Source organism: Salmo trutta, chromosome 23 (assembly GCF_901001165.1).
Source record: "Salmo trutta chromosome 23, fSalTru1.1, whole genome shotgun sequence".
NCBI lineage: Eukaryota > Metazoa > Chordata > Actinopteri > Salmoniformes > Salmonidae > Salmo > Salmo trutta.
In genome coordinates, this window is record NC_042979.1 from 6,377,278 (window position 1) to 6,521,456 (window position 144,179).

General features: G+C 42.0%; 3 protein-coding genes and 1 long non-coding RNA gene across 7 annotated transcripts; 2 read left to right on the forward strand and 2 right to left on the reverse strand.

Moving 5' to 3' along the window:
- Positions 1-2,413: 2,413 nt before the first annotated feature.
- On the reverse strand, positions 2,414-26,634 carry LOC115159176 (spindlin-W). 4 transcript variants are annotated; one of them, XM_029708641.1, is made up of 7 exons: positions 26,367-26,634; positions 19,350-19,409; positions 18,686-18,804; positions 8,273-8,318; positions 6,324-6,583; positions 5,832-6,065; positions 2,414-5,471 (listed from the first exon to the last, which is right to left on the reverse strand). In XM_029708641.1, the coding sequence occupies exons 3-7, from the start codon at positions 18,738-18,740 to the stop codon at positions 5,272-5,274; spliced, it is 795 nt and encodes a 264-aa protein (XP_029564501.1). In that variant the 5' UTR covers positions 18,741-18,804; positions 19,350-19,409; positions 26,367-26,634; the 3' UTR covers positions 2,414-5,271. The 4 variants fall into 4 exon arrangements, with proteins under 4 accessions (XP_029564501.1, XP_029564500.1, XP_029564502.1 ...); XM_029708640.1 differs by having other exon boundaries at positions 19,319-19,409; XM_029708642.1 differs by lacking the exons at positions 19,350-19,409; positions 26,367-26,634 and having other exon boundaries at positions 18,686-19,051.
- LOC115159178 (uncharacterized) lies at positions 25,794-30,197 on the forward strand. The gene is made up of 2 exons (XR_003868857.1): positions 25,794-26,027; positions 29,833-30,197. It is a non-coding gene; the product is annotated as an uncharacterized LOC115159178 (long non-coding RNA).
- Positions 30,198-35,256: 5,059 nt separating this feature from the next.
- LOC115159179 (hippocampus abundant transcript 1 protein) lies at positions 35,257-58,591 on the forward strand. The gene is made up of 12 exons (XM_029708645.1): positions 35,257-35,613; positions 37,464-37,562; positions 41,631-41,693; positions 42,107-42,234; positions 48,131-48,245; positions 48,908-49,126; positions 49,282-49,395; positions 50,058-50,129; positions 50,488-50,600; positions 50,973-51,070; positions 51,490-51,653; positions 56,714-58,591. Exons 1-12 carry the CDS (start codon positions 35,533-35,535, stop codon positions 56,954-56,956), a joined length of 1,509 nt encoding a protein of 502 aa, XP_029564505.1. The 5' UTR covers positions 35,257-35,532; the 3' UTR covers positions 56,957-58,591.
- A 13,280-nt stretch (positions 58,592-71,871) lies between these two features.
- Positions 71,872-83,584, reverse strand: LOC115159180 (cryptic protein-like). Its single transcript, XM_029708646.1, has 6 exons — positions 83,451-83,584; positions 82,398-82,577; positions 81,743-81,842; positions 81,499-81,599; positions 80,539-80,588; positions 71,872-72,347 (listed from the first exon to the last, which is right to left on the reverse strand). The coding sequence occupies exons 1-6, from the start codon at positions 83,560-83,562 to the stop codon at positions 72,339-72,341; spliced, it is 552 nt and encodes a 183-aa protein (XP_029564506.1). The 5' UTR covers positions 83,563-83,584; the 3' UTR covers positions 71,872-72,338.
- Positions 83,585-144,179: the final 60,595 nt, after the last annotated feature.

Below are 144,179 nucleotides of genomic sequence, written 5' to 3' on the forward strand. Positions count from 1 at the left end.
AAGCCAAGTAGACAACAATGAACATGAAGAATCAACTATACATTACATGTATCTGCAACCATCCAATTGCACTGTATTTTACAAAGTTATTAAAGAGCAACAGCATCCAAAAGGGGCCATATAAATCATATCGTTTGTATTTTTTTTAAACACAATTAAGTGTAACTGAGAGATCAAAACCCTAATTATATATATTGAACAAAAATATAAACGCAACATGTAAAGTGTTGATCCCATGTTTCATGAGCTGAAATAAAAGATCCCAGAAATGTTCCATATACGTACAAAAAGCGTATTCCTCTAAAATTGTGTGCACAAATTTGTTTACATCCCTGTTACTGAGCATTTCTCATTTGCCAAGATAATCCATCCACCTGACAGGTGTGGCATTTCAAAAAGCTGATTAAACAGCATGATCATTACACAGGTGCACCTTGTGCTGGGGGCAATAAAAGTCCACTCTAAAATGTGCAGTTTTGTCACACAACACAATGCCACAGATGTCTCAAGTTTTAAGGGGGCGTGCAATTGGTAAGCAAACTGCAGGTATGTCCACCAGAGCTGCTGCCAGAAAATGTAATGTCCATTTCTCTACCATTTCTACTACTGTCTTTTTAGAAAATTTGGCAGTACATTCAACCTGCCTCACATCCGCAGACTATGTGTAACGACACCAGCCCAGGACCTCCACATCCGGCTTGATCACATGTCGGATCGTCTGAGGAGTATTTCTGTCTCTAAAAAAGTCCCTTTGTGAGGAAAAACAAATTCTGATTGGCTGGGCCCTGGCTCCACAGTTGGTGGGCCTGGCTCCCAAATGGGTATGCCTGGCTCCCAAGTTGGAAGGCCTATGCCCTCCCAGGCCCATCCATGGCTGTGCCCCTACCCAGTCATGTGAAATCCATAGATTAGGGCCTAATGAATGGATTTATATTGACTGGTTTCCTTACATGAACAGTAAGTCAGTAAAAGCTTTTAAATTGTTGCATGTTGCATTTATATTTTTTGTTCAGTGTATTCACTACATGACCCGAAAGTATGTGGACACCTGATCATCGAACATCTCATTCAAAAATCATAGGCATTAATATGGAGTTGGTCCCCCTTTGCTGCTATAACAGCCTCCACTCTTCTGGGAAGGCTTTCTACTAGATGTTGCATTGCTGTGAGACTTGCTTTCATTCAGCCACAAGAACATTAGTGCTGTCATAGTCGGCGTTCCAATTCATCCCAAAGGTGTTCATTAGGGTTGAGGTCATGGCTCTGTGCAGGCCGGTCAAGTTCTTCCACACTGATCTAGACAAACCATTTCTGTATGAACCTCGCTTTGTGCACGGGGGCATTGCCATGCTGGAATAGGAAAGGGCCTTCCCCAAACTGTTGACACAAAGTTGGAAGCACAGAATCGTCTACAATGTCATTGAATGCTGTACCATTAAGATTTCCCTTCACTGGAACTAATGGGCCTAGCCCGAACCATGAAAAACAGCCCCAGCCCATTATTCCCCATCCACCAAATTTTACAGTTGGCACTATGCATTCGGGCAGGTTGCGTTCTCCTGGCATCCGCCAAAGCCAGGTTTGTCCGTCAGACTGCCAGATGGTGAAGCGTGATTAGTTTCTCCAGAGAATGTCCAATGGCGGCAAGCTTTACACCACTCCAGCCAACGCTTGGCATTGCGCATGGTTATCTTAGGCTTGTGTGAGGCTGCTCAGCCATTGAAATCCATTTCATGAAGCTCCTAACAAACAGTTATTGTGCTAACCTTGCTTCCAGAGGCAGTTTGGAACTCAGTAGTGAGTGTTGCAACCGAGGACAGACGTTTTTTTATGCGCATCAGCACTCGGCGGTCCCACTCTGTGAGCTTGTGTGGCCTACCACTTCGCGGCTGAGCCGTTGTTGCTCCTAAACATTTCTAATTCACAATAACTGCACTTACAGTTGACCGGGGCAGCTCTAGCATGGCCAGAATTTGACAAACTGACTTAGAAAGGTGGCATCATATGACGGTGACACATTTAAAGTCACTGAGCTCCTCAGTACGGGCCATTCTACTGCCAATGTTTGTCTATGGAGATTGCATTACTTTGTGCTCTATTTTATACACCTGTCAGCAACGGGTGTGGATTAAATAGCTGAATCCACTAATTTGAAGGGGTGTCCACATACTTTTGTAGTGTATTTTTCTGAAAAATGTCTATGTACATTATTTATTCCTCGGATATGTTACTAAAATGTCCTACCTACCTTATACACCCACACACATGCATATACTTACACACCATATATATACTATATTTATATATAAACATTTCCCCACCCCTACCAATTTTATAAGACCTTTTTCTTTGAGTTCATATTTTCCTTGTGGCACTCAAAAGAGATACATATAAATAATTATTTTGGACAACATCAGTTTTGTATGGGAAAGATATAATCCCTCAAATACTGTGTAACACCACCACCCTGTGGCCCTTCTGTTGTCACCACATACAACACCAGTGAGTTTGATCCTATAGTGGAGCAGGGTAAAAAATGGAATACAAAAAATGACTGTTTTTCTTTAGAAATGCAAAAAAAAAGGGAATGTCACAATAAGAAACACATTGAACATATCATAGAAAAACTTAAATAAAATGAGAGATACACACATGCATCTCACTTTTCACACTAACTTCCACTTACAGTTCTGTTTTCGCTACTCATGCAAAAAGAATGGTCTGTTTTTCTATCCCACAATGAACTGACATCAAACACAGTACAGTACTACAGTAGGCAAGTGTGAAAGGCCAATTCATCGAACACTTTCAATTGTTTTCTGAAGGTGACATCTTGCATAAAACACAAATCAGTTTGCGGTTTGGAATACAACAGGTTATAGAAGGATATTTACTTGTGGGTAGCTTTTCTGATATAGAGGGGCTTTATACTGTACGGGGTCTTAAAATGATCATCTTTATTATAACCGATATACATACTCTCAGGTTTTTCTAGCCATCTCTAAAGCTACCATTCAGTCATACTTTGTGTATAACCTAGAGTAAGCATTAGCAACTCCTCAAACAGAGGGACTTAATCTCAAAATCAGTCACAGCAGCTAATCTGTTCTGTTACTCTGCAGAATACTGTAAAGAACAGTACTACCCCTCTTCGGAGACTGCATCTGAACATACACTGCTTTAGTGTCATGGAGGGCATGGAGAAAGCAGTAAGGGTGGAGTGGAGTGTTGGGAGTTACAGTCACATGGAACATTTACGCTACTAACGAATTAACAACATCTGTATCTTAGAGGTTCTAGACCACTTAGTTGCCCACTGTTTCTCTGACAACAGGGGTAACGACCCTAAAGGAGCATACTAAGAGGTCATCTGGTGGAACATGTAGTTTGGTCACACACACACACACACACACACAGCAAATAAAAATATCTTTCAGGGCGAGTAACCTTTCCTCAAGTACAATATTTCATGCACTCTATAAAGTGGGTGTTGCATTTAAAGTTTTGAATACTTCTTGTGTATTAACAGTTGTGTGAAAATGTTTCGAAAATCACTCTAGTATTGTTGTAGTGGTACTGCTGAATTTAGAACACTTTTGAGGAGCTGGTATGGAATTTTCACTTCTAAATAATTGTCTTACTTTGCAGTGCTTTTACCATACCGTCTTCAGTTTTTAAAAGGCATGAGAAAACAGTTGACTAAAATGTTACTATGACAATTAAACAGAAAGTGTGTTTAACACAGAGGTCAAGAAGAATGTGATGATTCTAAGTAACGTATGACAAGTAAAAAAGTAACGAAAATAGATTTTCCAAACAAAACAAACTGTTGTAAACATATGAATACAGGAACAACAATAAACAATTATTATCTGAATAATTATTACTGTTATTATGAATGAATAATGAATTATAAGGGTCGAGGGATTTGGCAAGGCATATTAAACTAAATCTTTCTCAGGACAACAGATTAACACTCACTGGTTAACCATTTTTGAATAGTGTTGTTGAGATGATCAAAATATAATTGTCCTTTCAGACAAAAAAACTAAAACAAACTAGTGCTCTTAAATCCTCTATGTTTTCTAAGAAGATTTTTTGAAATTAGTGCTGCGAGAACTAAATCTGTATCAGTATCAAACTATTATTTTCTATGAATATACATTAAATACAGTATAAAGTAAACAAGTTCTTGGGAAAAAAAAAACGTTTGAATCAAAGGGATACTTTGATAGTTAGCAATTGCATTAGCGCTAGTTAGCAACTTCCTTCAAACTGCATGCAGATACAAATGGTATCCACGACTTCATCTGACTCTAGGGAAGTAAATGAAGGGCCTCATTGCCAAAATCCCAAAGTATCCTTTTAAAACACTGGTCACCTCCCTCTCATAACTTCCACACATTTCTTTGCTCACTGCATATGTTGCATATCTTTCAACATTACAAATAAACAAATGTAATCATAGTCAGGGTTTGAATGATTCTACGAAACTGAAACAAACCCGAGTACTGTAGTTACTGACCACTATAAGATAGGGGTCTCCAGAACTGCATGTACAAAAAAAATGAACACAAGAACTCATACACTCACACATATATAGGAGATACATTGCTATGACTGGTTTGGTCATCAAATCACTGAAAAAAATCTAATGAGATGCCAACTAACTTTATATGCAGTGTGCAAATATAAGGCTTGATATCTTTTCCCTGTCCCTTCCCTTAGAGATTGATGAGATGTATCCATAGGATCACTCAACTACAGGGGATAGACAGTTGACGAAACAAATTGTGGCCACTAATTCAGATGCACAGTGCCCCCTTTTTCTTCTCTGACTAGAGCAATCAGAGATGTTTCATGAGTAGAAATCCAAAGGCTTCAGTGAAATATCCAATCCAGCTGTCCGTCTAACATCTCAAAGAAGTATTTGCATGAAACATTGAAGAGATATTTGGGGAAAATTGGTGGATAAGATAAGGTTCCATGTGGTGATGGTGGTCTGATCGTCTTTCCTGCATGGTAGAGTTTCCCCACAACCTCCGCATCCATCGTTAACTTCCCCAGACAGGCCTCCTGTCCTCTGGGCCCAGCGACCCAGTAGCCTTTTCACACTACCGTGCTAACCCGAACCAGGCTATACCGGCTCGCTATGAAATATTTTCCCCCACGCAGTCCTTTTCAACAATGGTTGAGGGACGCGTAAACAGACCAGCACTGCTCGATTTCGGCTCAGTAGTGTGAAAAGGGGTCAGGGGTCAAAGGTGGCCCTTAGGAGGTCTTGACCAGGTCGTAGACGTAGATGTGGAAGTCGTCGTCGAACTTGATGAAGTAGACGGAGGGTTTGGCCTCCACCTGGTGGATGACCATGCCAGTTCGTTTGGAGCCGTCCTCTTTAGCGTACTCAACCTGTTTCCCCACCAGACTGTCCACCACCTCCCCCGGCTCCCGCTCCGCAGGCGTAGCATCATCTAACAGACAAACAATAACACAAGTTTAACTTTATTTGCCATACGTAATTCATTTATGGGAAATCAGTGGAAACTCAAACACGTTCACTTATCTATTTATTCAACCTGGTTAATCTCTTTTACAAGATAGACCTGGACAATGAAGAACACAAAGCTTTTATCTTGAAGAGAGAGTAGCCTGTTATCATCATGAAAAGCAACCCACCGTCATCAGGCAAATACAGACATTATAAAGGCTCATACGTGCTTATAAAATGTTCATAAACTCGTACACACATCTTAGCTTTAAGCAGTCTTACAATCAAGAGAGTGGTCTATTGTCATTTTGAAGTGCAGCCTAACTCTAAGGACAGGACTAACTTGAGTCAGGCATGATCCTCAGGTCTCCCTCCTTGTAGTCGTCTAGGAGCTGGTACATGTACAGGACGGGGTCTTTCTCGTAGGTGATAAAGAACCAGGTATTCATGATGGGTGCCCGGGCCAGAACCATGCCCCTCCACTCGTCTTTAGTTCCGTCCTCCGTCTCAAACATGTGCTCCACTGCCTTCCCTATCATCGTGTCAGCCAGGTTGACGTCGCTGATGCGCGTAGAGGCTGCAACAGAGTACATGGTACATGGTTACATCTAGTTTCAAGTCCATTTGCCATGTTTAACTTATACATTGGAAATCTTACTAACTCGTGAATATCAACGATCATTAAACTCACAATTCATATTAACATTTTAGGAGCACCATGAACGTGTAACACCATTACAGCACAAACAGAAACTTGTCTGCGACTTCGCGTTCATCAATCAATACCAAATGACAATCAATATAAACAATACGTATACATAGGACAAGGTCTTACATTGACGGTCAGGGAGCACCTCGAGGCCCTGTACCCTCTCATCTTTATGCAGCTCCAGGCCGTAGACACAGTCGAAGCCGTCGTACTTGATGAGGTAGAGCGAGGGGTTGACAGGCACCTGGTCTAGCACCGTGCCTTTCCACTGCGACTGAGATGTAGCGCTCCCCTCCTTCCAGATGTGCTGGATACGACAGCCCACGATGTTCCGCCGCGGCGCCGACGACACTGCCTTGTTGGGGCCCATGCTGTTCTTTTGTTTCCTGAACGATGTTTCAGATAACTTATGAAAAAGGGGAATTCGGGGAACAAACATCCACTTAGCCAATGAAAAGGGTGAAAACCTGATGGCTGTCAGTCCCTTACATTAGCTATTAATCTAACTAGATCCATTTTATAGTACATCAAATAGACAAAAATATTTCATTGATTAAATATTTACAGTGCATTTGGAAAGTATTCACTCCTTGACTTTTTCCACATTGTTACATTACAGCCTCATTCTAAAATTGATGAACACATTTTTCCCCCTCATCAATCTACACAAAATACCACTTATGACAAAGCAAAAACGGAAATATTACATTTACATAAGTATTCAGACCCTTTACTCAGTACTGTGATGAAGCACCTTTGGCATTGATTACAACTTTGAGTCTGACGCTACAAGCTTGGCACACCTGTATTTGGGGAGCTTCTCCCATTCTTCTCCGCAGATCCTCTCAAGCTCTGTCAGGTTGGATGGGGAGAGTCACTACACAGCTATTTTCAGGTCTCTCCAGAGATGTTTGATCGGGTTCAAGTCCGGGCTCTGGCTGGGCCACTCAAGGACATTCAGAGACTTGTCCCGAATCCACTACTGCGTTGTCTTGGCTGTGTGCTTAGGGTGATTGTCCCGTTGGAAGGTAAACCTTTGCCCCAGTCTGAGGTAATGAGCGCTCTGGAGCAGGTTTTCATCAAGGATCTCTCTGCACTTTGCTCCGTTCATCTTTCCCTCGAACCTGACTAGTCTCAATCCCTGCCACTGAAAAACATCCCCATAGCATGATGCTGCCATCACCATACTTCACCGTAGGGATGGTGCCAGGTTACCTCCAGACGTGACGCTTGGCATTCAGGCCAAAGAGTTCAATCTTGATTTCATCAGACCAGAGAATCTTGTTTCTCATGGTCTGAGAGTCTTTAGGTGTTTTTGCTTTGACATGCACTGTCAACTATGGGACCTTATATAGACAGGTATGTGCCTTTCCAAATCATGTCCAATCAATTGAATTTACCACAAGTGGACTCCAATCAAGTTGTAGAAACATCTCAAGGATGACCAATGGAAACAGGATGCACCTGAGCTCAATTTCGACTCTGAATACTTTTGTAAATAAGGTATTTCTTGTTTTTATTTGTAATAAATTTGCAAAAAAAATTACACACCTGTTTTCGCTTTGTCATAATGGGGTATGGTGTGTAGATTGATAAGGACTTAAAAAATGTTTTTTGAATAAGGCTGTAACGTAACAATGTGGAAAAAGTCAAGGGGTCTGAATACTTTCCAAATGCTCTGTCACCCATGGCAATATAATACAGTCAAGTGTGTACTCTGATCTGCTTTCATTCCCTGGATCTGTCTACATGAGACCCGTAAAGACTGTGTACTTTGAAGTGTGAATATAGTACTGACCATACCATGGTGGTGTGTCGCTGCACAGCTGATACTAGCCCTGTATTCGCTTCAGCAGGCCACTAAAGACCAGTATCAGATATCAGGTATTCAGTGTGGCACTACTAGACTAAATAATGAATGTATCTTACCAAGCACCACTGTTCTCTACATAGGCAAAAGTAGGCTGCAGATGGTTTTAGCCATTAATTTAATAGGTCTACTATGCAAAATGTTTTACAAATGCACAATCAAAGGGTACATAATAGCTAAGGTAAGTAGAGGATTCCTGGCTTACTTGTGGGAGTTCTTTTTCTTCATATTTGCAGAAACACCTGAGTGCCCTTAAAAACAAAACATTACATTTTTTTTTATTCTAATGCAAATGAATGTAGTAAATATATTCAGTAGCTAGCCTACTCTACTCTTATCAGTAGGCTAAAGCTACCTGATTATCCTCTGAAGATAACAAAAGCAAACCACAAAGTGTGTCCTCCTCAAATGGCACCCTATTCCCTATTATAGGCCTATCGAGCACTGTTTGATCAAAGCCTCTAAGGGCCCTGGTCCAAAGAAGTGCATTATTAAGGAAACAAAAGTAGTGCACTATAAAGGGAATAGGTGTCCAGGTGTTTCCAACATCACCAGGCAAGCTCGATCCTGGAACTCACAAGGCTGGCAAAAGGAAAAAAGGTGCCGAGAAACACCTGCTGGTGGGAGCTTGAGGCAGATACAAAGAGAACCAGCTTGGAGTGGAACGAGCTGGAGAAGACTGCCCAGAAAATAATAGTGTTGTCACGATAGCAGAAGTTTGACTTTGATACCAGGTTAAATACAAAAAAAAAAAATCACCTTTATTTAACCAGGTAGGCAAGTTGAGAACAAGTTCTCATATACAATTGCGACCTGGCCAAGATAAAGCAAAGCAGTGCGACAAAAACAACGACACAGAGTTACACATGGAGTAAACAAACATACAGTCAATAATACAGTAAAAAAATAAGTCTATATACAATGTGAGCAAATGAGGTGAGATAAGGGAGGTAAAGGCAAAAAAGGCCTTGGTGGCAAAGTAAATACAATATAGCAAGTAAAACACTGGAATGGTAGATTTGTAGTGGAAGAAAGTGCAAAGTAGAAATAGAAATAATGGGGTGCAAAGGAGCAAAATAAATAAATACAATAGGGGAATGAGGTAGTTGTTTGGGCTAAATTATAGATGGGCTATGTACAGGTGCAGTGATCTGTGAGCGGCTCTGACAGCTGGTGCTTAAAGCTAGTGAGGGAGATAAGTGTTTCCAGTTTCAGAGATTTCTGTAGTTCGTTCCAGTCATTGGCAGCAGAGAACTGGAAGGAGACGGCCAAAGGAGGAATTGGCTTTGGGGGTGACCAGAGAGATATACCTGCTGGAGCATGTGCTACAGGTGGGTGCTGCTATGGTGACCAGAGAGCTGAGATAAGGGGGGACTTTACCTAGCAGGGTCTTGTAGATGACCTGGAGCCAGTGGGTTTGGCGACAAGTATGAAGCGAGGGCCAGCCAACGAGAGCGTACAGGTCGCAATGGTGGGTAGTATATGGGGCTTTGGTGACAAAACGGATGGCACTGTGATAGACTGCATCCAGTTTATTGAGTAGGGTATTGGAGGCTATTTTGTAAATGACATCGCCGAAGTCGAGGATCGGTAGGATGGTCAGTTTTACGAGGGTATGTTTCGCAGCATGAGTGAAGGATGCTTTGTTGCGAAATAGGAAGTCAATTCTAAATTTAACTTTGGATTGGAGATGTTTGATGCGAGTCTGGAAGGAGAGCTTACAGTCTAACCAGACACCTAGGTATTTGTAGTTGTCCACATATTCTAAGTCAGAACCGTCCAGAGTAGTGATGCTGGACGGGCGGGCAGGTGCGGGCAGCGATCGGTTGAAGAGCATGCATTTAGTTTTACTTGTATTTAAGAGCAGTTGGAGGCCACGGAAGGAGAGTTGTATGGCATTGAAGCTCGTCTGGAGGGTTGTTTACACAGTGTCCAAAGAAGGGCCAGAAGTATACAGAAGGGTGTCGTCTGCATAGAGGTGGATCAGAGACTCACCAGCAGCAAGAGCGTCATCATTGATGTATACAGAGAAAAGAGTTGGCCCAAGAATTGAACCCTGTGGCACCCCCATAGAAACTACCAGAGGCCCGGACAACAGGCCATCCAATTTGACACATTGAACTCTATCAGAGAAGTAGTTGGTGAACCAGGCGAGGCAATCATTTGAGACCATGACACTCAATACCATCACGACACTCGATACCAAAACGATACCACAGCAACAACAGAAAACGCCAAAGTCACAGAATGGCACTTGATCCAGACGGTATCAATGAAGCAGACATAATGTAAATTCAACGTTTTTTAGATGATTTACAAATTCCAATACAAAATTAGTTTAGTCTAATTGGGCAACTCAACCAGCTGGCTGCAATATTTCAAATCAAATTTTATTGGTCACATACACATACAGTTGAAGTCAGAAGTTTACATACACCTTAGCCAAACACATTTAAACTCAGTTTTTCACAATTCCTGACATTTAATCCTAGTAAAAATTCCCTGTCTTAGGTCAATTAGGATCACCACTTTATTTTAAGAATGTGAAATGTCAGAATAATAGTAGAGAGAATGATTTCAGCTTTTATTTCTTTCATCACATTCCCAGTGGGTCAGACGTTTACAAACACTCAATTAGTATTTGGTAGCATTGCCTTTAAATTGTTTAACTTGGTTAAAACATTTTGGGTAGCCTTCCACAATAAGTTGGGTGAATTTTGGCCCATTCCTCCTGACAGAGCTGGTGTAACTGAGTCAGGTTTGTAGGCCTCCTTGCTTGCACACACTTTTCCAGTTCTGCCCACAAATTTTCTTTAGGATTGAGGTCAGGGCTTTGTGATCCACTTCAATACCTTGACTTTGTTGTCCTTAAGCCATTTTGCCACAACTTTGGAAGTATGCTTGGGGTCAATGTCCATTTGGAAGACCCATTTGTGACCAAGCTTTAATTTCTTGAGATGTTGCTTCAATATATCCACATCATTTTCCTTCCTTCATGATGCCATCTATTTTGTGAAGTGCACCAGTCCCTCCTACAGCAAAGCACCCCCACAACATGATGCTGCCACCCCCGTGCTTCACAGTTGGGATGGTGTTCTTCGGCTTGCAAGCTTCCCCCTTTTTCCTCCAAACATAACGATGGTCATTATGGCCAAACAATTTTTGTTTCATCAGACCAGAGGACATTTCTCCAAAAAGTCTTTGTCCCCATGTGCAGTTGCAAACCATAGTCTGGCTTTTTTATGGCGGTTTTGAAGTAGTGGCTTCTTCCTTGCTGAGCGGCCTTTCAGGTTATGTCGATATAGGTCTCGTTTTACTGTGGATATAGATACTTCTGTACCTGTTTCCTCCAGCATCTTCACAAGGTCCTTTACTGTTGTTCTGGGATTGATTTGCACATTTCGCACCAAAGTGCGTTCATCTCTAGGAGACAGAATGCGTCTCCTCCCTGAGCGGTATGACGGCTGCATGGTCCCATGGTGTTAATACTTGCATACTATTGTTTGTACAGATGAACGTGGTACCTTCAGGCATTTGGAAATTGCTCCCAAGGATGAACCAGACTTGTGGAGGTCTACCATTTTTTTCTGAGGTCCTGGCTGATTTCTTTTGATTTTCCCATGATGTCAAGCAAAGAGGCACTGAGTTTGAAGGTAGGCCTTGAAATACATCCATAGGTACACCTCCAATTGACTCAAATGATGTCAATTAGCCTATCAGAAGCTTCTAAACCCATGACATCATTTTCTGAAATATTCCAAGCTGTATAAAGGCACAGTCAATTTAGTGTATGTAAACTTCTGACACACTGGAATTGTGATACAGTGAATTATAAGACAAATAATCTGGCTGTAAACCATAGTTGGAAAAAATACTTGTGATGTCCTAACCGTCCTAACCGAATTGCCAAAACTATAGTGTGTAGTGGTTGAAAAACGAGTTTAATTGACTCCAACCTAAGTGTATGTAAACTACTGACTTCAACTGTGTTTATGTATGTATGGAGCATAATGTATTTACAATTTAATCACATGTTTTCAAGTACTGGTGAGAAATAATGCATTCCGATTAATACATAGATTGTAATGGACACCTATGATCTATGTAAAATAATTTTGTGAAGGTTGTATTGATTATAATGAGCTAATGCTAAGCTATTTGCCAGCTATGTTTGTTGACATTATACAATGCATTCTGGGTGTCACGTAAACATCTGTCAGACCAAAGATCGTATAATGAGACGAAGGGTAAACTTCCGGAAGTGAATGGTCGTAGACGACACGCCCCCCTCAACATGCATACTGCAAACAGACCAAACTCATCTTGTCTCCTCTTATTATATTTGGTTGACGCAAAAAACATGGCGGTGTGCACAAACTACCCATTGATTACTTTCGATTTCTAGAAAGTGTTTTACTCAATTATTTCTATCAATGGTGAGCTCATCCGTGATGTGATTAATTATAAATAGTAATTGTTATTAGCTAATTCATATTGTGATTTCTGACAGCTGAGAGTTATCTAAATATGACCGATTGTGATATGTCAATCTTTCCTCAGTTAGCGCTAGGAAAGGGGGATACCTAGTCAGTTGTACAACTGAATGCCTTGAAATGTGTCCTCCGCATTTAACCCAACCTCTGAATCAGAGAGGTGCGAGGGCTGCCTTAATTGACATCCACTAATGTAGCGTACATTTTCCGGTTTGGATGATTGCATATGCTGTCGCTACTGCATCCAAAAATAAACTGGTCACATTCAGGACATAACTTTGTAAGAACTGTGTTTGTGCTAAATGTTTTTGTGAAAATACAGTGTGGCTAGCTCAAATGCTGACTGTTGCGTCAATTGAAACTGGACGTTCTAAATAAGCATTCTAATCACACCGGTTTGAGCGTACGCTGCAGGGACCACTGTAGAAGAACACACCCGTTTGTTGGTATGTGTGAAAATGTTAATTGCTTTACCCCAGCTCAAATTGCCCAGTTGAACTGGATTTAAGCAAAACTACCAAAACTATTACTGATGGTGAACCTGAACAATCAAAATGAAATCTAATTTCAGTGCCTTCAGAATGTATTCACACCGTTTGACTTTTGTGTTAAGGTGGGATTAAAATGTATTTAACTGTAATTTTTTTGTCAACGATCTACACAAAATATTCTGTCACAGTGGAAGAAAAATTCTAAAATTTTTAAGAAAATACATAATATAAAACACTAATGCACTAATAAACACTAATATATCTTGATTACATTCAACCCCCGAGTCAATACATGTAAGAATCACCTTTGGCAGCGATTAGCATATCCATAAGATGATGCAGCCAGTACCATTCTTGAAAATATGAAGAGTGGTACTCAGTGATCTACTGGATTTGCCCCAAACATAATGCTTTATATTAAGGACAATGTTTTTATTCTGTACAGGCTTCCTTCATTTCACTCTGTCATTTACGTTAGTATTGTGGAGTAACTACAATGTTGTTAATCCATCCGCAGTTTTCTCCTATCACAGCCATTAAACCGTGTAACTGTTTTAAAGTCACCATTTGCCTCATGGCGAAATCCCTGAGGGGTTTCCTTCCTCTCCAACAACTGAGTTAGGAAGAACACCTGCATCTTTGTATTGAGGGGGTGTATTGATACACCATCCAGTGTAATGAATAACTTCACCATGTTCAAAGTGATATTCAATGTCTGCTTTTTATTTGATTTTTACCCATCCACCAATAGGTGCCCTTCTTTGCGAGGAATTGGAAAACCTCCCTGGTCTTTGTGGTTGAATCTGTGTTTGAAATTCCCTGCTCATTTCACACATGCAACTTATTGTGACTTGTTAAGCAACTTTTTACTCCTGCATGTATTTAGGCTTGCCATAACAAAGGAGTTGAATACTTATTGACTCAAGGCATTTCAGGTTTTAATTTTTTATTCATTTGTAAACATTTCCACTTTGACATTATGGGGTATTGTGTGTAGGCCAGTGACACAAAATCTAAATTGAATCAATTTTCTATTCAGGCTGTAACACAACAAAATGTGGAAAAAGTCAAGGGGTGTGAATACTTTCTGAAGACACTGTAGACACTATAGCCAGATGAGAGAGGTGTCTCTGGTCGCTTTCTTTTATTCCGGTAAAACACCATTTTCCAACATTTGATAACAATGACCAATTACAGTGGTTGTCACTCAATTAATATAGCTTAATATTACGCAACCATTTTACAAGCATTTGAATTCTGAAGGTGCCATGTGCAGATGTGCAAGGAATAGGAATAGGCCGCTTACCTCTCGTTGGTCAGTGTGCGAAGCAGCGCGCAGTTTAACTAGGCTACTGATATATTGACTGGGGTTGTTCGGCATACGAAATGACTTGTAAATCAATGACTGTCAATGCAGTTACATGCTTAGTTCGAGACTGAAGGAGAGGACATATCAGTTGTCACCACAGATGAGATGTATTTTCGGAAGGTAGAAAGAAAGTAAAAGCAAACAATTTCAGTGAACCGGTGGACCGATGCACTCATATCTTAAACATTTGAACCCGGGACTGATGCATATTGGTGAATGTTACATCTCCAGTAGCCTACTGATCAACGACATCTGCATAGAAGAAGCAATCTCTTATTTTATAAAACCTTTAAAGGGTAACTCTCAACCCCAATTTCAGCCTTTGCGCATTAAAATGTAAAAAAAAAAAGTAATTCAGGTAAGAAGTTGTAGGTTGGGAGAATTGCACATAAATATTCATTTTGGGGGTATTTAATTTGTATTTATTTAACCTTTATTTAACTAGGCAAGTCAGTTAAGAACAAATTCTTATTTACAATGACGGCCTACCAAGGTAAACGTAGTAGTACCTGATCCCGACACTTTCTCAATAAAACATAGCCTACTTAGCAGAGGTCCGCTGGCACGCTCTGATAATACAATTATGTGCATTGCGAGCAAATACGGCACTGGGCAGTTAGGACAGTTAGCCCCTGTATGGGTCGTCACAAGTTACCACAGCCACAAAGTCATATAGACCACCTATTTCTACAACTTATCTTAATAAAATTTGAATTTAAACATAACCCCACTGCTAACCTTTCCCTAATCCTAACACAACCCTAATTTATGGCAAAAAAAAAAATCTTTACGCTATAGCTAACTTTGACTTTGTGGCTGTGGTAACTAGTGGAAACCAGTGGTAAGGCGCCAAGTTTTTAAGTTCCTGACACCTATTGCCACTTGCAGTGTAAATTCGAATCCCTCGTGGGGTGCAAAACAAACGTTGAAATGTGGACTAACATTTATTGCGTTGGAAAGAAAATAACAATCATTCCTTGAAAATGAAGATTTAGGGGCTCAATTCAATCCAACCCGAATTGCAGTATTTATGCAGTAGCTATTTTTCCAATGGTCAAATTAACTCACAGATTGGTCGTGGGTACTACATAAAAACCATAAAAACTACTACCAGGGCGACCTCTCTCACAGGTATGCTTTCACTTTTCAGAATTCAAAGTGTGTGGGCAGGGGATGAATATTGTAAATAAAGGATTAAAACAATTATATAAGATTAGAACTCATGACCATAGACAGGTTGGTTGTTTAGCAACGAAACCAAGGCACGCGCAACTACATGGAAAAAACTAGAGGGGGTTAGCTTAGATTGTTGACATGTATAGTTCCTCTCCAATGTTTATTGAAAACATAAATACATTTGCACTTGTTGTCTTTCAAATACATAGTTACAGTTGTTGGTTATCTGGCTAGCGAATTTTAGCCATATTAGCATTGATATGAAATCAGTCAAAACACCTCAAAACAAGACAATCTATATTCGAATACTCATACCAACTACACTAACTGTACTATTTGTGACGTAAAATGAGTATGTAGTATGCTTCATAGTCATAGTATGGATATAGTTAGTATTCCAAAAGTTCCAGAATGTCGTACTAATTTCGCCAAAATACGAAGTTTTCAAGCTGTTGACACCATTTCTGTGCTTTTAGGGCCCATAATGAAATTCTTCAGAAAATGAGCGTGGTTTCACAACGCTTTCAGATTTTAAGAAAATGGCGGAAAATATGCAGCTGAAGTTGAAGAGAGCGGATACTAATTCATTGCTTTAACTAATTATGACAAATGTTTAAGAAAATGTTGAGCAATGTAATAAAGTAATAAATGCTATCCTTACGAACCGCATAGCATTACAACAGTATGTATCGGTATGTTAGTTAGTTACTTAACATTAGTTGGCTACTATTACAATGAACTTGCCAGGCAGTATATTAACTATATGCTATCTAACTAACTACCCAACATTTATTGATTTGATTATTCACTTCATTCTTAGCTAAGTGGTATAGTCGTTGTGAGTTCTCAATGGATATTGTTCATTTTGGCTATCTACTCCGATTTCAGAGCACTCTCATCTGAGTGTGCCAGAGCGCAGAATTACTGAAGGATTTACAAACGCTCAACGCCTTTTGAATATGGCCAGTGTCAGTAAACGTCGGCAAAAACAAGCATAATTCAATTGTTGCCAGCAGCACAGTTACAGTCACCAACACTCTGGATAACAGTTAAACAGCCTAACCAGCTCTGCTAGGGCGAGTAAAATGGTCAGAGTGAGGTGTTCTCTCATTTGTGTCTGGAAGTAGCTAGCAAGCTAGCCAACGTTAGCCAGTTAGCTTGGGTGCTTGACTACCGTTGTGAGGTGAGAAAGCTTGCTCGGATCAACCCTACTCCTCAGCCAGAGCGTCCAGTGTACGCTCCAAGAGCGAAACGTTCTGAATTTGCAGACAATCTGACAACGCTCTGGTTTGAATTTACAAACACACCCGAAATCGTAAAATATCTAGCTAGTAATTTGTTATGCTAACAAGCTAGCAATAGGTTGCATAGCAACAGCATTAACTTCAGGTAGACAGGCGAGGTGCTAATACGATCAACTGAAAGGATACCGTTCGTTTACAGTATACTAAAACGAACTAATAGTATGTAATATATACTCATTAAGTATGTAGTATACAGTATGTTAGTATTCGAACACAGCTTTAGTATCAAAAACAAGATGAAACGAGCCACTTACGATTCCCCACATGGCAGTTTCTTGTCATTCTTTCTAGCAATCTGGCCATCCAAAATCACAACAACATGCTGACTTCTGCCCCATGGAAGCGTGCATATAGTTTGTGACGTTGTCAGCTAACCCATCTATTGAAATATGAGCCAACTGTCCTAGCAGACTGCGCCACCAATCAGTCATAGTAGTTGAGAAAAATTACAAGGAATTGAGATGACTACCATTGTCATCTATTTCTTATTACGATGGATGTAGCTACGAATATAAAAGGTATAATCCTCATAACCTACATGTTTTTTTTTCTTCGCAAAAGCACATAGATGTGTCTGAAAGGGTAAGAAAGAACGCAGAATTTTGTCATATGTAGAAATGTGCCTTACTGCCTTTTGAATTTTGGGTGTCAGTAGTCTAGTCAAGGAAGCATCATGCAAAATATATTGGCACACTCTACTTATCAAGACCATAACCAAATAAGGCGCGCTGTCACCTGCTTTATAGTCAGCCTTGAGGTGGTACCCCCCACATCTAGAAGGGAGTGTATTTCATACCGAGCCCTCCCTTGAGATGACGTAGAGGCACAAGCCTCAACATCATAATTTTTCTTGGTAGAGTTGAACAGCTAGGGGTAGAATAAGCTTGATTTACTACTAAAATTCCAAAATATATGAAGACCAGTATTGACGTGTTTCACTATAACTAAGCCTAAAACATCTGGCTTTCGATCATTCTTTTTTTAATTAAAAAGTTACTCTAAGTCCTAATGACATCATTCACACACAGTGAGAGAGACAGGAAAGACGTAACCTAGCGTAGCAGGCGAGGGAGACGAAGTGAATAAAGTTATGGGCAATGACTGTAGCTATGGTTTGTGTTGACAATCAGCTTTGAAATCAGCATATTTTGCATTATGGTTGGCATATTATCACAAACTAAGTACTAGGGAAGTGAATTGAGCTGTAGGCTAGCAAGGGAAGTTAGCCTATAAAGCTGGAAGCTACCGGCATCTTCAATATTGTATTGTTAAGTGCTCTCACCTGTAATGCCATTGTTAAATACTGTTCGCAAAACAGTTGCAACATTTCTAAATGTCGCTTTGCATTATTCAAGTGTGCTAACTTCTGTGCCGCATGAATGGGGAGCTAACATGATGTAGCCCAGACTTCAGTGGTCCCTCAGGACAGGCTAGAGCTAGCAATGAGTAAGCGGAGCAGGCACGGTGCTCTCGCGCTATAAGGGGACCTCGACTGCACTGATAGACAGACTTGATCCTCTTTCAAATCAGTAGACGACATGAGACATTTGACAGAAGTACCGAAAGTAATACAAATTCTAGTACTGAACCATTTCTCATGTTCTAGTATAAAAAAGTACAGACATTTCAGCTTACCATACAACACTAGAACAGAGTGCGATGGAGAGGAGTCATTGATGGCCTATGCTCCCAAAGGAGCAGGCTAAGTAAATAATAAAGGGAATAGGATGCCATTTGGGATGCAGTCAACACATCTATAAAGAGCCTGATTAAAGCCAAACTGACCTGCATCAGCTCTGGATCTCTGGCCCGGCGCGCTCTTCCTGAATGGGGTCTTCATTCATCAGCATATAGGGGAGCAGCCTAGCTGCCAGACTAGGGTGAAAATATCTATGGTACCAAGTCTGGGGTATAAAAATATGAACGTAATGAAAACATTAATGATTTATGTTATAGCCCAGAGAGATGGACAACAGCCAGGGAATAAATCTTAATAGAGTCCAGTGGGTCCAGTCAGAGGAAGTGAGAAAGTGAAAATATATATGGCAACCAATTCAGAAAATGGAAACTGCCCACTGGGCACAGACGTCAGTTCAACATCTAGTTTTGATTTGCTAACATGAAATCAACTAACATGAAATCAACAAAAAATATCACCATGTCATTGGATTTAGGTTAAAAGTTGGGTGAAAAAAATTACGAAATGCCCTTATGTTGATGACTTTTTGCAAATCCAATCAGTTTTCCACGTTGATTCAACGTCAACATATTGTTTTTTGGGGTTGAACTGATGTGGAAACAACTTTTATTCAACCAGTTTTTGCCCAGTGGGAGGGAGGGAGTTAAAACGTAAAGTGTCTATCTATGATACCCAGTGAAATCAGAAAAAAGGGATAGGGACGGATTATGGTATTCAACCCAGATTGTCCACGGATGGTTGAGGACTGACTTCGGAGCAGGCGGATGTCTCTGTTCAGGGATGGCGGTCACGTCAGGTCTCTGCGAAGACCTGCAAACCAAAATAAATTATTATATAAAGGTGATTATGAATTGGGTGGTTCGAGCCCTGAATGCTGATTGGCTGACAGCCGTGGTATATCAGACCGTATACCTTGTGTATGACAAAACATATATTTTTACTGCTCTAATTACGTTGGTAACAGTTTATATTAGCAATAAGGCACCTTGGGGGTTTGTGGTATATGGCCAATATACCACAGCTAAGGGTTGTATTCAGGCACTCTGCGTTGTGCCTAAGAACATCCCTTAGCCATTGTATATTGGCCATATACCACACGCCCTCGTGCCGTATTGCTTAATTCTATTGAGTCACTTTAAAAGACAAATTTTGCACATAATCTTAAAAAAGAGGAAAACATTTTGTTTGGTTATCCATTTCATACCAAAGCAGACCCCCCCCCCCCCCCCCAAAAAAAAAAAATATTGTGGGCTAAATCATCAAGATGTACAGTACCAGTCAAAGGTTTGGACACACCTACTCATTCTAGGGTTTTTCTTTATTTGTACCATTTTCCACATTGTAGAATAATAGTGAAGACATCAAAACTATGAAATAACACATATGGAATCATGTAGTAACCAAAAAAGTGCTAAACCAATCAAAATATATTTTATATTTGAGATTCTTCAAAGTAGCCACCCTTTGCCTTCATGACAGCTTTGCACACTCTTGGCATTTTCTCAACCAGCTTCATGATAGTCACCTGGAATACATTTAAATTAACAGGTGTGCCTTGTTAAATGTAAATTTGTGTAATTTATTTTCTTCTAAATGCATTTGGGCCAATCAGTTGTGTTGTGACAAGGTAGGGTTGATATACAGAAGATAGCCCTATTTGGTAAAAGAACAAGTCCGTATTATGGCAAGAAAAGCTCAAATAAGCAAAGAGAAATCCATCATTACTTTTAAGACTTGAAGGTCAGTCAATCCAGAGTTTTTCCTAGGGAGTTTTTCCCAGCCACCGTGCTTCTTTCACATGCATTGCTTGCTGTTTGGGGTTTTAGGCTGGGTTTCTGTACAGCACTTTGAGATTTCAGCTGATGTACGAAGGGCTATATAAATAAATTTGATTTGATTTGATTTGATAAAGAACGCTGAAAATTTCTTCAAGTGCAGTTGCAAAAACTATCAAGCGCTATGATGAAACTGGCTCTCATGAGGACCGCCACAAGAAAGGAAGAGTTACCTCTGCTGCAGAGGATAAGTTCATTATAGTTACTAGCTTCAGAAATTGCAGCCCAAATAAATGCTTCACAGAGTTCAAGTAACAGACACATATCAACATCAACTGTTCAGAGGAGACTGCGTGAATCAGGCCCAGACTTGACTGCCATTGACCAGCATAAAAACATCCTGTGGTGTTCTGCATAAGCATCGAATAGCCCCCTCGATATGCAACTTTTCAGGGAAGTCAGGAACCAATATACACAGTCAGTTAGGAAAGCTAAGGCCAGCTTTTTCAAACATAAATTTGCATCCTGTAGTACTAAATCCCCAAAGTTTTGGGACACTGTAAAGACCATGGAAAATAAGTGCACCTCCCTGCTGCCCACTTCACTGAGGCTAGGAAACACTGTCACCACCGATAAATCTACGATAATCGATCATTTCAATAAGCATTTTTCTACGGCTGGCCATGCTTTCCACATGGCTACCCCTACCCCAGCCAACAGCTCTGCACCCCTTGCAGCAACTTGCCCAAGCCCCCCCCCAGCTTCTCCTTCACCCAAATCCAGACAGCTGATGTTCTGAAAGAGCTGCAAAATCTGGATCCCTACAAATCAGCTGGGCTAGACAATGTGGAACCTCTCTTTCTAAAATGATTCGACAAAGTTGTTGCAACACCTATTACTAGCCTGTTCAACCTCTCTTTTGTTTCGTCTGAGATCCCCAAAGATTGGAAAGCTGCCATGGTCATCCCCCTCTTCAAAGGTGGAGACACTCTAGACCCAAACTGTTATAGACCAATATCCATCCTGCCCTGCCTTTCTAAAATCTTCTAAAGCCAAGTTAACAAACAGATCACCGACCATTTCGAATCCCACTGTACCTTCTCCACTATGCAATCTGGTTTCCGAGCTGGTCATGGGTGCACCTCAGCCACGCTCAAGGTCCTAAACGATATCATAACCACCATCGATAAAAGACAGTACTGTGCAGCCGTCTTCATCGACCTGGCCAAGGCTTTCATCTCTGTCAATCACTGCATTCTTATCGGCAGACTCAATAGCCTTGGTTTCTCAAATGACTGCCTCGCCTGGTTCACCAACTACTTCTCAGATAGAGTTCAGTGTGTCAAATCGGAGGGCCTGTTGTCCGGACCTCTGGCAGTCTCTATGGGGGTGCCACAGGGTTCAATTCTCGGGCCGACTCTTTTCTCTGTATATATCTGTATATATTGCTGCTGGTGATTCTCTGACCCACCTCTACGCAGATGACACCATTCTGTATACATCTGGCCCTTCTTTGGACACTGTGTTAACAAACCTCCAAACGAGCTTCAATGCCAGACAACTCTCCTTCCATGGCCTCCAACTGCTTTTAAATGCTAGTAAAACTAAATGCATGCTCTTCAACCGATTTTTGCCCGCACCCGCCCGCCTGACTAGCATCACTACTCTGGACGGTTCTGACTTAGAATATGTGGACAACTACAAATATCTAGGTGTCTGGTTAGACTGTAAACTCTCCTTCCAGACTCACATTAAGCATCTCCAATACAAATTAAATCTAGAATCGGCTTCCTATTTCACAAACAAAGCCTCCTTCACTCATGCTGCCAAACATACCATCGTAAAACGAACTATCCTACCGATCCTTGACTTCGGCGATGTCATTTACAAAATAGCCTCCAACACTCTACTCAGCAAACTGGATGTAGTCTATCACAGTGCCACCCGTTTTGTCACCAAAGCCCCATATACTACCCACCACTGCTCTCGTTGGCTGGACCTCACTACATATTCGTCGCCAAACCCACTGGCTCCAGGTCATCTATAAGTCTTTGCTAGGTAAAGCCCCGCCTTATTTCAGCTCACTTGTCACCATAGCAACACCCACCCGTAGCACGCGCTCAAGCAGGTATATTTCACTGGTCATCCCCAAAGCCAACACTTACTTTGGTTGCCTTTCCTTCCAGTTCTCTGTTGCCAATGACTGGAACGAATTGCAAAAATAACTGAAGCTGAAGACTTATATCTCCCTCTTTAACTTTAAGCACCAGCTGTCAGAGCAGCTTACCAATCACTGTACCTGTACACAGCCAATCTGTAAATAGCACACCCAACTACCTCATCCCCATATTGTTATTTATCTTCTTGCTCTTTTGCACCCCAGTATCTCTACTTGCACATCATCATCCATCTGCACATCTATCACTCCAGTGTTAATGCTAAATTGTAATTATTTTGCCTCTATGGCCTATTATTGCCTTACCTCCCTAATTTTCTACATTTGCACACACTGTACATAGATTTTTTGATTGTGTTATTGACTGTACGTTTGTTTATGTGTAACTCTGTGTTGTTTTTGTCGCATTGCTTTGCTTTGCTTTATCTTGGCCAGGTCGCAGTTGTAAATGAGAACTTGTTCTCAACTGGCCTACCTGGTGAAATAAAACATTTAAAAAAGGCCTTCATGGTCGAATTGCTGCAAAGAAACCACTACTAAAGGACACCAATAAGAAGAAGAGACTTGCTTGGGCCAAGAAACATGAGCAATGCCCATTAGACCGGTGGAAATCTGTCCTTTGGTCTGATGAGTACAAATCTGAGATTTTTGGTTCCAACCGCCATGTCTTTATGAGACGCAGAGTAGGTGATCGGATGATCTCTGCATGTGTAGTTCCCACCATGAAGCATGGAGGAGGTGGTGTGATAGTGTGAGGATGCTTTGGCGGTGACACTGTCAGTGATTTATTTAGAATTCAAGGCACACTTAACCAGCATGGCTACCACAGCATGCTGCAGCGATACGCCATCCCATCTGGTTTGCGCTTAGTGGGACTATCATTTCACCAAGCAGGAGAGTGATGGAGTGCTGCATCAGATGACCTGGCCTCCACAATCACCCGACCTCAACCCAATTGAAATAGTTTGGCATGAGTTGGTCCACAGAGTGAAGGAAAAGCAGCCAACAAGTGCTCAGCATATGTGTGAACTCCTTCAAGACTGTTGGAAAAGCATTCCAGGTGAAGCTGGTTGAGAGAATGCCAATAGTGTGCAAAGCTCTCATCAAGGCAAAGGGTAGCTAATTTGAAGAATCTAAAATATATTTTGATTGGTTTAACATTTTTGGTTACTACATGATAGTTTTGTTGTCTTCACTATTATTCTACAATGTAGAAAATAGTACAAATGAAGAAAAAACCTTGAATGAGGAGGTGTGTCCAAACTTTTGACTGGTATTGTAGCTTTAAAAAAAACTCTTTCTTCCCACTGGTGTGGGGATGTCATGACAACAGTGAGAGACCCTGATAACACTGATTTCATGTGTATTATTGGAATGTATCCAAGCCATGTATGTAGTCAATTACATTGAAGTGATGATCGCCAAGGTGAAGGAGAAGCCTGTTTTGTTACCATCCACCCTACGTCACTCAGATTTTACCATTAGATACCAGGACTAGGCTAATCAAAACACTAAATTAGCCCTGTTTTACACATATAATTAGAATAATTCATCAAATCAGTAACAAATCATTCAATCATGAAGAGAATTAATGAATGATTCAAATTGCATGGTTCTTCTCCTACCACAGGGGTGCGGGCTCAGCCCCCTCCTGTACTACCTGTTCACCCATGCCTATGTGACCACGCACTTCTCCAACTCAATCATCACATTTGCTGACGACACAGTGGTAAGCACGATTACCAACAACGATGAGATAGCCTACAGGGAGAAGGTGAGGGCCCTGGGAGAGTGGTGCCAGGAAAATAACCTCTCACTCAACGTCAACAAAACAAAGGAGCTGATCGTGGACTTCAGGAAACAGCAGAGGGAGCACGTCCCTATCCACATTGACGGGACCGCAGTGGAGAAGGTGGAAAGCTTCAAGTTCCTCGGCATACATATCACTGACGATCTGAAATGGTCCACCCACACAGACAGTGTAGTGAACAAGGCGCGACAGCGCCTCTTCAATCTCAGGAGGCTGAAGAAATTTGGCTTGGTCCCGAAAACCATCACAACCTTTTACAGATGCGCAATTGAGAGCATCCTGTATCACGACCTGGTACGGCAACTGCACCGCCCGCAAACGCAGGGCTCTCCAGAGGGTGGTGCGGTCTGCTCAATGCATCACCGGGGACAAACTACCTGCCCTCCAGGACACCTACAGTACCCAATGTCACAGGAAGCCAAAAATATCATCAAGGACATCAACCACCCGAGCCACGGCCTATTCACCCATCTATCATCCAAAAGGCGAGGTCAGTACATGTGCATCAAAGCTGGGACCGAGAGACTGAAAAACAGCTTCTATCTCAAGGCCATCAGACTGTTAATTAGCCATCAGTAGCCAGCTTCGCAACCCTGCACCTTAGAGGCTGCTGCCCTATATGCATAGATGTGGAATCACTGGCCACTCTAATAATGTTTAAATAATGTTTACATACTGCTTTACTAATCTCATATGTATATACTGTATTCTATTCTAGTATATTTTAGCCAATGCCTCTCCGACATTGCTCAATCTAATATTTATAAAGTCCATTCTTTTACTTTAGATTTGTGTGTATTGTTGTGAATTGTTTTAGATACTACTGCACTGTTGGAGCTAGGAACACAAGCATTTCGCTACACCCTCAATAACATCTGCTAAATATGTGTATGTAGCTATTACAATTTTATTTCAAATACTGTCTGCTTGCATAACAGTGTCAATGATTACACATTACACACTCATTCACATTTTCTCAAGAGATGCTGAAAAAAATATATTTCTCCACTCCTGTTCACAAGACAAAATTAACATTTGTTATATAATTTCTCTGCAAGAAATTGATAAATCAGCAGGAGTTAATGTTATATTACATTACATATGAGAGGTTATAGGCCAACAGTCAGTGTCCATATATCAGTTACTATTCCATTTAACCCATATACTTAAATTAGGAAAATTCTGTTTATTCATGGTTACAGGGATACTCATGATCAGGATATCAAAGGTTCACGTAAACCGTTTATCCCGAATATGACCTTAAAAGGCTCTGATTGGTCAATCCGACATCTGTGGCCGTACAGCATTTACTGAGATGCAGGCTCCACAGATGTCAAGGCTTTCATACTTCTTGCGCTTAGCAGAGCAGAGCAATTGTGAAGGAAGTTGTCGGGGAAGTTAGTGTTTATACAGGATGTACCGCCCCCACCTACCGTCAACCAATCATGTCGATGCGGATCTATACGGAGCCCTCCGCATAGTTCGGAAGGGCAGGGCGATGCGGTACAGAGTTTGACTTGCCTCTGCATGACTACGCAATTGCGTCACGCCCTCCATACTAAGCCTCCGACCACATTTTCGGATCAAGACTAAATTGACTTTAAGCGGGATATGAGCTACTATCAGGAATACTGTGCTCATGTAAACGTGGTCATTGTCTTTAAATGGTAAGAAAAATGCAGTCTGCAAAGAGCGCATAATTAGCTACACTAGCTAACGTTAGTGGCTGCAGCAGCCAATGTCAGCCATATTGCATTACTATTATTTACAATCCCTGCAGCAGAGGGGAGAGTAAGTACCAAAACCGCACAGTCGAACAAAGGATGTACTGTACTCTGGCTGACAAGAAACACATTTTCAAATGAAAACAAAAATGACTCAAACCAGCCTACTTTCCACCCCAATTTTGAAAACCCATGTTACGCGCGCATAGAGACCTTTTCGAATTCATATTTGTGGTTGGCTTCCTGTCTGACAATAGATGTTTGTCTGTCGGGATATCTTACCCGCTTTATTGTGAAATTATAGCAAGATATGAAGGATATTTTCGTCTCCCGTTTGTCCCCTTTGCCAAGCCAGTCTCCGTTTGACGGCAACACCGATTCTACGGCCAAAAACCTTCCCCTCTTCTTCCGCTGCCAAATAGTGTTACAGCACGAGAAACAATTGGCGCAGTAAATTCCATCTTCCTGCAAAATAGTGAGTCATTGCGCGTTCCCCGAACCGACAGCTCTGCACCTGCGCATGTGTGACTGCGACAGGGCTCGGAACAACTTGAGGACAAGAAAACTATTTGAGTAAACTATTTAATTGACAACCAGTCTTGTCAATGTCTAATTAAATGAAGAATGATCCTTTACCTATAGGCAACTTTTTTTGTATTGTCTATACCCATACACCTGCCAGGTTCGCCTAATTTGCCCACATTTAGAATAGAATGGAATATTCCATAATTATTTTAATGTATTTTCTAAAAAGTGTAGTCCTTCAGTGTGGCATTTGAAAGATGAGGAAATAGAAGGTTTGTTTTATGCAGATATGACAAGACTACAAAGAGTATTGCATTGCCTTCCAACATTTTAATGTACATGATTAGGCTACATGAATCAACAACTCAGTTAATTATTCTCCTTTACAACATTTTCCCTAGGCCTATCCAGTGGTGATCTTAGTATGTAAATCTTGGTAGGGCAAACTCATTATTTGTTTATGCATGCCAGCAAAGCCACTACACAACACAACACAAAACATTTGATTAATTGCACTATAACGGTGACAAACTGTTTGGGCCTATATAAAGCTGTCCCAACATTTATTGCCTTTATAAAAACCATAGTTGATATGGCTGACTTGCTTAAACAAATATGGTTACTACTGACTCCATGTGGATTTGTGTAAATCGATAAGAACCGCATTCTCCTTCAATAATAATGGACACCAAAATTTGTTTTGACTTTTGAACCATACACAAACATTATTACATTTATGTGCAGGTAATTCTTAATGTTTATTCTTATATCATTAACACTTAGCTCTAATTATAAGCAAGTGCAAGCAAACGAGCTGCAATGAGGTAGGCCTATTCGGTCAGCACTTTCAAAATGGACACCGACAGAAATTCAGATAGATGTTAGTTCAGATAAATTCAGCAAGATGGCCTTAAATTTACTATTCTTTAAGTCACCACACACAGAGAGAGAGAGAGACTCTCGGTTAGCCTACCATTTGAGGTATTTTATTTGGCCTATGTGGTCTAAAAAGGAAGGAAAACACAATCATGAGGATCCACTTTATATGCAATATACCGACGCACAGACAGCACATTGCACAAACAAAACAACCCTTACAATATCAACTGGAATTACTTGGGTCTATTACTGAACTTTAAGTTTAAAAAAAATATTTGAATGGGAAGAGACTGTCACTGGCAAACATGGTTACAGACCCAACAACATATAGTATCTCCTCCTCGCCAAGAAAAGCACAAGCTAATTATAATACACAAAGTAAGGAAAACAATTAAATCATTCCAACGTTGCCTAAAATTATGAATAAGATACTAGTGAGATAGATCTACAGTATATAAGCAATAGGCTTATAACAATTGAGATGTACAGACTATGGCATAAGAGAACAATGAGGGGATAAGAGGCATTAATGAGCGAGCTAAGATAGATGTAGTCAATATAATTATTTGTTCAACTTTTGAAATGTACAGTGACAGAATTCAGAACATGGGCCGTTCTTACAGTTTCTCCCTGTATAACAAGTCAGAACCGTAGGATACATAAAGGGGGCATATATGCAGACAAAGATAGCTTGCACCACTGAGTGAGAACAGTAGGCTAATTTCGGAGGGGGAAAGGGGCCAAATTATTAGGGTGAGGCACATGGGCTACTAACAGCTTACTACACAACATACACTTAGTATTACATTCTTAGCTACAGTATACATAACTCCCTAGCATATTACATCATATATGCAGCAGCATACAAGACATTTTTGGATTCACCGTTGTTGTGCTGTGCTCACTTGAACAGCGAGCAGATTTTGTCATCAAACTTTGTCATCAAAGTCTGTCTTTTCTGGATTTATGGTGCTTTCAAGACAACTGGGAACTTGGGAAAAAAACAAGGTTGAATCATGACGTCAGTGATCTTCAGGTCAGAGCTCTAGAAAGAGGCCCAAGTTCCGAGTTGGATGACCGTTCAAAACGTATTTTCCCAGTTGGAGCCGGTTTCTTTCCAAGTTCCCAGTTGTCTGAAACTCACTGAAGTCTGAGATTTCCCAGTTCCGAGTTTAAAGTTGTTTTGAATGCGGCAGAAGTCATGCTGGATTGACATGGTCAATGTATTCAACCTTTTCTGGCCCATGGTGTTGCGTGTGATTGTTTGTCCTTTTAAGCTTGGAAAAGAGACCCTTTTAGACAGATGTTTTAAATCCTTAAACCCAGACTTGGACCACACACCCTCTCCACCAAATAGCAGGCAGGGGAAGCAAAATATTGATTGCTTTGCCACGCTTGTAGTTTGCCACTGATTCTTACCAAACCACTCATTGTTGAATTTGCGATTTCCGACTTGTTGTGTAATGTTTACTGTATGTCCAATGGCCGATGAGCACCAATATATTTAAACAATAATTTTTCGTCATATGACAAGGATTGAAAAGGATTTCCCAGGAGATTGTTGATGTGATTCATGATGATGACTGCTTGTCTAGCTTGCTACCTGAGATTTTGAAAGTATGATGTTGACATTATCATTACAATCAAAGCTAGCAGATAACGTGATTTGACGTCATTTTATCTGCGGCCAGTGACCTTGAGACTTTATGGATGGGCACTTCTAATGTAAATCTATGTCAGCACCCAAGGCGACTTGAACTGCCTAGCACTCCCTGTATATTCTGTGGTGACGTATTGTCCCCATGAGTGACAGAACACTGAGCCAATCACGGCGCAACTAGAGAACATTACCAACGCCTATGCTCTGTATTTTGCCCTGGCTGCTGCTCCACCTGTCCTGAATGAGGGGTCGCCACTGGGCCTATTATGATACAGACCTACTTTGAAATGCCCAACTAGGAATTCCAAAGATTTAAACGTTATGCCATGAGTGATTTGTTCTTTTGACAGGGTCAAAATAATCATTTTGTCCTCCATCTCTCTAAAATATTATGACTATCTGGCAAAAGACAACAAAAGTTAATCTCAGCTACAGACAAAATGCTAACTATTTAAACACACCAGTGGAAAAAGACAAATGAATGTCACATTTTTTCACAGAGACTTTTGAGTTGACCCCTTTGGTTTTTCATCCTTGGGAAAGTAAACCACACCCACAAACATGGGCAATCTGCTTCCTCCAGGTGGTTGCCATGGAAACATGTATTTACATGCCTTTGAACTGTTGCATGATGGATAGGAGCTGATCACTGCATTCATGGATGTTTCCCTGCTCTTCTTTCAGTTTCTCCTGCTCATGCACAACTTCCTCCTTGAAAATCAGAAAAGGAAAATGAATTCACGTTAGCCCCATGGCTTTTTACAGTACACTTCAGTTCAAAAGCACATTGAAGTATTCATAGATGGACGGGTGGGATATTCTTGAAGCCCAGTGCTGGAAGGTACGACTGTCACACCCTCCCCAAAAAACGATAATGCCGATAATCCACTATAAATAAAACTGAATAGAATAAATGTTTTCATAATCTGTCTCTTATGTTTTGTACCTAGATTTAGAATGGCCTGGAAATGTTACATGTCTGTTTATGTTTGTACTGCTGGCCATAATGACCATTGTTATGTTTGGAGGAAAAAGGGGGACACTTGCAAGCCGAAGAACACCATCCCAACCATGAACCACGGGGGTGGCAGCATCATGTTGTGGGGGTGCTTTGCTGCAAGACAAACTGGTGCACTTCACAAAATAGATGGCATCATGAGGGAGGACAATTATGTGGATATATTGAAGCAACATCTCACGACATCAGTCAGTAAGTTAAAGCTTGGTCGAAAATGGGTCTTCTAAATGGACAATGACCCCAAGCATACTTCCAAAGTTGTGGAAAAATGGCTTAATGACAACAAAGTCAAGGTATTGGAGTATCCATCACAAAGCCCTGACCTCAATCCTATAGAGAATTTGTGGGCAGAACTGAAAAAGCGTGTGCGAGCAAGGAGGCCTACAAACCTGACTCAGTTACACCAGCTCTGTCAGAAGGGCCAAAAGTCACCCAACTTATTGTGGGAAGCTTGTGGAAGGCTACCCGAAACGTTTGACCCAAGTTAAACAATTTAAAGGCAATGCTACCAAATACTAATTGAGTGTATGTAAACTTCTGTAAACTTCTGACCCACTGGGAATGTGATGAAAGAAATAAAAGCTGAAATAAATCATTCTCTACTTTTATTCTGACATTTCACATTCTTAAAATAAAGTGGTGATCCTAACTGACCTAAGACAGGGAATTTTTACTAGGTTTAAGTGTCAGGTATTGTGAAAAACTGAGTATAAATGTATTTGGCTAAGGTGTATGTAAACCTCTGACTTCAACTGTATCTTTGGGTGAATCATGGATGACTCCGTCATTTGTAACAAGTTTCTGTAAATTATATTTGGTAGCATTTCTATGTCGCGTGTGTGCGTCTATCAGTTACACATACATATCAGTACATACACACAACAAGTAGGTCACATGGGAGAGAGGCGTTGTATAATGTGACTGTGTATCAGACTGTATAGTTTTAGCAATGATCAATTGTACAGCAAACTCAGTAATGAACATTACAATCCCACCCTAAAGGTCCTGAATATGGGTCAAGGCCCGTGGAAATAATGAATGCAATGTGCACTACTCTTTCAAAGTTGCTGTTATTGGTTTGGGGAGTTAAGATCTATCATCCCATCTGTTGACTGGAAAAAAATGAAGTAGCAAAGAAGCTGGGTTTTAATCAGTTATTTTAGCCTTCATCTTTGAGAGTTGAGGCTGTGTTCTTCCTATCGTCTACACTCCTTCCCTTTAATAACCCAGGGGTAGACAGACTAGACTCCCTGCCCTGTCCTGTAAGCTTACCTATGTCAAAGCAGTAGACTCCACACTGAAAAAAGTTAAGTGTGGGGTTCTTGATGTGGCATCTACGGTTCTTCAGAATTCTTAAAGGTTCTTGAAATGTTTGGAAGCCTGCAGAGGTGTCCCTTTCATAGTACACAGGAAATTGGCCTGTATAAACTGGTGTTGATTTTTCAGTGTAACAATAAAAACATAATCCTATTTTATTTGTCAAATGCACAGAATACAACAAGTGTACTGTAGTCTTTACCATGAAATGCTTACTTACGAGCCCTTTCGCACCAATGCAGTTAAAAATAAGAAAATTAACAAATACATAAAAATAAAATAGTAACACAATAAAACAACAATAACGAGGCTATATACAGTCTATATACAAGGAGTACCGATACCGAGTCAGTGTACTGGGGTATAAGGTAGTTGGGGTGATTGATTGAGGGAATGTGTACATGTAGATTTGGTCAGGTGATTAATTGAAGTACTATGTACATGTAGATAGGGGGTGAAAAGCAGAAAGTCAGGGTAGTCGTTTAATTAGCTGTTCAGCAGTCTTATGGCTTTGGGGTAGAAGCTTTTCAGGTGCATTTTGGACCCAGAGTTGGTGCTCCTGTACCGCTAGCTGTGCGGTAGCAGAGAGTGTTGATTCAGAAGTCAAATTAACACTGTAAAGAGTTAAATTAACACTCAGTGGTGTAAAGAACCCTAGTGGTGGCGTTAATAACCAGACGTGAACCAAACCCATGCCAATAATTATCAAATTTCCCAGCATGCTCTATTGGAGGTTGATTTTTAGAATTGTTCGTTTCATTATCTATGTTTTTGCATGTACATTGATTGATTAATTAATCTAATGCTACTCAAATATACAGTATATAGCATCATTATTTTTTTACTATTCCAATCTGTTACTTATTGCACCTGTTACTGATATTGTTGTTCCAGTTTAGATGTTTAAGGTTGTCTCATGTGGTTGTTTTCCCAACTCTGGCAGTAATTATTTTTAAGAATGCAGGAAGACATTCGCCAGCCTGTAGCTTGGACACTAAAAATGCTAAGTGTAATATATCCCCACTCTGGCTGGATTCCAATAGGAATTATATATCAGTTTGCAAGCCAGCATAATGTGGCCTGTAAACTGAGTTTCAGGCCACTGTGTTAGGGTAACACTAGGCCCTCAAAAGAAGGCCTTATGAAATATGTATTGCTTTGTGTTTAAGAATAAAACATTTATAACAACGTATTTACTTAGGATCTCACTTGGTGAAGGCCACAGGACTGAAAATGAATGAATGTAACAACCATGTTTCTGTCACTAGCAAACAGACTCATGAGTGGTACTGGTAACTTTAAAATTAACTCGAAAGGCACCCTGGGAAATATGCAAATAAGGCTTAAACCCCTAAAGCAGGGCTATTCAATTCCTGTCCTGGAGGGCAGAAACATTTCTGACATATATTTTTAGTATGGTTCTTCAAAAAGAAACAATCCCATTTGTTGTTCTTCAGAGACCCTAAAATGGTTCCCCTATGGCAGTGGTTCCCTACTCCAGTCCTCCAGGACCCCCAACAGCACACATTTTTGTTGTAGCCCCAGACAAACATACCTAATTCAAATGATGATGATTAGTTGACAAGTTAAATCAGGTGTGCTTGTCCAGGGCTACAATAAAATGTGTACTGCAGGAGGTACTCAAGGACTGGAGTTGGGTTCCAATTGGCACCTTTATTTTAAGAGTGCAGAAAGACATTCTCCAGCCTGCAGATTGGACATCTCCTCCAAACAGGTAGCACTTGCCTTTAACCCCACTGTGGAGGGAGGGAGAATAGATATCAGCCATACATGTACAGTATATGGCTGTGTAAGGTACGTAGTACATCTCAACTGATGTGTCAATGAATGTGTCCGTGATGGCTTTGAAGACAAATGGCACACAGTAATAGTATGGTCTGACAATTGTATTTAATTGTTCAGATGCTGTATATAATTTACCATTCTGTGGCATCACCTCCCATGTGATGTGAGTGGGTGAAACTACAACACAATACAACCTGTAAAGTGAAGTGAGTAATCATGCGTATAATCATATCACAATGCATTTTTTAAGTAGGATGGAATTATGATTTAACCAGGCCATCACCAAGGGTATTAGTCATAGCCTACATGTGTTTTGTTTAGCTCATAGAGTAGAATTATACTGCAACTGTGAGCATGTAGAAGTAATTCAGATATACTGACAGGTCCTACAGACGACGGGGAAATACATTTTTAGGTTCATTAGCATGTTCTACTGATACCAATTGGTAAAATAAAAGTAGTGGGATTTACTTCATGGAACATGGTGGACACCTCTCCAAATAGGAAAGCTATATTCCCAGCCACTCTTAGTGCATGGCCATGCCTGGGGAGGTAGAGACGTGGTAATGGGGAAATAACATGGAAACAACTTTCTCCATCTGCCTCTAATAGTGGTTCCCAACTCCAGTCCTCGAGTACCCCCAACAGCACACATTTTTGTTGTGGTCCCGGACAAACATACCTGACTCAACTCATTGAGGGCCTGATGATTAGCTGACAAGTTGAATCAGGTGTGCTTGTCCGAGGCTACAATAAAAAGGTGTACTTTTGGGGGTACGTGATCCTCTAGAACAGGGTTTCCCCAAACTCAGTCCTGTCGCAGGGTGAACGTTTGGTTTTTGCAGTAGCGCTATAGAGCTGAATAATCCAAGCTTGATGATGGATGGGTTATTAGAATCAACTGTGTATTGCTAGGGCAAAAACCGAAATGTGCACCCAGGGAAGGCCCCAGGACCCAGCCTTCGGACCAAGTTTGGGGAAACCCTGTTCTAAAGGATCATGTTCTCTCATGTTTCACAGACAGACAGACAGACAGACAGACAGACAGACAGACAGACAGACAGACAGACAGACAGACAGACAGACAGACAGACAGACAGACAGACAGACAGACAGACAGACAGACAGACAGACAGACAGACAGACAGACAGACAGACAGACAGACAGTTACTTACTTACTTGCCTGAGGCTTGGCGGTTCACCTTTTCATTTCCTTGTCAACCCTGTGTCCACTTGCTAAGGCCATTCTGTCTATAGAAACAGACACAAGTGGGTCTAAAGATGTTATTTGATTGTATTTGCTTTACCATAAGTATTGTGGAGGAGAAGTAATTTGCCTTAGGTGATCCTAGTAGAGTTTGCTGGCTAAACCCTAGCAATGACCACAAACAGACCCAATGGAGCACAAAGTAAAGCAATTGATTTCACATGACTTACCCACCTAGTACACACTTTATGGGCATGGAATATAAATATATCATAAGAAAGAATGACCTTGTGAATGCAGAATGCTACGCTTGATAGCCTACAATTCAAGACCTGGAAGAAAAACAGACACTGCATGATTTGTCAATAGAAGGCAAGTGGATATCGCATAACCTTGTTTGACAGTGTATGTAAGAATAAAACAATATAATTCAATGCAGCATATTTCATACAGTCATCATATAGCCTCCCAATTATATTACTTTGAATAATTGATCACAGCTCATGTTTTCTCAGAGTAGGCCAAAATTAGGTCATGTACTTTCAGTTCAATACATTTAACCACAAATTAATGTTTTATTTGTACCAGAGGGAGAATAAACCTTAATAGACAAGTGCCACGTGGTTTCCTCGTAGTCTACTGTGGCTGCAGAAAGAAGCGCTGCTTAGCCATAAATCTGATTTCAGACCAGCTTTTCCAACCTTCAGCCTACATCAAGCCGATGCATAAAATGACACCATTAAACCGCGCACTGATCCGCAGTCAGTCCTTCAGCTGATCTCTAAAATTCAATCGCATAGTGCGCTGTCCTCGGCACAGAGAGGGATTCGAGAGGACGTGTTAACGTGTGCAATATCCATTTTGTACATTTGCCGGTGTTGTCAATTCGGTTGGGGCTACTGGGTTATAAACACGTCATTTAATAACCGTTAGCCTTTCAAGGCTAAATCAGAAGGCATCCTGGACGAAACGGGTGCACCGAAGATCCCTACGCAGCATGGATTCTATATAACTCCGGTAAAATGTAACGAGGAGATGGCTCCGGGAGAGAAAGATCATCAGGGTACCAACCGTATAGTGTTGGTCAAGAAAATTATCATGAAAGATGGGCCCACGGTATGTGAATTAATCGTCTTTATTTCGGTATCCTACCAATTGTAACCGGGAATGTGTATGTAACAATGTAACTGATTTTCACATAAACGGCAAAGGATGCAACATCAGCTGTGAGTGCGCCTGCGGTAGCGGCAGGTTATGACATAAGCGGACATTATGCACTCGAGATACTGTACCTTGTGAAAAATGTAATGGCTCTGTCAGCGTACAGTGCACCACAGTTTTCCGTAATGCTATTGCCAAACAGCTTTGACATTTCTATCAATTTGTTAATAGATGTTCAATAGTGATAGGAGATGGGTACATTGCAACCTCTATTGGAAGGACGCGTCCGGTAATATATCGGGCTTGCGTCTTTCAGAAGGCCTAGCTGCAGATAGCTTATTGAATGAAGACTGTATAACATTGTCATGCCGCTGCCATTAGCCTACTGTATTACATAACATCCCCGGCTGCCTCTCAACGCAATCTGTTTGCATGATAATTCCATAATCATATTCCATAATCATATTCATAGACTGGTGCATTATCATGATAATTCCATAATAAATGCTTAAGGCCTATTTGTTTATATTATGTATAGATAATAGAGTCCAGATCCCCTGCAATAAAAAGGAAACACTTTTTTATTGCAGTAACCTCTATCCTTTCTTGAACTGTTGGTGTTGATGATGTTGGAGGTGCTCCAGGCAAGTTGTTTGTCCCACAGTGCCCTCGGATTTAAACCTCCTCATAGGCTAAACACTAGCCAATAGCCAGCTGTGAGGACCATAGAAGGTGTTACCATGGTGTTTCCTTGGAAAGGAAAGGGGACCTGGACCAAAAACAAAATTACAGATGGCCTAATTTAAAAATAAACACGATTCTATTCTATTATGTAATCTGAGCTATCACAGCAAAGTGGATTGGGACATTCATTTTAGATCAGTGGTTTTATTTGTAGCAAACAACGCAAATGAGCGTTTAGGCTTAAGTCTTTTTTTCACAGCATGGTAAGCAAACAGTGATTCAATCTTCATTAGGCCTGGCTACAATGTATGTCTCATTTCTCAGTTTAGACAAGGTGACGATGACGTGATTTGCTCTTTGCGTGACAGCGAGCTGAGAACACAACCACATCTCAATCTCCTCCAGTCCTCACTCATGCATACATATTACATACACACAGAAAACTTGGTGCACTCACTGTGAGGAATAGGGAATTGGGGGGCCCATCTCGTCTCCATTGTTATGTAACGGCCATGGCCCAAGCTTCCCAAGCTGCAGGCTGCCTCACACTGTGCTGTGAAGTAGCTAGGGGCCTGTGCTAATCTATCTATATTTTCTATGCCACTGCCTTCCTCAAATACCACTGCTGTCTGTCCTTGCTCAGGGATGTCCTGGGAGACAATGGCCACGTGGATGTCTTCAAATAGCAAAGTGACTGATTCATATTGACAGAGAAGCAGTGGGCTTTTTTTATTGATCATTTTTATTTGGACTCCTCTTGACCATCTCATTCAGAAGAACGATCTACAGTATAGAGTGCAGATCAATAAATGTTTGCCTTAGTAAATTGTTTTCCTAATAGTGCATATTACATGTCTGCTTCCCAGAAGAATAGACTGCATTTGTCAAAATAAGTCCAGGCACTCAAATACAGCAAACCCATTCACAGGGTCCTGATAATGTTTTTTCATATGCTTTGTGATTATGCTGAAATGGTGGTTGTTGATCTTCTGAAGTTACCTTTTTGAAACACTGTTTACATTTTTCTAACACTGTAAGAGCTGCTAATTTGCATTGTGTATGTTTTAACATGGAATACAACATGTTCTAAAATGGCTGACTTTCTTTACTGTGTGTTGCAGCCGGGCCAGGGTATTGGCAGACCCAGTGTTTCCCATGCTGTGGTGGTCATCTTCCTGGAGTTCTTTGCCTGGGGTCTCCTTACCACTCCAATGCTGACAGTGAGTTCCATCTCTATCTGGCTTGCCTGCCTATCTGCCTATCTTTCTAATTGGTATTTTGACCAACCAGATCAGCTTTGAAAAAGAGCTGATGTGAAAAGATCTGATGCGATTGGTCAAAAGACAAATTAGTGTAATAAAATATCAGAATTAGACTGCCTCTGCCTAATTATGATTTTTTTGCCATTTACACATCAGCCTAATTCAGATCTTTTTCCAGTAATTGGTATTTTGATGAATCAGATAAGCTCTTTTGACAGTAATTTGGCAAAATATCAGAATTGGGCTAGCTAGGTCTATCCAGGTCTATTTACACCAGGGGTGTCAAACTCATTCATGGAGGGCCTACTTTCTGCTGCTTTTTTGTTTGTCCTTAAGACCTAGACACCAGGTGAGGGGAGTTCATTACCAATTAGGGAATTTAATTAATGAATCAAGTACAAGGGAGGAGTGAAAACCCGCTGACACTCAGCCCTCCGTCGAATTGACACGTGATCTACACTGAAAAAAATTAAGGTTCTTTAATGGTTCTTCCTCAGCTCTTAAGGTTCCTTTAAGAACACTTGTCCGATAAATAACCTTTGAGTTAAGTGTGGGGTGCTTGATGTGGCATTTACGGTTCTTCAGAATTTGGAAAGGTTGTTGAAATTTTTTGTGTTGATTCAAGAATTCATTGAACGCTGGAAAGATTTAAATTAACACTCAGTGGGTTAAAATATCCTCAGTACTGGTGTTAATATCCAGAGTTGAACCAAAACCATGCTCATCATTATCATATTTCCCAGCATGATCTATACGGGTGATTTTTTTTTGAATTATTTGTTTCAATATCTATGTGTGCAAACACATAGATATTGAAACAAATAATTCAAAAAAAAAATAATGTACATTGATTGATTAATTCATACCAAGCTACTCAAATAACAAAAATTGTTCTAAACTATTCCAATCTGTTACTTGGACTTATTGCATCTGTTACTGAAATGGTTGTTCCAGTTTAGATGTTGAAGGTAGTCTCATATTTTAGTCCTCTCAACCCTGGAAATAGTTCTGAATGCAGGTTGCAGGTGGATAAAAAAATCCCAAATGTTGGTTATCCCCACTGTGGCTGCATTCCAATGGGAATTACACATCACTTTGCAAGCCAGAATCACACATCACTTTCCAAGCCTGCATAATGTCACTTGCAGGCCTAATGTGGCCTGTAAACCAAGAGTTTCAGGACACTGTATTAGGGTAAAACTATGCCTTGAAAAATAAATCCTTCTGAAATATGTAAAAAAAAATACTGAAATTTTATGACAAAATATTCTCTTTGGATCTCAATTGGTGATAAGGTTAAAGAATAAAATTGGATGTGCAACAATAATATCTCTGTCACTAGCAAACACAGTCATGGGTGGTAACGCAACAAGTCACCTGAAAGGCACCATGGGAAATATGCAAATAAGCCTTGAAACCCTACAGCAGTTCTGGGCCTGGAAGGCCAAAACATGTCTGGTTTTGCGTTTGTGTATGTTTCTTCAAAGAACCATCTCATTTATGGTTCATTCAGACACCCTCAAATGGTTATCCTATTGCACGTTTATTTTTAAGAGTGTAGGGCTCTTTCTAAAACAAAATGGCCTTGATTCCTCTCATCCATCTTCTCATAATATCTTGTGGACAGACTACGTAAACATACAATTGAAGTCGGAAGTTTACATACACCTTATTAACCAAATACATTTAAACTTAGTTTTTCACAATACCTGACATTTAATCCTTGTAAAAATTCCCTGTCTTAGGTCAGTTAGGGTCACCACTTTATTTTAAGAATGTGAAATGTCAGAATAATAGTAGAGAGAATTATTTATTTCAGCTTTTATTTCTTTCATCACATTCCCAGTGTTTCATAAGTTTACATACACTCAATTAGTATTTGGTATCATTGCCTTTAAATTGTTTAACTTGGTTCAAACGTTTTGGGTAGCCTTCCACAAGCTTCCCACAATATGTTGGGTGAATTATGGCTCATTCCTCCTGACAGAGCTGGTGTAACTGAGTCAGGTTTGTAGGCCTCCTTGCTCACACACGCTTTTTCAGTTCTGCCCACAAATTTTCTATAGGATTGAGGTCAGGGCTTTGTGATGGCCACTCCAATACTTTGTTGTCATCAAGTCATTTTCCCACAACTTTGGAAGTATGCTTGGGGTCATTGTCCATTTGGAAGACCCATTTGCGACCAAGCTTTAACTTCCTGACTGATGTCTTGAGATGTTGCTTCAATATATCCACATAATTTTCCTCCCTCATGATGCCATGTATTTTGTGAAGTGCACCAGTCCGTCTTGCAGCAAAGCACCCCCACAACATGATGCTGCCACCCCTGTGCTTCACGGTTGGGATGGTGTTCTTCGGCTTGCAAGCATCCCCGTTTTTCCTCCAAACATAACAATGGTCATTATGGCCAAACAGTTCTATTTTTGTTTCATCAGACCAGAGGCCATTTCTTCAAAAAGTACGACCTTTGTCCCATGTGCAGTTGCAAACCGTAGTCTGTCTTTTTTATGGTGGTTTTGGAGCAGTAGCTTCTTCCTTGCTGATCGGCCTTTCAGGTTATGTCGATATAGGACTCGTTTTACTGTGGATATAGATACTTCTGTACCTGTTTCCTCCAGCATCTTCACAAGGTGCTTTGCTGTTGTTCTGGGATTGATTTGCACATTTCGCACCAAAGTACGTTCATCTCTAGGAGACAGAATGCGTCTCCTTCCTGAGCGGTATGACAGCTGCGTGGTCCCATGGTGTTTATACTTGCGTACTATTGTTTGTACAGAAGAACATGGTACCTTCAGGCATTTGGAAATTGCTCCCAAGGATGAACCCGACTAAATTTATTTTCTGAGGTCTTGGCTGATTTCTTTTGACTTTCCCATGATGTCAAGCAAAGAGGCACTGAGTTTGAAGGTAGGCCTTGAAACACATCCACAGGTACACCTCCAATTGACTCAAATTATGTCAATTAACCCAGAAGCTTCTAAAGCCATGACTTCATTTTCTGGAACTTTCCAAGCTGTTTAAAGGCACAGTCAACTTAGTGTATGTAAACTTCTGACCCACTGGAACTGTGATAAAGTGAATTATAAATTAAATAATCTGTCTAAACAATTGTTGGAAGAATGACTTGTGTCATGCACAAAGTAGATGTCCTAACCGACTTGCAAAAACTATAGTTTGTTAACAAGAAATTTGTGGAGTGGTTGAAAAATGAGTTTTAAATGACTCCAACCTAAGTGTATGTAAACTTCCGACTTCAACTGTAAATGGTACCGTTGGTCTGTCATGATACAAGGGGATGTGTGAGATAATTAGCAGCATTTGTTCTGGTGCTTTGGACAAATCATGACTTCGCAGGTGCTAGCATCTTTTCGAATATCGGAAATTGAGGGGACATTTGGCCCATAGACTTGCCCGTAAAGAGACAGGGTGGAGCTTTTTACTCCTATTCTGTTCCGATCCTCATTCTACCTCTTCTCTTAACACATATGGACCCAGAGTGTTCTGGGTTAACTGAGATAAATCTTCTCAAAATTCATTGGGATCGAGGGCCCTTGGCCCTTCCCTCCAATACGGTTGAGAAGGAGGCGAGAAAGGAGGTTATGAGGAATTACAGAAATACTAATTGATATAGAGAGCGATAGAGAGAGACCTATAGACTCTATCTTGTTCTTTCTGACACTATACAGTCATCCTTCTCTTGCTCTTATTTTCCTCTTCATCTTTCTATTCTCGCCTTCTCTCTCTGTCTCCCTTCCCTATGGAATGGTCAAGTAAAATGCACCTGTGTTGTTTTTTAGGGTAGGTTTCTTGGCTGGTTAAAATGCTGTGTGTGTGTGTGTGTGTGTGTGTGTGTGTGTGTGTGTGTGTGTGTGTGTGTGTGTGTGTGTGTGTGTGTGTGTGTGTGTGTGTGTGTGTGTGTGTGTGTGTGCGTGTGTTTGTGTGTGTGTGACTGTTATATGGTTTCTTGGCAGCCTTTCCAACGAACAGCCCTATTTAAGATGTTTGTGGTTTTTCTGTTCTTTGCAGGTTTTACATGAAACTTTTCCACAGCACACGTTTCTGATGAATGGTCTCATTCAAGGGGTGAAGGTAAGATATCAGGCTTAGAAATAACTATTTAGCAAAGACTACGAACAGTATATCTCCCAAAAAATGAACCAACTATGTAATTTATTGATCACCTCTATGCTACAGAGGACCCCCCCCCCCATAGAGTTGCATCCCTGAGCAATTGAACAAAAGCAGCACATTCTTTATTCTGTGTACTCTAGCTGATCTTTTTTCAGTATCTTATTATTTCATATCAAGTGCATGTTTATTGTAGTTTTATTATAGGTCATTTCAGGATGCCATAAAACGAGCCATTTTTGTGCTGCAACATGATTGTAATCAAGCTCTCTCTCATTTCCACTAAAGATGAACGAGGCTTCTCATTATGGGTTCCCGGTAACCATGACAATTTTAACAGAGGCTCCTCCCCTCTTCACCCTCCTCCTCAACAGGGTCTTCTGTCCTTCATGAGCGCCCCTCTGATTGGTGCCTTGTCAGACGTGTGGGGCAGACGGTCCTTCCTGTTGGTCACTGTGTTCTTCACCTGCGCCCCCATCCCCCTTATGAGACTCAGTCCATGGTAAGACCGCCTGTTTCTGCTGGGGAAAAAATCACTGTTGTGATTTGGTTTAGTATTCATTGTTTATTTGATTACAATTAAACAATAAGCACATTTAAACATGAAATCTACAGTTAGAAAAAAAGTCTAAGTAAAACCACATAGGGTTCTTCGGGTTGTCCTCACAGGGAAACGCTTTTTGGTGCTACCTAGTACCCTCTATGTATGGTTATTCATAGTACCCCCTGTAAATGGTACTACCTAGAACCCTCTTTGAAGGGTTCTGCCTAGAACCCTTTTATACTATAAAGATTCTCCCTAGAAATCTTGATGAAAGGTACCACGAGAGCCCTTTTATCTTTGAAGTGTTCTTCCTAGAACCCTCTAATACAGCTTCCATCCCCAAGCCATAAGACTGCTGAACAATTAATCAAATGGCCACCCGGACTATTTATATTGACACCCTCCGCTGTTTATTATCTATGAATAGTCACTTTACCCCTACCTACATGTACAAATTACCTCAACTAACCTGTACCCCCGCACATTGACTCGGTACCAGTACCTCCTCTATATAGCCTCGTTATTATTTTGTGTTACTTTTTATATATTTATTTTAACTTTAGTTTATTTAGTAAATACTTTCTTGACTCTATTTCTTGAACTGCATTGTTGGTCAAGGGCTTGTAAGTAAGCATTTCATGGTAAGGTCTACACCTGTATTCGGCGCATGTGACCAATAAAATGTTATTTGGTTTGATATTAACAGTTCTACTAAGAACCCTTTAATCTTTGAATGATTCTTCCTAGAACCCTCTATGAGTGCTTCCACCAGCCGTATTAGCCTTTAAAGTTAAAGTCTTTATGACAATAAATGACATATATCAAAAGCCTTATCTTTGAGGGCCTAGTTATACCCTAACACTAGTGCTAGGAAACTCCTTGTTTACAGGCCACATCAGGCCTGCAAGGCACGTTATGCTCACTTGGAAAGTGAAGTGTAATTCCTATTGGAATCTAGCCGGAGTGAGGATATCTCACAATTGGAACTTTTGATCACCCTCAATCTTTAGTGATGGGGAAACTAAGCTTCTTGATGCATTGAGGCTATCCATCCCATTGTGTCGAAAATAGGTTTATACTCAAGGCTTTGATCAACAAAGTTTACACTAGTGGCACTTCCTGGTTAAAAGAATTTAGAGCAGCCAAATGATTATATATGACATCCCAAACACAGCAGCCCGTACGCAGGGTAGCCTTTATGTTTTCTACCGAAACCAATATCAAACCATTCAGGTGGTTGTTTGAGTAAACAAAGCTTCGGATGTCATTGATCACGTGAGTCTGAAAAATTGATACCGGCACACTGCTTAACAATTTTGACGCATGTCTCAGAGCGCCTATATCAAACGTAACATCACTAGCAATCTGCATTCAAAATTACTGCTAAGATTAGGGAAGAGTCTACCTAAATCTTCCAAAATGGAACAATCATCTCAGTAACGGGTACGATAAATACAACTACTAACAGATTGGATTAGTTTATAAAAAATGCATGATATTTATCTTTGTTTCAACAATCAACCATTCACTGTACATGCAAAAATACAGATATTGAAACAAACAATTCTGAAAATCTACCTGCAATAGAGCATGATGGGAAATATAATAATAATTGGCATGGTTTAGAGTCTTTTACTCTAGTAAAAGTAACACAATCTCACTCAACTCTTCTTATTAAAACATTCTCACACCTCTCTTTTTTTCACACCTATTTATGATGATCCAATCAAAGCTACTGTAGATATAACATGATTTGACGTCATTTTATATGTGACCAATGACCTTGAGCCTTCTTGGAAGGGCACTTCTAATCTAAGTCTATGGCAGGACCCAAAGGGCTCACATTCTTGATGTCTACCCTTACTCAAGGCAGGTGACGTGTGTCCCCATGAGTGGCAGAACACTGAGCCAGTCACGGTGAAATGCTGAGCCATTCACGGTGCAATGCTCCTATTTTCTGCTGGTCTGCCCCACCACCACAGAAAGCACTGAGCTAGAATGAAACACCTGCATTTTGGAGCTGCCTTACTCAAGAAAACAAAAAAGATACCATGTTTGTATGCGGCTTTATTAACTCAATGATATATATATATTTTTTTACATTTTTTGCAAACTGATATGTGACACAAAATAATGCCAAAACAGGCAAGCCCCCCCTCCAATTTTTATATATATATATATATATATATATATATATATATATATATATATATATATATATATATATACATATATACATATATACATACATACATACATACACTACCGTTCAAAAGTTTTGGGTCACTTAGAAATGTCCTTGTTTTCCATGAAAACATACATGAAATGAGATGCAAAATGAATAGGAAATATTGTCAAGACGTTGACAAGGTTATAAATAATGATTTTTAATTGAAATAATAATTGTGTCCTTCAAACTTTGCTTTCGTCAAAGAATCCTCCATTTGCAGCAATTAAAGCCTAGTAGACCTTTGTCATTCTAGTTGTCAATTTGTTGTGGTAATCTGAAGAGATTACACCCCATGCTTCCTGAAGCACCTCCCACAAGTTGGATTGGCTTGATGGGCACTTCTTACGTACCATACGGTCAAGCTGCTCCCACAACAGCTCAATAGGGTTGAGATCCTGTGACTGTGCTGCCCACTCCAATATAGACAGAATACCAGCTGACTGCTTCTTTCCTAAATAGTTATTGCATAGTTTGGAGCTGTGCTTTGAGTCATTGCCCTGTTGTAGGAGGAAATTGGCTCCAATTAAGCGCCGTCCACTGGGTATGGCATGGCGTTGCAAAAAGGAGTGATAGCCTTCCTTATTCAAGATCCCTTTTACCATGTACAAATCTCCCACTTTACCACCACCAAAGCACCCCCAGACCATCACATTGCGTCCACCATGATTGACAGATGGTGTCAAGCACTCCTCCAGCATCTTAATTTTTTACTGCGTCTCACGAATGTTCTTCTTTGTGATCCGAACACCTCAAACTTAGATTAGTCTGTCCATAACACTTTTTTCCAATCTTTTATTTTTATTGACTAGTCTGAGATATGGCTTTTTCTTCGCAACTCTGCCTAGAAGGCCAGCATCCCGGAGTCGCCGCTTCACTGTTGACGTTGAGACTGGCGTTTTGCGGGTAATATTTAATGAAGCTGCCAGTTGAGGACCGATGTTTTTCAGCGGCAGGGACTGGGAGACTCGTCAGGCTCAAGGGAAAGATGAATGGAGCAAAGTATAGAGAGATCCTTGATGAAAACTTGCCCCAGAGCGCTCAGGACCTCAGACTGGGGCGAAGGTTCACCTTTCAACAGGACAACGACCCTAAGCACACAGCCAAGACAACGCAGGAGTGGCTTCGGGACAAGTCTCTGAATGTCCTTGAGTGGCCCAGCCAGACCCTGGACTTGAACCCGATCAAACATCTCTGGAGAGACCTGAAAATAGCTGTGCAGCGACTCTCCCCATCCAGCCTGACATAGCTTGAGAGGATCTGCAGAGAAGAATGGGAGTAACTCCCTAAATACAGGTGTGCCAAGCTTGTAACGTCACACCCAAGACTCGAGGATGTTGTCGCTGCTATAGGTGCTTCAATAAAGTACTGAGTATTGCTCTGAACACTTATGTAAATGTCTATTTCCGTTTAAAAAAAATATACTGGTCAAAAAAATAAAGGGAACACTTAAACAACACATCCTAGATCTGAATGAAAGAAATAATCTTATTAAATACTTTTTTCTTTACATAGTTGAATGTGCTGACAACAAAATCACACAAAAATAATCAATGGAAATCCAATTTATCAACCCATGGAGGTCTGGATTTGGAGTCACACTCAAAATTAAAGTGGAAAACCACACTACAGGCTGATCCAACTTTGATGTAATGTCCTTAAAGCAAGTCAAAATGAGACTCAGTAGTGTGTGTGGCCTCCACGTGCCTGTATGACCTCCCTACAATGCCTGGGCATGCTCCTGATGAGGTGGCGGATGGTCTCCTGAGGGATCTCCTCCCAGACCTGGACTAAAGCATCCGCCAACTCCTGGACAGTCTGTGGTGCAATGTGGCGTTGGTGGATGGAGCGAGACATGATGTCCCAGATGTGCTCAATTGGATTCAGGTCTGGGGAACGGGCGGTCCATAGCATCAATGCCTTCCTCTTGCAGGAACTGCTGACACACTCCAGCCACATGAGGTCTAGCATTGTCTTGCATTAGGAGGAACCCAGGGCCAACCGTACCAGCATATGGTCTCACAAGGGGTCTGAGGATCTCATCTCGGTACCTAATGGCAGTCAGGCTACCTCTGGCGAGCACATGGAGGGCTGTGCGGCCCCCCAAAGAAATGCCACCCCACACCATGACTGACCCACCGCCAAACCGGTCATGCTGGAGGATGTTGCAGGCAGCAGAACGTTCTCCACGGTGTCTCCAGACTCTGTCACGTCTGTCACATGTGCTCAGTGTGAACATGCTTTCATCTGTGAAGAGCACAGGGCGCCAGTGGCGAATTTGCCAATCTTGGTGTTCTCTGGCAAATGCCAAACGTCCTGCACGGTGTTGGGCTGTAAGCACAACCCCCACCTGTAGACGTCGGGCCCTCATACCACCCTCATGGAGTCTGTTTCTGACCATTTGAGCAGACACATGCACATTTGTGGCCTGTTGGAGGTCATTTTGCAGGGCTCTGGCAGTGCTCCTCCTTGCACAAAGGCGGAGGTAGCGGTCCTGCTGCTGGGTTGTTGCCCTCCTACGGCCTCCTCCACGTCTCCTGATGTACTGGCCTGTCTCCTGGTAGCGCCTCCATGCTCTGGACACTACGCTGACAGACACAGCAAACCTTCTTGCAACAGCTCGCATTGATGTGCAATCCTGGATGAGCTGCACTACCTGAGCCACGTGTGTGGGTTGTAGACTCCGTCTCATGCTACCACTAGAGTGAAAGCACCGCCAGCATTCAAAAGTGACCAAAACAGGAAGCATAGGAACTGAGAAGTGGTCTGTGGTCCCCACCTGCAGAACCACTCCTTTATTGGTGGTGTCTTGCTAATTGCCTATAATTTCCACCTGTTGTCTATTCCATTTGCACAACAGCATGTGAAATTTATTGTCAATCAGTGTTGCTTCCTAAGTGGACAGTTTGATTTCACAGAAGTGTGATTGACTTGGAGTTACATTGTGTTGTTTAAGTGTTCCCTTTATTTTTTGAGCAGTGTATATAAAATATATATTTGCAAAAATGTCTAAACCTGTTTTCGCTTCATCATAATGGGCTATTGTGTGTAGATTGAAAAATCCAGAATTTAATACATTTTAGAATAAGGCTGTAACGCAACAACATGTGGAAAAAGTCAAGTGGTCTGAATACTTTCAGAATGCTCTGTATGTAGAACCCTTCTTGCCTTCCAAAGAATCTTTCATACATTACAAAGAATCATCAAAGAACCCTTCTTCCAAAAAACGGTTCTTAGGAAATTAAAGGTTCTAGGTAGAACCCTTTGCCTTACAAAGAACCCTTGTCTTCCAAAAAGGAATCTTCAGATGGTAGAACCCTATCCCTCGCAATTTTTGGCTAAGAGTGTAGTGTTTGTCCAAATGTAACCGTGCTGTTTTAGATTAAAATACTATATTATACCTCTTATGCACACACCAACATATCGTTTTTACCAATTTTAGTCAGCATTTGTAATTGGTAAACATTTTAAGACTGTCAAGGAATCGGTCACGGAATCTCTATCTTTAGAGTCTGAATGAGTATTTGCTGATGTTATTTGTCAAGTACATGGTGTGAAATGCACTTGCTTGAATGTGACTGACTGGCAGTTTGAAAAGAGTCTAACTGACAATGTTCCCTCCCTCAGGTGGTACTTTGCAGCGATTTCCATGTCAGGGGCTTTCTCTGTCACCTTCTCTGTCATCTTCGCTTATGTCGCTGATGTCACGGAGGAGCATGAGAGAAGCACAGCATACGGATTGGTAAAAAGTTATTTATATTTTTTTATTATGATGTCCAGTATCTTTCTCATTTGATTCCCATGTTGATTGGGGAAGAGGGTAGTGGAGAATCTTACCTTTCTATCTGACGGTTATGTGAGTAAAGATCAAGTTCTGTAATTCTATAAGGGTCATGCAATGTGCTCTTTTGTGCTGAGAATAGATGTTGGTAGTGTCATGTTTCTGCAATCCTATCCTTCACACGGTGGTTTTCATATCTGATACTGTTGTGTCATGATGGGTCCCTTGAGGTCACAGCATTCAGTAAATCAAATCAAAGTTTATTGGTTGTGCACACAGATTAGTAGATGGTAGCAGGTGCAGCCAAATGCTCGTAGTATACCATATCCCACTGAATTCTCCCATCCTTTTCTCTTTGTATTTTGAGCCCTGGTATTGAATGAACATAAATTCCGTTTCCTTTGTAGCTCAACCACTTGTGAAAAATGACTGCATCCCTGACATTTGGGTCATTGACAGCTATTGGCTCCAATACAATTCTAAAAATACACAATACAAAATTATACGACAGGATTTGATGGGAAACAGTGACAATTGTCACTGAGTGGACTATCATGATGAAATATAAACTGACCTGGAAACAACTGTGTGTTTGAAACTAAATTCTCCTCCTGTGTCCCTAGGTATCGGCTACGTTTGCTGCCAGCCTGGTGACGAGTCCAGCCATCGGGGCGTACCTGTCCGCGTGTTACGGTGACAACCTGGTGGTGTTGGTGGCTACACTGGTTGCTCTGGCAGACATCTGTTTCATCCTGCTGGCCGTGCCAGAGTCCCTCCCGGAGAAGATGAGGCTCAACACCTGGGGTGCACCCATCACCTGGGAGCAGGCCGACCCCTTCCAGGTGAGTGCTATGCCATGGCATGCCATGCTATGCTGAGAAATTTCATGCTAATGGTTTCATGTCCTTTTTAAAAGACTTTGGTGTCTTTCTGTTGTTTATAAGTCTTTGGTGTTTCTCTGTTGTTTAAAAGTCTTTGGTCTGTCTCTTGTTTGCAGTCGATGAGGAAAGTGGGAAAGGATCCCACGGTTCTTCTCATCTGTATAACAGTGTTCCTGTCCTACCTACCTGAAGCTGGCCAATACTCCAGCTTTTTTCTCTACCTTAGACAGGTAAATATCCAGCTTGTCCTGTATCTTAGACAGGACAACTCCTCTACATTTACCTGCACCATCTGGCAGTAAACATGAGATTCAATTCAATACAACTTTATTTATCCCCTTAGGGGCAATTAAGAAACACATGCCAGATTGCAAATGATAATATCATCTACATAAACTACAAGTGCAACAGCAAGAGATGAAGAACAGCAAAGTTATTTCAACTCTGAAAGTACCAGGTGTACTTTCAGTACCAGGGGTATTTTCAGTGTTCAGTACCAGGGGTATTTCAACACTGAAAGTACCAGGGGTACCAGGGGTACTTTCAGTGTTGAAAATACCCCTGGTTCAATAACTCTGGTTCAGTTCGTTTTAGTTCGGTGACTATAATGATAGAGAGAGTGTTCTTTCGCTGTTCTGTTTAGATCCACTTGTACAACTCTATCTCCATTGAGCACAGTCAAGTGCTAGTCATTTAGCATAGTGCTGTTACTTTGCCTTGGACCCTTGGAACAACGAGAGAAAGAGAGGCTAATGCTGTTTTTCTTTCTTTCGGTGATTCTTTTTTCTCTCTGTCCTTTCTCTCTCTTTCTCTCTCTCTTTCTCTTTCTCTCTTTTTCTCTCTCTCTCTTTCTCTCGCTTTCTTTCTTTTTTTTCGCTCTACCCCGACTCAGGTCATTAACTTTTCATCGGCAACGATTGCGGTGTTCATCGGGGTGGTTGGAATCCTCTCCATCATAGCCCAGGTACGTATCTGACGCAATGGTGACCTTCTGCTAGTCCATTTAACTATGTCTGTGGGGAACTGCAATGTGTTAACGAACAATCCGTTCTTAGGTTAACAGCATGTGTCCCAGTTCAAATGTGTGACTGTCCTTTGGAATGTATTTAATCTAGCTCCACGTTTAAGTAGGATAGGCTGCCTGCTCTATCCTACTTAAAAGAAAAGCATTCTAATGTAATGTAGCAACTCGTGTCATTCCTATACGCACAATATTTCTGAAGAAATGAATTAGCAATCTGTAAAGCACTAATGACAACTTCTGATATAAAATGGGCATTATAAATACATTTGTTTGATTAATTGATTATTTGTTGTTGCAGACACTTATCCTGACAGTCTTGATGAGAACGATCGGAAACAAGAACACAGTTCTACTGGGGCTGGGCTTCCAGATTCTACAGCTGGCCTGGTACGGTTTTGGGTCAGAACCATGGTGGGTCACCTTTAACTCTCTCTTCACTGTGGTTAGTGGAGTATGATCTACAGAGCTGTCCTACATACAGTTAGCAAAAACATTTGTTTTTCTAATGAATATGTAATGTATTAAATGTAAAATCTGTATGTTTATGTAGCTACTGGTATATCTTTCTCCCTCATCTTAGAAGATATCTAAAATGAAAAGAAAAGAGAAGGAGGATCGGGAATCGATTTTGTCAAAGATCATTGAGCATGCTCAGTAGGGCTGGTCCTGAGGGTGCGACTCCTTGGAGTGGGTCCATTTAGCCAAGTGATGTCTCATACTGTATGTGTCTGTAGCTAACCACTGTCCCCTCTGTGTCGCTTTCTCTTTCGCTGTGGCTTTTAGGATGATGTGGGCTGCGGGTGCAGTAGCAGCCATGTCGAGTATCACCTTTCCTGCAGTGAGCGCCCTGGTGTCTCACAGCGCAGACCCAGATAAGCAGGGTAAAACATTCCCCTTATTGCCCTTTACTGTATGTAATCTATCCATTCATCCTGTTCTCTTCAGTACTACCTTTCCTCCTCCATTATTCTTTTTTGAAAGTGAATACATTTTATTTATTTATTTTTAGACTTTTTTTTACTAACATTTTCCATTAAGACACATCACAGCATATAAATGCATGGATGTTTTTAACGTTGACCGTTTTATTTCACAGCAGACAAATCCTGTTATTATTTGAATTTTATTTTATAATAGACTTTTATCAGAAACAGACCCACGTAGATGTTTATGTATATGCTGTGTTTTCTGTGATGTCATGCTGTTTGTGTGTTCTGCCCAGGAACCGCAGATGGTCTATGTAGCTACATGTAGTACACATCGTTACTGACAAATAAACTACTAACCTTTCTCTCCTCAGGTCTGGTGCAAGGAATGATCACTGGTATCCGGGGCCTGTGTAACGGTCTGGGCCCAGCGCTGTATGGCCTTATCTTCTTCATGTTCAACGTTGAGCTAAACACCATTGACCCCATCCAGGGAGAATACCCCATCGACCCTATACCTATAAACCCACCGGCTGAGGTAAATGGATTACTAAAACCAATATCACATTCTCATTCTGCCTCTAGGGCCAGCCAGAATAGCCGTATCCATCTATCTTCTTTAGCTTTAAAACATATTTATTCCTAAGTAAGCACTTGCAATCCTTCCTTAGCTGTAATCCTGAATCCTTCTGTTTCTTTATTCAGAGATGGATTATATTATTTGTGTTTATATGAATGTGAAGTCAAGTTCCTACAGAAAAATAAGTTATACCTGAAGGGTTTGATTCCCAAAACACGATAAACACAAATTTAGAAATTAAATTGCTCATGGGTCGCTGTCTGAAATGAATGCTCAGGGATCCCTTTCTATGTGTTTGAATTATGAATGTTCTCATACTTTTAAAACATTTACTTTTTACAATAAGAAGCATTTTAGATCTGCATTTACAAAACGCAGCAAGAGATTTCTTACACATTTAATATTTTTTTCCTGTGTTAAAAATAACGAATTCTGCGTTAACGTGACACCTACGTTTAGCTTTCTATTTAAGTAAGTTACTAAATTAGTAAGGTGGCGGGGCATCATATTGTGTACGTTTTCTGCCGTGTTTGAGAAGTCAAAGCCCTTTGGATGAGTTATCTGTACATCTGCCACTGCTATCTTTTTATTTGCTTGCACTTTTCTCCTCCGTTCTCGGCCAGTGTGCTCCTCCCCTATCTTCGCAGAGCAGACAAGCATGCATCAAAACTTTTGTTAATTGCACAAAGTCACTTGTTCACATTCACTTGTAAATGTTCAAATTCAACAAAAATGACATTTGTGCTTGTTAGCCTATTTACAGTGGTTAGTCCTTTAAAAGTTGCAGTGTACTGTGGCGCAAATTGCATGGTGAGTAATACTAGTAAGTAATACTGAAGTCGTGCACAATTATCAGTTTCTATTTAGGTTTATGTCGCCCATTCATTGTCAGTTAGAGACACAGTAGGACCAAAAGCATTTGTAAATCAGTCCACCTTGCGCTGGTCTGGAGCAATGAAGTGGTGATGCAGGGTACCGTACTAAACCACAAATTACCTCTAAGTCCCGCAGCATAATCGCAAAACCTTTAGTGGAGCACTGTAGCTAGCATGGAAATGCGCTATTACTTGTGCTAATTTTGTTAGCATTCTGGTAACAGATGCCCAATGGTGAAGTTATTCATTACACTTTGGATGGTGTGTCAATACAAAGATACATGTTGTTGGTCCATCCTCAGTTGTCTCCTACTCACAGCCATTAAACTCTGTAACTGTTCTAAAGTCACCACTGGCCTAATGGTGAAATCCCTGTGCATTTTCCTTCCTTTCCAGCAACAGAGTTAAGAAGGACCCCTGTGTCTTGACACACCATCCAAAGTGTAATGAATAACTTCACCATTTAATTTGACAAGTCAGTTAAGAACAAAGTCTTATTTACAATGACAGCCTACCGGGGAACAAGGGTTTAACTGCCTTGTTCAGAGGCAGAACAACAGATTTTTACCTTGTCCGCTTGGGGATTCGATCCAGCAACCTTGCGGTTACTGGTCTAATGCTCTAACCACTAGGCTACCTGCCATCCATATGCTCCACACTCAAAGGGATATTCAATGTCTGCTTTTTTATTTGTGCCCATCCACCAATAGGTGCCCTTCTTTGCGAGGCATTGCAATCTTCCCTGGTCTTTGTGGTTGAATCGGAGTTTGAAATTCACTGCTCGACTGAGGGACCAGATAATTGTATGTGTGGGGTGCAGAGATAAGTTAGTCATTCAAAAGTAATTCAAAATTCATGTTAAACTATTATTGCACACAGTGAGTCCATGCTGCTTATTATGTGACTTGTTAAGCACATTTTTACTCCTGAACTTATTTAGACTTGCCATAACAGGGGGTTATTGACTCAAGACATTTCAGCTTTTCATTTTTTATTAATTTGTAAACATTTAGAAAAACATAATTCCACTTTGACATTATAATTACATCACTAGTGCGAATACTTTCTGAAGGCACTGTACTGTATATGGCTAACCTCTGGCTTAGTCAGCCAGATGCAGTGATAGAAAGCTGTCACTCTCAGCTGTTTGCACATTGGCTACCTAGCATTATGTTAGCTTTGAGTGTCATGGACTTTTTGACCTTTTGATTACCATGGATACCTTCAACGGTTTTTGGAGTCTGTGATATCTGTTCCTGTTGGCCTGAAAGATAACTTTCTAAACATGCTCATGAAAAGGAGAGAACCAAGATCCAGCGACGGTAAACACTGCGAACAACGGGCTGTCTCACTCCGACAATAAGAATCAATCCATCCTTGAACGACAAATTAGTTGCGTCCTTATTATTCCTTAAATACTTCCCTAAAGTGTATATAATAAAACTCAAAAAGCTTCCTGTGTTTTATCCTAACAGAAAACCCCGTAAAACTCCCATAACATTAAAAAGAAAAATTGCTTAAATGTCCAAAAAGAAACACACATTGTATACTCTGGATACAATAAATCGGCTATGTGATAGGCTTTTTGCAAAATATAGTTTAAACAAATTGATTCTTTTATAGTTCATGATCAGTCAAAACCATGTTTTTCATGAAATTGGATGATATTTGGAAGATACCAGATCAAAGTATGAAAAAAAGACTGTTGCTTCTACATTGATACATTTTGATCATAATGTTACAGGTTCCCTCCCCCATGTCAAATTCTTGGTTGGATTCAGGAGGCGGGACGATTAAGGGGATAGGGTGACATCACCCTAACTCTCATTTTAATACACCAAATGGTAACATGATATTATTTTACCTAATATAAATAAGTACCGCATTCTAACCAACATCGGAGAAGGCGTGTTTGCGAAAGGGTGTGATTTATTTAACTAGATAGCTACTCTACTGCTGCCAGAAAATATAATTAAAGGTTTCCCCTGTTTGTCAGGCGGTGGGTAACTGGTGCAGTGAATCAGGCGCAGGAGAGCAGAAATGAGTGTACAAGGTAATTAATTTCCCGACAGCACCAGTATACAGACAATTCTCAAGGTGCGGAGAGATACCGGTCACTTGAAAATAACGGGCGTAAATACATAACCCGGCAAACATAACTAGGCGAAAAGTACCGACATGAACAATCAATAAACACGCACACGAACATGTGGGAAACAGAGGGTTAAATAATAAACATTTTAATTGGGAAATAGAAACCAGGTGTGTAGAAAACAAAGACAAAACAAATAGAAAATGAAAAGTGGATCGGCGATGGCTAGAAGACCGGTGACGTCGACCGCCGAACGCCGCCCGAACAAGGAGAGGGACCGACTACGGCGGAAGTCGTGACACTGTTCAACTATGCCAAAGATACATGTCTCCCCTTTCATCTGTGTCTGGTGTTAGCTAGCTACTGGCTAGATAGGTCTTCATCTGTGTCTGGTGTTAGCTAGCTACTGGCTAGATAGGTCTTCATCTGTGTCTGGTGTTAGCTAGTTACTGGCTAGACAGGTCTTCATCTGTGTCTGGTGTTAGCTAGCTACTGGCTAGATAGGTCTTCATCTGTGTCTGGTGTTAGCTAGCTACTGGCTAGCTAGGTCTTCATCTGTGTCTGGTGTTAGCTAGCTACTGGCTAGACAGGTCTTCATCTGTGTCTGGTGTTAGCTAGTTACTTGCTAGACAGGTCTTCATCTGTGTCTGGTGTTAGCTAGCTACTGGCTAGACAGGTCTTCATCTGTGTCTGGTGTTAGCTAGCTACTGGCTAGATAGGTCTTCATCTGTGTCTGGTGTTAGCTAGCTACTGGCTAGATAGGTCTTCATCTGTGTCTGGTGTTAGCTAGCTACTGGCTAGATAGGTCTTCATCTGTGTCTGGTGTTAGCTAGCTACTGGCTAGATAGGTCTTCATCTGTGTCTGGTGTTAGCTAGCTACTGGCTAGATAGGTCTTCAGGCAGCATGGAACAAAAGGGGGAAAAGGGTCGTTTAAAACTCTGACACAGATGCAATTTCAATGTTGTTTGAGTTGGTTTGTGTATCACCAAATTAGCTTGAGACGATTTTACTGCAACACTGCTCACTGCATCCAAGTTCCTTGACATAGGCATTTCAAAGAGCTGTCGGTCAAGACAAGCTCATGACTATAACCTACCCGCCCACTCAGCCTGTCTTTTCAAACATCCTGCTAGTTTGAACATTTCTAGCCCCCAAAAAAGATTATGGGTTATATTTTAGTCACTCAAAAGGCTATTTTACATGTAATCAGACTTACTGTTTGGGATCATTTAATATTTATTTATGTATAGATAGGCCTACTTTATTACATGTAACTGTTTAAAACCCAATCGGGAGTTCTGTTGTTTGTGGCGGATACATAGCATTTTGTCACTCTAAAATAAAATGACCTTGCAGTATACACAGAGTGTACAGAAAATTAGGAACACCTTCCTAATATTGAGTTGCAACCCCCCCTTTTGCCCTCAGAACAGCCTCAATTCGTCAAGGCATGGACTCTACAAGTTGTCGAAAGCATTTCACAGGGATGCTGGCCCATGTTGAATCCAATGCTTCCCGCAGTTGTGTCAAGTTGGCTTGATGTCCTTTGGGTGGTTCACCATTCTTGATACACATGAGAGACTGTTGAGCGTGAAAAACCCAGTGGCGTCCAGTTCTTGACACAAACCGGTGCGCCTGGCACCTACCACCATACCTCATTCAAAGGCACTTAAATCTTTTGTCTTGCCCATTCACCATCTGAATGATATACACACACACAATCCATGTATCAACTGTGTCAAGGCTTAAAAATACTTATTTAACCCGTCTCCTTCCCTTCATCTTTGCTGATTGAAGTGAATTTAACAAGTGACATCAATAATGGATCATAGCTTTCACCTTGATTTATCTGGTCAGTGTATACCTGGTCAATATCATGTCTGGGTTTTCACTAACTCATGTCATGGTAAGATGAAAAAATGATAGCTCTAGGTCTTTTACAAGATGTGTTTTTAATTCATGTCAATTTGCCAACATGTCTGAAAATGGCTATATCCTGTTTTGGAATCAAACTCTTCATATCTATAATATACTGTCTCTCTCCATACAGAAATCCATGATTCCCGGCCCTCCCTTCCTCCTGGGCTCGTGCACGGTTGTCGTGGCGTTCCTGGTAGCCTTGTTTATCCCCGAACACACTGAGCCTCCAGTTGTGACCTGCGCCGATACCAAGGAAACCTCCATGCTAGCCGGCGTCCACATCAACACCCCGTTACCGGGCAGCGACGAGGACACGCCGGTGCCGACCAGCGATGAGGACTTTGAGCCCCTGCTGCAGGACAGCGTCGTGTGACTGAGGGAGGGCAGCAGGCGGCTTTGGTATTGTTACACCCAGCTATGGGAACTACCCCAACACGCCAATTATGTAGCCTATCTATCCCCAATGGAGGAGGAGGAGAGAGAGAAAGGGGACATAAGGATGAGACAGGAGCCTAGCTAACCTAACTCAATCTTGTGTGCAACTCTGCACCACACAACCAACCATTAATTCCCTGGTCTATGCCCCTGTCTCCGCCCTTACCCCATAGGAACTAGTATGTATTTATTTAAGAGGATTTGATATACTGTTTATGATGTTGTGATCTTTTGGGGGATGGTTACCCCAGTGTTTTTAGTTTTTCACCTATAGGACTCTGGACCTTGTTTTGCTGTAAGAGTCTGAAAGGAGAGATAGCGGAGATAGTGGATCCAGCGGGCAAAACTGGTTACTGGTTGTAATCTGGTTGTAATGATGCCATTTCAACCAGCTTTGCCTGCTGGGGAGATTGAGTGATTTTTCTTTTTTTTAGCACTATGTTTAATGGTTAATGGAGGTAGAAGGGAAAGAGCTTGCTGTGCCCTGCATCTTATTGCTTCAACGCATTTTCAAACTCAGCTGCGCATAATTTCGATACAAGAAGGAGAACTGTGCCAGTAGTCAACAACACTTAACATATTTACTTTAGAAGACTGTTCGTAGACGAACTTTGTCACTATGAGCAGCCATAAGATTATGACAAAGTAAAAGGGATCAGATATTAGTCCGATATTTCATGGGATCTTCTGTTCACAAGCCTTACAACAGCTCACATTTTTCAGAGAGCACTTATCATATCATTGTCTTATACGGGGTGGGGAGACATGAGGGATTAGGATGGTAGAGTAGTTAGCATAGGAAGATAAGATCTTGATGTAATTTACTCCAAGATCTCATCTCCTCATACTTTATTGTGCAGAGTTTTGGTACTTGAACCACTGCTCCTAGAGAAACTGCTAAAAGTGTTACTGTATGGTGAGAACATGGAACTACAGTATGTAGGATATTTACTGGATGTCGCCTCATGTCAGGAGGCAGAATTGAGGTGTTAATGATGCCATAATCGTTGTTCAGCGTTATGGTTTCATGCAGTGCCCTGCGGTTTCTGTTCAGTCTGTGAAATCTTGATTGTTACTGTATAAAAAAAGTTTTTTATCTTGAAGAATATAATTTATAAGATGTATTTATGATGTATTTTATTGATATTATACATCAGGGCTGGGGGCAATTCCAGTCAATTTAGAAAGTATTCCAAATTTTCCTAATTGAAAAGCATTGAAGAGAATTGGAATTCGAGTTTGAATTTCAGTGTATTTCCTGAATTGAGCCAACCCTGTTATCCATGCTGTAAAAATAATATTGCTAACATTCTGCAACATATTGACTGAAATGTCTAGGCTACTTTGGTAGTAAAAATATTGTATTCAACTTTGAGTGAGACGCATTTTTACTGGTTTTCTTTTTGTAATTTTTGGGAGGATTCTTCATTGTCTTTTAAGTATAACCTTACTCTGAAGTATATTATAGGGGTGGATATAAGGCAAGGTTTCCTTTTTTTATTTGGGTGACAAAATCATGAATTTCAATCACTGTTTTTTTCCTTCAATAAATATGTCCAAGTGTTACTAGCTACCTCAGCTTTCAAATTCCTTATTTTGAAGTCTGATTTTAACATGGTTTAACCATCTGCAAAACCATCGTTAGTTCAAATAGTTTTCACACCCCAAGAGTCAAACTTAACTAACCCAGGGTTTATAAAATATAAATGAAGTGAAAGCTATTTCATCCGATCAAATACATGAGTTGCGCGTTATTATTGTACATAATCATTCTTCTCTTTTCTGTGAGGGTGTCACAATGTGTAAATGTCCATAGTTCATGTTTTATATGTACATACTGTATTGAATTAAAGCTGCAATTTGTAACTTTTTGGTCTACCTGACCAAATTCACATAGAAATATGAGTTATAGATCTGTCATTCTCATTGAAAGCATCTAAGAACCTTTTAGATCTGTTCTATGTGCACTATTTGTACGCTTCCCATTCTGTTTAATTTTTGCATCTAAGTTTACTTTCGGTTTTGTATACCAGCTTCAAACAGCTGAAAGTACTATTTCACAGCGGTTTAGATGGTACAATGATTCTCCACACTTTGCATTGCTTATTTTGTCACATAAACTGAAATTAGGCGAACTATTAGAACCAGGAAATGGCAAAGTGATTTCTGCATATTGCACCTTTAAGGTTAGTAGTCCTGTATCCCTACAAGTTAGGCTTTTGAAACTAGTATTTCCCTCCACATGAAAAACAACGCCAAGTTGTTTTCCCTAATGTGAATGAGGAAGTAGTTGTGCACTCTAGACCCATCTTTCTTAAGAGGCTAATGCCTGTGTTAAGTTGAGTATTTACTGAAGGAGATTCCTGTTTGATTGCATGAATAGTAAATAGCTGTCCATGGGACATCTGGATTTTGAAAAGAGTATAATATTAGAAAGTTCCAAAAATGTGTCATACTTGTATGTGAACTTTTCAAAGTATTTATATTTCAAACAAAGTGGCCAATGGTACAGAAAGACACAGCTACACGTGCAGCATGTCTTCTTGACTATCCCTGAAATGATATGATGGACAGCATATTATGTATACCGTTTTATTCCAGACAATTGATTGGTTTTTGCCTGTGCCCAGACAGTAGAATGTGTCAGTGCTTCTGCTTTGCCCTTACGGGTTGCCAGTCATGTCCTTGTTTTCTATGCTATGGACCTGTACGCAATATTGAAGTGAGCAGGAGAAGGTAAAGCTTTACCATCTGTCGCCTCCAACCCCAATCCTGTTATGAAGTATCTTGACCAAGAATCCATAAATTGATGTCAGAAGGAAGTTAACAGTGGGGGTAAGTTGAACCAAAGGGGTTTCTAGCAAACCATACACAAATGTATAATTTGACCAAATATTTAGGAAGAGGACATCATTTCATGGAGTCTGTGAAGGAAAAAACCACATGGAAAAGGTGATAAGCAAGCTAGATCTAAAAAAACAGATTTTCAAGAAGTCAAAGGAATTTATTGTTCGAGGGTTTCATAATGCTTGTATCTAAAGCAAAGTAGATCATTTTAAGATTGTTCTATTCATCAGTTGGGGTCTCTATAAGCTTCAATATGAGGTCCTAAACCAAGCATGAAAGTGCATCGTTGTAGCTGTGTGGGCTAATATAGTGAAAATGTTTGCCTTGGGGTAAGTTGAGCCATTGGTTGATCCAATGGTAAGTTGAGCAAATGTAAGTGTTTTCTTGACAGGTTTAATGCAATGCATTTTTGCTGGGATATGAGATAGACCAGGCCCTTTTGTTATGTTAATGTATTTGTTAGGTGTTAAGCCTGTGTTAAAATATGCTCAAAACGATTACTAGACACAAAAAAAGCTATGGTGATTGTGTTTATCTTTGGGAAATAAACATAGACTTGGTTTTAAAAAGGTAATTCAATAAAGACATTTGAAACTGGCTTAACACACTGTCCCGTGGCTCAACTTACCCCATACCTGGTGTAAATGGCTCAGTTGGTAGAGCATGGTGTTTGCAACACCAGGGTTGTGGGTTCAATTCCCACGGGGGACCAGTACGGGAAAAAAATGAATGAAATGTATGCATTCACTACTGTAGGTCGCTCTGGATAAGAGCGTCTGCTAAATGACTAAAATGTAAAAATGTAAATTGTACCGAGAGACCACATTCTTTGGACAAGCTATGTTTTGGAAACTGTAATGTTTACATGAATTCTTATTATTTCCAGGGATACACAACATCCTGAAATATATGTAGATATCTTTGTTAGTTAGAACACTACTGTATATTTCCCTTGCCGGAGTGATGCGGAATGTAAAGAAATTCTCAACTTATCCCGCTTTCCCCTACTTTCAGTCAGAGTGACTGTTGTTGAATTTCCTCCAGTGTTATATTGTACCCAGCCTGTAAGAGTAAAATGAACTATGTACAGTATATTAGTATAATGAATTCTATGATGAAGACTATTACATTGTAATGTAATGTATATGTTATGGAAAAGTATCTTGGGAGTGGTTGTAGTACATATCTCTAGGACCGCTGTAGTTTTGGAACAGTATTAGAATGCTATTGTCCACCAATCTAAAATGCACCCATTAAGTATTTTTGTTGTTGTTTTGTGTGGTGTAAAATGATTAGAACATGACTTTGCTACCATCACACCACATCAACTTCATAGTTTTGTTCGCAGGATGGTTTCTAACCACGAGACAACCCATTCTACCAGTCTGTTCTTTATGTCTGTATCTGCACCCAGCATCTTTACGAAAGGGTTATAATACAAAACGTGCCTGACAAGTAAACATGTTCATTTTTGAAGAGAAGAAAAATGACTACACGTTTGTCCCAAATGGCACCCTATACCCTGTATAGTGCACTACTTTTGACCAGAGCCCTATGGGCCCTTGTCAAAAAGTAGTGCACTATATGGGGAATAGGGTGCAATTTGGGCACGGAGCATATGTAAATACTAACGGTGTACATGGAGTGGATGTTATTGCTCATGATAGCACAAACAAATGAGATGTACATGGGCTATGTATACAGTTTATGTCTTGTCTTAAAAAAAAAATGACGGTTGAGTTATTAATAAAAAAAACATGACGGAAGTAATGTACTCTTAACCTTTCTTTTTTTTTTTAAAGCTGTGTGTTCATATTTTGATCACTTGGTGGCAGTGGTGTGCTGTGTAGTTTACTGTAGTTTCCCAATAGAAATCCTGATCGGAGATTTGTGCTGACAGTGTGAAATGTCTGTTTGGACAGTGTTTGCCCTCAAGGCAATGGGACATGTATGATGCCTTGCTGAGGATAGTTGTAAGTTGAGGAAATGTTGTTCCCCCCCCAAAAATCTTGGTGCAGCAGTAATGTGACAGCTTTCTCTCTTCACATTCCTTTCCGTGGTGACTGCAGGTCACATGAAGTGACAGACTTAGGATCGCAGCTTGATATACAAATCAAAGTTTAGAGATCGCGTACAGAGTTTAGCAGATGTTATAGTGGGTGCAGTGAAATGCTTGTGTTACTAGTTATTGACAGTGCAGCAAAAATGTCAAACAACTAGAAACAAGAAATGATGAATGGCAGAACGAATTCAGTTAACAACTGAAATACAATCTATGCGTATATACACCAAAAATATATAAAAAGAATGATATCTACAGTAGTAGATATATTACAGTGAGCTATGAGAGTCCAGTATATACAGTTGAAGTCAGAAGTTTACAAACACTTAGGTTGGAGTCATTAAAACTCGTTTTTCAACCACTCCACACATTTCTTGTTAACAAACTATAGTTTTGGCAAGTCGGTTAGGACATCTACTTTGTGCATGACACAAGTAATTCTTCCAACAATTGTTTACAGACAGAACTTTTCACTTATAATTCACTGTATCACAATTCCAGTGTGTCAGATGTTTAAAGGCACAGTCAACTTAGTGTATGTAAACAGCTTGGAAAATTCCAGAAAATGATGCCATGGCTTTAGAAGCTTCTGATAGGCTAATTGACATCATTTGAGTCAATTGAAGGTGTACCTGTGGATGTATTTCAAGGCCTACCTTCAAACTCAGTGCCTCTTTGCTTGACATCATGGGAAAATCAAAAGAAATCAGCCAAGACCTCAGAAAAAAAATTGTAGACCTCCACAAGTCTGGTTCATCCTTGGGAGCAATTTCCAAACGCCTGAAGGTGCCACGTTCATCTGTAAAAACAATAGTACACAAGTATAAACACCATGGGACCACGCAGCTGTCATACCGCTCAGGAAGGAGACGCATTCTTTGGTGTGAAATGTGCAAATCAATCCCAGAACAACAGCAAAGGACCTTGTGAAGATGCTGGATGACACAGGTACAAAAGTATCTATATCCACAGTAAAACGAGTTCTATATCGTCATAACCTGAAAGGCCGCTCAGCAAGGAAGAAGCCACTCCTCCAAAACCCCCATAAAAAGCCAGACTACGGTTTGCAACTGCACATGGGGACAAAGATTGCAATTTTTTGAGAAATGTCCTCTGGTCTGATGAAACAAAAATAGAGCTGTTTGGTCATAACGACCATCGTTATGTTTGGAGGAAAAAAGGGCCGAAGAACAAGCCGAAAAAAGCCGAAGAACACCATCCCAACCGTGAAGCACGGGGGTGGCAGCATCATGTTGTGGGGGTGCTTTGCTGCAGGAGGGACTGGTGCACTTCACAAAATAGATGGCATCATGAGGGAGGAAAATTATGTGGATATATTGAAGCAACATCTCAAGACATCAGTCAGGAAGTTATAGCTTGGTCGCAAATGGGTCTTCCAAATGGACAATGACCCCAAGCATACTTCCAAAGTTGGGGCAAAATTCCTTAAGGACAACAATGTCAAGGTATTGGAGTGGCCATCACAAAGCCCTGACCTTAATCCCATAGAAAATTTGTGGGTAGAACTGAAAAAGTGTGTGCGAGCAAAGAGGCCTACAAACTTGACTCAGTTACACCAGCTCTGTCAGGAGGAATGGGCCAAAATTCACCCAACTTACTGTGGGAAGCTTGTGGAAGCTACCCAAAATGTTTGACCCAAGTTAAACAATTTAAAGGCAATGTTACCAAATACTAATTGAGTGTATGTAAACTTCTGACCCACTGGGAATGTGATGAAAGAAATAAAAGCTGAAATAATTCTCTCTACTATTATTCTGACATTTCACATTCTTAAAATAAAGTGGTGATCCTAACTGACCTAAAACAGGGAGTTTTACTTGGATTAAATGTCAGGAATTGTGAAAAACTGAGTTGAAATGTATTTGGCTAAGGTGTATGTTAACTTCTGACTTCAACTGTAAGTAGTGTAACAAAATACAATGTACAGTAGTTGAAATATTAGAATGAGCTAAGTGAAGAATACATTATATGAATACGCAGTGTGAAAAACAGTATAAAATAAACGTTTCAGTGTTTAATGTATCTATATACATGGGACAGCAGCATTGGCTGTGAGTTTGTGTGTTTGTGGGCATGGGCATATGCGTCTGTGAGTGTATATGTGAGTGCAGGAGTCTGCGTGTGTATGAAGTGTGTATGTGTGCATTTTTTGTGAGTGAGTCTTTCGTTGTCTCTTACTACAGGGAATGTCGTGATAACTGTTCAACAGTCTGTGGAATGGAGATAGAAGCTGTTTTTCAGTCTTTTGGTCCCGGCTTTGATGCTCCTGTACTGTCTCTGTCTGCTATTTGGTAGCAGAGTGAACAGACTGTGATTCGGGTGGCTGAGCATGCCGAATTTCTTCAGCCACCTGAGGTTGTAAAGGTGCTGTTGGGCCTTTCTCACCATGGTGTTGGTGTGGTCGGACCATTTCAGGCCAAGGAACTTGTCTCCGGTAGGACACGATCAGCTCCTGTTTTTTTTATATTGAGGGAGAGGTTATTTTCCTGACACCACTCCGCCAGGGCTCTAACCTCCTTCCTGTCTCGTTGTTGGTAATCAGGCCTACCACTGTCATGTCATCAGCAAACTTGATGATTGAGTTGGAGTCGTGCGTAGCCACACAGTCTTGGGTACGGAGGGAGTAGAGGAGGAGACTGAGCACACCACTGGGGGGCCCCGTGTTGAGGATCAGCATGGCAGAGGAGTTGTTACCTAACCTTACCCCCTGGGGTCAGCCCATCAGGAAGTCTAAGACCCAGTTGCCCAGGGAGGGGTTCAGACCCAGGGCCCTGAGCTTAGTGACAAACTTGGAGGGCAGTATGGTGTTGAAAGGTCAATTTATTTGGTTTTCCCAAAATTCATTACATGTTAAAATTTCTAATCAAATTAATTAAACATAGTAAACAATTCAAACAAATAATCAATCCCAACTTAAGTGAATCAAATACTCACAATTACCAAAAAACAAAAGCATTCATTCAAATAACGTGTAACAATCACCAGTCAAAGAATGAAATTGCAACCAACTTTCTATGGCTAGTTTAAAAAATAACGATATTTTGGATATTATTTCGCTTTCAAATAACCGAAAGTGAGCGGTTGCAATCTGAATAAAGGGAAAAAGGCCATTCTTGAACATGGGGTGAGACATTCTTACTAATTTACTAGAGAACCAGTTCAGAAGTATAACTTTTGTATGACTAATGCCTTTAGTGAGAGGTCTAATGCTTTAAATATTAAACCTGGGTTTGTATTTGTATTTATCAGGGATCCCCATTAGCTGCAGCCAAGGCAGCAGCTACTCATCCTTGGGTCCAAACACATTAAGGCACTTACATCACACAAAAAACAGAAGATAAAACAGTACATCATATAACATTATTACACCACTACATACAGTGCCTTCAGAAAGTATTCAGAAAAACAGGTTTTTAGATTATTTTTCAAAGTTATACATATTTGTTTTTCATAAAAACTAGAAATACCTTATTTACATAAGTATTCAGACCCTTTGCTATGAGGCTCAAAATTAAGCTCAGGTGCATCCTGTTTCCATTGATCGTCATTCTACAACTTGATTGGTGTCCACCAGTGGTGAATTCAATTAATTGGACATGATTTGGAAAGGCACACACCTGTCACACACAGTGGCCTCCATCATTCTTAAATGGAAGAAGTTTGGAATCACCAAGACTCCTCCTAGAGCTGGCTGCCCTGCCAAACTGAGCAATCGGGGGAAGAGGGCCTTGGTCAGGGAGGTGACCAAGAACCTGATGGTCAATCTGACAGAGCTGTAGAGTTCATCTGTGGAGATGGGAGAACCTTACAGAAGGACAATTATCTCTGCAGCAGACTTTATGGTAGAGTGGCCAGACAGAAGCCACTCCTCAGTAAAAGGCACATGACAGCCCGCTTGGAGTTTGCCAAAAGGCACCTAAAGACTCAGACCATGAGAAACAAAATTCTTTGGGCTGATGAAACCAAGATTGAACTCTTTGGCCTGAATACCAAGCATCACGCCTGGAGGAATTCTGGCACCATCCCTACGGTGAAGCATGGTGAGAACGATGGTGAGAACGATGAGAACGCAGATGAGCATCCCCGAGATGATTTCTGACAGATTATGTAAAGATTCTTCAGTTGTGCAAATCCACATTTTCATCAGCTGTACGGGTGGCTGGTCTCAGATGATCCCGCAGGTGGTGGAGGTCCTGGTCTGCGGTTCTGAGGCCGGTTGGACTTACTGCCAAATTCTCTAAAATGGTACTGGAGGCGGCTTACGGTAGAGAAATGAACATTCAGTTCTCTGGAAACAGCTTTGGTGGACATTCCTGCAGTCAGCATGCCAATTGCACGCTCCCTTAGAACTTGAGACATCTCTGGTGTTGTGTGACAAAACTGCACATTTTAGAGTGGCCTTTTATTGTCCGAGGCACAAGGATCAACTGTTTCATTAGCTTCTTGATACGCGACACCTGTCAGGTGGATGGAATATCTTGGCAAAGGAGAAATGCTCACTAAAAGTGATGAACACATTTGTGCAAAACATTTAGAGAAATAAGCTTTTTGTGTGATTGGAACATTCATGGGATCTTTTATTTCAGCTCATGAAACATGGTACCAACTGTCATAACTGTCCTGTGAGGATCACAATGGGTCAGATCAGCTTAGCAATGGTTGACAATAACCAGACCTTCTTTCACCCACAGAAGAGGGGAGGTGGGAACTGGGCCGGTTTGACAGTTTACACCCTGTTGTAAATTACAGGAGAAGGGGACTCTTTCTCCCCCTCCAGTAAAATTCACCAAGGAATGTTCTTTGTTAACAGACTTTTTCCCACCTAAACTCTAACACATTCAAAAAGTGAATACTGGAACAATATTTCCAACATAAGAACGTGGGGAATGATCTATAGAAAACTAATGTCATATTTATGCACTCTTTTGACCAGAGTGCATAAAGGCTTGGGAGAGAAATCAACCTTTAGACCAGGCAACGTGAGGCGGGAGCTACACGTTTGAAATGGTTGGAACGTTGAACCTCAACACGAGGTGAAGAAATAAACTTGCCTTCCTTTAGACCAGAAAGACGGCAAGCTGCAGCTCATGTCCGAAGTGGTCCGAATCCTGAATACCGACACGAGGGGGAAAACAAACTCCCCTCTAAGACAATCATCTCAAATCAAATGTATTTATAAAGCCCTTCTTACATCAGCTGATATCTCAAAGTGCTGTACAGAAACCCAGCCTAAAACCCCAAACAGCAAGCAATGCAGGTGTAGAAGCACAGTGGCTAGGAAAAACTCCCTAGAAAGGCCAGAACCTAGGAAGAAACCTAGAGCGAAACCAGGCTATGAGGGGTGGCCAGTCCTCTTCTGGCTGTGCCGGGTGGAGATTATAACAGAACATGGCCAAGATGTTTAAATGTTCATAGCTGACCAACAGGGTCAGAGAGAAAGAGAGAGAGAGCGAGAGAGCGAGAGAGCGAGAGAGAGAGAGAGCGAGAGAGAGAGAGAGAGAGAGAGAGAGAGAGAGAGAGAGAGAGAGAGAGAGAGACTACTTAAATTCACTCAGGACACTGGATAAGACAGGATCCTAGCCACCCGACACCTAAACTACTGCAGCATAAATACTGGAGGCTGAAACAGGAGGGGCACTGTGGCCCCATCCGACGATACCCCCGGACAGGGCCAAACAGGCAGGATATAACCCCACCCACTTTGCCAAAGCACAGCCCCCACACCACTAGAGGGATATCTTCAACCACCAACTTACCATCCTGAGACAAGGCTGAGTATAGCCCGAGTATAACAATCACTGGTACAGCTGATTAGCTGTCTTGAGTCAAATATCTAAAAAAGCTAATCTTTGTGAGACTATACTACTACACTCATCACCAATGGGAACCATCGGCCCGTCTGGCTAGCTAGCTATCTTCTAGAGTGAACAACAGTAGAAAACGGGAAAGGCGAGACCCCTTTTGGACAATCAGAACCTTACAAGCGTGCCGCTGAAAGGCCAACCCACATCCTTCCTAAGAAGGCCTGGTTCAGACAGAGATAAACAGCGAACAAAGGCACTTGCATGTAAATACATTCATGATTTCTTATTCCAATTGGGTGGCAGTTCGTGTGCAAACTGTATGATTACTGTGAGAATAGCTATGAAATGTATCGATGATAAGTGTATTATTCTCACTCTCTCGCTCTCTCCCTCTCCATGTTATTGTGTAAAAGCCACAATATTGTGTGACTCCGCTAGCGACCTTTGTCTCATGTATTAAGGGTGTATGTTTATTCTGTGTTATTATTTAGTTAGCTAGTAAATAAATAATTAACCAATTTGTGTAGTACTGAATCGTTAGTAAGGCCAGGGTTTTTGTAGATCCAAGGTTACGACTGTTCAGAATGATGATATGATAAGAGGTAATAATTCATAAGTTGACTGTTTATCAATGTAATAGATATATACCTTATAGAGTTTAATTTGGGAGATGGCAACTCTTAGACAACCTCTTCCGTGGTGCCCCAAATCCTAATGAGTTAATTGTTACGTGATTAATTTAATTGGGTAACAATTAAACAGAGTTAGTTAATTAGAGATAGCAGTCATCAGATGAATTAAAGTAAAGTCACAACACAATATTTTTGGTTATTGAAAACATATTTCACAGCGGTTTTGATGGTACAATGAGTTGTCACATAAACTGAAATTAGGCAAACTATTACAATTTTAGCAACCAGGAAATAGCGGAGCAATTTATGCATATTGCACCTTTCATTTCATTGTTGGTAATGTTCTATGAATATTCTCCAACTGGTTTGACATTGGGAACGTTCTCAAATAGTTCAAAAAACATTAAGAAACAACATTCTTCTGTGGGAATTTCAGTTTTTCCACAGAACATTCTACAAAAAATTGTGTGATTTAAGCGATGTTCTCAGAACGTTCATAGAATCTATGGTTCCCTTTTATGTCAGTTCTTGGCAATATTCTGGGAATGTTCTAAAAAATGTAATTCTATACATTAACATCAATTATCTCTAAATTCTGTTCTCAGAACATGAAGAAAACGTTCCATAAAAAACACAAAAAAAGTTTGTATCTTTCAGTTAACGTTCTAAGAATGTTATTTTAAACCATGTACATCCCGTTCTCAGAACATGAAGAAAGATTTCCATAAAAACCACAAGAAATGTTAGTAATGTTCAGAAAATGTTCTAAGAATGTTATTTAAAAACATACATTACGGTCTCAGCGTCAACAAAACTCTCTGTATCCTCTATTTGGTTAAGTGTGTTTAGGTTTGCTGGCCGTGCCCACTAATTGGCCACACCTGCTCTTAATGAGTGCTTGTTTCGTTTGAAATAGGGTCTGGTTGAATAGATTAAAATGAACAGCTTTGTTTGCATAAAAACACATGGCATGCTAGCTCCATCCTGGTGGCACAGTAGACTGATTCCAGGGATAGAGAACAGTTGATCATAGGTTTGAAGCTCACTGATGAGAAATGTTTGCATGCTTAAGAAAATACATTTTAATGTGTCCTACTGTATCTGTGCTAGTAGTGTTATTAAAGTTTTATTGAAACATCCGGTGAAAGTTTTAAGATTTGTTATTCAAAAACCTCCAAATAACCTTTAAATTTAAGAAAACGTTACATAAAAACCGCAAGAAAACTTTAGTAACGTTCAGAAAACATTCTCAGGATGTTATTAAATTACTTTCAAATAACCTATAATTTTCGTTCTCTGAGCGTTAATAAAACCTTCCTGGAAAACTTTCAAGAACCCAGAGTAAAACATTCTCAGAACCTCACTGCAACCAAAAAACAAATGTTCCCTTTCACTTCAGTTCTCAGGATGTTTATAAAACATTCAGTTTTACCAGTCAGGAAACTTATGGATTCGTTTACACACCCAGTGTGAAAACAAAAACATACTTTCCCACAACTTCCCTTCTTCTCATTCCGCTTCCATTTACTTTCTAACATGCTGACCAAACTGGTCATGCATGTGGGTCATCGCATAACACACGTTGATTTAGTTCACCCACACCAGAAGCGATCAGGACACACAGATTGAAATATCAAAACAAACTCTGAACCAATTATATTAATTTGGGGACAGGTCAAAAAGCATTAAACATTTATTACAATTTAGCTAGCTAGCTTGCTTTTGCTAGCCAATTTGTCCTGGTATATAAACATTGGGTTGTTATTTTACCTGAAATGCACAAGGTCCTCTACTCTGACAATGAATCCACAGATAAAACGGTAAACCAAATTCGTTTCCAGTCATCTCCTTCCTTCAGGCTTCTTTTTCTTCTTTGGACTTTATATGGTGGTTGGCAACCGACTTTACAGCATTACCACAACCGACCGGAGTGTGGATCTAAGTTCATCTTTCAATCACCCACGTGGGTATATGCTCCTAAAAACCAATGAGGAGATGGCATGTGGGTATATGCTCCTAAAAACCAATGAGGAGATCGGTGAGGCTGGACTTGCAGCGTGTTGAGCGTCACAAATAGAACCAATTTCTATTTTATCGCCTGGCCACGCAGACGCTCGCTGAGGCGCGTGAGCAGTGTGGGTGCAATGATTGAATAACATGTATGTGTACATTTATTTTGCAACACTCACTCGCGCGACACGAGCAGTGTGGTCAGCATGTTACCCACAAGCCTATTCATTATGTCTGACAATACCATATACATTAAAACCAGTAGATAGCGATAGCGCTGAAGTCATCCACGTATTCCTATGGAAAACCCCTGATTTGGCTCATGTATTTGATTTTGTTTGGCTGTTCTGGCGATCGTAATTTACATAGGCTTTCTAGGGCAGACCAGAGTTTAATTTACCAATCATGCGTAGGCACAAATCTGTGTGTTAACCATGCCTGAAATAAATTCCACGCAAAGAGTGAGATTTATCAATATGACCGTTTGCATGAGAGTGTGCATAAATGTGTGTACAGTCATGCCCATGCGTACGCACAGTGCCAAGTGGTGGAATAAGGGAAGTGCTTGTCAAAGATACACACTACTGTTCAAAAGTTTGGGGTCACTTAGAAATGTTCTTGTTTTTGAAAGAAAAGCACATTTCTTTGTCCTTTAAAATAACATCAAATTGCGTTTCTTTGACAAGTCTCTGTCTATACAGGGGTTACCAATTGGTGACAGCCTTCTGGTCTTCTCTCTTCCTCCACTGGATGGTCCTCTTCTCTGGAGCCCCTGGCATCTTGAATGAAACCAGATGGCCCTGAGGAGGAGTATTGCCAGGGCCTGGCCTGGACCCTCAAGGAGGGGAGCACAGACAAAGACCTCACCCTCAGAGAAAGGGGATAGCAAGAAGAGGAGGGTGGAGGTCATAAACAGATTCCAGTACAGTATCTAGGAAAAGTGTTTAATTTCATTATAGGTCCCCCCCCCCACCCCAGGTTACACTCGCTCTCCTCTCTTCCCCCAGCAGCTTGTTAAGGGTAAATACATCCCCTGCCAGTGTGATGTATAATGTTGGTCTGCTGTGTGGGTGTAAGTCACACAGCACTCCCCTGCTACCTCATCCTCTCCTCCTTGTGTTGTTTAGATTCCCGTCTTAAAGTGCATCCCAAGTGGCACACTTTTGCTTATATAGTACCCTATTGCCTATGTAGTGTGCAAATTTTTTTTTTTACCAAAACCCTATGGACCCAGGTCAAAGTAGTATACTCTATAGGCAATAGGGTGCCATTTGGGACGCACACTCAGACCCCGCGCCTGATGAACTCCCACCGGCCAGCCCCATCCCATCCCCTGGCTGCCAGCCTGTCTGTTTACCAAGCTCTACCTCTGTTTACTGCCACAGAACAGATACATTCACCACTGTCACTCTGTCACAATGGATGGACACTCTGATCCTTCCAGAAAGAGAGAGTGAGAGGATAGGGATAAAAAGAGGGGGGAGAGGTAAAGGGAAAGGGAGGGTGTGAGAGAGAGATTTAGATGCTACCCTTTCTCTCTCATAAATGGATCCGATTAGAAACACATTACAATTTGAAAGAGAAGCATTAATACAGCATTTGGATCATTTTCTCTTCTGAAAATCAAACATTTTGATGTGCTTTTGCAAGTTTTGCAAGAAAATATAATGTGCACTAAATTAGATCCAATATGGCATATATTAATTCACCAAAGACAAAAGGCTTATTTCACAATTCTAAATGGGTTTGTAAGGTGAGTTTAGAGGAGGGCAGCTAAGTTCAGAAACCCTCTATTAACCTTGCTAAGAGAAGCACAACTTACAACTTAATTCAGCCACTGGAAGCACTGAGTACATGCCCAGTGACTAAGGGTTTCCACTTACAGAGGTGATACGGAAGCATCTTTCATGTTGTAGGACCGCCTCTCCTCCACAAATAAGTCCCTCAACTGGCCTGAAGAATAGAGAGAAAATATACATTTTAGGGTTCAGGCCTTACAAAGAAGTCAAGAAAAGTGTAAGGTCTTTGCTTTTAATACACTTGTAATGTAGGCCTACTAGAAAATGCATTAGAGAATGTTGAAAATGTAACATCAATTAAGGTGTAAATTGATATTTGTTGTTCAATGAAACAAACACTTCTGTAACAGGAGAATCTTCACCGTAAAGATTGCCCTATTACCCTTCCTTCCTTCCTTCCTTCCTTCCTTCCTTCCTTCCTTCCTTCCTTCCTTCCTTCCTTCCTTCCTTCCTTCCTTCCTTCCTTCCTTCCTTCCTTCCTTCCTTCCTTCCTTCCTTCCTTCCTTCCTTCCTTCCTTCCTTCCTTCCTTCCTTCCTTCCTTCCTTCCTTCCTTCCCTCCCTCCCTCCTTCCTTCCTTCCTTCCGCATGCTCTTGGTATAAAACATTATAAAACATAACAGATAAGGAAGGATTATTTGAAGCCTTGCGAGAAGCTTTTAATGTTTCTTGTTTTCATTTTATGCTCTTTTCAACCCTTATGGAATAATCAAGACATCATACACAAAGAAAGATTGCAATTGTCTTTGGAGAAGCAGATTTTTCTGCCTTTCATAAAGCAGTGTGCAGCTCACATCTCAACTGTAAAATGCTATACCGATTTTATGGATCACATGAAATCTTGTATAAAATGTGTTTCTACAAGTCTTGACATGAATCTATTGACTGCACCGTGGACTCCTGCCTCAGAGGACATTGAATCAGAAGGAGAGAGATCAGTCTGCCCATGCATGAGTCCATCTCCATGGGATTCTAAAGATTTCTTGGTTGTAATCCTAGGCATCTTCAATCTGTTACAAACTTGATTTTCACTTTCAAAACTAAATCCCCCGCTGGCACGCACACACATACACAAACGCAAGCAGGCAGGCACGCAGACATGCACGAGCACACACACACACACACACCCACACACAAACACACCTCATCTCATCTCATCTCAGAGCTTCTCATGATTACGTGTAGTAGGGTCATTGACTCCGCCCTGTCTGCCAGTGGGGTGAAGGAGATAAAAGAAAAGAAATACACTATCTCTGAAGAAGGACTCCATGGATTAAAGTCTTGTTCTGAATTGTGGGCGGCGTCCTCAAAACTAGCATGGTGGAATCTCACTACTATTGGCTCACTAGAAAATCCCTTTTTTTTTTATTATATTTTTTTATTATATCTCCATTATAATAGTGAGGAGTTTATAAGGATGTTTGTGGGGATAGTTGTCAGCCTAAATAGGGTATGTGTGTTATCATGTTATGAGATCTAGCCGTGACTTGTCAAGACTGATCCAGACATGAGCATTGCTGGGTATTGAGTCTATATGCTCCCAGTTCAGCAGGCATTGGTTGGGACCCAGTCGATTCCGGAGGACCTGTCCTAGACTCTGAAAAATAAAGACGGAGTTTGGAACCAAATAAGGTTCTTGAGAGCGATGACATAGGAGAACCATTTTAGGGTCGGATGTTCGGAAGAACCATAAATGGGATGGTTTTTTGAAAAACCATATAAAAATCCAAAACCAGAAATGTTTCTTCCATCCAGGACCAGAATTAAATAGCCCTGCTGTAGGGTTTCAAGCCTTATTTGCATATTTCACCCGGTGTATTTCGAATGAATTTTAGTTACCAGTACCACCGATGACTGTGATTTCTACTGACAGAGACATGGTTGTTGTGTTCATTCATTTTCAGTCCTCTGGCCTTCACCAAGTGAGATCCTAAGTGAATATGTTGCCATTAAAATTGTATTGTCCAAGACTATGTATATTTCATAAGGCCTTCTTTTGAGGGTCTAGTTTTACCCCAATACAGTGGCCTGAAACTCATAGTTTAAAGGCCACATCAGGCCTTCAAGTCACATTATGATGGCTTGCAAAGTAATATGCAAATCCTATTGGAATCCAGTCAGAGTTAGGATATCCAGCATTTGGAATTTTTATTCACTGCCAGAATAATTGCCAGGGTTGGGAAGATTACGATTTGAAACTATCTTAGACATCAAAACTGGAGCAACCATTTCAGTAACAGGTGCAATAAGTCCAAGTAAGAGATGGAATAGTTTAGAAAAATGTGTATTTGAGTAGGATATTATGAATGAATCAAACAATGTACATTAAAAACATAGATATTGAAACAAAAAATTCTAAAAATCTACCTGCAATAGAGCATGCTGGGAAATATGATAATGATGGGAGTGGTTTTCGTTCAAGGATGGTTATTAACACCAAACCTGGGGTTATTTTACACCACTGGGTTTTAATTCAACTCTTGAATCAACATTAGAAATGTTACACTGTAAAATCAACACTGACCAATGTGCTGTGTGCAGTGAAAGGGACACATCTGCAGGCTTTCATACATTTCAAGAACCTTTTAGAATTCTGAAGAACAGTAGATGCCACGTCAAGAACTGCGGACGTCCTCCAGCGATTAAAAAAAAAAAACTTTTACTGTTGAAAAGCAATATCCCAAGTATAAATACAGTAAAGTACACACTAAAGGGTACAATAGTGTTTTTTTTTTACACACAACTGCAAACTTCCAAGGAGCAGGCCATTCAAGGAGTTGGTCTGATGGTAATCCATGATGTCATCAGCCTTCCCCCTTGCTTGAGAAATAATAGAGGAGCAATAGAGAACCAAAGAGCAAACCGCCTCCCCCCCACACAAGTACAGTGAAGTGCCTTTCTTGCAAGCTCCAAACCCAACAATGTAGTAATCAATATCAATGTAGCATGTGGTGGTTAATTTCTGTATTATCAAATGAGGAGAGATAAATGTATCACACAAGTCAGAGTTATTCTAAAACTGAATCTCTATTAGTGAGAGCTTTGCAATAGCGATGGCTGGTCAACGAATCACGTTGAGAGCCACAACACAAAGGCTACTGAGATCTTTTATAGCAAAGATCCACCCCCTAGTCAACATAACAAACCACAGATGTTTGGAACGGGTCACAAGGTGAGACTTTTTAAATGAGAAAGTAGTATCCCATAGCAAGATAGCATTCACTATAAATTCTGTTCTTATCGTTCAGCTTGGCCCCTAAGACGAGGTTCCGATCTCGTTCCTGGTACTTCATAGCACAAAAACACCAACTCATCCAATGGCATAAATCAATTGTCAACTCCAGATACTCACATCTCAAGTAAAACCCCTTCTTGATCACACACCTGGACAAGCTCACTGAGGGGAGTGAGCCTCTAGGTCATACACTATCCCAGGATAAGTAGAACATCAGAGATGACAAACAATGGTTCCAGACACTACCCCACACATCTGTTGTCTCAAACCTTATCTCCCCAACGCCAAAGGAGGGAGTGACTGGCGCACAGACATTGTGGAGAGAAGTAATTGGTTCCCCATTAATCACACCATTCCTTCACATGGTTTAAGAATAGATAAAGACACATTCACATATGAAGACAATGTTCCCTCCTGTCCTCTTCCCTTTCTGATATTCTGCATAGCACCAGGGACATGTGAAAAACAAGCCTGACCTCTCCTCTCTCTGGGCCCCAGGTGACTGAGCCCCAGCTGAGGGAAGAAGTGCAACTGCCAACACCAGAGTCCGAAGGGATACATTCTAATAACAAGTATATCACATAAGCATATTATGCAGGTAAGATATCTTAATTATCTATGTTACCCAAGTAATTCTGATTCTTCCGCCACAAGCACTAAAAATAAAATAAGGTAGAACAAAAACACGATAAATTAAAAAAAGTCATAAAAACACAAGAAAGTAAGAAACTATAGTATTTACAATGTGCAGGGACACTGAAGGGATTTAGGTCGATACAGTATATATAGGGGTAAGGTGACTAGGCATCAGGATGTATGATAAACTGAGTAACATCAGCGCAAATGAGGATTGCATGTGAGTGTGTGTGCATGTGTGCATAGCCAGTTTAAATGTGTGTGCATGCTATGTGTGTGTTGGAGTGTCAGTGTGTGTAACTGTGTAGAGTCCTGTGAGTGTGCAAATATTAAACGGTCTACTCACATAGTCCATGTGGCCATTTTGTTAGCTATTTAGTAGTCTTATTGGATTGGGGATAGAAGCTTTTCAGGAGCCTGTTGGTGTCAGACTTTATGCACCGGTACCGCAGAAGCAGAGAAAACAGTCTAATGCTTAGGCGGCTGGAGATTTTAAGGATTTTCCTGGCATTCCTTTCACACCACCTGATATAGAGGTCCTTTTGCTCATTTGATGATTCTATATTACTTGTTTCTTGTGTAATTTATAGACCAGTCAAGATAACTGCTGAAAACTCTCTCGAGAGGTGGAAAGGTCGATATTTGACCATCGAGTATTCCAAAACGTGTTGAGACTTCCACTGCCCTCGAGTCACCATTTGCTGTTGATGAAGAGGCAAATCCCTCCCCCTCTCGATTTCCCTGACTCTACTGTCCTGTCCCCTCGGTGAATGAAGAGAGAGAGAGGCAGAGGCAGAGGCAGAGGCAGAGGCAGAGGCAGAGGCAGAGGCAGAGGCAGAGGCAGAGGCAGAGGCAGCAGGAGCTCACACACAGGTGTAGCTCAATAAATCACTGTGTTGGATGGGGGGATTAGTCCAGGGCATTTAGCTACCATCTCTTTACCAGCAACTCAATCCCATCATGACAAAGAGTGTGACATGACGTGGGCCTCCTATACAGTCTGTCAATTTATATGTGACAATCCCCATTGCATTACAGGGCCAGTTTCATGGGTCCTCGAGTAAGAAGCACCTTTTCAATAATAATCTTCACTGACAATGCTTATTTGCCCAGGACCATTGATGGAAAAAGTACCCAATTGTCATACTTAAATAAAAGTAAAGATACCTTAATAGAAAATTACTCAAGTGAAAGTCACCCAGTAAAATAATACTTGAGTAAAAGTCTAAAAGTGTTTGGTTTAAATAGTATAGAAAGTAAAAGTAAAAGTATAAATCATTTCAAATTCCTTATATTAAGCAAATCAGACGACACCATTTTCTTGTTTTTATTTATTTACGGATAGCCAGGGGCACACTCCAACACTCCAACATAATTTACAAACAAAGCATTTGTGTTTAGTGAGTCCGCCATACCAGAGGCAATAGGGATGACCAGGGATGTTCTCTTGATAAGTGCGTGAATTGGACCATTGTCTGGTCCTGCTAAGCATTCAAAATGTAACAAGTACATTTGGGTGTCAGGAATAGTACATTCTTTCTTTAGGAATGGAGTGAAGTAAAAGTAAAAGTTGTCAGAAATATAAATAGTAAAGTAAAGTACAGATACCCCCAAAAAAGACTTAAGTAAAAATACTTTAAAGCACTACTTTTTTAAACCTTTATTTAACTAGGCAAGTCAGTTAAGAACAAATTATTATTTACAATGACAGCCTACCGGGGAATAGTAGGTTAAGGTGAGGATGTTTACTCAGACCTGGTACACACTAAACAGGGAGAGCCATCAGTGATTTTGGGTTCCTGGCTGAGGCTGATTGAACCAACATCCAGTTGACCTTGTAGGCAGAGGAAGTGCCAAAGAAGGAGAGCAATCAGTGAGCTGGGAGTTCTAACTATGTCCCTTTCTATTTCTGAAGAGTGTTCAGTGGTTGACCCCTTGATTTGTTTGGCCTGTCACAGCGGAAGAGCAGGAAGTGGACCTTCAGTCCTGACATGGGCACAGCAGCATAGAGACAACTAATGTTTGATTAACTTGAAAGTCTACTTTATTCTCCCTCCCCTTGTGTCACGACTCAGTGCTAAATCTAATCTGTGTTATGTTCTGCAGAAACTGAAACAGAGATAAATAAAATAAAAAAATAGAGCTTTGAGGGGTCCTTGTGTTTCAGCACTGGCTGGGAGAGACAATGGGCCAAATGACATTTACAAAACCAATCAATTGGTAGTTTGTTTGTTCAAACGTGTTTTAATTGCAACTCTTAAAAATTAAGATTCAATTATTAAAAAATATTCTCTGGCGTTCTGATTCACATTACAATTTCTTTACTATTAAATGCTATTACTATTAAGTCCATTTATTTTGTTTTACCATGACACATTCAAAAGTTTTTTTATGGGTTTAACAATATAATTACACATAGAATCCAATAATAGGATCTATGTTGGTTTGCCTGCATTCCAATTAATTATGCCAGTAAATTATACTGTACCAACAACATGAACCCATTTCATTCCCATCACAACAAACTGGATGTAGTCTATCACAGTGCCATCCATTTTGTCACCAAAGCCCCATACACTACCCACCACTGCGACCTGTACGCTCTCGTTGGTTGGCCCTCGCTTCATACTCGTCGCCAAACCCACTGGCTACAGGTCATCTACAAGTCTCTGCTAGGTAAAGCCCCGCCTTATCTCAGCTCACTGGTCAACATAGCAGCACCCACTCGTAGCACGCGCTCCAGCAGGTATATCTCACTGGTCACCCCCAAAGCCAATTCCTCCCTTGGTCGTCTTTCCTTCCAGTTCTCTGCTGCCAATAACTGAAACAAACTGCAAAAATCTCTGAAGCTGGAGACTCATATCTCCCTCACTAGCTTTAAGCACCAGCTGTCAGAGCAGCTCACAGATCACTGCACCTGTACATAGCCCATCTGTAAACAGCCCATCTATCTACCTACCTCATTCCCATACTGTATTTATTTATTTATTTATTTATTTATCTTGCTCCTTTGCACCCCAGTATCTCTACTTGCACATTCATCTTCTGCACATCTACCATTCCAGTAGTATTTAATTGCTATATTGTAATTACTTCGCCACCATAGCGTATTTATTGCCTCAACTCCCTTATCCTACCTCATTTGCACTCACTGTATATAGACTTTTTGTTTTCTTTTGTTCTACTGTATTATTGACTGTATGTATGTTTTGTTTATTCCATGTGTAACTCTGTGTTGTTGTATGTGTCGAATTGCTATGCTTTATCTTGGCCAGGTCGCAGTTGCAAATGAGAACTTGTTCTCAACTAGCCTACCTGGTTAAATAAAGGTGAAATAAATGTAAAAAAAACATCCAATACAAACAGCTTTGACCAAGCAGCAACTATTAATAAAATAAAATCAAGTTTTAACACACCAACCTGGAACGTCAACGCTGGTGATCAATTGGCTGGTCTAATCGTTTATCTTAGATAAGGGAAAACAGGCAAAAGGTCAACAATCACAGGTCATGCAAGCTCTCTCCCAGTCCCTGTAGATAGGAACAGTAAACAGATGTTTTAACTGCAAATACGACTAATAAGATGAGTCAGAGAGAACATGGTTCAAAGTGAATAAGTCAAAGAGAACTTGGTTAAAAAGTGAAACTTTGTTTCTGTTGAGAATACATTTAAAACAGTAAAAAAAAAGTTATACTGGTCACAATGTGCACTACCAGAGACAAACATACACTACATGAAAGTATGTGGACACCTGCTCATCAAACATCTCATTCCAGGCCTCCTGAGTGGTGCAGTGGTCTAAAGCACTGCATTGTGGTGCTAGCTGTGCCACTACAGATCCTGGTTCGAGACCAGCTGGCCGTGACCGGGAGATGAATGGGGTGGCGACAGGGAGACCCATTTTGGCATTGCTCATGGTGATCTTAGGCTTTTGTGCGGCTGCTCGGCCATGGAAACCCATTTCATGATGCTCCCGACGTACAGTTCTTGTGTTGACGTTGCTTCAAGAGGCAGTTTGGAACTCGGTAGTGAGTGTTCTTTTACGAGCTTCAGCACTCGGCAGTCTGGTTCTGTGAGCTTGTGTCGCCTACCTCTTGGGCAGAAAGTTGGAAAGGTGGCATCCTATGACGGTGCAGCATCGAAAGTCACTGAACTCTTTAGTAAAGCCATTCTACTGCTAATGTTTGTCCATGGAGATTGCATGGCTGTGTGGTCAATTTTTATACACCTGTCAATAACAGGTGTATAAAATCCTTCACACTTACAAGACAGTTGCTTTTAACCCAGCAAGTTGTAGTTCCAACTTCCTCTAGAATAACATTTTAATTTCAGTGATGCAGATATTTCAGTACGCTGGCCAAAACCAGGAGTCATTTCATTCTGAGGCCTTAGAGGCTGAAATCCATCACATCTCATCCATCCCTAGCTTCTCAAACGAGCAAACTAAGAAACAGTAGTACTAGACACAGTAGTTACTTGGTCTGCAACACCCATCGAACGAAACCAGCGGACTTCCTGGTCCTCATCTGAAAAGAGAAGAAATACAGGAACATAGCATGAATGAAGGGGACTAAACTGAAATGGAAAGAGAGGAAGAAAAATGACAGTAGCATAACTGTAGCATGGACTGAAATGGAGGAATGTGAATCAGTGAAATATGGCCGTTAACACATCCTCAGACCTGAAAACCAGGCCTCTGAAGCCTCGGAATAATCTTTTGTGGCTTTTCAGGGCAGAATAGCAAACTGTGATGATCCACAGGAGCCCATTTGGCTGCCCAGTGAGGTGCAAATGGTTTTTATCATCACCCATTCACAGCCAAACTGGTGCCACCTCTGATAATACCTAAGGCATTAGCAAAGATACCTGCTCGACCACTCCTTTTGTTATCAGCACAAACCATGTCTGGGTGATATGAATTGAGACAATTGTGCTTTTATTTTATTTTTTATTTAACTTGGCAAGTCAAATAAGAACAAATTCTTATTTACAATGACGGCCTACCCTGGCCAAAACCTAACTAATCTGAGCCAATTGTGCGCCGCCCTATGGGACTCCCAATCACAGCCGCTTATGATAGAAACCAGGGTCTGTAGAGACGCCACTAGCACTGAGATGCAGTGCCTTAGATCGCTGCGCCACTCAGGAGCTTTTAAGTAAGAAGGCCTAAGCAGATATACCATTGAGGTTATACAGGCTAGCTAATGTTTAAATGTGAATGATGCCATTTTTAGTTTACAATCAGCAAACAGCAGGCTACAATAGGAATGCCATCAATGAAACGGAGAGCACAGTTCTTCAACTGATGCCAGTTGCACCACAAGGCCTGTCTCTCTTATCTGAGCCTCAAAAGCACAAGTGTGTTTCAAACAATTGAGTGACATTTTGGAGAGAAACAAATGTAACATCTATCAGTGTCATAAAGTGTCTTCTTACCACAGTCTTCATGGAACACCTGAGGGAAACAGTGCAGGACCCCAAATCCACACCTGCAGTATGAGCAGCCATTCTGCACCCCCTCTCCATGGGGAATGATCCTGCAGGGACAGGGAGCAGAGCAGAGCAGAGTGATACACATCAAAACAGGCTAGAGACATCACTAGACTTCAAATATGTGTTTCCTCCACAGTCAAACAGGCCTAGAAATATTGGGATATTAATTATTGGGAAATTAAATTACCTGACGCGTTCGTCGTATTCACAGCTCCTGCCGATGAAGCAAAAGCTTCCCAAAATACAGGCGCCACCATTTTTACAACAGTTTCGACTCTGCTTTGGACCTTCGGGAAAAGAGAAAGACATAGGGTAGAAGTTTAATATGGATGCTGTGAGTGTTGTATTTACACCCAGGCTTTAGCCCTGGGGGTGCGTTCAGCAGGGCACAGCGTTGTACAATGTTCAGATAGAAATATAGCATGTAGAATAGACATGCCTCTCTGACATGTAGAATAAGGAATCATGTTGGTTCTATTCAGGACATTTCTATCTGCAACGTTTCACAACATTTGCCTACTGAAGATGGCCCTGGAGACACTGCCCAGAATGCTGGCAACACAGTTTTAACACATTCCTTCAGAACCATGTTTTCAATGACAGAGCGATAACAGCTGAGAAAACAGCTTGACTGAGGCTTAGGCTATGTTGTTTTGGTGAATTAAGACAAATAAACAAACAAACAAATGATGCAGGATGACGTATTTGGTGAGAAAGAGGGAAAAGAAATCGTATTACAAAGCCGAATAAATTCAACCAAAGTCAAACTCAAATTCACTGCAGTGAGTTTATGGAGGCCATGTAGGTTGATATCAGTAATGTTACGCAATTAATTAACTTACTTCCAGTGAGGCCGATGAAGGGTAAGACCAAGCCCACATCACAATGTTTTCTGTCCCCAGCAGGAGAGTTAATCTCTTTGAACTGGTTCAGGTAATCAGCGTTTTGCTGGATCGTATTCCCAGAGTCTACCGTTTTGGTCAATACCTCTATGGTTTTGGTGCATTCAGATCCTTCACAGCCTTGGATAAGAGAGAAACATAGAAAAAAGGCTAATATTTAGGTATAACGTGTAAACAGTTTCAGATGAGCTAACTAGGGCCAAGGGCCAGATGCAAATTGTTAACAAAATATTGACATAGGCCTATCTGTTCAGCTGCCGGCAAGAAAACCCTAAAATACATTAGGGGATCATTTATTTTATTTTATGTTGAAATAAATACAGGCTACAGACATTTCTGAACTTAAAACAAATGTGACAAAAAAATCTATCTGTACACATAGCCAACCCAAAAAGTTGACAAACTCATTTTGTTCTCCCGGAGATTGCCAATAATCCAAGCTCACATGCAGAATGCTTCTTCTAGGCCTATTGCAACAGGCTAAAGTAAACATTCAGTTAACACGTGATACTGCTCCTCTCTTCTGTTCCAAGTCCACAAGCTCTGTATTCCAGAGGATGCGATACACTCTGGAGAAAGGCATCCATCCAGCATTGTGGCGACCCTCCCCAAAGGCCGCATGCTCAAACCCCTGATGACATTTTTGCACATATTTGCCAAGCCTTCTCCAGTGAGGTCACACCCACCTCCGGAACCTCGACATGCAAATCATGGAGCGCTCCTTTGTGAAGGTAAAGTTAGAAGCTTTGCTTTTTGTAATGGAGAACTGTGATTTGTAATGTAACAATGTAACAATGCAGTATACCGAGGTCACGCAAGGTTGTGGGCAAGAAAATACGATTCTAGCATCTTTGGTCTGCACAACAAAAACATCATTATTTTTCCTCTACATCCACAGAGGAAATTGGCTTCTAAATGCCACATTACTTGTGCATGGGTGAAAATGGTGGTCTGGCCTCCTCAATAATTGTATTCTGGCATAGGCAAACCTACCTACAGTGCATTTGGAAAGTATCGCCGACCAGCTGGCTGGTGTGTTCACAGATATATTAAATCTCTTACTATCCCAGTCTGTTGTCCCCACAAGCTTCATGATGGCCACCATTCTCTTACCTAAGAAAGCAAAGGTAATTGAACTAAGTTACTATCGTTCCGTAGCACTCACCTCTGTCATCATGAAGTGCTTTGAGAGACTAGTCAAGGATCATATCACCTCCACCTTACCTGCCACCCTAGACCCACTTCAATTTGCTTACCGCCCCAATAGATCCACAGATGATGCAGTCGCCCACACACTGCACACTGCCCTGTCCAATCTGGACAAGAGGCATACCAATGCAAGAATGCTGTTCATTGACTATAGCTCAGCATTCAACACCATAGTACCCTCCAAGCTCATCATCAAGCTCGAGGCCATGGGTCTGAACCCCGCCCTGTGCAACTGGGTCCTGGACTTCCTGACGGATCATCCCGAGGTGGTGAAGGTAGGGAACAACACCTACCCTTTGATCATCCTCAACACTGGGGCTCAGCCCCATCCTGTACTCCCTGTTCACCCATGACTGCGTAGCCTAGCACACCTCCAAGTCAATCATCAAGTTTGCAGATGACACAACAGTAGTAGGCTTGATCTCTGCCTCTAACGCTATTATGGGGGCTGAGTCACTGGCTTACTGGTGCTCTTTCATGGCGTCCCTAGGAGGGGTGCGTCACTTGAGTGGGTTGAGTCACTGATGTGATCTTTCTGTCCGGGATGGCACCCCCCTCGGGTTCGTGCTGTGGGGGGGATCTTCGTGGGCTATTTTGAAGATATCCCTCTTTATCGAACAGTAGTGTGGGGGCTGTGCTTTGGCAAAGTGGTGGGGTTATATCCTCTTTGGGCTAGGGGCCAGTATTTTGACGTCCGGATGAAAAGCATGCCCAGAGTAAACTGCCTGCTACTCAGGCCCAGAAGCTAGGATATGTATATTATTAGTAGATTTGGATAGAAAACACTCTGAAGTTTCTAAAACGGTTTGAATGATGTCTGTGCTTATAACAGAACTCATATGGCAGGCAAAAACCTGAGAAAAATCCAACCAGGAAGTGGGATATCTGAGGTTTGTAGTTTTTCAAGTGATTGCCTATCCAATATACAGTGTAAATGGGGTCATATTCCACTTCCTAAGGCTTCCACTAGATGTCAACAGTCTTTGAACGTTGTTTAATGCTTCTACTGTGAATGGGGAGAGAATAAAAGCTGTTGGAATCAGGTGTCTGGCAGAATGCCTTGAGCTAAGTCACGCGCGTGGCCGCGAGAACGAGCTGAGTTCCTTTTCATTTCTAAAGACAACGGAATCGTCCGGTTGAAATATTATTGAAGATTTATGATAAAAACATCCTAAAGATTGATTCTATACATCGTTTGACATGTTTCTACAACCTGTAATTGAACGTTTTTTACTTTTCATCTGAACTTAGTGCTCGCGCATTGTGCATTTGGACTGAACGAGCGAACAAAAGGGAGGTATTTGGAGATAAATATGGACTTTATTGAACAAAACGAATATTTACTGTGGAACTGGGATTACTGGGAGTGCATTCCGATGAAGATCATCAAAGGTAAGTGAATATTTATAATGCTATTTCTGACTTTTGTTGACTCCACAACATGGTGGGTATCTGTATGGCTTGTTTTGGTGGCTGAGCGCTGTCCCAGATTATCGCGTGGTGTTAAGGAGAAGTGTATCTTTAATTCTATGTAAAACACTTGTATCTTATATAAACGTTTATGATGAGTATTTCTGTAAATTCATGTGGCTCTCTGCAAAATCACCGGATTTTGGAGGCAAAACATTACTGAACATAACGCGCCAATGTAAACTGAGATTTTTGGATATAAATATGAACTTCATCGAACAAAACATACATCATTGTGTAACATGAAGTCCTATGACTGCCATCTGATGAAGATCATCAAAGGTTAGTGATTAATTTTATCTCTATTTCTGCTTTTTGTGACTCCTCTCTTTGGCTGGAAAATGGCTATGTTTTTTTTGTGACTAGGCGCTGACCTAACATAATCACAAGGTATGCTTTCGCCGTAAAGCCTTTTTGAAATCGGACAGTGTGGTTGGATTAACAAGAAGTTAATCTTTAAAATGGTGTATAATACTTGTATGTTTGAGGAATTTTAATTATGAGATTTCTGTTGTTTGAATTTGGCGCCCTGCACTTTCACTGGCTGTTGTCAATTCGATCCCGCTAAAGGGGTTTGATCTCTAAGAAGATTTCCTGCCTGGTTGGCCCTGTCCGGGGGTATCGTCGGACGGGGTCACAGTGTCTCCCGACCCCTCCTGTCTCAGCCTCCAGTATAAATGCAATAGTTTGTGTCGGGAGACTAGGGTCAGTCTGTTATATCTGGATTATTTATCCTGTCTTATCTGGTGTCCTGTGTGAATTTAAGTATGCTCCTTCTAACTCTCTCTCTTTCTCTCTTTTCTGTCTTCTCTCAGAGGACCAGAGCCCTAGGACCATGCCTCAAGACTACCTGACCTGATGACTCCTTGCTGTCCCAAGTCCACCTGGTCGTGCTGCTGCTCCAGTTTCAACTGTTCTGCCTGCGGCTATGAAACCCTGACCTGTTTACCGGACGTGCTACCTTGTCCTGGACCTGCTGTTTTCGACTCGCTCTCTCTACCGCACCTGCTGTCTCTAACTCTGAATGATCGGCTATGAAAGGCCAACTGACATTTACTTCTGAGGTGCTGACCTGTTGCACCCTCTACAACCACTGTGATTATTATTATTTGGCCCTGCTGGTCATCTATGAACGTTTGAACATCTTGGCCATGTACTGTTATAATCTCCACCTGGCACAGCCAGAAGAGGACAGGCCACCCCCCAAAACCCTGGTTCATCTCTGGGTTTCTTTCTCGGTTCCTGCCTTTATAGGGAGTTTTTCCTAGCAACCGTGCTTCTACATCTGCATTGCTTGCTGTTTGGGGTTTTAGGCTGGGTTTCTGTATAGCACTTTGTGACATCGGCTGATGTAAAAAGGGCTTTATAAATACATTTGATTGAAATTTGATTGATTACCAACATAAGATGAGACAGCCTACAGGGAGGAGGTGAGGGCTCTGGGAGTGTGGTGCCAGGAAAATAACCTCTCACTCAACGTCAACAAAACTAAGGAGATGATCGTGGACTTTAGTGGACCACAGTGGAGAAGGTGGAAAGCTTCAAGTTTCTCGGCTTACACATCCCTGACTAACTGAAATAGTCCCCCCACACAGACAGTGTGGTGAAGAAGGCGCAACAGCGCCTCTTCAATCTCGGGAGGCTAAAGAAATGTGGCTTAACACCTAAAACCCTCACAAAGTTTTACAGATTCACAATTGAGAGCATCCTGTTGGGCTGTATCACCACCTGGTGTGGCAACTGCACCGCCCACAACCGCAAAGCTCTCCAGAGGGTGGTGCGGTCTGCCCAACGCATTACCAGGGGCAAACCTCCCGTCCTCCTAGACACCTACAGCACCCGATGCCATAGGAAGGCCAAAAAGATCATCAAGGACATCAACCACCCGAGCCTCTGCCTGTTCACCCTGTTATCATCCAGAAGGCGAGGTCAGTACAGGTGCATCAAAGCTGGGACAAAGAGTGAAAAACAGCTACTATCTCAAGGCCATCAGACTGCTAAACAACCATGACTAGCACATTAGAGGCAGCTGCCTATAGACATAGATTAGGAATCACTGGCCACTTTTAGAAATGGATCACTAGCCACTTTAATAATGTTCCGTATCTAGCATTACTCATCTCATATGTATAAACCGTACACAACACTATTCTAAGATATCTTAGTCACTTTTAAATTGTGTTTACATATTGCATCACCCATTTCATATGTATATACTGTATTGTATCCTATACTACACCACTGACTGTTAAACAGCCATCTCCAGCACATCAGAGGCTGCTGCCGATAGACATAGATTAGGAATCACTGGCCACTTTAAGGAAATTAAACACTAGCCACTTTATTAATAATGTCTCTGTGTCTTGCATTACTCATCTCATAAACTGTACTCTATGCTATTCTACGGTATCTTAGTCACTTTAATTGTTTGCAAATATTCCAACACCCATCTCATATGCATATACTATACTCTATACTGTGCCACTGTATCTTAGCCCAATGCCACTCTGACATATAATATAAGCTCCTTTTTTCAGGACCCTGTCTTTCAAAGATAATTCATAAAAATCCAAATAACTTCACAGATCTTCATTGTAAAGGGTTTAAACACTGTTTCCCATGCTTGTTCAATGATCCATAAACAATTAATGAACATGCACCTGTGTAACGGTTATTAAAACTTCTTCAGGCTAGGGTCCTTTTTTCTGAATTTCCGCCTGACTGATGTGCCCAAAATAAACTGCCTTTTACTCAGGCCCAGAAGCCAGGATATGCATATAATTGGTACCATAGGATAGAAAACACTTTGAAGTCTGTAGAAATGTTAAAATAATGTATGAGACTGTAACACAATAGATATGGTAGGAGAAAATCCAAAGAAAAACCAACCAAATCTTTTTTTGTGAGAGCCAGTGCTCTTCCAATGCAATGTATAGGGTCATATCCAAATCCAGCTCCCAGATTGCAATTCCAATGGCTTCCACTAGATGTCAACAGTCTTTGACCAAGGTTTCAGGCTTGTTTCTTCCCAAACGAGGAAGAATTTTGAGTTTTGGTAATGGTAGTCAGAGTTGGAAATCAGTCTGTGCGCGCACCTGCTAATTTTGCTTCCCTATTGAACATACTTCTTTCCGTATGAAATATTATTGTTTAATTACATTTGAGGGTACCTTAGGATTAAATAGAAACATATTTTTACTTGTTTTAACAAAGTTTAGCAGTAGCTTTTTGTATTCCTTTCTCTGCATGTTGAACGAGTGGATTACTCAAATCGATGGCGCCAACTTAACTGAGTTTTTGGGATATAAAGAAGGTTTTTATCTAACAAAACGACCATGTATGTTGTAGCTTGGAGCCTTTGGATGGGAAATCAGAGGAAGATTTTCAAAAAGTAAATGAATATTTAATCACTATTACTGTGCAGCCATATTCATCGACCTGGCCAAGCCTTTCGACACTGTCAATCACCACGTTCTTATCGGCAGACTCAACAGCCTTGGTTTCTCAAATGATTGCCTCGCCTTGTTCACCAACTACTTCTCCTTTAGAGTTCAGTATGTCAAATCGGAGGGCCTGTTGTCCGGACCTTTGGCAGTCTCTATGGGGGTGCCACAGGGTTCAATTCTCGGGCCGACTCTCTTCTCTGTATGCATCAATGATGTCGCTCTTGCTGCTGGTGAGTCTCGACACCATGCTGTATACCTCTGGCCCTTCTTTGGACACTGTGTTAACTAACCTCCAGACGAGCTTCAATGCCATACAACTCTCCTTCCATGGCCTCCAACTGCTCTTAAATGCAAGTAAAACTAAATGCATGCTATTCAACCGATCGATGCCCGCACCTGCCCGCCCGTCCAGCATCACTACTCTGGACGGTTCTGACTTAGAATATGTGGACAACTACAAATACCTAGGTGTCTGGTTAGACTGTAAACTCTCCTTCCAGACTCACATTAAGCATCTCCAATCCAAAATGAAATCTAGAATCGGCTTCCTATTTCGCAACAAAGCATCCTTCACTCATGCTGCCAAACATACCCTCGTAAAACTGACCATCCTACCGATCCTCAACTTTGGCGATATCATTTACAAAATAGCCTCCAACACTCTACTCAACAAATTGGATGCAGTCTATCACAGTACCATCTGTTTTGTCACCAAATCCCCATATACTACCCACCACTGTGACCTGTACGCTCTCGTTGGCTGGCCCTCACTTCATACTTGCCGCCAAACCCACTGGCTCCAGGTCATCTACAAGTCTCTGCTAGGTAAAGCCCCGCCTTATCTCAGCTCACTGGTCACCATAGCAGCACCCACCCGTAGCTCGCGCTCCAGCAGGTATATCTCACTGGTCACCCCCAAAGCCAATTCTTCCTTTGGCCGCCTTTCCTTCCAGTTCTCTGCTGCCAATGACTGGAACAAACTGCAAAAATCACTGAAGTTGGAGACTCATATCTCCCTCACTGGCTTTAAGCACCAGCTGTCAGAGCAGCTCACAGATCAATGCACATGTACATAGCCCATCTGTAAACAGCCCATCCAACTACCTCATCCCCATACTGTATTTATTTATTTATCTTGCTCCTTTGCACCCCAGTATCTCTACTTGCACATTCATCTTCTGCACATCTACCATTCCAGTGTTTAACTGTTATATTGTAATTACTTCGCCACCATGGCCTATTTATTGTCTTACCTCCCTCATTTGCACACACTGTATATAGACTTTTTCTACTGTATTATTGACTGTGAAAACAAGTTTCTAGAAATGTTTGCAAATGTATTCAAAATCAAAAAAGAGAAATACCTTATTTACATACATACGATTCAGATCCTTTGCTATGTGACTCGAAATTGAGCTCAGGTGCTTCCTGTTTCCATTGGTCATCCTTGAGATGTTGCTGCAACTTGATTGGAGTCCACCTGTGGTAAATTCAATTGATTGGAAATTATTTTGAAAGGCACACACCTGTCTATATAAGATCCCACAGTTGACAGTGCATGTCATAGCAAAAACCAAACCATAAGATCGAAGTAATTGTTTGAAGATCTCAGAGACAGGATTGTGTCAAGGCACAGATCTGGGGAAGTGTACCAAAACATTTCTGCAGCATTGAAGGTCCCCAAGAACACAGTGGCCTCCATCATTCTTAAATGAAAGAAATTTCGAACCACAAAAACTCTTTCTAGAGCTGGCCGCCTGGCCAAACTGAGCAATCGGGGCAGAAGGGCCTTGGTCAGGGAGGTGACCAATAACCCAATGGTCACTCGAGACTAGTAAGGATTGAGGGAAGGATGAACAGAGCAAAGTATAGAGAGATCCTTGATGAAAACCTGCTCCAGAGTGCTCAGGACCTCAGACTAGGGCGAAGGTTCACCTTCCAACAGGACAACAATCCTAAGCACACAGCCAAGACAACGCAGGAGTGGCTTCAGGACTCAGAATATCCTTGAGTGGCCCAGCTAGAGGCCGGACTTGAACAGAATCGAACATCTCTGGAGAGACCTGAAAATAGCTGTGCAGCGACTCTCCCCATCCAACCTGATAGAGCTTGAGAGGATCTGCAGAGAAGAATGGGATAAACTCCCCAAATACTGGTGTGCCAAGCTTATAGCGTCATACCCAAGAAGGCTCAAGTCTGTAATCGCTGCCAAAGTTGCTTCAACAAAGTACTGAGTAGGGTCTGAATACTTATAGAGGCAAGAAAAAGTATGTGAACCCTTTGGAATTACCTGTATTTCTGTATAAATTGGTCATAAAATTGGATCTGATCTTCAGCTGTCACCACAATAGACAAACACAGTCTGCTTAATCTAATAACACACTAACAATTACACGTTTTAATGTCTTTATTGCACACGATGAGTAGACATTCACGGTGTAGGGTGGAAAAAGTATGTGAACTAACTGGTTGACCCTCCTTTGGCAGCACTAACCTTAACCAAATGTTTTCTATATTTGCGGATCAGACCTGCACAAAGGTTAGGAGGAATTTTGGACCTTTCCTCTTTACAGAACTGTTTCAGTTCAGCAATATTCTTAGGATGTCTGGCGTGAACTGCTCTCAAGGTCATGTTACAGCATCTCATTCGGGTTGAGGTCAGGACTCTGACTGGGCCACTCCAGAAGGCATATTTTCTTCTGTTGAAGCCATTCTGTTGTTGATTTACTACCGTGTTTTGGGTCGTTGTCCTGTTGCATCACCCAACTTCTGTTGAGCTTTAATTGGCGAACAGATAGCCTTACATTCTCCTGCAAAATGTCTTGATAAACATGGGAATTCATTTTTCAGTCGATGAGAGCAAGATGTCCAGGCCGTGAGACAGCAAAGCAGCCCAAACCATGATGCTCCCTCCACCATACTTTACAGTTGGGATGAGGTTTTGATGTTGGTGTGCTGTGCTCCACACATATAGTGTTGTGTGTTCCTTCCTTCCAAACAACTCAACTTTAGTTTTGTCTGTCCACAGAATATTTTGCCAGTAGCGCTGTGGAACATCCAGGTGCTCTTTTGCAAACTTGTTTGTTTGGACAGCAGTGGCTTTTTCCATGGTGTCCTCCCATGAACACCATTCTTGTTTAGTGTTTTACGTATCGTAGACTCGTCAACCGAGATGTTAGCATGTTCCAGAGATGTCTGTAAGTCTTTAGCTGACACTCTAGGATTCTTCTTAACCTCAATGAGCATTCTGCGCTGTGCCTCTTACAGTCATCTTTGCAGGACGGCCACTCCTAGGGAGAGTAGCAACAGTGCTGAACTTTCTCCATTTATAGACAAGTTGTCTTACAGTGGACTGATGAACATCAAGGCTTTTTCAGCTTTATGCAAGTCAACAATTCTTAATATAGGTCTTCTGAGATCTCTTTTAGTTCAAGGCATGGTTCACATCAGGCAATGCTTCATGTGAATAGCAAACTCACATTTTGTATGTGTTTTTTATATTGCGGGGCAGCTCTAACCAACATCTCCAATCTCGTCTCAGGTTAGCTGACTCCTGACTCCAATTATCTTTTGGAGAAGTCATTAGCCTTGGGGTTCACATACTTTTTCCAACCTACACTGTGAATGTTTAAAGTATGTATTCAATATAGACAAGAAAAATACAATAATTTGTGTGTTATTAGTTTAAACACACTGTGTTTGTCTATTGTCGTGTCTAATAGGAAGATCGGATCACCTTTTTGACCAATTTATGCAGATATCCAGGTAATTCCAAAGGGTTCGCACACTTTTTCTTACAACTGTATGTAAATGTGGTATTTACATGTTTAATTTTTAATACATTTTTGCTTTGTCTTTATGGGGTATTGTGTGTAGATTAAAGAGGGAAAAAAACATTTGAATCCGTTTTTGAATAAGGCTGTAACGTAACAAAATGTGGAAAAAGTCAAGGGGTCTGAATACTTTCTGAATGCTCTGTATTTAACCTGCAATATGATATGATAGCCCAGTCAGTGGTTGCTGGATAGATATTTCTGAATATTTCTGCACCAGTCAGAAACCATTTCACCCTATCCCCTACTCAGAAACATTCAGTTGTGCTCAGTGTTTCAGACAGAATTGGGTTTATCTACACTCCTAAAAATAAATGTGCAAGTTGGAACCAAATAATATTATTAAGAGAGATGCCATAGAGCAGGTATTCCCAAACTGGGGTGCGCGTACCCCTGGGGGTGCCATCGGGGGTACGCCAAATAAAAATGTGATTCACATTTATTTTCTTTACATTTTCAAAGGATATTTTTAAAGTACTGGACAGCTTTGTGACATCAAATGGACTTTGGTGGTCAAGATGTGTTGGTATCTGTACTGATGGCGCAAAAGCCATGACAGGGAGACATAGTGGAGTGGTAACGCGCGTGCAAGCATTTGCTCCCAACGCCACTTGGGTACATTGCAGCATCCACCGAGAGGCTCGTGCTGCCAAAGTAATGCCTGACAGCTTGAAAGATGTTTTGGACACTACAGTGAAAATGGTTAACTTTGTTTTAAAGCAAGGCCCTTCTGTATGTTGTAAAGCTTTTATCAAGGGACAAAGTATTGATGCGTTTAAAAACAAATTGAGAGACGAGCTTAAAGTTATCTTTATAGACCATCATTTTCACTTGTCTGACTGCTGGCATGATGACGAGTTTCTCACACAACTGGCCTATCTGGGTGAAGTTTTTTCTCGCCTGAATGATCTGAATCTAGGATTACAGGGACTCTCCGCAACTATATTCAATGTGCAGGACAAAATTGAGGCTATTATTAAGAAGTTGGAGCTCTTCTCTGTCTTCATTAATAGGGACAACACACAGGTCTTGCCATCACTGTATGATTTGTTGTGTGCAAATGAACTCAAGCTTACGGACAATGTCAAATGTGATATAGCGAAGCACCTGAGTGAGTTGGGCGCGCAATTAAGCAGGTACGTTCCCGAAACGGATGACACAAACAACTGGACTCATTATCCCTTTCATGCCCTGCCTCCAGTCCACTTACCAATATCTGTTCAAGAGTGCCTCATCGAAATTGCAACAAGCGGTTCTGTGAAAATTGTATTTAATCAGAAGCCACTGCCAGATTTCTGGATTGGGCTGCGCTCAGAGTATCCTGCCTTGGCAAATCACGCTGTTAAGACACTGATGCCCTTTGCAACCATGTACCTATGTGAGAGTGGATTCTCTGCCCTCAGTAGCATGAAAACTAAATACAGGCACAGACTGTGTGTGGAAAATGATTTAATAATGAGACTCTCTCCAATACAACCCAACATTGCAGAGTTATGTGCACCCTTTCAAGCACACCCTTCTCATTAACCTGTGGTGAGTTATTCACAATGTTTGATGAACAAATACGTTTTTTATCAAAGATGGCTAAATAAAGAGCAAAATTATAGATTATTATTATATTATTATCTGTGCCCTGGTCCTATAAGAGCTATTTGTCACTTCTTCCGAGCTGGTTTGTGACAAAAACTCACACTCATTCTTATGTTTAATACATGTATCATATAGTGTGTGTGTGGCAGGCTTACAATGACATCAAAAAACAACATTTTAGAGTGCGCTGACCCTGGTGCTAGAGAGGGTACGCAGCTGGAGGTTGAATGTATAAAGGGGTACGGGACAATAAAAAGTTTGGGAACCACTGCCCTATGGCATTGCTCTCAAGAACCGTATTTGGTTCCAACTTGTACCTTTATTTTTTAGAGTGTACATTACACGTGCTGGCTAAGGTGCTTTTCCAGGTGTGTTTCCATAGCAGTGGATCTAGTTCTTGCCAGGAGGGAGGGAGGGAGGGAGGGATACTCCGCCACCCATTGACACAGGAATGACATCACCACCGGCACTTCTTTTCCAGTGAGATGCTAAACATGATGCTGCCAGCGTGAAGATTTCCCTAGGTACAGGCCTAGGATCAGCTTCCCCTTCCCAATCTTAATCTTCACCATAAGTGGGAACATTTTTAAACTGACAGTCTACTTTATTTACTTTATTTTCACTAGTCATGGTCACAGAATTACCTCTCAATATTTTTGTTGTTGTTGAGCTGTAGATGCCAATAAACCTGCCTTATCTTTATTTTGGACCATTTGTCGTTTACATTGTTTGTGTCCCAAATGGCACCCTATTCCTTTTTTAGTGCACTACTTTTGTCTGGAGCCCTTTTGGACCTGGTCAAAAGTAGTGCACTATACCATTTTTGATTCAGTCATTGTGTGGTTGGTTTGTAATTGCTATGTTAAAATTCCACCGGCATACAGTATCTTGTCTGAGAACATCTGCTTCTTTAACAGACATCTCGCTAAATAACAAGCAGAGTGAAATATTCAAACTGTTATGCAATTATTATCCTGGAGATAAGGTTATTGGTGTATGACTACCTGCTGTAAGGCTGATTATTATCTGATGCAGCTCTCACACAGCCGCATGCCAGGGGTGCATCCCAAATGGCACCCTATTCCCTATTTAGTGTACAGCCAGGTTGCTCAAGATCCACTGCGAAATTTGACGTCCGTCCAGGTAAGCAGGACGTCAGTGGCCTCATTTATAACCGTTGCGTAAGTTTAACACTAATTATCTTCCAGCGGCATTTATGAAAAGAATGCACACTCACAAAAATAGAGATTTATAAATTTGACGCACACCATAAATACGGATGTTTCCCATTATAAATAAAACCTATCATAAAACTCTGCACGGGTGAAGGAGCATTATAACTCTGCCTGAAAAATATTAATCATTCACCTTTGGTAACAATAATGCCATTATTTGCAGTATACTTTGGAAGTATTGGAATTAGTATTATTTTATTTGATCTCTGTAAGCCTTATTTTACAAGGTAAGTTAACTGATAACACCTTTTAATTTATAGCAACGACTTGTGGAATAGTTACGAGGGAGAGGAGGGGGGATGAGGCCCACTGAATTGCGAAACATTATCAAATGTCTTTGGAGGTTTTGGCAGAATATTTTCTTTTGCAGTGACTTTTGCTGTTTCTGACCATTTCTGAAATACAAAAAAAAAAAATGAAAATTGTCGTGGACCTGTCAACAAATCGATTGAATGCAATAATGTTTTGCATTCACTTTTTCCCAAATCTAAATAGGCTGCATTGCCCACGAATTATAAAACATTGTCTACTCTGAAATAAAATGGAAATATAGGCCTACTAACAGTGGTATCCTACACGCTTCAATGCAAAAGATCAACCGTCTGTTCACCTGTTAAATTCTACTATATGTTATAAACCACGCTCCCTGTCGCATGCATTAACATGTTTGAAATTATAAAAGCCTATCTAATAGGCCCAAATAAATGAGAGATATGGATGGTCATTTGTTGTATGGCTATTTCAGGAATAAGAACTCATCATGGCCCGAAAAGGTGAGGAATTTATTCTGCAATGGTTATGATTTACTGTGTATGTATTATGTTTAGAAATGAATTTATTCAAGAAATTTGACATTACAGTATTCAGATGTAGTAGCCTACAAACAATGGAAGTCAACAGAAAAGGTTAACCGTCTGTTCAACTGTTAACTGCACTTCAGATCAGATTGAATAGAGCAAAATACTTGAAATAGCCTATCTATTTACTACTGTGCAATGTGTCCAATTAAACGAGAGATGGGACAAATGGTAGCGTATCCTGACTTGTAGGCCTGTAGGCTATTTTGCAAGTATGAAGCCATCAGTCAGAAAAGGTGAATAAATTATTCAGCAATGATCATGGAAATGAAATAAACAAGAGGAAATATATGCCTATTTCTAATTATTTTAGAATGCAACGATAAAATAAATAGATTTTCACTCTTCTCACTAACGGCCAATGATTGCATCTTGTTATTATATTTAGCTAACAGTTTTTTTTGTTATCAATAAGAGTGTCATCCTATATTCCCCATTTGCACAAGGATACTAGGCTACTTTTGCCTTCTTGCAATGCAATTCTTCCACCTCTAGAAACGGTGCTTACGCATGGTCTAAAGTTGGCAGGAGGATAAGCACACTCACATCAAGTTCAATTTTTATAAGTGCCAACTTTTGTATGAAAACATGTTTTGGGCTTATTTTTTGCATATGCGTATGCAACATTTATAAATGAGGCCCTAGGAGATGACTTCAAAACTGTCCACTAGGGGCAACAGTGAGTGCTATTACCATAAAGTAGTGCTATTACCATAAAGTAGGGACGGGGATGGCGGATGGGCTTAAGCCGCAAGCTCTGGCGTGTTCAATCCCAGTGCTATGCACTCGTTTGTTTTGGTGTTTTTTTTCCCGTATCGTAAGCCACAAGTTCCCGGCTCCGAGGGCTGCATGTTTAATCCCAGTGCTAGGCACTTGTTTTTAATTATTTTGTTTTAACCCAATCGCAAAACCTTAAAGCGGCAACCAGCAGCTGAAATAATAACAAAGCGTACTCCTTGACCCTGTTTTTGGTAAAAAATCTGGGGGATAGGGCTGGAGAAATGTCACCACCCTCAAATTCGTAGACAGAGCTATGGATGCATGGACTGACCATCCATGATATCAAAATGATAGTTTGAACCATGTTGAGGCTATTTTTCATGGGCTGTTTTTCATGGTTCGGGCTAGGCCCCTTAGTTCCAGTGAACATTCTAGACGATTCTGTGCTTCAAATGACATTCTAGACGATTCTGTGATTCCAACTTTGTGGCAACAGTTTGGTGAAGGTGCTTTCCTGTTTCAGCATGACAATGCCCCCGTGCACAAAGCTAGGTCTATACAGGAATGGTTTGTCGAGATCAGTGTGGAATAACTTGACTGGCCGCACAGAGCCCTGACCTCAACCCCATCGAACACCTTTGGTATAAATTGGAATGCCAACTGCAAGCTAGGTCTAATCGCCCAACATCAGTGTGGTTGAATGGAAGCAAGTCCCTGCAGCAATGTTCCAACATCTAGGGGAAAGCCTTCTCAGAAGAGTAGAGGCTGTTATAGCATCAAAGGTTGGACCAACTCCATATTAATGCCCATGATTTTGGAATGAAATGTTCGATGAGCAGGTGTCCACATACCTTTGGCAATGTAGTCTATTTGGCCCCACAAGTTTTCTGAGCACACTTTTTAGGGGATTTCTAATTGTACCAGCTCCAAATGTTTTTAATTTAGGATATCTGTTCCAAAGTTTTCCCACGCATAATAGAGAGATACTGTATATGTGATTGTATACAAATGTAACCAAGGTTTGAAATGATTATGTTTTAGTCTAATGTTATATCTGTTTGGGCTTCTTGCGGTCAATTTGCAGTTGACAAATTATTTGTAATTATGCTGCGGCCACCTGACTATCAAGAAAAAACGGTCCCACGGCTGAATCTAGTTGATGATCCCTGATATATTGGATATTGTGCAATTGTGATAAGACATTTTGTAAAAATAGAATAGCCTGGGTTTAGTTTCTAATAATGAGAAGACACCTGGGTTTAATGAAATAATTTCTAAAATGTGTTGACCCGTGAGGCTGGATGAACTGTAGTTACTGGTAAAATATGGTAGCAGGGTCTTTATAATTTGATTCGGAGAGGAAATTGTGTCCAGTAATAACTGGGAAGCAGAGAGGAGGGGACTCCTGTGAGTTCTCAAGGTCACAGATCTTTGTGTGGCTTTTTGCCTTTTTTTGCTGTTTTATGTTTGCAATGTTTTTGTTGGTTCCCTTGGGGAGATGTGACAGAGTTCCAACCATGGCAATCTGTGACAGAAATAGCAGGAGTCAAAAGGTGGTTTACTGTGTCTATGCCCAGGTGCATTTCCTGTCTGCCAAGCTGACAAGCTGTCATGTTTCTCTGTCAGGAGCATATGTGAAGTAATTAGAGTGACAGGGATGGGAGAGAGGGAATAGAATGGCAGGTACTGTACTAATTTACCTTAGAGGAGGTGGTGTTGGGTTGGAAAACCAGGTATGGAAACTGTGTGACTAGAACTTGCATAGAACAGCATAGAAACTCAACAAAAATTCAGTATGAAACCAACATACATTCTTCGACAAAAGGGCCCCAAATGGGTTATTCGGCTGGCCACATAGGAAAACCCTTTTTGGTTCAGGTAGAACCCTTTTTAGCTCAGATAGAACCATTTTGGGTTCCACGTAGAACCCTCTGTGGAAAGGCATGGCAACTATGTGGCTAGAACTATGTAGAGGCATACATACTGCAATTCCTCTGGAAAAAAAACAATATAATTGTCTGCGTCATTTCCAGTCCCCATATATTTTTGGGGTAATTATATATATCTATAAACACACATACACATATACAGTTGAAGTCGGAAGTTTACATACACTTAGGTTGGAGTCATTAAAACTCGTTTTTCAACCACTCCACAAATTTCTTGTTAACAAACTATAGTTTTGGCAAGTCGGTTAGGACATCTACTTTGTGCATGACACAAGTAATTCTTCCAACAATTGTTTACAGACAGATTATTTCACTTATAATTCACTGTATCACAATTCCAGTGGGTCAGAAGTTTACATACACTAAGTTGACTGTGCCTTTAAAAAGCTAGGAAGATTTCAGAAAATGATGTCATGGCTTTAGAAGCTTCTGATAGGCTAATTGACATCATTTGAGTCCACTGGAGGTATACTGTGGATGTATTTCAAGGCCTACCTTCAAACTCAGTGCCTCTTTGCTTGACATCATGGGAAAATCAAAAGAAATCAGCCAAGACCTCCACAAGCCTGGTTCATCCTTGGGAGCAATTTCCAAACGCCTGAAGGTACCACGTTCAGCTGTACAAACAATAGTACGCAAGTATAAACACCATGGGACCACGCAGCCGTCATACCTCTCAGGAAGGAGATGCGTTCTGTCTCCTAGAGATGAACGTACTTTAGTGTGAAAAGTGCAAATCAATCCCAGAACAACAGCAAAGGACCTTGTGAAGATGCTGGAGGAAACGGGTACAAAAGTATCTATCCACAGTAAAACGAGTACTATATCGACATAACCTGAAAGGCCACTCAGCAAGGAAGAAGCAACTGCTCCAAAACCGCCATAAAAAAGCCAGACTATGGTTTGCAACTGCACATGGGGACAAAGATTGTACTTTTTGGAGGAATATCCTCTGGTCTGATGAAACAAAAATAGAACTGTTTGACCATAATGGCCATCGTTATGTTTGGAGGAAAAAGGGGGTCGCTTGCAAGCCGAAGAACACCATACCAACCGTGAAGCATGGGGGTGGCAGCATCATGTTGTGGGGTGCTTTGCTGCAGGAGGGACTAGTGCACTTCACAAAATAGATGGCATCAAGAGGGAGGAAAATTATATGGATATATTGAAGCAACATCTCAAGACATCAGTCAGGAAGTTAAATCTTGGTCACAAATGGGTCTTCCAAATGGACAATGACCCCAAGCATACTTCCAAAGTTGTAGCAAAATGGCCTAAAGACAACAAAGTCAAGGTATTGGATTGGCTATCACAAAGTCCTGACCTCAATCTTATAGAAGATTTGTGGGCAGAACTGAAAAAGTGTGTGCGAGCAAGGAGGCCTACAAACCTGACTCAGTTACACCAGCTCTGTCAGGAGGAATGGGCCAATATTCACCCAACTTATTGTGGGAAGCTTGTGGAAGGCTACCCGAAACGTTTGACCCAAAATAAACAATTTAAAGGCATTGCTACCAAATACTAATTGAGTGTATGTAAACTTCTGACCCACTGGGAATGTGATGAAAGAAATATAATCTGTAAACAATTGTTGGAAAAATTACTTGTCATGCACAAAGTAGATGTCCTAACCGACTTGCCAAAACTATAGTTTGTTAACAAGAAGTGTGTGGAGTGGTTTAAAAACTAGTTTTAATGACTTCAACCTAAGTGTATGTAAACTTCCGACTTCAGCTGTACACATACACACTTCCTTTTAGAATATACCTTTATTATTCCCCGCAAACCCTTCTACCCCTCCCCAAATTGGAGTAACAAATAAACAATAACACTTAGGCTTCTACTTCCAGCTTACAGATACTATACACATTTTACAGAAACAGTCTATTTTACAATTGTTATTAATTTGTTTGTTTTTAGTCTTGGTCTTCCTCTATTTCTGATGTCCATCCAATCCAAACTGTGCTCTTTCACAAAAGTTCTGAATCTATATTCATTTTACAGACCCCGTATGTTTTACATTTGTTATCTTGTTGTTGTTAGTTCCACCCTTCAGCTCCGTTCAACCCCTCCCATCTATCTCTTAACACCGTCCATTTTGGATTTCTATTTTCCATATATTTTTCAACTGTGCAGTGATGCTTCATAAAAGTACTGAACCTTTCTACTCTCATAGTTCCTACAGATTGGAAATTAAAGATACATTTTTTTGCTAAAATAATAATTATATTATTGATATATTGACTATGACCTTTCAAATCACCCAGTATTGCTATGTGCAGCGTTAGTTCCAGGTAAATGTTGCAATTCTTCAGCCATTCCTGGACCTGTGACCAAAAACGAGCTACATATGGACAGTACCAAAATAAATGATCTAATGATCTTCGCAGCAAAATATGCAGAGCTGGGAAGAATGTATCCCCCATCTATATAACATTCTATTGGTTGCAAGAATTTTGTATAATAATTTAAATTGAAAAATTCTAAGTTTTGTTCACTATTGAATTACTACGTAATGCCTACACATTACTGCTGTATGCCTTCTCAATTCTTATTGAATTACAACTGCCATTTCCGTATGTAGTGTTGTGTCACTCCTGATCACTACTGACTTGCTCCTGATTCTTTTTCATTTCCTCCATAAACCCTTTTGAATTACTATTGAACAGAAACCTTTACTACTGTTTGCTTATTCAAAATCACTATTGACATATTCATTTCACTATGTAGTCACTACTAGACTAGTGCACATGTAATCATCAAACAAAAAAATAGTAAGCTTATACAAACGTGATTGCACTTAAGAAAAAACAACAATATATTAAATGACATATTTACACTTTTTAAAATCGGTCGATCTGCCCTTAAACAAGGCACTTAACCCTAATTGCTCCAGGGTTGCTGTCAATAATGGCTGATCCCTGGCCGTGACCCCACTCTCAATAGGGGGAGTGGGATATGCAAAAATTACATTTCCATTTTACACCACACACTTGTACAGGTTACACACTTGTGTATCTTGAGTAGTGCATACACTACACATTCACTCCACAATCCCTACCTGTCACTACTGCATGAATAGGTTGTGTAGTAATTCAGTAGTACTTTTTCCTGAGGGTAATGGCTACTACTACTTCCTCCTTGAAATACAAAGGACAAATTCAACATAATGATTTAATTCACAAATATGTGTCATGTTTTCATGCAATGAACTGAAAATGACAACGCTCTAATGGTATTGAACTCAAAATGTGAACCCAAAACTGTCAGGTGAAATTCCTTTACACGTACAGAATATTCTCCATCGGTATCTTAATTGATTTTTACTGTGTTACTATTTCCTTTTGTATTTAGCAAATGTTTGTCTACACCTGTAGTATTTGGCACATGTAACCAATAATCTGGTCTGCATGTAAAGTAACAGTTCATAAAAATAACGTGACATGAGATATAGTTGGAAATCAGAAACCTCTGTTTTTCATACAGTCTAACTTGATACACTGAGGGTTTTGTGTGATTTACTGTACCTCCATTGCTCTGACAGACAGACCTGGGTTCAAAAGATTTTGAGTGTATGCTTGATCCTGGCTGGAATGCCTAATGGAAAGCTTTGTACATTCGTAAACTATGCAACATGCTGAATTGAGGCAGGAAAGCTAATTCAAGTACATATAAAGTATTTTAAAGATTTCAAATACTATCTGAACCCAGGTTGCAACCACAGTGCCCCACTGTTAAACCTTTAAACCACAACACACCAACACCTCCTGCTGGTTGGTTTTTAATTCACACGTTGCGTTTTGTAAGCCTTACCAAATTGCAGTACAGGCCTGGGTATATGTGTGTGTGTGTGTGTGTATGTGTGTGTGTGTGCCTGTGTTGGTACTTCTGTGTACTGTCCTTGGTGAGAGAGAGGATTAATTTCTCATTAAAGCTTTAGTAACTCACAACAACTCTCAGTATTTCATGTCACAGCCAATGATTTTCTTATTCTTGGTCAGCTTTGGAGAGCCAGGCAATTCTAACACAGCAATGAGGTGTGTGTATATGTGTGTCTGTGTCAGTGGAGGCTGGTGAGAGGAGCTATAGGAAGACTTGCTGATTGTAATGGCTGGAATGGAATGAATGGAATAGTAACAGACCCAAACACCTGTTTGACTCCGTTCCATTTATTCAATTTCAGCCATTACAATGAGCCCGTCCTCCTATAGCTCCTCCCTCCAGCCTCCACTGGTGTGTGTATGAGTGTGCGTGAGTGTTAACCACCCATTTCCCTGAGTCAGCATCTTTCCTCTCACGGTCTCCCTCTGCCAAGCTAGCTAGAGCTTAATTTCTTCCTGTCCAGATACAATATTTGAACAGATAGGTTGCAAAGGGAGCTTGTGAAAAGTTATCGGTGAAATGTTCTTTATCCAGTCAGTGAGCCTCATAGAGTTAGATAGAGGACTCATCTTTGTATTTGTGCCAATATAGTGTCTGTGACAACATGGGCAGTGCCACTGAGTAGCAACAGTAATCAAAAATTGTTAAAAGGTTTGATAAACAATTTTAATTAAGAAATGCAATGGCTGCACAATGAATGAACATAGAATTGAAAAGTCCATCAGATATTGACTGAATTATAGCACATAAAACATTTAACTGGCATGGACAAATAATGAATGGAGTGCAGGGACTTTGGTGGGAATTCAGCTTTTCTTTTCTTGGAATGCGCTCGTATATAAATGTTCTAATGGTATCAGGCATTCTTTTCTTTGTGTTATTTTTTTTGTATATATGCCTCATTTGTATAGATACACTGGGTGTATTTGCATATATTTATATATTAACATGAAGGGGTGGAACAGGACTGCAACCTCCAAAAACTTGCTCTGTCTAGGACTACCTGCACTCACAAGCGCTGTCTAGACTGCCTCATTATTTACTGTTGTTGTCATGTTCTGCTGCATAATTCAACTAGTGTGTCAATAGCAGGATACCCTTGTATTAAAAATCAACATGCTTGGCTGTATATTACACCTATCTATACATACTTTACATTGTTTGCGAGATCAGACATAATATTACTATAATCAGTGTTCATATTTGGAAGTTGCTTCGTTTCAGCGCCTCTAATTTGTAAAAATGCCAACTGTATTAAATTATAACTTTTTTCAAATCCACAAAAAATGAACACCCATCAAAATAAAGTTGTTTTTCTTCTCTTTCTTGTGATGTAAATCCCAGACAAAACATTAGTGTTGTTATAAAGGCAACGGAAAGACAATGTATTCCATTGAGCCCATTTCAGTCATTACCGGTGTGTGATTGACAGGTCATTACTAATATTTCAACGGTACTAACATTATTGGGAAAAAAACAAAAGGCCCTAAAACTAACCCTATGAAAGAGTCACAAGAGTACAACGAAAGCAATCAATCCAGCAACATTTAAGTGCCAAGTGGATTTTTCACTCCTCAAAAACAGAAAATAGATGGCTGAAAAAGACTGATCCTCAGGTAGGCGGGGCATGCACACGGCTATATTGAAGCTATCTGTCACGACAGTGACGGATGGTGGCGCCCCTCCTCGGCCGGGCGGAGCTCGGCGGTCGTCGTCGCCGGCCTACTAGCTGCCATCGATCCCTTTTTGTTTCACTTTCGTTTGGTTAGGTCTAGGTAGGCACGCACCTGGTTTGGGTTAGTCATTAGTAAGGGGGGGTTATTTAGGTTAGCGTAGGATGTATGTGGTTGTACGTGATTGTGTTGCTTGTCCGGGTTTTGTGTTCGTAAAGAACGTGTACTGAATTTTTCCCTTCTGCCAGTGGTTTGTTTTATTTTGTGTACACCACCGCAGAATCGTTCAGGGCTGCGCCCCTATACCTTGTCGACCACGTACAGTGCTTCCAATATAGAAGTGTGGTCACGAACTCTCTCTGTCTCCTGCGCCTGACTCTACCTCTCCTGTTGTTCCTCGAGCCAGCCCGTGACAGAAATCACGTAACCAAAACTTAAATGGAGTCAGCAGGAGCTTCAGCGCCAGCCATGTCCATGGAGGAAACCGTGGACCAACACTCTACCCTGCTCCACCGGCTGGGGAACGCCATGGATCAGGTGTTGGCGCGCCTGGAGAGCTGGGACCGACGCGCTCTCGGCCCCCCGAACGCGGCAGTCCAACAGCCTGCGCCCCCTCCAGCACCCACAGCCCCCAGTGCCAGTGGGGTGAAACTCGCTCCCCCCAGGGAGTACGATGGAACGGCCGCTGGGTGTAAGGGCTTCTTACTCCAGTTGGAGTTATACCTGGCGACCGTTCGTCCTCCTCCCTCGGGGGAGGAGAGCGTCAGCGTCCTCGTCTCCTGCCTCACGGGTAAGGCCCTGGAATGGGCAAACGCCGTGTGGGACAGTCCGGACTCAGCCAGGGACAACTACCCAGAGTTCACCCGCCGCTTTCGGGCAGTATTCGATCATCCCCCGGAGGGGAGAGCGGGGGTGAGCGGCTGTTTCACCTGAGGCAGGAGACGAGGAGCGCGCAGGATTTCGCCCTCGAGTTCCGGACCCTGGCCGCGGGAGCAGGGTGGAATGAGAGGGCCCTTATAGATCACTACCGTTGTAGTTTGAGGGAGGACGTCCGCCGGGAATTAGCCTGTCGGGACACGACCCACACACTGGACCAACTGGTGGATCTGTCCATCCGACTGGACAATCTGCTGGCCGCTCGCGGACGTCCGACCCGGGCCCTGCTCATTCCACCCTCCAGCCCTCCTGCTCCCACGCCTATGGAGATAGGGGGGGCAGCAGCCAGGAAGACTGGAGGGGGAGGTCGCTCCTGCACCTCATGTGGTCGCAGAGGGCACACTGTGGACCGGTGCTGGGGAGACTCCCCTAGGAGTCCAGACGGCAGGCAGAGCGCTCCTTTGACACCTCAGGTGAGTCAACACCAGCCTCACCCAGAGCCCCCTGTACGTCACATGTATGTGTCAGTGTCTTTTCCTTGTTTCTCCCCTCACTCCCGGTTTAAGGCGCTAGTCGATTCAGGCGCAGCAGGGAGTTTTATGGACCGTGGGGTCGCGGCTAAGTTAGGGATTCCCCTGGTCCAGTTGGACCAACCCTTCCCCGTGCACGCCCTAGACAGTCGACCACTAGGGTCAGGGCTGGTCAGGGAGGTCACTGTACCTCTGGTCATGGTAATGCGGGGGGGTCATGAGGAGCGGATTAGTCTTTTCCTCATCGATTCCCCAGCGTTTCCAGTGGTTCTAGGGATTCCCTGGCTAGCCACTCACAACCCTAATATTTCGTGGGGACAGAGGGCTCTTAAGGGGTGGTCAAATGAGTGCTCGGGCAGGTGCATAGGAGTTTCCATCGGTGCGACTACGGTGGAGAGTCCAGACCAAGTCTCCACCGTGCGCATTCCCTCAGAGTATGCCGATTTGGCTATCGCCTTCAGTAAAACGAAGGCGACCCAATTACCACCTCATCGACGAGGAGACTGTGCGATAAACCTCCAGGTGGGCGCTGCCCTTCCTCGTAGTCACGTTTATCCCCTGTCTCAGGAGGAGACAGCGGCTATGGAGACATACGTCACTGAATCCTTGAGGCAGGGATACATTCGGCCATCTCACTCACCCGTCTCCTCGAGCTTCTTTTTCGTGAAGAAGAAGGAGGGAGGTCTGCGCCCGTGCATTGACTATAGAGGTCTAAATGCCATCACAGTGGGTTTCAGTTACCCACTACCTCTCATCGCCTCGGCGATGGAGTCATTTCACGGGGCGCGCTTCTTCACGAAATTGGATCTCAGGAGCGCATATAATCTGGTGCGTATCCGAGGAGGGGACGAGTGGAAAACTGCATTTAGTACCACATCTGGCCATTATGAGTACCTCGTCATGCCGTATGGGTTAAAGAATGCTCCCGCAGTCTTTCAATCCTTTGTGGACGAGATTCTCCGGGACCTGCTCGGTCAGGGTGTAGTGGTGTACATCGATGACATTCTGGTCTACTCCGCTACACGCGCCGAGCATGTGTCTCTGGTGCGTAAAGTGCTTGGGCGACTGGTGGAGCATGACCTATACGTCAAGGCTGAGAAATGTGAGTTTTCCAAACCAGCCGTCTCTTTCTTGGGGTATCGCATTTCCTCATCAGGGGTAGTGATGGAATGTGACCGCGTCTCAGCCGTGCGTAATTGGCCGACTCCCACCACGGTGAAGGAAGTGCAGCGGTTTTTGGGATTTGCCAATTACTACCGGAGGTTTATCCGGGGCTTTGGGCAGGTGGCGGCTCCCATTACCTCACTGTTGAAGGGGGGCCCGGTGCGGTTGCAGTGGTCCGCGGAGGCGGACAGGGCCTTTAGTCGTCTGAAGGTTTTGTTCACCGACGCCCCGGTGCTGGCGCACCCGGACCCCTCTTTGCCCTTCATAGTGGAGGTGGACGCGTCCGAGGCTGGGGTAGGAGCCGTGCTGTCCCAGCGCTCGGGCGCCCCCCCCAAGCTCCGCCCCTGCGCCTTCTTCTCTAGGAAGTTGAGTCCGGCGGAGCGTAACTATGATGTGGGGGACAGGGAGCTGTTGGCTGTGGTCAGAGCCTTGAAGGTGTGGAGACATTGGCTTGAGGGGGCGCGTCACCCTTTTCTCATCTGGACTGACCACTGCAATCTGGAGTACATCCGGGCGGCGAGGAGACTGAACCCGCGTCAAGCCAGGTGGGCGATGTTCTTTACGAGATTTCGGTTTAACATCTCGTATATCCCAGGTTCCCGGAACACTAAGGCCAACGCACTGTCTCGTCTCCATGACGCCGAGGAACGGTCCACCGAGCCCACGCCCATCCTTCCAGCCTCCTGCCTGGTGGCACCGGTGGTCTGGGAGGTGGACGCGGACATCGAGCGGGCGTTACGGACGGAGCCTACTCCTCCGCAGTGTCCAGTGGGTCGTAAGTACGTTCCGCTCGTTGTTCGCGATCGGCTGATTCGGTGGGCTCACACGCTTCCCTCCTCGGGTCACCCAGGGGTTGAGCGGACAGTGCGTGGTCTTAGTGGGAGATACTGGTGGCCCACCTTGGTGAGGGACGTGAGGCACTATGTCTCCTCCTGTTCGGTGTGCGCTCAGAGTAAGGCTCCCAGGCACCTGCCTAGAGGGAAATTACAACCCCTCCCGGTTCCACAGCGACCATGGTCCCACCTGGCGGTGGATTTCTTGACCGATCTCCCGCCGTCTCAGGGCAACACTATGATCCTGGTCGTTGTGGACCGGTTTTCTAAGTCCTGCCGTCTGATTCCGTTACCCGGTCTTCCTACGGCCCTGCAGACCGCGGAAGCCTTATTCACCCACGTCTTCCGGCACTACGGGGTGCCCGAGGATATCATCTCAGATCGAGGCCCCCAGTTCACGTCCCGAGTGTGGCGGGCGTTTATGGAGCGACTGGGGGTTTCGGTCAGTCTGACCTCGGGGTTTCACCCCGAAAGTAATGGGCAGGTGGAAAGGGTAAACCAGGAGGTGGGCAGGTTCCTGCGGTCCTACTGCCAGGACCGGCCAGGGGAGTGGGCAAGGTTCGTGCCATGGGCCGAAATGGCTCAGAACTCTTTGCGCCACTCCTCCACCAACATGTCACCATTCCAATGTGTGTTGGGTTATCAGCCGGTCCTGGGGCCATGGCATCAGAGCCAGACGGAGGCCCCTGCGGTGGAGGAATGGGTGCAGCGCTCAAGGGAGACCTGGAACGCTGTGCAGGAATCCCTGGAACGAGCCAGGGAGCGACAAAAAGTGAGCGCTGACCGGCACCGCAGCGAGGCCCCCGTGTTCACCCCAGGGGAGAGAGTCTGGCTCTCGACCCTCCGCCTGCCCCTCCGCCTGCCCTGCCGGAAGCTGGGTCCGCGGTTTGTGGGGCCATTTAAAGTCCTGAGGAGAATAAACGAGGTGTGTTACAGATTACAACTTCCTAATTATTATCGCATTAACCCCTCGTTTCATGTGTCTCTCCTCAGGCCGGTGGTAGCTGGTCCGCTGCAGGAAAATGAGGTACGGGAGGTCCCTCCACCCCCCCTGGACATCGGGGGGCCCCCGGCGTACACAGTCCGGTCCATCTTGGACTCCAGACGCCGGGCGAGGGGCCTGCAGTACCTCGTGGACTGGGAGGGGTACGGCCCGGAGGAGAGGTGCTGGGTACCGGTGGAGGACATACTGGACCCAGCGCTCATCCGGGAGTTCCACAGCCTCCATCCGGATCGCCCTGCGATCCGGCGCTTCCACAGCCTCCATCCGGATCGCCTTGTTTCACTTTCGTTTGGTTAGGTCTAGGTAGGCACGCACCTGTTTTGGGTTAGTCATTAGTAAGGGGGGGTTATTTAGGTTAGCGTAGGATGTATGTGGTTGTACGTGATTGTGTTGCTTGTCCGGGTTTTGTGTTCGTAAAGAACGTGTACTGAATTTTTCCCTTCTGCCAGTGGTTTGTTTTATTTTGTGTACACCACCGCAGAATCGTTCAGGGCTGCGACCCTATACCTTGTCGACCACGTACAGTGCTTCCAATAAAGAAGTGTGGTCACGAACTCTCTCTGTCTCCTGCGCCTGACTCTACCTCTCCTGTTGTTCCTCGAGCCAGCCCGTGACACTATCTTCATTTTAAAGTAGTTCATTGTCTTCTTCTCTTGTATAAAAAAAGTGTAAAGCTAATATTAGACTCCTGAACTAAATTGTGCGTGTTATTCATTTATTGTGGCCGCTGGATGGCGATGATAAAGCTTAAAGCCATTAATTAACCATAGGCAACTCACTTTGAAGAAGAAGACAATGATCTGGTTATTTGCTGATCACTTCCAACCCACAGGAATTCCCTTCCAGTTGACTACTTTAAAATGGTGGAAGCCTTCAATGGCAATGTCCATGCTACATTATTATACTTTTTTTTTGGGGGGGGGGGGGTAGATTAGCTTTAATATTGCAGAGAGATTGTAGCTTCTATCAATGTAATTGTCTGCATCATTCCCAATCCCCCATATATACTGCTCAAAAAATAAAGGGAACACTTAAACAACACATCCTAGATCTGAATGAAAGAAATAATCTTATTAAATACTTTTTTCTTTACATAGTTGAATGTGCTGACAACAAAATCACACACAAATAATCAATGGAAATCCAATTTATCAACCCATGGAGGTCTGGATTTGGAGTCACACTCAAAATTAAAGTGGAAAACCACACTACAGGCTGATCCAACTTTGATGTAATGTCCTTAAAACAAGTCAAAATGAGGCTCAGTAGTGTGTGTGGCCTCCACGTGCCTGTATGAACTCCCTACAACGCCTGGGCATGCTCCTGATGAGGTGGCGGATGGTCTCCTGAGGGATCTCCTCCCAGACCTGGACTAAAGCATCTGCTAACTCCTGGCAGTCTGTGGTGCAACATGGCGTTGGTGGATGGAGCGAGACATGATGTCCCAGATGTGCTCAATTGGATTCAGGTCTGGGGAACGGGCGGGCCAGTCCATAGCATCAATGCCTTCCTCTTGCAGGAACTGCTGACACACTCCAGCCACATGAGGTCTAGCATCGTCTTGCATTAGGAGGAACCCAGGGCCAACCGCACCAGCATATGGTCGCACAAGGGGTCTGAGGATCTCATCTCGGTACCTAATGGCAGTCAGGCTACCTTTGGCGAGCACATGGAGGGCTGTGCAGCCCCCCAAAGAAATGCCACCCCACACCATGACTGACCCACCGCCAAACCGGTCATGCTGGAGGATGTTGCAGGCAGCAGAACATTCTCCACGGCGTCTCCAGACTCTGTCACGTCTGTCACGTGCTCAGTGTGAACCTGCTTTCATCTGTGAAGAGCACAGGGCGCCAGTGGTGAATTTGCCAATCTTGGTGTTCTCTGGAAAATGCCAAACGTCCTGCACGGTGTTGGGCTGTAAGCACAACCCCCACCTGTGGACGTCGGGCCCTCATACCACCCTCATGGAGTCTGTTTCTGACCGTTTGAGCAGACACATGCACATTTGTGGCCTGCTGGAGGTCATTTTGCAGGGCTCTGGCAGTGCTTCTCCTGCTCCTCCTTGCACAAAGGCGGAGGTAGCGGTCCTGCTGCTGGGTTGTTGCCCTCCTACGGCCTCCTCCACGTCTCCTGATGTACTGGCCTGTCTCCTGGTAGCGCCTCCATGCTCTGGACACTACGCTGACAGACACAGCAAACCTTCTTGCCACAGCTCGCATTGATGTGCCATCCTGGATGAGCTGCACGACCTGAGCCACTTGTGTGGGTTGTAGACTTCGTCTCATGCTACCACTAGAGTGAAAGCACCGCCAGCATTCAAAAGTGACCAAAACATCAGCCAGGAAGCATAGGAACTGAGAAGTGGTCTGTGGTCCCCACCTGCAGAACCACTCCTTTATTGGGGGTGTCTTGCTAATTGCCTATAATTTCCACCTGTTGTCTATTCCATTTGCACAACCGCATGTGAAATGTATTGTCATTCGGTGTTGCGTCCTAAGTGGACAGTTTGATTTCACAGAAGTGTGATTGACTTGGAGTTACATTGTGTTGTTTAAGTGTTCCCTTCATTTTTTTGAGCAGTGTATTTTTTTGTATATATATATACACACACTACCGATCAAAAGTTTTAGAACACCTATTCATTCAAGGGTTTTTCTTTATTTTTGCTATTTTATACATTGTAGATTAATAGTGAAGACATCAAAACTATGAAATAACACATATGGAATCATGTAGTAACCAAGAAAGTGTTAAACAAATCAAAATCTATTTTATTTTTGAGATTCTTCAAATAGCCACCCTTTGCTTTGATGACAGGTTTGCACACTCTTGGCATTCTCTCAACCAGCTTCATGAGGTAGTCACCCGGAACTGAACGTCCCGTGTGGCTCAGTTGGTAGAGCATGGTGTTTACAATGCCAGGGTTGTGGGTTTGTTTCCCACGGGGGACCAGTACAGAAAGAAAATAAAAAAATAAAAATGTATGAAATGTATGCATTCACTACTATAAGTCACTCTGGATAAGAGTGTCTGCTAAATGACTAAAATGTAAATGTAAAATGTAAGAACACAGTGGCCTCCATAATTCTTAAATGGAAGAAGTTTGGAACCACAAACTATTCCTAGACCTGGCTGCCCAGCCAAACTGAGCAATTGGGGGAGAAGGGCCTTGGTCAGGGAGGTGACAGAGCTCTACAGTTACTTGGTGGAGATGGGAGAACCTTCCAGAAGGACAACCATCTCTGCAGCACTCCACCAATCAGGCCTTCATGGTAGAGTGGCCAGATGGAAGCCAGTTCGCAAAAACAGCACATCACAGCCCACTTGGAGTTTGCCGAAAGGCACCTAAAGACTCTCAGACCATGAGAAACAAGATTCTGAACTGATGAAACCAGTATTGAAGTCTTTGGCCTGAATGCCAAGCATCAAGTCTGAAGGAAGCCTGGCACCATTGCTACGGTGAAGCATGATGATGGCAGCATCATGCTGTGGGGTGTTTTTCAGTGGCAGGGACTGGGAGACTTGTCAGGATCGAGGCAAAGAACGGAGCAAAGTACAGACAGATCCTTGATGAAAATCTGCTTCAGAGTGCTCAGGACCTCAGACTGGGGTTAAGGTTCACCTTCCAACAGGACAAATACCCTAAACACACAGCCAAGACAACGCAGGAGTGGCTTTGCGACAAGTCTCTGAATGTCCTTGAGTGGCCCAGCCAGAGCCTGGACTTGGACATTTTTGCAAACTCTACGTGCTATAGATTTTGCTAGAATTTTTGCATCACAACACTGAAGTGTAAGGGGCCTCCAGTTTTTTTTAAATGGATATATTTACTACTTGGGTCCTATTTCAGTCATAATGAAATCCGACCACCTTGTTGAATATCTGATAATCTACAATTTTTATAAGAGTGGTTAAAACATGCTAATAATGGTCCTCTGAGTACCTCAAAAAAGGTTTGGTCAACTGGAATGCCACCCAGCCCTGTAGTTTTCCCAAACTTAAAGGCTTTAATTGCGTTAAGAAATCCCTCCTCTCTAATTTGGCCTTCACATGAGTCTTTCTGTACAGATGTTAATTTTACATTATTAATAGAATTTATTTTCTTCATACAATTCACTTCAGTTAGTCAAGATGGAGGAGACTGAAACGAAAGCATACACTACCGTTCAAAAGTTTGCGGTCACTTAGAAATGTCCTTGTTTTTGAAAGAAAAGCTCATTTTTTTGTCCATTCAAATAACATTAAATTGATCAGAAATACAGCGTAGACATTGCTAATGTTGTAAATGACTATTGTAGCTGGAAACAGATACATTTTTTTTATGGAAAACCTACATAGGCGTACATAGGCCCATTATCAGCAACCATCACTCCTGTGTTCCAATGGCATATTGTGTTAGGTAATCCAAGTTTATCATTTTAAAAGGCTAATTGATCATTAGAATTTTTTTTTTGCAATTGTTAGAACAGCTGAAAACGGTTCTTCTGATTAAAGAAGCAATAAAACTGGATTTCTTTGGACTAGTTGAGCATCTGGAGCATCAGCATTTGTGGGTTCGATTACAGGTTCAAAATTGCCAGAAACGAAGACTTTTCTTCTGAAACTTGTCAGTCTATTCTTGTTCTGAGAAATGCAGGCTATTCCATGCGAGAAATTGCCAAGAAACTGAAGATCTCGTACAACGCTGTGTACTACTCCCTTCACAGAACAGAGCAAACTGGCTCTAACCAGAATAGAAAGAGGAGTGGGAGGCCCCGGTGCACAACTGAGCAAGAGGACAAGTAGAGTGTCTAGTTTGAGAAACAGACGCCTCACAAGTCCTCAACTGGCAGCTTGATTAAATAGTACCCGCAAAACACCAGTCTCAACGTCAGCAGTGAAGAGGCGACTTCGGGATGCTGGCCTTCTAGGCAGAGTTGCAAAGAAAAGCCATATCTCAGACTCGCCAATAAAAAGAAAAGTTTAAGATGGGAAAAATAACACAGACACTGGACAGAGAAAGATTGGAAAAAAGTGCTATGGACAGACAAATATAAGTTTGAGGTGTTCGGATCACAAAGAAGAAAATTTGTGAGAAAAAAATGAAAAGATGCTGGAGGAGTGCTTGACACCATCTGTCAGCATGGTGGAGGCAATGTGATGTCTGGGGGTGCTTTGGTGGTGGTAAAGTGGGAGATTTGTACAGGGTAAAAGGGATCTTGAAGAAGGAAGGCTATCACTTACTCCATATCACTCCTTAAGAAGTGCCCATCAAGCCATTCCAACTTGTTGGAGGTGGTTCAGGAAGCATAGGGTGAAATCTGTTCAGATTACCTCAACAAATTGACAACTAGAATGCCAAATGTCTGCAAGGCTGTAATTGCTGCAAATGGAGGATTCTTTGACGAAAGCAAAGTTTGAAGGACACAATTATTATTTTAATTAAAAATCATTATTTATAACCTTGTCAACGTCTTGACTATATTTCCTATTCATTTTGCAACTCATTTCATGTATGTTTTCATGGAAAACAAGGACATTTCTAAGTGACCACAAACTTTTGAACGGTAGTGTATGTTTAAAGTACTTTGCTTCCTCTTTCAAAATATTGTTTGGTGAATCATGAGTGACTCCGTCATTTGTAACACATTTCAGCAAATTCTTTTTAGTAGCATTTCTATGTTGAAGATTTGGTGCATTTTCCTCCATATTCCATCCAGTATAGTACATTTGATAATTCTTGAATAAGTTCCTCCATTTATTTTGTTTTTCCTCCAACTTATTCTGTGCCTCTATGGTACAGTTTTTATTGCTATCTATCTGTACTAGTAGTCCTTATATTTCTTTGGTTAATATCAACTATGTTGACCTAAACTGCTTTTGCTTTAAAGATCAGTTTTGAATCCCATACAATAAGGGGATCTGCTGTACCTATGTTATGTCGGAAAAAGTCAGTTATAAATTCTTCTGTCCTAGTTAAAAACAAGTTATCATCCAATAAGCTTTGATTTCATTTACAATATCCCCTTCCATGCTAAATTGGTTATCCATTCTAGAGTCCTTTATCTATCTCTATGTGGAACCTATTGCTGGTCCCCAGTTCCACCCAGCTCCATTACTGCAGTGGTAAGAAGAGAAGAAACACACCAGACCGACCAATGACTAAAAGCAGCGGGTAGACTTCCTTTTGCTTCTGACCTAGGCATCGGCCACCATTTTCTATTCATTTCCCAGACGATTCTACATGTTGACTCGCCACCGTGGCCCCCCACTGCTTTTAGCCATTCGTTGGTCTGGTGTGTTTCCTCTAAAGGTGGGGTGGATCACCCACCAGGCCAGCATAAGGACATCAGAGCAGGACTCACCCAATCACATGCTGCCTATATCGCTCTCTCTCACGCACTAACTCCCACTCATTTATAAACTCATCTACTATACTGTGTCTGGTCTCCCTATCGCACTCAAACACTACCTCTTCCTCACTCTCTGACCCACCTTAGCTCCCTCTCTCACTACCCCTCCTTCTCTCCCTCTTTCTCTACTCCCACTTTCATCCCTCTCCAACGCATTCCCGCCAAGACGTGGGAGCTGCACATGTTTAGGATGTGCGGTCTGTAGGAATGATGTACACTTTGTCTTACAGATCTCTCTCCCTCTAACCCCACCTTCCCCTTCTGCTCATCTTCACAAGATAGGAGCTGTGCATGTTTGGGGTGTGGGGGTCAGGTCTCCATGAATGCAGCCAGCTCAGTGCAGAGCAGAGCAGTACAGCACAGTAAGGAGTTCTGGCAGTCCCAGTTCTGTCACTCACCACCCTATTGGATCCCTTCCAGGTCACAGAGTTTTCAGAGCACCAAGAGCCAGTTATACCACCATCATGATTTATGGATGATCTGCTCAGTGGCACAGAGTCTAGTAATGCTGTACTTTAGCACCGTCCCTTCTCAGAGTCTGACAGAATGTGTTGTATTTTACCACACCTCTCTCTCTGACAGCAAACATCAAATTCTACTTAAATACTCTGATTGATAATAACACTGAGTGGTGCTTTAGATAACAACACGGACTGTGCTGCACTTACTTCAGGACGGACAATTCTCTGTGCATTGACTTGAGGTATGTATACAGTACCAGTCAAAAGTTTGGACACACCTACTCATTCCAGGGTTTTATTCTTACTATCTTCTGAAGTGTAGAATAATAGTGAAGACATCAAAACTATGAAATAACAAATATGGAATAATGTAGTAACCCCAAAAGTGTTAAACAAATTAAAATATATTTTATATTTGAGATTCTTCAAAGTAGCCACCGTTTGCCTTTGGTTAACACTTTTTTCTTACTACATGTTTCCATATGTGTTATTTCATAGTTTTGCTATCTTCAGTATTATTTTACAATGTAGAAAATAGTAAAAATAAAAACCCTTGAGTGAGTAAGTGTGTCCAAACTTTTGACTGGTGCTGTAGTTCACTGTGATCTTTTATACAGTGAAAGAGTAAGATACTGTCTTCCATTTTGAAAATGTCTACGTCCTTTACACAGAATATTTAAGTCCTTGCTTTCGACTGTCCCTCACTGAAAATTTGAGTAAAGTGACAGTTGGAGTTTGAATGTGTGAAACAAAATAAACTGCATAGTAAGAATTCATTGACAGATGTGATATATTAAAAAAAAAAAATAACAGACAATATGATGACAGATAAATTATTATCAGCCAAACAGACATTTTACATACGTTCAAGAAGCTTATTTCTCAAAAATTTTAGGCACAAATTTCTTTACATCCCTGTTAGTGAGCATATCTCCTTTGCCAAGATAATTCATCCACCTGATAGGTGTGGCATATCAAGAAGCTGATCAAACATCATAATCATTGCATAGGTGCACCTTGTGCTGGGGACAATAAAAGGCCACTCGAAAATGTGCAGTTTTGTCACACAACACAGTGCCACAGATTGCAAAGTGAAGCAGGCCAGGCAGCCATATGACACACACAGATCAACTTGCACAATTATTCTTACCTCTCAGAGGAGTCCACTAACACCACATGTTGGTGTGGGGGAGGGCAGACATATCAGATATATCACTGTAGCAGCAGTGGTGTTAAGGACTAAAGTAAAAATACTTTAAATACTACTTCCGTCATTTTTTGGGGTATCTGTACTTTAGTATTTATATTTTGGACTACTTTTACTTCACCACATTCTTTAAGAAAAGAATGTACTTTTCACTCCATACATTTTCCCTGACACCCAAAAGTACTCGTTACATTTTGAATGGCTAACAGGACAGGAAAATGGTCAAATACATGCACTTCAAAATAACATCCCCGGTCATTCATATTGCCTTTGATCTGGCAGACTCACAACACAAATGCTTCGGATGGCTGACTGTTGGAGTGTGCCCTTGGCTATCCGTAAATAAAAAAGAAAAAAAAGAAAATTGTGCCATGTGGTTTGGTTAATATAGGGAATTTGAAATGATTCATACTTTCACTTTTAACACTTAAGTATATTTAAGCAATTACATTTACTTTTGATACTTAAGTATATTTAAAACCAAATTCTTTTAGACTTTTACTCAAGTAGTATTTTACTGGGTGACTTTCACTTTTACATGAGTAATTTTCTATTAAGGTATCTTTACTTTTACTCATGTGACATTTGAGTACTTCTTCCACCACTGTGTAGCAGACATAAACATACTGTACGCTGATGAGACAGTCTATAGGGAGGAGGTCAGAGACCTGGCAGTGCGGTGCCAGGACAGCCTTCAACGCCAGCAAGACAAAGGAGCTGATCGTGGACTACAGGAAACGGAGGGCCGAGCACGCCTCCATTCACATCGACGGGGCTGTAGTGGAGCTGGTCCACATGACTAAGGATCTATCATTGTCCACACACACCAACACAGTTGTGAAGAGGGCACGACAACACCTCTTACCCCTCAGGAGGCTGAAAAGATTTGGCATGGGCCCTCAGAACCTCAAAAGGTTTGAGAGCTGCACCATTGAGAGCATTTTGACTGGCTCCATCACCGCTTGGTATGGCAACTGCTCGGCATCCGACCGCAAGGCGCTACAGAGAGTAGTGCGTACGGCCTAGTACATCACTGATCCCTGGGGCTGAGCTTCCTGACATCCAGGACCTCTATACCAGGCCATGTCAGAGGAAGGCCCTAAAAATTGTCAAAGACTCCAGCCACCTAAGTCATAGACTGTTCTCTATGCTACCGCATGACAAGCAGTACCGATGCCCCAAGTCTGGAACCAACAGGACCTTGAACAGCTTCTACCCCCAAGTCATAAGACTGCTAAATAGTTAGTTAAATAGTTAACCAAATAGCTACCAGACTTTCTGCATTGAGCCTTTTGCACATACTTTTTTTGACTCATCACATACACTGCTGCTTATGTTTTATTATCTATACAGTTAACTAGTCACTATATTCGTAGTTACATGTACTTATACGACAGGTGGGTCTAATCCTGAATGCTGATCGGTTAAAACTGCATTCCAGCCGGTGTTTATTCCACAAGTTACCACCGGCTAAATCTATGATGTTAAAATGCCTATTTACTCTGTTTCATCTGACTGCGCAATCCACTTCCTCTTTAGTCCAGCCAGGTAATTTTTAAACGTGATCTCCACTATAAAAAGCATCTAGACATTCTCCCATTTGTTTTAGACTAACATTTAGTTTTCAACATCATCAATTTGTATATTGTCATGCTAGTGAGAGTCGACAATCCACTCTCACATAGGTACATGGTTGCAAAGGGCATCAGTGTCTTAACAGTGCAATTTGCCAATGCAGGACACTCTGAGCGCAGCCCAATCCAGAAATCTGGCAGTGGCTTCTGATGAAATTAAATTCCCACAGAACCGCTTGTTGCAATTTCGATGAGGCTCTCTTGAACAGATATCGGTAAGTGGACTGGAGGCAGGGCATGAAAGGGATAATGAGTCCAGTTGTTTGTGTCATCCATTTCGGGAAAGTACCTGCATAATTGCGCACCCAGCTCACTCAGGTGCGTCGCTATATCACATTTGACATTGTCTGTAAGCTTGAGTTCATTTGCACACAAAGAAATCATACAATGGCGGAAATACCTGTGTGTTGACCTTGTTAATGCAGACAGAGAAGTGCTCCAACTTCTTAATAATAGCCTCAATTTTGTCTCGCACATTGAATATAGTTGCGGAGAGTCCCTGTAATCCGACATTCAGATCATTCAGGTGAGAAAAACATCACCTAGATAGGCCAGTCTTGTGAGAAACTCGTCATCATGTAAGCGGTCAGACAAGTGAAAATGGTCAGTAAAGAAAACTTTAAGCTCGTCTCTCAATTAAAAACAAAACGTGTCAGTTCTTCGCCCCTTGATAACCAGCACACTTCTGTATGTTGTAAAAGCGTTACATGGTCGCTGCCCTTATCATTGCATAGTGCAGAAAATACACGAGAGTTCAGGGGCCTTGATTTAACTAATTAACCATTTCACTGTAGTGTCCAAAACATCTTTCAAGCTGTTAGGCATTCCCTTGGCAGCAAGAGCCTCTTGTGGATGCTGCAGTGTACCCAAGTGGCGTCAGGAGTAACTGCTTGCACTCGCATTACCACTCCACTATGTCTCCCTGTCATGGCTTCTGCACCATCAGTACAGATACCAACATGAGCTGCAGCTATGTTTGGCAACATACTGACCGTTAGTGGAATTCCCGTGAGGGAGTAACGGTTAATGTGATAGAATGTTAATTATTTGACTAGGCTACCTGTATTTGACATTGTGTTGTTATTATAACACTATATGATTTGATCTTATTTTTGGCATTGAAACGAGGTTATTCAGGCGAGAAAAAAACCTCACCCAAACGTATAGCCCCATTGGAAAATATAAATGGACTGTTTGAAAATGTGAAGAAAATGACATTTTTATTTGGTGTACCCCTGACGGCATTGCGCATACCACGGCAACTACTGTAGTTATCTGGTAAACTAGCTACTTCAGTGGATGTTGAACACATTTCTACTGGCAAATGAACCCATTTCTGGTGGCAAATGTGTTAAATTATAGCCAAGGTATAAAAGGGATAATCAACTCGTGGCTCTATGCCTTCTCTGGAAAATAATGCTACTCTGTTGAAGGTCAGGGCCACTCTGCTTGCGCGTCGAAGAACACACTTTCCATGTCGTTCAGTCATTTCCATAGAACGCATAGCCCTTCGTTGATTATCCCTTACATATCTGCTTCAATTACCTCGTACCCCTGCACGTCGACTCGGTACTGGTTCCCCGTGTATATATCCAAGTTATCATTACTCCTTGTGTATTTATTATTACTTTTGTTTTTATGTGTTATTACTATTCTGTTATTTCACTATTCTTTCTCTGCATTGTTGAGAAGGGCCATTAAGTAAGCATTTCACTACTAGTCTACACCTGTTGTTTACAAAGCATTTGACAGTACCACAATAGTTTAGCTGAAGGTCAATTCCGTGTCTATATTAAATGTACATCCTTTACTTACTTTACATTCCCAGTATCAGGAATCAAGATAAGACCCAAGTGCAGACTGTGTGAAGTAACAATGTTTATGTAACCACAGGGGCAGGCAAACGACAGGTCAAGGCAGGCAGGGGTCGATAATCCAGAGCAGGGGCCAAGGCACAGGACATGAGGCAGGCTCAGGTCAGGCAGAGGTCGGTAAACCAGAGGTGGAAGCAAAGGTAAAGGACGGCAGGCAGGCTCAGTGTCAGAGACACGCAGCGGTTAGGTACAGGGTCAGGACAGGTCAAAACCAGGAGGACGAGAAAAAGAGAGACTATGGAAAAACAGGAGCTGAGACAAAATGCTGGTAGGCTTGAACAAACAAGACAACCTGGCAACAGACAAACAGAGAACACAGGTATACGTACACAGGGGATAGGCGACACCTGAAGGGTGTGGAGACAATCACAAGGACAGGTGAAACAGATCAGGGCGTGACACCCAGACTTTACCCAGGAGGAGGAGTTCCAACCCATATTTGATGCAGGCTCACGCTGCTCCACTTAGCAATGTCAATTGAACCTCTTTGGTAGATTTAATTAATGACGTTAAAGGTATTTAAGAATTTTAAGAAGGGCACCTGAGAGCGACTTAACATCTGACTCCTAGGTGGTAGCCTATTATTTAGATATCTTTGTGTTTCCTTTATATGCACGTGCAGAGAGACTGTATAAGTGGCTGGGTCATTATGTATAAGCAGATGCCAAGCTTCAGAAGAGGCACCATACATGTAGGTATGTATGTATTTATTTATGAATTGGGGACCCCTCCCCTGCATTAAGACCGCTTCTGTCAAAACCAAGGCAACGTAGCCTATCCATCAGATAGAGTGTCAGAGTCTCCACTCCATTCTGAGATCATCATCAGACTAATGTAATTAAGACATTAGACAGACATTCTTCTAGTTTCACTGCTGTAAGATGGGCTGACCAGGGGCCATCAGTGAGACCAGGGGACCAGAGGAGCCCGATCACCCAGAGGTGTTATAAATAGCCGTTATCCCAAGCATCCTGGTCACACAGGACCAGGTTAATTACAGTCGACAATCTGTCACGATATATAGGAGCTACGCCTTGAGGTTGGTCTCAAGTTCCACTCACTGGCAAGCAATTATTTTCTCATTTCCTGTTTTTTTTCTAGGGGGAGAAAGAAAGAAAGAAAAAGTGTTTTGCAGAGTTATAATTGGCTGTGACCCAATGATAGGGGAACATTTATTGCAGTGCATGTTCTGGAATTGAAGCACATGCTGTGTTGGTTTCCCAGAAACAATAAGTTGTAGTGTTCAGAATATAATGTGAATATGTTAGTAACATTTTCTTCAGTGTTCTACTGAAATAATTTGCCGTTTTTAATCATGGAATTAATTTAATATGGGATGGTTTTGTTTTTGCATTGCATGCATTGAGCATTTCATGGTGATTACATGTACAATATTATATTTTTTTGCATGTCATCATTATGAAAGAATGATTCTTGAAACCAAATTCCATTATATATTTAATTGCACATTTAGTTTAATCATTGCAAATCCAAGTCAATGTTAAAATGGAAACACACCTGATCCTTTTCGTACTACTTTCTGATAACAGCTAATTTATAATAACTTCTACATGCATAATCATAAAAACAATTATCACAAACATAGAGCAACAGTTCACTTTGACGGCCCCATTGGTGTTGGCGGGTTGTGGTGCCAATCTGATGAAAAATGTTTGGGAGATCAGAGCCAGAGACTACTACTCTAAAATAATGAGTAAGCAGGAGAGACTGGAGCAGAGCACTCTGAATAAGAAAGCGCACACATACACACACACACACACACACACACACACACACACACACACACACACACACACACACACACACACACACACACACACACACACACACACACACACACACAGAGTTCTGCATTTTGCTTAAATAAATGTCACACTTTTACTTTTCATTTATGCGGCTCTGTTTTAACAAACCAAATGTAATTAAATGTATCGCTGGCGGAAGCGTTATAGGTTTGGGGGTGTGTCAGAAAAGTTAGATTATTTTCATAGTGGACACAGTAGATGGTGGTGGCGCGAAAGGTCTGGGTTTTGATGAATTAACAAGTTGTGGGTGTGTCGAGGCTTGGCTCTTTACTGGCCAATCAGAACATGCTCCATGGCTAAATATGTGGTTACTTCAAGTTGTGTATCTGCTGTCTTTATGTATTGCGTTGTCATCAAATCCAATTTGAATGCTAGTCCGTTATAGCCTAGTTCTTTAAATAGTCTGCCATATATTTGTAAAATGTGTTGAACATGTTTGCAGTCCACATTATACTAAATGCATTTCTTAAATATGGAAATACATTGTTAAACATAGGCTATAGCACTCACACTGATATCGGGGCTAGGTCTACTGTAAATTGCAGACTGGACATGCCAAATATAGTCAATAAGCAAGATTCAATTCACTAGGCTATTGATGAGGCCTAAAAAGACAGTGTATAACTGTAATCAAATTCTAATAAAAAAAACTTCTTTTAAATATACTATGTATAAATACAGTCAGGCACCATAATTGCTCCCCCTAGGCTTGGTAAACCATGGGGTGTTGGGTTGAGCACACAGAGATGGACACAGAGACAGGGAGATTCTAGTCAGAAAACACAACTTTACTAGGCAACAAAAAATAAACGTAACAACAAAATAACTTAGGGTTGGCTCGGTCCTTCTTCTCATATCCGGCTCTGTGCCTCCGGGAGCTTTGTTTCCCCTCTCTCTTTTTCCACTCCTGTGGTGTGCCACGGTGCTACATTTATGTGGCCTGCACGGCTGGTTGGCACTCTCCCCTAATTACACCTAATTGGTGCCATCAGCATCGGGGTGCGTAGCCCGGGTACTCCCAGCATAGGGAGCCAACGTTGCGGCACGTACCTCCCCTCTATCACCAACCCCCCGGGGTAGAGGGCATCTGCATTGCCGTACCAGGCGCCAGACCTGTGAATGACACAGAAAGAGAATTACTGTAAGGACAGGAACCAGTGGGTGATGCAGTCATTAATGTCCTTACTTCTTGCCATCCACACGAGGAGGGCACAGTCGGTGATCAGGGTCAACTTCCTCCAGGGGAGGTAATACTTGAGGGTGTCCAGCACCCACTTCACCGCGAGGCACTCCTTCTCGACAATCAAGTAATCATGTATGTCAGCTTCCTGCTGACATACATGATGGGGTTCTCCTCGCCTTCCTGCTCTTGGGACAAGACGGCCCCCACCCCTGTGTCAGACGTGTCTGTTTGGACCAGGAGGTTTCTTAAGAAGTCCGGGGTACCGAGTGCAAACATAGAGCGTCCTTCAGGGCCTGGAATGCCACCTCGGTGTCCTCGGTCCATCGCACCATCTGGGGTAGGCGCGCCTTTGTCAGGTATATGAGGGGAGAAGCCATTGTGGCAAAATTAGGTACAAATCAACTGTAGTAGCCTGCTAACCCCAGGAACGACTGCACCTGCCTCTTGGTTCGGGGGACTGGCCATTCCCCAAAGGCAGCATTTTTTTTCTTGGGGCTTCATGTTTCCCACTCTCGATTCAATAGACTAGGTACTGGGGGTTCGCGTACAGCCCCGCATCCCTTAGCGCATGCACCACAGAAATGGGACTCCCAACTTTCACTGTGCACAATTATATCATCCGAATGTCATGAGTGTCCTGTAAGGATCCAAATAGGTCAGATCAGCTTTGCAATAAATAACTTTAACCAGACCCCCTCTCACCCACAGAGGGGGGAGAAGGGAACTGGTGGGGGGTTGACAGCTCACGCCCTGTTGTAAATCAAGGAGAGAACATTCAGGCATCTCCCTCTCCAAATTCACCTAAGGAATGTGCCTTCGTCTACACAGACATTTTCCTGACAAAAATCTAACACGTTTTCAAGTGAATACGGGAACAATATTTCTAGCATAGAACGTGGGGAATGGGCAGAGGTGACCTAAAAGAACACTGATGTCGGTTTGGTTGTTATTTTGTGATGTCATTAAAAATGTTATTAAGGAAATACTGTAACTTTAAAAGTATACACGCTACATGTACAAAGTTTCCATCCTCTTCATTGTGTATGAAATATGAACAATTGAAATAGTTTTTGTTAAGAGAGGGATGTGATCTTAGAAACTATAAGAGAATTGTTACTATAACTTTGTACAAGTAAGTAGTCACCACCCCCTTGAGTGAGGTCAGAGAGCGTGTCAGCCTCACAAACCGCCCCTTTTGAATGAACTGTATAAAATGATGAGTTAAGAATTAACATATCAGACCAGATAGACGTCGAGCTGCAGCTCACGTTTAAAGTGGTTTAAACTTTGAATCTCAACACGAGGTAGAGACGATAAGTCACCTCCCGGACAATCACTGGTACAGCTGATTAGCTGTCCTAACTAAAGTATCTAGAAAAGCTAATATAAACGGGACCATTCAACTACCCTCCTCAAACCATCATATTCTACTACTCTAATCACCCCATTGGGAACCATCGACATGGCTGGCTAGCCTATCTTCAAAAGAGCATCTTACAGAGTGAATGGAAGTAGAATCAACTCTGTAGTTCTGTTCAGGACTACATAACAAGTCACCAGCTACCAGATGATGGCAGAGGAGAACGACAGTAGAAGACCGGTGGGGACACCTTTTCGTATTGAAAGGCCCAACCAACTCTCTTTCCAATAAGGCCTGGTTCTGACAGAAATACACAAAAGAACAAAGACATTTACACGTAAATACATTCATGATGTTCTTATTCCAAACAAGTGGCGGTTCGTGTGCAAAGTATAAGATTACTGTGAAAGTTGTTTCTAAATGTACCAAAGTATTATGTCTCTGTCTCTCTCTGCCCCCCCATCTCTTTTGTAACAAACCGCCATATTGTGTCAGTCCGCTACAGACCTGTTTTTAATTAAGTGTGTATAATTATCCTGTGTTACCATTTAGTTAGCTAGTAAATAAATAAATAAACCAATTTGTGTAGTACTGAATCATAAGGAAGGCTCTGGTTTTTGCAGAGGCAGGAGGTTACAACTCTTCAGAATGATGATATGATACGAGGTTATGATTAAAAAGTTGACTGGTTATGGATGTGATAGGTAAAGACCTTTTAGAGTTTAATTCAGGAGATGGTAACTCTTTAACCTCTCTAGGGCAGGTGGCACCAAATCGTCCCACCTACGTAACAGCCAGTTGAATCCTGTGGCGCGATATTCAAATACCTTAGAAATGCTATTACTTCAATTTCTCAAACATATGACTATTTTACAGCATTTTAAAGACAAGACTCTCGTTAATCTAACCACACTGTCCGATTTCAAAAAGGCTTTACAACGAAAGCAAAACATTAGATTATGTCAGCAGAGTACCCAGCCAGAAATAATCAGACACCCATTTTTCAAGCTAGCATATAATGTCACAAAAACCCAGAAGACAGCTAAATGCAGCACTAACCTTTAATGATCTTCATCAGATGACACACCTAGGACATTATGTTATACAATACATGCATGTTTTGTTCAATCAAGTTCATATTTATATCAAAAACCAGCTTTTTACATTAGCATGTAACGTTCAGAACTAGCATACCCCCCGCAAACTTCCGGCGAATTTACTAACAATTTACTAAATTACTCACGATAAACGTTCACAAAAAGCATAACAATTATTTGAAGAATTATAGATACAGAACTCCTCTATGCACTCGATATGTCCAATTTTAAAATAGCTTTTCGGTGAAAGCACATTTTGCAATATTCTAAGTAGATAGCCCGGCATCACAGGGCTAGCTATTTAGACACCCAGCAAGTTTAGCCTTCACCAAACTCCGATTTACTATTAGAAAAGTTTGATTACCTTTGGTGTTCTTCGTCAGAATGCACTCCCAGGACTTCTACTTCAATAACAAATGTTGGTTTGGTCCAAAATAATCCATAGTTATGTTCCAACAGCGGCATTTTGTTCGTGCGTTCAAGACACTATCCGAATGGTAAATAAGGGTCACGCGCACGGCGCATTTCGTGACAAAAGATTTCTAAATATTTCATTACCGTACTTCGAAGCATGTCAACCGCTGTTTAAAATCAATTTTTATGCCATTTTTCTCGTAAAAAAGCGATAATATTCCGACCGGGAATCTGCAATTAGGTAAACAGACGAAAGAAAATAAATCACTGGGTCGACTCGGGCACGCGCCTAAGCCCTTTGTCCTCTGATCGGCCACTTGGCAAAGGCGATAATGTGTTTCAGCCAGAGGCTGCCTCGATATCGTTCAGCTTTTTCCCGGGCTCTGAGAGCCTATGGGAGCCGTAGGAAGTGTCACGTTACAGCTAAGACCCTCAGTCTTCAATAAACAGAGGCAAGAACAACAACACCTTGTCAGACAGGCCACTTCCTGCATGAAATCTTCTCAGGTTTTTGCCTGCCATATGAGTTCTGTTATACTCACAGACACCATTCAAACAGTTTTAGAAACTTTAGGGTGATTTCTATCCAAAGCCAATAATTATATGCATATTCTAGTTACTGGGCAGGAGTAGTAACCAGATTAAATCGGGTACGTTCCTCAGAGGTCAATGTACTCGCCGTAAAGCCTTTTTGAAATCGGACAACGTGGTTAGATTAAGGAGATGTTTATCTTTCAGAGGGTGTAAGATAGTTGTATGTTTGAGAAATTTGAATTATGACATTTAATTGTTTTCAAATTTGGCGCTCTTGATATTTCACCTGTTGTTGATAGGGTGTACCAGGGGTGGGACGCTTGCGTCCCACATAGCCCCTAGAGGTTAATCCTACCCACACAGTATGTTAGTGCTGTCTTGCAGCTTTCCCACACCCACCTGCTTGGATGGAGAAAACCAGGGAGCGGATTAGGAATCGGTTCCACTGGCCCGGAGTCAAGCGCCAAATTGCCTTCCTACCTCTGAGGAAGCACAGCTCCCACTCAGCCCAGTCAAAACTGTTCGCTGCTCTGGCACCCCAATGGTGGAACAAGCTCCCTCACGACGCCAGGACAGCGGAGTCAATCACCACCTTCCGGAAACACCTGAAACCCCACCTCTTTAAGGAATACCTGGGATAGGATAAAGTAATCCTTCTACCCCCCCCCCGAAAGATTTAGATGCACTATTGTAAAGTGGTTGTTCCACTGGATATCTTAAGGTGAATGCACCAATTTGTAAGTCGCTCTGGATAAGAGCGTCTGCTAAATGACTTAAATGTAAATGTTAAATGTAAATTATACTGCTTGAAAATTGTAATGTTTTGTAAACATAATGGAACCATCTTACAATCATATTTGCACTTTCCAGAAATAGAAGATGAAATTGCATTGCATTGGAGCCATGTACGTTCTCACCATAAACCCATCGACAATTAATCTTTCTAATAAGTTTGATTGTTTTTGGTTTAATTTCATTAAAAATCAATACGTTTTTTTAACCAACAATAATATTTCTAAATAGGATCGCGTCAGAAGCATGATATCATAAATCACTTCTCTCGTTCCATGGCCCTGTGTGCACACATAGGCCTACATGTTTTTATGCATAATATTCACACGTCTATACAAAATACTAGGCTCCAGTCAATTGTATCGTTGCCTTTGTGTGAGGCAGATTCTCAAACAAATCCACCGTTGATATGGCATTATAGGAGGTAATCTGACGAGGGGCTCTCTTTTGATAATCAAACAAGGGGCGCTCTCAAAATCCACGGCATTATCAACTGCATTACTATTAAGACCTGCATTTTGTGGGTCTTAAAGCTTCCCGTTAGCGCTGCATACGGTACCATGGTGTGAGGACATGTACAGTGGCAAGAAAAAGTATGTGAACCCTTTGGAATTACCTGGATTTCTGTATAAAATGCTCATAAAATTTGATCTGATCTTCAGCTAAGTCACAACAATAGGCAAACAGTCTGCTTAATCTAATAACACACAAACAATTATACGTTTTCATGTCTTTATTGAACACAGAGAGTAAAATTTCAGTGTATGGTGGAAAAAGTATGTGAACTAACTGGTTGACCCTCCTTTGGCAGTAATAACCTCAACCAAACGTTTTCTGTAGATGTGGATCAGACCTGCACAAAGGTTAGGATGAATTTTGGACCATTCCTCTTTGCAAAACTGTTTCAGTTCAGCAATATTCTTCTGTCTGGTGTGATCCGCTCTCAAGGTCATGCCACAGCATCTCAATCGGGTTGAGTTCAGGACTCTGACTTGGCCACTCCTGAAGGCATATTTTCTTCTGTTGAAGCCATTCTGTTGTTGATTTACTACCGTTTTTTGGATCATTGTCCTGTTGCATCAACCAACTTCTGTTGAGCTTCAATTGGCAAACAGATAGCCTTACATTCTCCTGCAAAATGTCTTGGTAAACATGGGAATTCATTTTTCCGTTGATGACAGCAAGCTGTCCAGGCCCTGAGGCAGCAAAGCAGCCCAAACCATGATGCTCCCTCCACCATACTTTACAGTTGCAATGAGGTTTTGATGTTGGTGTACTGTGCCTTTTTTAGTCTCAGTATTCAATCTTCCCTACTCTGGCAGTCATTCTGAATGCAGGTTGCGGGTGATTGACAATTCCACTTGTTGGATATCCTAACTCTGGCTGGATTCCAGTAGGAATTACGCATTCACTTTGCAAGCCAGCGTAATGTGACTTGCTGGCCTGATGTGGCCTGTAAACTAGGAGATTCCTAACACCACTGTGTTAGGGTATGATAAGGCCATCAAAGAAAGGCCTTATGATATGTAATGATATGTAATGATATGTAATGTATTGTCATAAATAATGCAATTTTAAAACCCTGTATGCTTCTACTTAGCACATTTGTCCCTAAAAGTGTAGCTACTAACTCTACCTACAGACTATTTATGGAGCAACATCGATTAATTTCTTGCTTTATCCTTATAGAGTAAGCATTATGATATTGATTAAGCTCAGTGACGATTTTAGCATGTAAATCTTGGTGTAGCAAACTCAACAGAAAAATATTGGGATGTATGCTAGCAAAGCCACTACACAATACAACACAACACTAAATAATGCATTAATTGGACTATAACGGTGACAAACGGTGCCCACAAACTGTTAGGGCCTACATAAAGCTGTCCCAATAGCAGAATCCAAACAGCAGTCCCAACACCTTTCCACCGCTACACAAGGCTATCAACGGAGTCTTGTCTGGCATCAAAACAGTTAATTCAGCCTCATTTATTGCCTTTTAAAAAAACATAGCTGATATGGCTGACTTGCTTTAACAAATGTGGTTTCTACTGACAATTGAGATGTACAAACTATGGGATAAGGGGACGACAAGAGGATAAGAGGCAGTCCGCAATTTCAATTAAGACATTAATGAGCGAGCTAGGACGTCCGTTGTCAATAACTGTTTGTTTAGCACTTTGAAATGTACAGCAACAGAATTCAGAACATGGGCCGTTCTTACAGTATTCTTCTCCCATGCCCTCCATTTGGCAGATCTGACCATAATTCTATCCTCCTGATTCCTGCTGACAAGCAAAAACTAAAACAGAAAATGCCAGTGACTCGCTCAATACGGAAGTGGTCAGATGACGCAGATGCTACACTACAGGACTGTTTTGCTAGCAGAGACTAGAATATGAACCGGGATTCATCCAATGGCATTGAGGAGTACACTACCTCAGTCATCGGCTTCAATCAATAAGTGCATCGACGACGTCGTCCCCACAGTGACCGTACGTACATGTCTCAACCAGAAGCCATGGATTGCAGGCAACATCTGCATCGAGCTAAAGGCTAGAGCTGCTGCTTTCAAGGAGCGGGACACTAATCCGGACGCTTATAAGAAATCACGCTATGCTCTGACGAACCATCAAACAAGCAAATAGTCAATACAGGATTAAGATTGAATCCTACTACACTGGCTCTGATGCACGTCAGATGTGGCAGAGCTTGAAAACTATTACAGACTACAAAGGGAAACCCAGATGCGAGCTGCCCAGTGATGCGAGCCTACCAGATGAGCTAAATGCCTTTTATGCTCGCTTCGAGGCAAGCAACACTGAAGCATGCACGAGAGCACCAGCTGTTCTGGATGACTGTGTGATAACGAGCTTGGTATTCGTTGTGAACAAAACCTTTAAACAAGTCAACATTCACAAAGCCGCTGGGCCAGACAGATTACCAGGAAGTGTACTCAAAGCATGCGTGGACCAACTGTCAAGTGTCTTAACTGACATTTTCAACCTCTCCCTGACCGAGTCTGTTTCAAGCAGACCACCATAGTCCCTGTGCCCAAGGAAGCAAAGGTAACCTGCCTAAATGATTACCGCCCCGTAGCACTCACGTAGGTAGCCATGAAGTGCTTTGAAAGGCTGGTCATGGCTCACATCAACAGCATCATCTGGGACACTCTAGACCCACTCCATTTTTGCATACCGCCCCAACAGATCAACAGATGACGCAATCTCAATCGCACTCCACACTGCCCTTTCCCACCTGGACAAAAGGAACACCTATGTGAAAATGCTGTTCATTGACTACAGCTCAGCGTTCAACACCATAGTGCCCACGAAGCTCATCACTAAGCTAAGGACTCTGGGACTACACACCTCCCTCTGCAACCGGATCCTGGACTTCCTGACGGGCTGCTCCCAGGTGGTAAGAGTAAGCACAAAACGTCTGCCACGCTGATCCTCAACACTGGGGCCCCTCAGGGCTGTGTACATAGTCCCCTCCTGTACTCCCTGTTCACCCACGACTGCATGGCCAAACATGACTCCTACACCATCATTAAGTTTGCTGACGACACAACAGTGGTAGGCCTGATCACCGACAATGATGAGACGGCCTGCAGGGAGGAGGTCAGAGAACTGTCAGTGTGGTGCCAGGACAACAACCTCTCCCTCAATTTGAGCAAGACAAAAGAGCTGATCATGGACTACAGGAAAAGGCGGGCCGAACAGGCCCCCATTAACATTGATGGGGCTGTAATGGGGAGGGTCAAGAGTTCCTAGGTGTCCACATCAGCAACAAACTATCATGGTCCAAACATACCAAGACAGTCGTGAAGAGGGCACGACAAAACCTTTTCCCCCCTCAGGAGACTGAAAAGATTTGGCATGGGAAAGAGAACTTTAAACCCAGACTTGGACCACACATCCACTCCAATGAATAGCATGCTAGTGATTGCTTTGCAATGGTTGCAGTTAGCCACTGATTCCTTTCAAACCACTCATTGTTGAATTTGCTATTTCCAACTTGTTGTGTAATGTTCATGTCCAATGGCCGATGAGCACCAATATGTTTTATCTATAATTTATCTTCATATGGCAAGGATTGAAAAGGATTTGCCAGTAAATTGTCGACTTTATTCATGATGATGACTGCTCGCTTGCTATCTATGATTTTGAAAGTATGATGTTGACATGATCATTCCAATCAAAGCTACGGTAGATATAACGTGATTTGACATAATTTTATCTGTGGCCAATGACCTTTAGCCTTCTTGGATGGGCACTTAGAATGTAACTCTATGGCAGCACCCAAGGCGCTTACATTTTTGAGTTCTCCCCGTAGATTTTGCAGTGACCTAGTGTCCTCATGAGTGACAGAACACTGAGCCAATCATGGCGCAACTAGAGAACATTACCAATCCCTACACTCCATATTTTATATATATATATAATTTTCTTTGTTAACCTCTATGGGCTAGGTGGGACGCTTGCGTCCCACCTACTCAACAGCCAGTGGAATCCCGTGGCACGTTATTCAAATACCTTAGAAATGCTATTACTTCAATTTCTCAAACATATGACTATTTTACACCATTTTAAAGACAAGACTCTCGTTAATCTAACCACACTGTCCGATTTCAAAAAGGCTTTACAACGAAAGCAAAACATTAGATTATGTCAGCAGAGTACCCAGCCAGAAATAATCAGACACCCATTTTTCAAGCTAGGATATAATGTCACATAAACCCAAACCACAGCTAAATGCAGCACTAACCTTTGATGATCTTCATCAGATGACACCCCTAGGACATTATGTTAGACAATACATGCATGTTTTGTTCAATCAAGTTCATATTTATATCAAAAACCAGCTTTTCACATTAGCATGTGACTAGCATGTGACTAGCATTCCCACCGAACACTTACGGTGAATTTACTAAATTACTCATGATAAACGTTCACAAAAAACATAACAATTATTTTAAGAATTATAAATACAGAACTCCTATATGCACTCGCTATGTCCGATTTTAAAATAGCTTTTCGGTGAAAGCACATTTTGCAATATTCTAAGTAGATAGCCCGGCATCACAGGGCTAGCTATTTAGACACCCACCATGTTTAGCCCTCACCAAAGTCAGATTTACTATAAGAAAAATTGTATTACCTTTGCTGTTCTTCGTCAGAATGCACTCCCAGGACTTCTACTTCAATAACAAATGTTGGTTTGGTCCCAAATAATCCATAGTTATATCCAAATAGCGGCGTTTTGTTCGTGCGTTCAAGACACTATCCGAAGGGTAAATAAGGGTCACGCGCCCGACGTGTTTCGTGACAAAAAATGTCTAAATATTCCATTACCGTACTTCGAAGCATGTCAACCGCTGTTTAAAATCAATTTTTATGCCATTTTTTTCGTAAAAAAACGACAATATTCCGACCGGGAGTGGTGGTTTTCGTTCAAAGAGAGAGAAAGTAAACATGGAGTCCACTCGGGCACGCGTGCCCCGTCCCATTGTCCTCAGATCGACCACTATCAAAATGCGCTAATGTTTTTCAGCCAGGGCCTGCAAAGCCACCATTCAGCTTTTTGGCGCCTTCTGAGAGCCTATGGGAGCGTTAGAAAATGTCACGTCATACCAGAGATCCCCTGTTTTGGTTAGAGATGATCAAGAAGGCCATGAAATGGTCAGAGAGAGCGCTTCCTGTTTGGAATCTTCTCAGGTTTTGGCCTGCCAAATGTGTTCTGTTATACTCACAGACACCATTCAAACAGTTTTAGAAACTTTAGGGTGTTTCTATCCAAATCAAACAATTATATGCATATTCTAGTTACTGGGCAGGAGTAGTAACCAGATTAAATCGGGTACGTTTTTTATCCGGCCATGCAAATACTGCCCCCTAGCCCCAACAGGCTAAACATTTGGGGCTCAAACCGCACCTGCCCTGAATGACGGGTCGCCACTGATTAAGGTGGATGATTACCTATAGCTTGTCCTCTCTTCATATGGTTTTATGGAATACTGAAGTGATTCAAAATGGAAAGCACTTAAAGTTTATTTACAAATCTACTGCTAGTCTAGTTGTTCAATCCATCCCCCTGAAGGGATTCCTTCTCTTTGTGCTCTTCCAAGGCCCAGCTCAAACACTGAACAGGTTCTTTATTAGCATTGATTTCCATTCACAGCTGTCTTCTGTGAAAACACCAATTCTCATCAACTTCTCTGTCCTCCGGCAATCTAAATAGAGGCTTCCTGTTCGGCACAGGAGTTACCCCAAAGTCTTTAATTGTGCTTCTGATTTGCTTTCTTTACCTTTTGGAGGAGATTCAAACAATCGATTGGTAGCTCCAACTCTTTTCTCCTGCCCGGCCCTGTTGTAAGTAAGAATAGGAACTGTTACTGTAGGTTGGAGACTCTTTCTGGCACCTTGTTCTTCTTGGTTCACCACAGATGTTTCTTGTGTACCATTAGTATCGAAAATGAAATGCAAGTATTTTCTATGTAACAACATGTCAATCCAAAATTGTTACTAGTGTACAACTACTGTAAAGTCAACAGGCAAAATAGCAACTTCATGTAAACAGTAACCAAAATGTTGAAAAAGCCTAATCCTTGTTTTAGTGAAATTACTTTCCCTTTTCCAGTATTAATTCAGATTGACAGATTGACAAGCAACCACCCAAGAGGGTGAGAAGGAGAGACAAGCCAGAGGAAACCATTAGTGTTGGTGGCACAAACTAATGGGTCTATGTCATCTCCACACCATGAAGATGGCACACAAGGATTCCCACAACAGTGGGCAGACTCTTGGAAGCTATCAACTCAAAAAGTGATTGAGAAGAAAGAAAGGGCTTATGTGACTCTTTCGGGCTGGGGAGATGCTTGGAAATGCTTGCTTAGTATCCCCCACAGAATGTCTCCAAGGGTAAGTAAGACGAACTCTCGTGGGGTCTCAAGACATCAGCACAGCTTTTTAGAACATATTCTGGAAATGAAAGACTCATGTTTGTTATGCTGATGATCCTATAAGGAATCAGCGTCCTCATCATCTCTGTACCCCCTTCACTCCCCCTCACAGAACAGTTTCTTATATCTAGAACACAAATTACAGATTGAATTTGAGATAACCTTTGAAGGTAGATGAAAGAAATCTATGTGCAAGTTGAATATAGCTCAGTAGATTGTTGAAAGGAGAGTTTGAAAGATCCAGATGTGTATCCGAGAGTAGGCCTATGCATGCCTTTTCATGAGTGTTCAGTAGCATTAGTTGAAAGTGATTTACTTGTAGTTTAGAAAAGGTTATAATGCATCAGTGTGTAGAATCAAAAATTGTGTCATATATCATATATATTCAACGTTTTAGCTATTAAAAGTATTTATAATGTTTGTTCCTAATTTTTGTTGATTGCAAGTCATTCATTTGATGAAAAACACAAGGCTAAGAAGTATACACATTCATTCACTGCAATTATACTATAAATATAGTGACAGGTGCAGGTGTCTCAGGAATATGCCATTTCTAATGTTAATCAGTTAATCTAACAAATAACCTTATAATATTCACACATTTGGAAACATACACTCTCTCTCCCTTTCTCTCGCCCTCTTTCTCCCTCCATCTCTCACCCCTGCGTAAGCTAGTTAACAAAAGGAAAATACTAAGGCTTTATAGGTATGCATAAATCATAGCCACAATGGAAACATTATGGATGCATCCATATTCATCAGTGGTGTAAAGTACTTAAGTAAAAATACTTTAAAGTACTACTTAAGTAGTTTTTTGGAGTATCTGTACTTTACTATTTATATTTTTGACTACTTTTACTTCACTACATTCCTTAAGGAAATATTGTACTTTGTACTCCATACATTTTCCTTGACACCCAAAAGTACTTGTTACATTTTGAATGCTTAGCAGGATAGGAAAATAGTCAAATTCACACACTTATCAGCCGAACATCCCTGGTCTTCCCTACTGCCTCTGATCTGGAGGACTCACTAAACAGAGAACATCCCTGGTCATCCCTACTGCCTCTGATATGGAGGACTCACTAAAAACAAATTATTTGTTTGTAAATGATGTCTGAGTGTTGGAGTGTGCCCCTGGCTTTCCGTAAATTTAAAAAACAAGAACATGGTGCCTTCTGGTTTGCTTAATATAAGGAATTAGAAATTATTTATACTTTTAGTTTTGATACTTAAGTATATTTCAAAACCAAATACTTATAGACTTTTACTCAAGTAGAATTTTACTGGGTGACCTTTACTTTTACTTGAGTCATTTTCTATTAAGGTATCTTTATTTTTACTCAAGTATGACAGTATTCCACCACTGCTATTCATAGAGCACAAATCCTGACTAGGGGCCATAGCTCTCTGGTCAAGTGCACTATAGGGAAAAGGGGGAATTTGAGACGCAAACTATGAATACAAAAAGGTAATAAGGAAAGTCGAGTGTTTCCAGATTTCTATGAAATATCACCCATAATGAATTACAATGTGGGTGTGGAGCTGTAGAGGGTCCCACAGTGGAGCTGTGAGGAAGGGCCTGTGGTGGAGCTGTAGAGTGTCCCACAGTGGAGCTGTGAGGAAGGACCTGCGGTGGAGCTGTAGAGGGCCTCACAGAGGAGCCGCGAGGAAGGGCCTGTGGTGGAACTGTAGAGGGCCCCACAGAGGAGCTGCAAGGAAGGGTCTATGGTTGAGCTGGAAGGAAAAGTCATATGAAGGAATAATTTAGCCGGTGCAGATATTTAGAAACTTGCATAATCCTTATGTCAGTGCTTCTTGAAGGCATACCTTGAAGATTTCTTGCATTGGTGACTGTATTAATGAATCCTAAAGAAAAAAACAAGTAATGTTTTTATAGTGTATTTCTTTATTTTATCATTGTAAATTCACTAACTGTTAAATAAATTGCCATACCACAAATCAACCACACTAGGCCCCACACTTTCTAGTTGAAATAGCCACCGCAGAGCAGACCTGGGTTCAGATACTACTTGAAATGATTTCAAATATGTTAGTTGTGCTTGATTGAGCTTGCCAGTTGCAATGGAACAGTTAAAAAAAGTCTCTAAAGTGCAAACTCCACCCACCTAGCACTGCAGGCAGGCAAAAGCAAATGCTTAAAGCATTTTAAATAGTATTTTAATCCAGGACTGCTACAGAGTTCCTCCTTAATCCCGCAGGATCCACACCGGCCCAAGGGGCATACTTGATTTATGCCCCTCTCTAATCGGTGTCTACGTGTAGACCTCTACTGATACTTTAGTAGGGTATACAGATCACTACACAGTATACTGATGTAGCATATGTTATGAGAATGCTGCCTGGCTTTCAATTTCATCACGTGTAAGACATTATAGTTATCAAATGAAGAGGGTAATTATACCAGACTTCCCACGAGACACAATAATATTGAACAATCTTACAGTTCAATAATTAGGTATCAATTATAATTGGTTATCATCTCATACAAACTCTGGTAATTAACTGATAATGCCACAGTAATTAATGTTCTAAATTATTGTGAATACAAGCAGAATTTTTAATGCGGCGGGGTATTTGAAGATGTGCACACAACTTAGTAATAGAAGTGAAAATGATTAAGTAATCATTTGCATAATTTTCTTCACAGAGCAAGTTATTGACAGAGAAATGATTGAACAGTATTATACTAGCCTTCTAAACTTTTTTGTGGGGTGGGTGCAGTGTCTTCTGCTAGAAAGACGACGCTAGCCGTTGATTCACTGTTACCTCTTTAATCCAAGAGCAACCAGAATAATTATGTAGAATAGTTTCTATAAATATTAAAGGTATAATTAAGAATGCACAATACGTCATCAATAACAATAATTACATAATATACAATATGCATAAATATAAAGGCAAGAATATGCTTTATAATAATATGGAATGTGTATACATAAATAGAATGGTCAAACATACACTACATGCCCGAAGGTATGCCGAACATCTCATTCCAAAATCTTGGGCATTAATTATTCCTCCACCAAGCTTTACAGTTTGCTCTATGTATTTGGGCAGGTACCATTCTCCAGGCAACCGCCAAACCCAGATTAGTCCCTCGGACTGCCAGATGGTGAAGCATGATTCATCACTCCAGAGAACGTGTTTCCACTGCTCCGGAGTCCAATGGCGGCGAGCTTTACACCACTCCAGCCGATGCTTGGCATTGCGCATGATCTTAGGCTTGTGTGCGACTGCTCGGCCATGGAAACCCAATTCATGAAGCTCCCGACTAACAGTTATTGTGCTGACGTTGCTTCCAGAGGCAGTTTGGAACTCAGTAGTGAGTGTTGCAACTAAGGACAGGCAATTTTTTTTGTTGTTGCCCTAGGCGCTTTAGCATTCGGCGGTCTCGTTCTGTGAGCTTGTTTGGCCTACCACTTCGTGGCTGAGCACTTACAGGGCTCTAGCAGGGCTGAAATTTGACGAACTGACTTGTTGGAAAGGTGGCATCCTATGACGGTGCAACGTTGAAAGTCACTGAGCTCTTAAGTAATGTCATTCTACTGCCAATGTTAGTCTGAGATTGCATGACTGTGTACCCCATTCTATACACCTGTCAGCAACGGGTGTGGCTGAAATAGCAACCTTTACTGGTTCTAACAGCAGACCTATCATCTTGCTGCCAGCTCTTAGCAAACTGTTGGAAAAAATTGTGTTTGACCAAATACAATGCTATTTCTCTGTAAACAAATGAAGAGACTCAGCATGCTAATAGAGAAGGGCACTCAACATGTACTGCACTGACAAATGACCGATGATTGGTTGAAAGATATTGATGATGAGATTGTGGGAGCTGTGCTGATAGATTTCAGTGCAGGCTTTGATATTATTGACCATGACCTGTTATTGTAAAAGCTTTTCAACCTCTGCCATATTGTGGATTCAGATATCTAATAAAACTCAAAGGGTTTTCTTTAAGGGAAGCTTCTCTAATGTCAAACACGTAAAGTGTTGTGGACCGCAGGGCAGCTCTAGGCCCTTTACTTTTCTATTTTTACCAATGACCTGCCACTAGCATTAAACAAGCATGTGTCCATGTATGCTGCTGATTCAACCATATACACATCAGCAACCTGTAACGATTGTCGTCGGGAGACGAGGAAGCGGACCAAAACGCAGCTGGGAGCGAATACATGTTTATTTAACACACTAGAATTAAACATGTACACAAAATCAAGGAAAAACTGCCTATACATTACGTGCTCAAATAACGAGACAACAACCCACAAACATCGTGGGGGAAAAGGAACTTAAATGTGATTCCCAATCAGACTTCACAAGCGACAGCTGTCTGATTGGGAAATCACCCCGAGCCCAACATAGAAATAAAACACAAAGAAAGGCTATAACCAAAACATAGAAAATAAAGCATAGAAATGCCACACCCTGACCAAAATAGCAGAGTTCACCTGGTCAGGGCGTGACAGTACCCCCCCTCCAACGGTGCGTACTCCCGGCGCACCAAACTAAAGTCTATTAGGGGGGGGACCCGGGTGGGCGCCTCACCCTCGGTGGAGGCTCTGGCCCCGGGCGTGTTTCTCCCCCTGCCTCCACCCTAGCCCTACCCCTCTGGCCCGGACTGGACCACTGTGGAGCGGCATGCTCAGGCTCCGGAGCGGAGCCGTCGACCGGAACATGATTGGGCACCGGTGGACCAGACACGGGCCGTGCCGGACTGTGGACACGCACCGTGGGCTTGGTGCGGGGAACAGGAACGGGCCGGACAGGACTGTGGACACGCACCGTGGGCTTGGTGCGGGGAACAGGGACGGGCCGGACAGGACTGTGGACACGCACCGTGGGCTTGGTGCGGGGAACAGGGACGGGCCGGACAGGACTGTGGACACGCACCGTGGGCTTGGTGCGGGGAACAGGGATGGGCCGGACAGGACTGGGGACACGCACCACTAACCTGGTGCGGGGAGCAGGGACGGGCCGGACAGGACTGGGGACACGCACCACTAACCTGGTGCGGGGAGCAGGGACGGGCCGGGCCGGACTGGGGACACGCACCACTAACCTGGTGCGGGGAGCAGGGACGGGCCGGACAGGACTGGGGACACGCACCACTAACCTGGTGCGGGGAGCAGGGACGGGCCGGACAGGACTGGGGACACGCACCACTGACTTGGTGCGGGGAGCAGGGACGGGCCGGACCGGACTGGGGACACGCACCACTGACTTGGTGCGGGGAGCAGGGACGGGCCAGACAGGACTGGGGACACGCACCACTAACCTGGTGCGGGGAGCAGGGACGGGCCGGACAGGACTGGGGACACGCACCACTAACCTGGTGCGGGGAGCAGGGACGGGCCAGACAGGACTGTGAACACGTACTGGTGACCTGAAGCGTGGAGCCGGTTTAGCCACTCGTCCTGGCTGGATGCCCATCCTAGCACGGCATGTGCTGGGCATGTCCACCGGACGCACTGGGCTGTGCGGGCGCACTGGCGACACAGCGCGCAACTCAGCATACCATGGCTCCTCCTCCAGATCTTCCCTCTGCAGGTCCTCAATCAAACGCCTCATCTCCTTCTCTTCCTCCGCCGTCATCCCCCACGAGAGCAGTGGTCTGGGCTCTTCCTCTGCCCTTCCGGACCACCCCATTAGCCCCCCCAAAAATTTTATTGGGGCTGTTTTCCGGGCCTCCTCGACCGCCGCCTGCGACTCCGTCTACCGGCTGGCTTTTCCTCCTCGACCTGGGAGTCCGTCCGCCAGGGTCCTTTCCCCGACATGATCTCCTCCCAGGTCCAGAACTCCTTTCCCTCGCGAGCCCATCTCTCGCGCTCCTTTTCCTCCCGCTGCTTGGTCCTGGTTCGGTGGGTTGTTCTGTAACGTTTGTCGTCGGGAGACGAGGAAGCGGACCAAAACGCAGCTGGGAGCGAATACATGTTTAATTCTAGTGTGTTAAATAAACATGTATTCGCTCCCAGCTGCGTTTTGGTCCGCTTCCTCGTCTCCCGACGACAAACGTTACACAACCACAGCTAATAAAGTCACTGAAACCCTTAAAGAGTTGCAATCTGTTTTGGAATGTTTGGCCAGTATTACATTTGTCCTGAACATCTAAATCTAAGAGCATTGTATTTGGTACAAATAATTTACTAAGTTCTAGAACTCAGCTGAATCTGGTAATGAATGGCGTGGCTGTTGAACAAGTTGAGAAGACTAAATTACTTGGTGTTACCTTAGATTGTAAACTGTCTTTGTCAGAACATATTGTAGCAGGCTCAAGGGCGTGGGGTTTCCATGTCACCAAGTTCAACAACAAAACATGCACCAGTAGCACAAATAGAATGCAAATGGGGAGTTTTAGGGATTTTGTGTCACGACTTCCGCTGAAGTCGGTCCCTCTCCTTGTTCGTTCAGCGGTCGACGTCACCGACCTTCTAGCCGTCACTGATCCACTTTTCATTTTCCATTTTGTCTTGCATCACACCTAGTTCCAATTCCATCAATTACATGTTGTGTATTTAACCCTCTGTTCCCCCTCATGTCCTTGTCCGTAATTGTTTGTTGTCAGTGCTTGTGCACGTTATGTTCCGGTGTGCGTCGGGTTATGTACCCATGTATTTTATTGTTCTGTATCCGGTGGGTTTTGATAATTAAACTTAGCCGTTGGAAACACAGTTTTGCTCTCCTGCGTCTGACTTCTCTGCCGCCAGTACGCACCCATGACATTTTGGTACACGTGGAAAGAAGGGGGAATTCACCAATCACCTCACAGTCCACAAGCCGTTCTCATTGTCCATTCCGTTTTCCAGGGGTAATCCTCACACTCGGGTCCTCAGCCAACCCGGTCCAGTACACAAGGGGGTTAGTCCGACAGTCCAGGTCACAATGGCTAATCTCACAGATATTGCTCTCTCGTCTCCCACTCTTCATAACACACTCGGCTCTCTCCTACTCTGCCTCTTTGTGCAGGCTGCTTCCTCCTTTATCCCCAAGCACTCCCAGGCTTAAGGAACACCAGTCTCGCCTCGTTGGGGCAGGAAGTCCACATAAGGCTCAGGGGTGGAGCCAGCGGCCTGCAAGATACATCCCCTCACCTCTTCCTGCCACAATATAGATTCAATGGTTGTAAAGATGGGGAGAGGTCTGTTCATAATAAAGTGATTCTCTGCTTTTCTAACACCACACTCCAAAAAGCAAGTCCTGCAGGCTCTAGTTTTATCTTATCTTGATTATTGTCCAGTCGTGTGGTCGAGTGCTACAAGGAAAGACCTAGTTAAGTTGAAGCTGGCCCAGAACAGAGTGGCACGTCTTGCTCTTCATTGTAATCAGAGGGATGATATAAATACTATGCATGCCAGTCTCTCTTGGCATAGTCAACTTACACACAGCTCTGTCACACACATTTACACCACCAGACATGCCACCAGGGGTCTTTTCACAGTCCCCAAATCCAGAACAAATTCAAGAAAGCGTACAGTATTATATAGAGCCATTATTGCATGGAACTCTGTTCCATCTCACATTGCTCAAATGAACAGAAGACCTAGTTTAAAAAAACAGATAAAGCAACACCTCACGGCACAACCCCTCTCCCTTATTTGACCTAGATAGTTTATTTTTTATTGATGGTGTTCTGTCCTTGAGCTGTTCGTGTCTTTTAATGTTCTGTATTATGTCATGTTTCATGTTTTTTGTGGACCCCAGGAAGAGTAGCTGCAGCTTTTGTAGCAGCTAATGGAGATCCTAATAACATACCAAAATACCAAACTAGCCAAATCCACTCATTTGAAGTACATACTTTTGCATATATAGACAATATGTATACATAATAAGTTGCTCTGGATAAGAACGTCTGCTAAACGACTAAAATGTAAATGTAAGTGGCTGAGATCTAGACATAGTAAGTAATGATAAACATAAATAATATATGCATATTATGAGATGCAATAATAAACTGTGCCACTCGGCGGCATGAAGAGCCCTGTAATACCTCTGAATGACTGACTACCATGAAGATGCTCGAAAGGGCAGAGCTAGAAAAGGACAACTCTGCAACGTGAGCTGAGCTTCATATTTCCCTATAGGAGTTAGCAGGCATAAATGGCGAACTGCCTAAAGGGCCTACAATTACACTAAACAAGGCAGAAATGGAATGGACAGGCATAAGTAATATGTAGGAGTTACCATACATAATAACAGAGGAATAGAAACAACATTCTATGGGAAAGGAGCCTGTACATGGCTGGAATTGATAAGGGAAAATACTGATCTAACCGGAGCTTACCGCTATGGCAAATAGACCCATCAGCGGAACAGTAACTAAGCCTACATAACATAATGCAGCTAAACAGGAATGTGAATACACATGGTCACCAACTATATTACCAAGCAATAGACAATATATAAAGGCGAGTAGGCAAAGGTAAATTGGCATAGAGCTAACAAGGACATATTAGCATTGGAGCTAGGACGTGGTGGAACGTTACAAGGAGTTCGAACTTGGGATAACTGTGGCTCTATATAACAGACATATACGGTCAGATATTATGACCTATAGGGGAAATACACACGTTGGCATCAACGCACACATAACTACAAACAGTAAGATAAGAATACTGGAGGATAATGTTTGTGAGGGGCAGCAGTAGCTGCAGGTGACTGCTGACTCCAATGCTGAGCTGGAAACTGAGGTGAGGGAGAGTTGCATGTGCAAACTCTCTCGCTGGAGTGACGTTACACCCCAGCTCGTGACTGAAGGAGTATGGAGTTCTTCACAGTGGTGGTGGGCACATACAGCCGCTAGCTTCTTTTCTGATTTGGGTGCAGTGTTGGAATTCACTTCACGTGATTAGAGAATAACGGCTGTGTTGCACGTGAAGTAACTATCGCCATCAGAGGGCGGCGGAGACCGCCCTAGAGACAGTAACGTCACTCAGGTGTGTCCTATTTACTCGAAATGATTTCCCTGTTAAAAGAGGTGTGTTTTCTCTTGTCACCTGAGTGAGTTTTTGAGACTAAGTGCCTGTTGTTTTCCCAGTGTTACTGCGATCCTTCAGTGACCATTTCTGATACAATAATTTATATGTTTTAAGATAATGGCTAAAGTGTTCCACCCTGAAACTGTATAACGGTGTGAAATGTATTAGAATTATAAGACTATAATCCAATAATGTGTGTGTAAGACAAGGTAAGACTAAAACATTGTGTTACTATTTAGCAATAAGAGAAATGTATAGTTGAGACATCAAAGGACAACTGAACTGTCTACAGACGACCTTGTGATAACTCTGAAACCAATAAGAGGAAAGAGGCCTCCCCAACCTAGGTAGGGGAGTAACTGTTAGAAATGGCTTGCAGAAGATAATGAGATGTGTTAGTATAGTGGAAAAATACAGACTTTCTGAGCAGGGAGTAGCCTATGACAGGAGCTTGTATGTGTGTGTATAAAAGATGGGCTCTAAACTTGAGAGGGCAGAGCTCTCTGAATAAAGAACTAACCTATTGCAGAATCTGAGACTTTGTCTAATTCTTCATTAACCCGAGCCTTACAACCTCGGGGAATTGGTCAAAGCTAGAGTGATAGTTGAGTTCAACCATTGAGATAGCAAAATTCTCGTGACAATTTCTCAGTAAAGTGTTATGTTTATTCTTAACAGCTGATTCCTCGTCTGGTCTCTTGTCTGTACCTGGGTC

Bases quoted from the DNA above. Each gene is read 5' to 3' on its own strand.
- LOC115159179 (XM_029708645.1), top strand. From the start codon at position 35,533: ATGGCTCCGGGAGAGAAAGATCATCAGGGTACCAACCGTATAGTGTTG. The intron at 48,246-48,907 runs GTAAAAAGTTAT...CTGTGTCCCTAG, and splicing joins GAAGCACAGCATACGGATTG to GTATCGGCTACGTTTGCTGC. The intron at 49,127-49,281 runs GTGAGTGCTATG...TCTTGTTTGCAG, and splicing joins AGCAGGCCGACCCCTTCCAG to TCGATGAGGAAAGTGGGAAA.
- LOC115159180 (XM_029708646.1), bottom strand. From the start codon at position 83,562: ATGGTGGCCATCATGAAGCTTGTGGGGACAACAGACTGGGATAGTAAG. The intron at 82,578-83,450 runs GTAGGTTTGCCT...CTCTTATCCAAG, and splicing joins ACTTTCCAAATGCACTGTAG to GCTGTGAAGGATCTGAATGC. The intron at 81,600-81,742 runs GTAATTTAATTT...CTGTCCCTGCAG, and splicing joins GAATACGACGAACGCGTCAG to GATCATTCCCCATGGAGAGG.
- LOC115159176 (XM_029708641.1), bottom strand. From the start codon at position 18,740: ATGAAGACCCCATTCAGGAAGAGCGCGCCGGGCCAGAGATCCAGAGCT. The intron at 6,584-8,272 runs GTAAGCCAGGAA...AACATCGTTCAG, and splicing joins AAGAAAAAGAACTCCCACAA to GAAACAAAAGAACAGCATGG. The intron at 5,472-5,831 runs GTTAGTCCTGTC...TTTGTCTGTTAG, and splicing joins GAGGATCATGCCTGACTCAA to ATGATGCTACGCCTGCGGAG.